Consider the following 143,116-nt stretch of genomic DNA (forward strand, 5'->3'; position numbering starts at 1 on the left):
GAAGCCCTCACACCCTAGGGCCCATGCTTTGCAACAAGAGTAGCTCCCACTAGCCACAACGACAGAAAAGCCCACTCAACAACAGGACTCAGCACAGCCAAAAATAAATAAATAAAATCCATATAATTATTGGGATTTCCCTGGTGGTCCAGTGGTTAAGACTCCATGCTTCTGCTGCAGGCAGTATGAGTTCAATCCCTGGTTAGAGAACTAAGATCCCACTTGTCATGCAGCACAGCACCCCTCTCCAAAAAATGAATTTATCATAGAGAAACAAACATAGAATGTGTATTTAGCTTCATTCCCTCCCAAAACTCTGCCAAAACAATAGCATATATAACTTGACATGGAAAAAAGAGAACTGGAAAGGGAAGAGAAGAGCTGGGTCAGTTTTTGAACATGGAAAGTGGTGATGGTGGGGGCTATGATTTAGCGGAGAAGAGGAAGCTGAAACCTAAGTGTTGACTCTGGCAGTACACTACATTTTGAAAGCATATTAAAATGACCTGTAAGATAAAGAAACAAGTGTGGAGGCCTGGGTCCCATTAGGTATAAATAGTTCAAAAATATCTCTGGGTATATGGCAGTTCCTCAAAAAATTATCATATGACCCAGCAATTCCACCCCTGAGTATACACTCCAAAGAAACTAATGTAGGCACTCAAACAAATGTTTGTATATTCTGTTCATACTGTTCATAGTAGTAGTATACACAGTAGCCAATAGATGAAAGCAATGCAATGCAAGTGTCCACTGATGGATGGATAAACAAGATATATATACATATATATATAATATAAATACACACATATATATGAATTGTGTATATTGTAGGCAGACTATTTACCATCTGAGCTACCAGGGAAGCCCCTGAACCATATCATATATGTGTGTGTGTGTGTGGTCTGTCTTGACCAACTCTTCGCAACCCCATGGACTGTAGCCCACTAGGCCCCTCTGTCCATAGGATTTCCAGGCAAGAATACTATTGTGGGTTGCCATTTCCTCCTCCAGGGGATCTTCCTGACCCAAGGATAGAACTCATGTCTCCTGCATCTCCTGCATTGACAGGCGGGTTCTTTACCACTGAGCCACCTGGAAAGCCGTATATATATATATATGCATATATGTGTGTATATATATAAATGTTACACAATACATAATTATATAATATATTATCGTTATTATATTATTATAAGTATATAAAATATATTATATAATATAATTATATATTTACAGTTATAATTAATATAATTATTATATAATACCATATTATATATTTATTAATATATTATATATCATATGAATATGATTGATTATATAATTAATATTATATATCAATTATTATATAACATTATATAATATATACTATATAAAATATAATTGTATAATATAGAATAATATAAATATACATACATTAAATATATTATTATATATAATGTATATTATATATTATTATACACAATATTGTATTAATATGTATATAATATTATATAAAATATATATTATATAGCATATATTATTATATATAGTATATATAATATCTAATATCTAATATATAACTAAATATATATTATAATATATTATATATAATTAAAGTATATATAAGTGACATATAATATATTATGCATAAAATATATTAATATTAATGATTAAAATGTTAATATATTAACATAAATATATTATATATTATACAATTAATATATACATAATATATAATATATTATTATATATTTATTAATATTAATATATATCACAATATTGTATATTATATTCTATAATATATATAATGTAATATATATTACAATGTAATATATGTATGTATAATGTATAGATATATATAATATAATATTTATATTTATAATATTATAATATATTATATTATTAACTCTAACCCTAACTAACTGTGCCATAAAAAATTACAGTTAGGGTTAGGGTTATATATAATATATATTATATATATAAAGTAATATATATATTACAATGTTATATAATGTAATATATGTATATATAATATATAATATAATAATATATTATATCCTATTATTATATCTAATATAATATATAATATAATCATATATTATACAATATTATTATATTAAATACAACATTATATCTAATTTATAATATAAATTATATTATAATAATTATTATATTATTATAATATAATAAATTATGTTATATTATAATATATAATTATATAATATATATAATTATATATTATAATATAAATATATTAGGGTTAGGGTTAGTTAACTGTGGCTCTCAGTGTCAGGTTTATGGTGAGGGGATAAGTTTCCAGGTTGTCTCTGGCCAATCATTCTGACTCAGGGTCCTTCCATCCTGGTGGCACACACACTGCTCAGCCAAGACAGATTCCAACAAGGAGGATTCTGGGAGGTTGGTAGGACATGTAGCATCTCCTTTTGACCTTTCCCAAAAATTTTAAGTTGGTGGTGGCTTGTTAATTTCGTGTTCCTTACCAAAATCTCCTGTTGTAGAATAACTCATGCAAATGGTTACCATGGTGCCCGGCCAGGGTGGATGGTTTCAGTCAGTGTTTCTCCTAACATTATGACACCTGCTACAACATGGAGGAATCTTGAATCGTCACTTTACGCTAAGTGAAATAAGTCAGACATAAAAGACAGAAATTGTTTGATTCCACTTGTATGAGGCACTAGAGCAGTCAAATCCATACAGACAGTGGAATGCGAGTTCCAAGAGGGAGAACTGTGGAGAGGAACAGAGAAGAGAGCGAACTGATAGTTGAGGAACCCTGGGAAAACTAGGAACTTGGCACCACCAGGTGGGCTGCAAATAGGGAATTTTGGTGAAAGTCTGTATAAGGAGCAGTTAAGATTTTTTTTTTGTTAATTGTTTATTTATTGAAAGACTATTTCTTGCCCCAGTCAGTCATAGTTTCATAGTTCAGGAACACAAGAAAGTGACAAACTTCCATGGAACTCAACCCAAAGAAATTCTTTATATTCCAAATCACTTAGCACTCTGAAAGATACCAGCCTTCCTCATCTCCTCAAAATCTTTCATGGAATCATAATTTCTGTAGAAATCTGCATATGCCTTATTTCTTTGTTCAGCCACAGCAAACTTATAGAAAGTTGCAAACCCCAGGGAGACCATGAATGCTCCAACAAGATGAAATCGCAGACGTTTGGCCAGGAGGCCACGCATCTGAGGTTTTTCCAAAGCAGTGGACATGGTAGTTTTTCTTCTTGACGGCTCAACCGGGACGTCCTGCAGTTAAGATTTTTAATCTCTGTATTTCCAGTCCCACAGGTGAAAGATTTGTTGAAGAGACTGAACCTGAGAGACTCCTCTACTTTCAGTTGGATGGCCAAGGGCTTTCAGAATCTGCAGTGGGGATTAACTGAAAGTCTGCTTATTAAAAAACAGGATCACTAATTCCCTTCCTCCTCCCTGTCCTACTCCCAAAATGATAGCATCAATGTGTTTATTCTAGGCAGGAGATCTCAGGATTTTTCTATGGCGAAACTAAATGACCTGAGGAATGTAGGGGATAGTGATCCACAGATACAGACATTTGGAAGTTCGCAAATGAAAAAGCTGCTCAGCATTGGGTTTCTCACAAGCAAGTTCACCAGTCAGCAAGCCCTACCCAAGAACACAGAGCTTCCAATGGCCTTTATCCTACGGAGTTAATTGGTGAATGCTCTCAACACAAGAATCCCAAACCAGAAGAAACAGCAGTAGAAAGAACTTTGATGGAAAAATAGACACTTCTTGGAGAAGAAGAATACTTCAGTTCAGTTCAGTTCCGAAACTCAGTCATATCGACTCTTTGCAAACCCATGAACCGCAGCAATCCAGGCCTCCCTGTCCATCACCAACTCCCACAGTCCACCCAAACCCACGTCTACTGAGTCAGTGATGCCATCCAACCATCTCATCCTCTATTGTCCCCTTCTCCTCCTGCCCTCAATCTTTCCCAGCATCAGGGTCTTTTCAAATGAGTCAGCTCTTCGAATTGGTGGCCAAAGTATTGGAGTTTCAGCTTCATCATCGGTCCTTCCAATGAACATCCAGGACTGATCTCCTTTAGGATGGACTGGTTGGATCTCCTTGCAGTCCAAGGGACTCTCAAGAGTCTTCTCCAACACCACAGTTCAAAAGCATCAATTCTTCGGCGCTCAGCTTTCTTAACAGTCCAACTCTCACATCCATACATGACCACTGGAAAAACCATAGCCTTGATTTTAAAGAAACAAGAGACTAACCAGTATCCGTAAAACTAGAACAGGATGTAATAACAAAGGACCAATTGGAACCATGAGAAAACTAAAATCAAAGAGCTAACACTGTAAGATAATATGAGTAAATCTCCTAGAAAGTATGACAAAAAGACAAATGAGTCGGGGCGGGGCGGGGCGGGGCGGCGCGCGGGGTGGGGGGGTGGCGAGACAAAGGAACAGTAAGAGAAAAAAGATAATTTCCCCAATGAGCAAATGAAAGAGAACAAAGTATCAAAGAAATAATAAAATTTGGTACTTCCCTGGTGGTCCAGCAGTTAAGACTCCAGGCTCACAATGCAGGAGGCCCAGGTCAGGGAACTGGATCCCACATGATGCAACTACTGTATCCTGCAATGAAGATTGAAGATCAGACCTGGCACAGCCAAATAAATAAACAAATAAAAAGAAATATTAAAAAATAATGATAAAATTTAAGATTAAATCTCTAGATTGAAATGAATCACCAAATACATCATTGAAAAACTTCAGAACATCAGGAGCAAAGATTCTAAGATTTTATAGAGAAAGAGTTCACATATAGAAATAAGAATGCCATCAAATCTACCAAGAGACGCTAGAAGACAGTGATTAGCAAACTTCTGAAAAAAAATTCTCAACAATAATTTTATTCTCAAACTCTCTCTCAAGTGTTTAGGTAAAATAAAAATATTTTCAGACACAACAGGACTTTTTGCCTCCCATATATTCTTTCTCAGGAAGCTCCTGGGGGTTATTTTTGACTGTACAAAGAAGGAAACTAAGAAAAGGAAAACATTACCCAGGAGACAAAGAATCCAACCTAGAGAAGAAGGATTAGGAATTTCCAAGGCACCCCAAGCTGGATGGCAGGTCTAAACAGCTTGAAACAGAAGGATGCAGACTGTCAGAACTTCCTTGAAAAATTCTTTTGGTAGGTTTGACCAAGCATGTAATTGCACCCTGAGGCTATTGAAGTTCAAATTGTCAACAGGCACAAAGAAAAATACACAAGTGAAAAAATGAGGTAATTTTCTTCAGAAAAGTTTTCAAGAAAGAAAATGTTATCACAGTATATATAACTAACTAATAGTCAATAGTATTTACACAATCATGATAAAATGTGAACATGATTTAATACAAAATTTTTATTTAATTAATTTTAGCAAAGAGGAAATAAAGGGGTATCAGAAAGCAAACACTTAGCTGCCAGGACTGAAATTTATAACTTATCGTGCTCTCTTACAGTGGTTTCTTCATAGAGAAAAAAAAAGTATGGTCATGATACATTCAGTTTTATACCCAAACACCCCTCCAATTCTGGGGTAATACCTCATGTTGTCAGAGTTAGTGAGATAAGACCATCTTCTCCCCTTCATTGGAGAAGGAAATGGCAACCCACTCCAGTGTTCTTACCTGGGAGAAACCCATGGACAGAGGAGCCTGGCGGGCTACAGTCCATGGGGTCGAAAGGAGTTGGACACGACTGAGCGATTAACACAGGCTTCTCCCATTCATGGAGGAAAACGACAAACGTGTCAGACCACGGCTCAGCCAATCAAATGCTTCCACTTGGCATTTTCAAACTTGAGGAACTGTCCTGGAGATGTAGGTGCAGCTGGAACAATATCCACAGCACAGTGACTAATGTCTAGGGTTGGTGGCACCAGCAGCAGACACTTCTAAGTACAGGACTGAGCTGGATTTCTAAATTGTACCTAGAAAAAGTGGGTAGGTCTTTTTATTTTTTATTGGAGTATAGTTGATTTACAATGTTGTGTTAATTTCTTCTGTATAGCAAAGTGAATCAGTTATGCATTCTTTTCCCATATAGATTATTACAGAGTACTGAGTAAGTTCCCTGTGTGGTGGGTCTTTTTAAAAGCTATCTCTTTCTTGAGCAATGAAGTGCTCTTGCTCTAAATGGCTATGTGCAAATGTGTGAACTTCCATTAGACTGAAAGTGAATCCATTTACCATAGACTGGGACTCAAACCCAGTCAAAACCCTGCTTGGGACTTGAACCCAGACAAAATCCACGATATCTGGTTTCGGGGCCTAATAAAGCTCAGATTCTTGATGTCTCATCACAGAAAGAATTCAGTGAGAGACAAAGTGATAGGTAAGAAATGGATTTATTCAGATTCAGAGAGAAACACACTCTAAGACAGAGCATGGGCCATTGTAGAAGGCAAGTGTGGCCATGAAATGTGGTGTGGTTGGTCTTTATAGGATAGGTAATTTCATATGCTAATGAGTGGGAGGATTATTCCAACTATGTGGGGGAAGGTTCCAGGATTTGGGCCACTGCCCATTCCTTGGTCTTTTAACAGTATCTTGGAACTGTCATGGCACCTCTGGGTGTGTCATTTCACTTCTGAGGATCAAGGACTAGACTAGTCTGCCATCTTGGTCCCATTTGATTCTAATCAGTTTATGTTGTGTCCTTAGGCTATGTCATTCTCTCAAAAGTTGTGTCCTCCTTCCTGTTAGAAAAGTTTAGGAAAGTTGTTTGTGAAAGTTGTTACAGAAGTCCTGTTTCCCTCCTGTTACAGAAGTTCCCTGAGGATAGCTGCCCTCTTTCATCCTTTAATTCACCACAGCCTTGTGTGCAGTAAGCCCTCAACTATATATGTTATACCAACATCTTTATCTTTATTCTGTCACACATCATATCCATAAATTGTAATCACAGTTCTCCGATCTAAGAATTTCCTCAGGGACTTTGTCTTAATTGAAGACCAGTGGAATCCTCCAGGGATTTATCCTTAGTTCCTGGGGCTGGGAGTCAAGCATTTAATGAACATAAAATGGTAAACAATGAAGGGGGCACCCGGATTTGAACCAGGGACCTCTTGATCTGCAATCAAATGCTCTACCCCTGAGCTATACCCCCACAGCCTGTTGGAGGTTATCTTCCTTGTCCACTTATGGTGACTCAATACAAACAGTTTACACCCACTGTAGAATTCCTGCAAGCTTTGTATTCTAAAGTTCCACCCCTTTTGTATCTGTAATCTGCTTTGGCTTTTTTTTCTTGGCCACCAATAAAAGGGGTGGGGGCACTTGAAAACTGACACACTGGAAACTAGCTGAAAAGGAAACTGATATAGCATTAGTAGAGAAAGCTTTCACAAACACCATATTACTGTGTCATGATCCTCAGCTCCAGATATCACCCTGTTCATCCCCTGCCTCTTGATGAGTTGAAGGTGGGGAGGAGGAGGAAGACATCAGTTCTTTTGGATGGGGTGATCCAGAAAAACGAGGAACTTCTCAGGACAACCATCCCTGTAGCCACGCTGCCTGCTCTGTTCTTGATGGAAACAGTAGGTAGCTTCTGACCTGGGCCCTCCTGATGCCTGGGGAAGAGTTTCTGAGGGCTTAAGTAGTGTGCTTCCTCCTTATACAGGGGGGACCAGAGACTTCTCCTTTCAAGTCTGGCACTCTATTTACATGGAATTTAAGGGCACAACCTGAGACACCCTTTCCTCTCCCACCTCCTCCACAGGGTAGAGAAGCTGAGGGTGGAGAAACTAGCTTTCCCCCTCCCCCAGCCTCAGGGATGAAACAGCACACTGAGGCACTTACACAAAAGTTTTAATATAAAATAACACTGGGAGTTCATATAGACATCTGTCTTAGAAATTCAGGTGGAGGAGCATGAAGAGAAGAGCTGCTGTTAAAAGAGGGGGAACCGGGTGATCTCTCCAAAGACAGATGGGCAGTAGCGAAGGGCTGGGGTGTTCCGGCGATAGCCAAACCGACCATTGAACCCCTGGGTTGCCTTCAGGTTGGTATTATAGTGGTCATGCCCGGTCACTTGCTGGAGAGAATGCCCTTGGGGGACAGAGAGAGAGGCCTGAGCCAGTATTCAGCCCCTTCTTGTTTTCCCTACTCCCACTGGGCTGGTATAGGAGGCTCACTCAATTATAGTCACTGTGCTCCCATGTCCCTGCTGAACCCTGAGTCCTGAAGAGCCAAGGGTGGATGAGGTGGAGGAGACAGATGGCATCCTGGAAACCCATCCTCATACCAGGGGTAGCATGCAGAGGGAGCGTGAATGATATGTGCTGGGAGAAGAAGGGCCAGAAACTTCTGGGCTTGGTTGAACTTGCCTTGTATCCTGGAGAACTGAGACGATTTCACCCTTGTATCTGACCCATCTGGAGAAAACAGATGAGCTCAATTTGGCCAATGGTGTGAGGGATCATGTGACTAGGTGGGGTAGGAGGAGGGCTCACCCTGCCAGAAAAACAGCTCCCTTTTCCTACTGCTGCTAAATTGGGCCTGGAGAGTGAGCAGGACACAGTATGCTCTGGGAGCAATGAGAACACAGGCTTTCCTTGGAAACAGTGTAATTGCAATCTCAGCTCAGCCCTTCTTGGTGATGGTGGTTTAGTTGCTAAGTCATGGCTGACTCTTGTGATCCCATAGACTATAGCCTGCCAGGCTCCTCTGTCCATGGGATTTCCCAGGCAAAAATACTGGAGTGGGTTGCCATTTCCTCCTCCAGGGGATCTTCCCAATGCAGGGATTGAACCCATGTGTCCTGTATTGGCAGGCAGATTCTTTACCACTGAGCCACCAGGGAATTCCAACCCTTCTTAACAAATCATTTTACCTCTCTAAAACTCAATTTCCCTGGCTGTAACTTGATATTCTGAGGATAAAAAGCACCTGACACAAAGTGGGTGTTCAATAACTAACTATTAGGGAGCACTGTGACACCATCTGCTCATGCATGAGAAGAAAACTGGAGGATGCAGTCAGTCGCTAGGTCTCTTTCCCTTCCAGGTCTCTTTAGGACCCAGTTTCTCTCACTGGGGAAGGCACACCACTCTTCCCAGGTGAGATCATGATGAGATTGGAAAGGGAGGAGGCACTTGCCTGCCCCTGCCCAGTTTCTCCTGTTGAGGTATCTCTGTCCTTGCCCGAAGATGTGGAAATAATCCACTATCCAGCCATCCCTTCCTGTGCCGCCGTGATCCTGAGAGTGAGAGAGAAAATGCAGAAGAGTGTCAGCCGTGATGCCGAAAAAAGCCCAGTCCAAGCCTTGCCTCCTGGCTTGTTGGGGGAGGGAGAGGTCACAGCCCAGGGGTAAGAGGGCCAGACAGATTAAACATAGTGACCTACTGCCTTTCAGCAAGATGCATTGTAGTTTGGTAGTTACAAGCTCAATGTCTAAATGCCAGAGAAAGTGAAAGTGTTAGTGGCTCAGTCCTATCCAACTCTTCAGGACCCCATAGCCTGTAGCCTGCCAGGCTCCCCTATCCATGAAATTCTCCAGGCAAGAATACTGGAGGGCCGTAGCCATTCCCTTCTCCAGGGGTCTTCCGAACCCAGGGATTGAACCCAGCTCTCCCACATCACAGGCAGATTCTTAACCGTCTAAACTATCAGGGAAGACTGGTTCCATTTCCAGTTCTGCCCGTAACAAGACCTGAGGTCAGACACAGCTTTTTTGGAGCTCAGTTTCCTCAACAGTACTTTGAGGTTGAAGTGAGACATAAACGGGCCTCAAATAAAGGGTCTGGCAAATTTCAGTAAACACGATCTTCATTTAAATGAAAATAGTACCTACCGCAAACGGTGGTTGTGACTATTAAAGAAAACTTACAAAATGGAACATAGAAAGTTTCAAAAGTGTGTACATCATATTATTTTTCGAACTTTTAAGTTCTGGAGTTTTCCCCCAGATTCTGCTTCCTTCTGTTATAAATATTACATGAGTAGTCAGCGAACGCACCCAAATATGGCACCGATGTGGGTCCGTATGCCTGTGCTGAAAACACATGCGCACACACAATCACCTGGGACCACTGAAACCCCAAGATGTGTTTACAGAATAACCCGCATTCAGTTCTCTTCTCCCCGTATCACTGATATGTATTAATAGTGACAAATACTGGAAGCAAAAGTGTTGAAAAAAATTGGAGCCGTCAGCCTGTAATAGACTCAGAATCTTTGATCCCCCGTAAGGGGGATGTGCAACTGAGTAGAATCGAGGGCTGGGTAAGTTGGGAGGTTTCCTTCCAGTCTGTTCAAAGAAGGTCGCATTACATCACCGGACCGAGGGCACCTCGCCTAGTGGGCCTCGGCAATTCTTTGTCTTGTTCTCTGAGGGTCGGGCTTTGAGAATTTGCGGCGGGAGATCACCCCAAAGGGTGAATCCGTGACGCCAAAAAGGACAAAGAACCCAATTTCTCTGGCAGAGGCTTGCAGAGATCTGAAATGAGATCATTCTGAAATTCAGGCATGGAAGGTGAGCTCAGTAAGTTCGCGCTCAACACCTGTCTCCTGCCTCCAGCAATTCTGGAGTTTCATCCAGAAAGCTGAGAGGGTGCAAATCGGGCAGCCTCCGTGGTGGTGAGGGCGCTAGCATCAGACGCCCGGATCTGGGAAGCCAGCCGGCTACCTGGGCCAAGCTCTGCGGGCGCAGATAGCCGGGTCCTACGCGGGGCTCGGGTACCTGGTCAGTCTTCCGCAGGATGGGCGGAACCACGCGGCTCCGGAAGTACCGGCGGGAGTGTTGGTCCTGCTGCGCGTTGTAGGGCGGAATCGCCGACCAGAGCTTGGGCCTCAGGTGCTCGTAGGAGCGGGCCACGGTGCTCACGGCCACCCCATCCAGAATGAAGCCCTTCTCTCGCCGCAGAGGACACGCGCAAAGGTGCGCCATCCAGACAACCGCAGCCTCCGAGGACTTTTCTGGCAGAAGCGGAGTGTCCTAGGTGGAGGCTCCCCGGCACATTGTGACGCGGAATTAAACATCACGTAGGCGTCACAGTAGGGGACACAAACCCTAGTGTCCCCTTCCTACGGGGTAGCCTCGCAGGGATGTGGGGGTAGTTGCTTGCATGGTCCCGAGGTAAGGGATGTCTAGGAGGTAACTATGCAAGAGGAGTCAGAGATTGAAGAGAACGGGGATGACTGAATGTGGTTGTGAGCGCAGTCGTCCCAACTCTCCGTGCTCCTTTTAAGAGCAAGGTTCTCTCCTCCCACGTTGTTATATACTATTTCCCAAACCCAGTTCCTTTGAAAACCCTGAAACCTGAATGATCAGTTCAGACAGCATCTACTTCCAACTCGCATTTTACAGAACTCTAAGTTGAAGCTAGGAAATGTTGGAGTATTTCCTAATTCATTTAGTGACAGACCCAGAACCAGAAATTACCTCCTGGCTTCTAGTATATCCATTTAAATCACTTCTTCCCTCCCTACCCAATTCATCAGCTAATATGCCTCCTCCTGATAAATTTAAAAACCCAACAAAACAGTAAGTTGACACATATTACCATACTTTTCCCCTCTGGTTAATTTTGTGTATGTAATAGGATACAGCAAAACATGAACAATCATTTTCTCTAATTGTTGTTTTTTCTTTCTAGTTTACTTCTCCAATTTCCCTTTATGTAGATGCTTTACAAAGGGCCTTATACAAATTTCAATGCTCCTCATACAAACTGAGGTGCTATTATTTCACAAATGAAGTAACAAATCCAGGAATTCTTTCATGTTACTAGTTTACTGTGGTGGTTGTTTCGTTGCTAAGTCATGTCTGACTGTTGTAACCCCATGGACTGTATCTTGCCAGGTTCCTCTGTCCATGGGATTCTCCAGGCAAGAATACTGGAGTGGGTTGTCATTTCCTTCTCCAGGGGATCTTCCCAACCCAGGGTGGAACGTGGGTCTCCTGCATTGCAGGCAGATTTTTACCCAGGCTACGAGGGAAGCCTGTTTATTGTACAAAAGCCCAAGTATTAATTAGAAAAAGGTTGCATCATATCTGCTTCCCTGGTAGCTGAGTTGGTAAAGAATCAGCCTGCAGTGAAAGAAACCAGGGTTCAATCCCTGAGTCAGGAAGATCCCTTGGAGAGGGAAATGGCAACCCACTCCAGTATTCTTGCCTGGAGAATCCCATGGACAGATCCTGGCAGGATACGGTTCATGGGGTCACAAGACTTCCCAACTAAACCACCACATACTTGTACATATTCACTGGTCCTGATGTATCTACTTGGCATGTTTAATCTTTTTACATGGTGATAGGCAAGTCTTTATGTTAATAAATTAAATTTGAAATTATACGAAGTCTATAGTTTGCGACACTGTCATGTCTTGACTCTGCAACCCCATGGACTGTAGCTCGCCAGGCTCCTCTGTCCGTGGAATTTTCCAGGCAAGAATATTGGAGTGGGTTGCCATTTCCTCCTCCAAGGGAATCTTCCCCACCCAGGTATCAAACAGATCTCCTGTACTGGCAGGCAGTTTCCTGGAGTACCTGGGGGCTTCATGTCACATTAAAGACCTGAAATTCACCAGTCTGGAGGATGGGGTAGGGGAGAGTCAGATCTATCATACAACTTCACTAGACACATGAACACAAATCCTCTTCCAACATCTTTAGGCCAGACTTTTGATCCAAACCAGCTGAGTGGTCATTTCCCAAGCCCTGAATGTCACCTAAATCAACTCTCATGGCTTGGGCGAGGTAAAAGGCTATTAGCCTGCTGTGTTAACATTCTATCATCTTTTATTCTCAAACTAGGGTTTGGAAGATGTATGCCATCGAAATAGTTTTGATAGCAAAAAAATGACTTGTAGATATTAACAACTTAGTCATCTTTCATGAGAACAATTACCATGTGTTAGGTTTTACAAATATAAATGCATTCATGCACCAACTAACCCAAAGAAAACCTGTAACTGCAAAGTGCACATTATATACCTGTGTACCTTGCCCCTCTTCACATCATTCCTTGAAGTCCATGAGTGTCCAGGATCTGACCATACATTCTACCTTATCTCAAATACCTAATTGCAGGGCAGTTACCTGGGGTAACCTGTAACCAAACAGTATAGATCATCTGTAATTTAAGAACTAAAAAACTCAGGTAAGGATTAAGTGGTATCAAGAGTAACATGTAGAAACAAACAGCAGGGCAAGCATTGGGAGCAAATAATTTTTATTTTTTACAAATACACCAAAGAATCATGCAATGCTGCCAGCATTGGATGCAATCCTGGGCCACAAGTCTGCACATTCCTTTGCAACTGGTCCTGTGATGGCAGAACCTGCATAAAAGAATGAAGCCACACATAAGCTCAAAGGGTCCTTTCCTTGCGCACTTTTTGAGTTGAATCATCAAGTCTCAAAAGTTGAACAAAGATGTGGATTCTTTCTTACCTTTCATCTCGCCTTTATTGTTTACTATGACCCCTGCATTATCTTCAAAATAAAGAAACACACCATCTTTTCTCCGGTATGACTTTCGTTGTCGAATTACCACCGCTGGATGTACTGAGAGGGGGGGGGAAGAAAACAGCTGTCATTAAACCTGTCAAGTACCAATGTCACCATGAGAAAGCGGTTTACACCTTGTCTAGCTTCCCAACATTCCCCATTTGGACAGAATGCATCCTCATTAGCTTTTTCATTTCCTAAAATCAAGTGCGAGAGATTAATAAATATCCATCACCCCTTAAGAAAAGACCTTACTTCTAAGTTCAAACTGCAAGCATTTCCTTCCAAGCATGAATCTGTACTCTGGGAGTACAGATCAGCAACATACCAACAGGAAACTTGTTAAGCACTTTCTATACATTTCCCTACTTCACCAAAGAGGTAGGTACTGTTAAGATCCCAATGTCATAGAATTGGGAAACGGACTTTCCTCATACTGGAGAGGCTCATTACACAGTAAATATTCCATCCTCATTTCTATCAAGACCTCCAAGTACAAACTTTGATATAAAATTAGCACTTTATGCCATTCTAACTGCCAGGTACATGTTTTACTAGGCAAACTTGGAATTAACCTAAATTCCTCATGGCACATGCATAGAACACAATCACTTTAAATGATTATACATTTCTGTAACTTTTTATATCCAAGACAATCATCTGTGAAGCAAGAATGAATTATGGGAAGGAAATGGTCTTGCACTGGAAAATAGCACATACTACAAAATACTAAAAATGATCATCTCTTGGCGGCCTAAGAGTCAGGTAACAAATTCAACTTGTATTTCTTATTTAATTAACTCTAGGTTTAACGTTGTGAGAAAGTGCTTTCCAGGGTCATAAGTAACTTTTTAAAACCTACCTGCTCTGCAGTGAATACTTTTCCCGATATTCAAAGCATCGACTGCACTTGATAGAACTAGAGTCAGACAGACCTGAATTCAAATCTTGACTGACAGTAGTTTGGAGACCTTGAACAGATTATGCAATCTTATGACGTTTAAGCTTTCCTCTTGCAAACTAGGGATAATAGTTAAAATTTCTATATTTAAGATGTGGTGGTTTAGTCGCTAAGTTGTGTCTGACTTGTGCGACCCCGACTGTAGTCGAACAGATTCCTCTGTCCATAGGACTTTCCAGGAAGAATACAGGAGTGGGTTGCCATTTCCTTCTCCAGGGAATCTTCCTGACCCAGATATCAAACCGGGGTCTCCTGCCCTGCAGGCAGATTCTTTACTGACTGAGTTACCAAGGAAGCCCCATATTTTAAGATGAGACTGGAAATACAGCATTTTTTTAGGACAGGGATCCTGGCTATCCTTGAAGCAAGTACTGTGTTCATAGACAGTCTTTTGAGTTTTTAACACACTGAGTGACAGGTAATGCTGACCGAGACTCTCCTCCATTGGATCCTCATGTATTTAACAATTCTCACAAATGAATCTAACAAATAAGTAAGGTCATATGAATTCAGGATTCTGGATTTCCAGTCCTGTCCTTTCCCACATTTCTGCATGTTATAATGTATAGTCTAAAACCCATCTGTAACTTTTAGTTGACCCTCTGTATCTGCTGATTCAATCAACCTCAGGTTGTCTGGTACAGTAATATATATTTAGTGGGAAAAAAATCTGTGTTTAAGTGCACCCGTGCAGTTCAAACCCATGCTGTTCAAGGGCTAACAATATCATTTAGAAGAAAGAAGGCCCAAAGAATAAAGTAATAGAGTCGGAAAGTCAGACCTAGTTTTAAAACAAGAAGTATTCTCTGGTCTGTCCCACAACTGACTGAGACAGACAGCACGCCCTGCTGCCCATCTCACCCACAGTGATGGACAGCTGCTCTGCCCGTCCCTGACAGCTTCCCAGGCCACAGACCAGACCCAGCAACCGTTCTAGGAGGACAGCCTGTACAGGTGCATGCTGACCCTGATCAACACACTGCTCTATCAGTGCTTAAGTGCAATGGTTATTCCTTGCTTACCAAGTCCCCAAGAGCATACTGGAGGTCAACAGAGCTGGAAAGTCAAGTGCATTGAATATCAGAAGCTGTAAAGCCAGACAATTCAGCACCGTCTCAGCCCCAACCCCTAGTTCATACATGTAGTGGGAAACTTTTGGGGGTAGTCCACAATTAGGCAATGAGCAGCCTCTGGTTTCAATTTCTATCAGAAGAGATTTAGAAGTAACCATACTCAACTTTTGTTCAGTCACAACCCTGAGTTAATCTCATCTATATGTCACTACTCCCTTTCAAATTGGTTCCTGAAAAGAAATTTGCCTGGGGTAATTCAGGTCTTAGGGCTGCCCTCTCACCTGGTACCACCTGGCCTGTAGCCAAGGAATCAGCAAGCAACTAAAGACAATTATCTGCTCTCACAAGACACAACCCTAAATGTCACATACAAAAATCACCACCTGGATTCAAGGTTATTTGGAAAAGGGGAGAGTAGGGGGTAATGAGCAGAAGACTACTAGAATTAGAATATTCCAGACAGGGGACACAGCAAGAATCTGAGGCACAAAGGAAAGAATATAAGTTGGAACAAAAAACCAAGAACTAAAAGGAGACAGCTTGGGAAGGAATCATGTGGATGGACTGTAAATCCCAGTAGGACAGGGCTCTTGCCTCTACTTAAGGTGTAGGTATGTGAGACAGTCTGTTAACTACTGTTAACCAGATCAAGCTTTTAAGAGGCCCTGAGAATGGCAAAATTACTGTTCCATTTTTCCAATAATGAGAGAAATCTCTCAACTGTCCACAGACCAAAAGGAGAATTCCATCTCGCTACTCACCCTTCTTTCTGAGCTCTGGTTTGCCTTTCTTGACTGTGGCCATCACCATGTCACCCACACCAGCAGCAGGAAGTCTATTCAATCGTCCCTTGATCCCCTTTACAGAGATGATATACAGATTTTTGGCTCCTATAAAACAATGTAAACAAAAATGGAGACTAGTTTTGAGTGCCAATCAGGCAGTGCTGCGATTTTCCAACATCACCTCCTCCAGTCACACTCCCAAGCAGTTAGTCCCCACTAGGTGGAACACCTTGTCACACCACCGATTGAAGCAAAACAACACAACATGCTGCTGCTTCACCCAAAAGCGGTGTTTTCACTCTGCCCTTTCTTGACGGCTCAGCGGGTCATCAGCAAAAGGCCCACTGAGTGCTTTTAAAAGGGTGAGTATGGCAGGGGGCAGCCGAAGGTCTCACCTGTGTTGTCAGCACAGTTGATCACGGCTCCAACCGGAAGACCTAAGGAAATCCGGAATTTCGCACCAGAGGACCCACCACGTCCTGTAAGTAGGAAAGGAAACAGCAGAGGTCACTGCCCAGACATGGTTCGGAGTCCCTTTCACATGCTTAAAGTAGAAGTTCACTCGCGTATGCTTTAGCAGGGAAACGGCACAATGAATCCACACACTCCCTGTCCCATGTGCCACCCAGTTCTCAAGGCCAATACCAACTACCACCACATTAGACTGAGATTAACTGGCCTGGAAGACTCAATTCTCGATCCAACTTTTGCACCACGCAATTCTTCCTGCAGGGTGGGAGACTGCACAAGCCGCCCACACTGGGGCTTAAGTCAGTCCAACTCCAATCCCTTCACCGCAGCGGTGACGCGGAGTGAACCCGCAGAGTTCGATCTAGAGTCACGACTGGATCCTGCCAACTCAACCCTCCGGCCGGCCCCGTCACTTTCAGGGGCTCTCCCGGTGCTCTCCCGATGAACCCTCCAAGCCCTCTCGGGCCTCGAGCAAAGCAAATCGTCCCAGCTGCCCATGGCCGCCGCTACCGGCAAGGCCAGCAGCCACAGCGGAACAGATGGCGAAGGATCTTCCAAAGTCAAAACCTCACCTCGCTTCGACATCTTGAAGGCCGGAAAGGGACAAAAAGGAAGTAGAAATAAAGGACACTGGGATATGAGCTCCGACGCCCCGCCCAATCTGGGCACGTGATCGGAGTTTGCCCAATCCGCCTCTTTCCCTAGGGCGCTGTCTTATTACGTCATAAACGCGGGACGTCGCCTAGAGCTCGCGTTACAAAGTGAGCGGTGTAGGGGTTGAGGGTTGCAGAATGAATGATCCCAGGAGTACACTCAATAGGAGCTCGGAAGTAGTTGTTTGGGACACAGAAACATTGGTTTAATTGATCGGACAACCTCTTCTGAACACTATGTGCCAGGGACTTAGATGGACACTAGACATTCAGAAATGATTAAATGGCCCCCATAGAACGCACGGGCGTTGAGGGCAAGGGTTAAAGAGCTGGAAATGGTTTCATTAGGATGTGATACAACTGAGAGATGCCATTGTAGGGCTACAGATAATTCCATATTGTGTGTGCTTGGTCGCAGACCCACTTGTATTTTCTATATCTTGCTATATTCATCTTTCTTTTCACTGCCTCAGGCTTTCCCATTCTTCAGGCTTCTCTCTGTCGATGCATTCATTCAAATATTAAAAGACTACTGATTCCAGATTCTGTCCTGGGCATAGCCTAGACTATATCAGAACAAAACAGATCATTCTTGCCCTTATGAAAGTTACATCCAGTCAGGGTGGTGATGAAGGTGGATATTAGATACTGAACCACAGATGTAATAATGGCAGCATATAGTATGTTAGATGGGGATAAGTACTTTGAAAACAAAAGTAGAAAAAAGTAAGAGGGATCTGAAAGTGGGAAGAGGGGCAAATTGCAGTTCAAAATAGAATGGTCAGTGTGGGCTTTATGGAAGAAGTTGACATTAGGGCAAAGATTTTGAGATGAGAGAGTTAACAATTTGATTGTCTAAGAAGAGCAGTCCAGACAGTCATCAACCAATGAAAGACTCTAAGGTGGAATTGTGCCTGAACAATGTGAGGACCAGCAAGGAAGCCAGGAATGACTGGACAGAGTAAGTGGAGGGAAAAGCAATAGAATGAAGGTCATAAGTAATGGAACTGGATCATGGAGGGCTCTGTACATCACTATGGACTTTGACATTTACAGACTGATTTGGAAATCATTAAGTCATAAGCAGAGGAGGGACATGATCTGACTAATATGTCAGAAGGATCACTCTAACTGAGACTAGACTGTGGGAGGGAACACAAAGATACAAGTAAGAAGACCTATTTGGGAAGCTCTTGCAGTAACTCAGAAGAGAAATGGTGGTGGTTTGGACCAGACTGGTAGCAGTAGAAGTACTGTGATGTGATCAGATTCTGGATATGTTTGGAGATAGAGCGAACAAAATGTGGGATAAAGAGTAAGAGAAGAAAATGTTTCCAAAGCTTTAGGTCTGAGCAAGTTGCCATCAATGGAGATGGGGAAAGCTGTGAGAGGAACAGCTTTGGGGGTAAGAATAGCAGTTCAGTTTTGGAGATGTTGAGTTAGATGTAAAAAAGAGATTTCAGTAGCAGGTTGGACGTATTAGCCTGGAGTTCCAGAAAGAGGGAGATAGAAATTTGGCAGTTGTCAGCATATAAGTAAAGCCACGATAGTGGATGAGTTCAAAAAGAAGAAAGGGTCAATAAAAGAGACCATGGGCTAACCTCTGGAGCACTTCAACTTTAAGAGGTCTCTAAATCTATACATTTATAAATCATCCTTCTCACTGTTAAATACTTCACTTGCTCCTGCCAGTTTCTCTAGCTACCAGTTTCTCTCTCTCCACTTAGCCGAATTCCATTTGTTTCTGAATATATGATTTCATTATCATTTTTGCCTCTCTTGATAAATGGAACCAGCATCCATGTAGGTGTGCCTCTGAGATTCCTGCCCAGGTTCTTTTCAGTCTGCCTTCTCAGTGTCTCTCAAGTCTGTCCACTTCTCTCTATCTCCTCTACTAACACTCTGGTCCAAGCCACCTCCAACTCTTGCCTAAACTACTTCTGAAGCTCTGTAATAGGTCTCTTGGCCTCTATTCTCCCTCGTCCATCCACTCAGTCTTCATAAAATGGCCAGAAATAATTTTTCAGAAATGTAAATATTACTATGTTACTCTCCTGAAAATCCTCCCAATGGTTTCTGCACTCTTAGAATCAAAGTTAAAATCCATATTATGGCCTACTGGGCCCTGATCTAGCATTGTCCTACTTCTTAACCTTGTCTTGCATCATGGTCTCTCTTGCTCTGCAGAGTTGGCCTTTTTGTCCCAGATACCATATATGCTCCTGAATAGCCATTGGCCTCACACATGCTTGGCATACTCTATCCTGTCCACCCTCATCGTGTATTTTTACATGATGTAAAGTGTTACATTTTTACATCTATTGATTTTTACAGATCTCAGCTTAAATATCTTTTTCTTGGAGAAATTTTACTCTGACTTCTCTTAAGAGATATTTTTCCATCATACTATTTATTTCAGTTCTTAAATATGTATTTCATGACTTTGCTGAATGACTTCCCATCCCCGACAGTCAGTCTATATGATCAGTAAAAGTTGAGTTCATTTTTGTTGTTGTTGTTGTTCAACATTATATCCTTAGCATTCAGCATAGGGCCTGACTCTATAAATATGTGGCAAATGATTGCTGAACAAATGAAGTCTACCTCAATGGTGTCCATATGTCAGCATCCTGGCATGAAGGAAATTTTCATTCTTCTATGGCAAAATTAGAAATATTTGGAAAATACTGTGTTTCTCATAAAGCTACATTTGCTCAATTTAAAGGATTATCTTCCTTCATCTTTTTTGTTGTTAAAAATGTTCCCTTAAATCCTACGTCAACTTTTCACCACCTCAACACTGCCATCTCGGGTAGTTTCATTGGTCCATGAAAATCAGAGCTGTGAAATGATCTGTCTCTACTTCTTACTTCCTGGGTGCACACATTTCTTGGACCCCTGTAATCTAGTTTATTTCCTCACTATATGACTGAAATTATACTAGAAATTATGTATACTGATAAATTATACTAGAAAGTTCACCGTGACCTACTCTTTCCACAATCCAAGGACACTCCTCAGTCTTTATCTTACTTGACCTCACATTGTTGCACACTGGCACCAGTCCCATCTTCTTAACACTCTTCACCTAAGGTTTCCAAGATGCTAGTAATAATAGAAGTTACTATTTATGGAGTGTTCTTAAATACTAATCATTGAGTTAAGCATTTTATAGGAATGTGACTTCTTGAATCCTCCCCGCAACCCTGTGACTTAGGTATTATTAATCTCATTTTACAAATAAGGAAACTAGGAAATAGAAAGGTTAAGTGCCTTTGTCCAAGATCAAACAAATCATGAAAAGTAAAGATAGAATGGTATCCTGAATTTGACTGATTCCGAAGTACAGGCTCTAAGCCACTATGTTATATTGCTCTCTCCTTACTCATTGTCCCTTCTCAGTATATTTCTCTGAGTGATCACACCACCCAGTACCTTCCATTACTATCAATAAGCTAATAACTCCCAATTCTGTATCTCAGCCTAAGACATTTCTGCTTATATATGGAAACAGTGATAGGGACACCTCCACAGGCGCTTCAGACTGACACATCCACAACCAAAATAAATTTTTCCAGAAATTTTGCTTTTCTGCCTGTATTAGTTGTCTTGGTTGGTTACTTAGAGCATTGGTTCTCAAATATTTTCATCTGAATATCCTTTACATTATTAAATTATTGAGGACTCCAAAACAGTTTTGTTTGTATAGTTATATCTATTTACTGACAGTCAACAGATTAGAAATTTAAATTGTGAAATATTTAAGATGATCCGTTACCTGTTAAAATCTGTTAAGTTCATTCGTTCAGTCATGTCCGATTCTTTGTGACCCCATGGACTGCAGCATGCCAGGAACACATTCAGTCTGTTGTGACATCATGTAGCCTCTGGAAAGCTGTATGCATGAGTGGACAAGAATGAAACAGGTAAGGAAGTGAGAAGTAAATTCTTTTTCCCTATGTGGAAACGGTCTCACAGGCAGACCGTTGGAAGGATTCAACTCCCAAACACAGATTGGAACCCATAGGGTGGACCAGAAATTTCTTTGTTTGGGTGTTGACCTTTTTAGAATGTGAAATCCACAGATGCCTGTAGTTGGCCAATTTCTGTATTCCCAGAAAACACTGACAAATGACTAATTTGCTACCTATCAGGTTGAGGTGGATAAGGGTTAAAAGTGAGGACACGAGGGGGCACCCGGATTTGAACCGGGGACCTCTTGATCTGCAGTCAAATGCTCTACCCCTGAGCTATACCCCCTCTGCTGGTGAAAAGAAGATTACAGTTTATTTGTAGTGTTTATGGGAGCAGCCGTTGCCTTGGTGATTAATAATAGTTTGATACATATGACCAATTCTTTCAGGTTTCCCAGGTTGATGCTTAAGGACCAAGAGAAAAGGCAATCCAGACCCAAACGGACCCAGACAGTAGGAGGGAAGGACGAAAGGACGAAGTCCAGTCCAACCAGGCACACTGGGGGGTGTGCGATGGGATTTCCCTCCTCCAACAATTACAAGCTCTTATACCTCTGACATCTGAGAATTCTTTAAGTCTAATTTCCATCCTCCCTGCCTGCATCCCGAGTTGTACTAAATCCCCAGCCTATGCTTTGCACACGAAAGGAAATGCTTCCCTTGTCTTTCCCAAGGTATCTCCAGCATCTTGCGTCTCTTCCATTCGCTTTGCTCCTTCAGACATCAATAGGTTTCCCCTAGGTTGGAAAATCCTCCCTTTAGCTATGATCACCTGTCCAGTTTTTCTTTTTCACTATCAAATATTAAGAAAGTCTTTGACTTCATTTCTCTCATTATCAACAAGCTTTCCTCACAGTTCTATTACTCTCTACATTTACTTTCTCGACTGTCAGGAATTTTTCCCCCTTGGTGTCTGTATCTTGTTTCCCCAATAGACTAAGTTCCTGGAAGGTAGGATCACGTTGCTCTCCGTTTTGTATTCCTCACAGTAGTTGGCAGAGTGCCTCATTCACTATAAACCTTGGTGGTACCTATCAGCCAAACCTCATTAAACTCAGACTCATTCAACTCAACTATGGCATTACACCAAGCTTGCACCCAAGCAGTAGAATGAATGTTGTTAGAGGAGCGCTCAGAAGTCTGAGCCACTCCACCAAACTGAAACAGGCTCCATGTCTATTACTCCTCCACCACTGACTGCCTAGATTCACTTTCTCACTTTCTAAAATGATTATTTCACACACATTCTCCATTCTCAAACCTTCTACATCTTATCTTTCCTCCTCAGAGAATGCTGGCCTCTTCCTTTTTGGAGAACATCAGAACCAGTCAGAAGCAGGGTTGTGCTGATAAAAGGCTAATAACTGGCTCCCCAGGACCTGATTTGTAGGATTTGCCAATTCTCATAGTGTAAATACGTCCATCTGCTAATTTCAAGTGAAATCAACTGGCTTTAAAAATTCTGGAAAATTTAACAATTGGTCTCACAAGCCAGTGTGAGTCGAATCTAGCACACTTGTGGGATTGATTTTTCACCAGCTACCAGCTACATACTGACAACTCTTCAAATCACATTTCCAATCCAGACATGTTTCTGAACTTCAGAAATAACTGGATCTCCAGCTGCATACTTAAAATCTCCTCTTAAATGTCTGTCAGGCACATCAGACAGCATATTGGCCTTATACTAGAATGTGAAGTCTATGAGGTAGGGGGCTGTACTTTATTACCTTTGTTTCAGAGTGTTAAAAAGAAACTCTTGAAGATTTTTTTTTTTGTAAATTTACTCCTTTCTCAGTGTTCTTTATCTCAGGAAATCACATGCACCCAGATAGTGAAGTCAAAAAAGAAGAGTCATTCTTTAAAAAAAAAAATTTTATTAAAAAAAATTTTTTTATTAAATTCCATGGACAGAGAAGCCTGGTCACTTACAGTCCGTGGGATCATAGAGACACCACTAAGTGACTAACATGCACAAAACGCATAGTTAATTTACAATGTTGTGTTAGTTTCAGGTATACGGCAAAGTGATTCAGATATATATATATTTTTTAATAGTTTTCCATTATGGTTTATTACAGGATACTGAATGTAGTTCCCTGTGCTATACAGTAGGGCTTTATTCTTTATTCATTCTATATATAATAGTCTGCATCTGCTAATCCCACGCTCACAAGCCATCCCTCCCCAGCCCCTTGGCAACCACAAGTCTCTTCTCTATGTCTGTAAGTCTGTTTCTGTTTCCTGGATACATTCATTTGTGTCATATTTTAGACTCCATAAATAAATAATATTATATGGTATTTGTCTTTCTCTTTCTGACCTTTCTTAGTATGATAATCTCTAGGTTCAGCCACAGTGTTGCAAATGGCATTGTTTCATTCATTTTTATGACTGCTTAGTATTCTATTGTATATATGTACCACATCTTCTTGATCCAGCCAGTGGACATTTAGGTTGTTCCCATGTCTTGGCTATTACGAATAGTGCTGCTATGAACATAGGGGTGCATGTATTGTTTAGAATTACAGTTTCATCCCTAGGACCAATGCAGCAGCCAATTCCTTTAACTGGAATGCCCACTCCCAACAGATGGGCAAATGACTGTCTCTTTCATGTCATCCACGTCTTAACTCCAAAATCACCTGTGAAGAAAACTTTTCCTTGACTATGCATCTTGAAATACCCGCTCGTACCTCCCTAATACAGATCTTGTCTTTTATTTTAGTCATTTTCCTTATTCATTTATTCATTCGTGCACTTGTTTCTATTCTGTCTCCATTTGATTTTAAAGTCAGTGAGAATGAGAACCTTTGTATCTATTGAAAGCATGCTCTGAATTTACAATGGGGCACATAATAGTTGTTTCCTAAAAATAGAGAGGGACCACTAGAGAACATAGCCAGGGAAAGTCTCTCAGTGGACACGTCTGTTCAGCTGGTGCTTGCATTCTTTTTAGAGAGACCAGGAGAAAGGATTCCTTACTGTTTTGCAAGAAGCTCTTCTCTGACTTCTTAGGGTGAAGAGATGGGTGGGATCATGGATAAAGAATTGAACTTAGAAAAGACAAAAGTTCACATATTTTCAAAATTCCATGTTTTTACTAGGTCTTTTAGTGTTGTTCCTTGTTATTACTATTTAATATCTTGTAGCCAGAGGAAACTGATTTTAGAAAAAGAATTTTCAAAAAAAAGAAAAAGGCTGGAATGGATGTAAAAAGAATTTACCAGAACACTACCGGCAGAGGGGGTATAGCTCAGTGGTAGAGCATTTGACTGCAGATCAAGAGGTCCCCGGTTCAAATCCGGGTGCCCCCTTTCCCGGTTTTCCATTTTTCACAGCTGCAGGCTAACACAAAGTCTGTGTTCTGAATCCAAAACTCTCTGGAGATTCTCAGAAAGTACTCTTAATCCTGAGAAGTAGAGAGAGACACACTAGAAGTCACACAGGAATGACTGCACCACTTTTCCGGTGAGCACTCTAACTCAGTGGGCAGAAGCCCACTCACCTGTACCCTCAGTAGGTAGAAAGAAGGCTGAGACCTTTCCAGTTTGAGATCCTTCAAGACTTACTGGTTTGATGTTAATCATAGTTTCTTTGGAGGGGAAGAAATGGAATGCCTGGGCGGGGCAATATTATTTTGCCGAGTTCATAATAGTGGCGAAGTCACAGCACAGATTTAAGATGAAAAGTGGACGGCTTTCGTCTTCTTTATATTAGCTCAAAGGCAGGGTTTTGGCCTGATAAACCTACAGGTGGAGTTTGAGGCCTGGTGTCCAGGAACGGGGTGAAAAATTAGCTCTTTCTCGCCTCTGGGCTTTGAACGGCACAGCAGCTCTGCTTAATCGCCATGTCCAGCTTCACGACTTGTCTTACAGTAATGCATGCTCACTCAGTCGTCTCCCACCGTTTGCCACCCTAAGGATTGCTCCTCAGCCCATGGGATTTCCCTGGCAAGAATGCTGGAGTGGATTGCCACTTCCTTCTCCAGACAGTAATGGGAGTCCTGGGGAAAAAAATATTCGAGCAGTATTCCCCTGGGGCCCTGAGGGATGACACAACCAAATTCCAAGTTTAAAATACCACAAATTCCCCCTGACTCAAGAAGCATGCCTCTCCCACTATCCTTTCTTTTTCCTTTTTTTGGGCAAAACCTAGTGGAGAGGGTCGATCTTGCTCCCTGATCTTTTTCCTTGGACCCAACAGTGATAACCGCCAGTCATACAGTGGACAGTTATCTGTCCCCATCTTTAGGTTATGAAACTTAATGGCCTTGTATTATTTGCTCAGTGGTTCTCAAAGTGTGGTCCAGCAGCATCAGCACCCCCTGGGAATCTGTTAAGAATGCAAATTCTTGGGGTCCCACTCCAGGCCAAGAGTATCAGAAGCTGGTAGTTGGGGGGTGGTGGGGGTAGTGTTTTAAGGAGCTCTCTATTTAATTCTGACACACTCAAGTTTGAGAACCACTACATTAGTTTATATCAGGATGTAACTTTATTTTTGTAAATTAAAATGAGCTTTTGGGTCGGCATTGACCATTTCCACATCTCAAACTGCTTTCACTGTGCTGGTGTTATGAGCAATAAGGAAAGGTGCTTAGGGCACGCGCTTGTCACCGGTAATAAAGAAAGTTGAAGCTGGAGAAAATCTGTGTCTGTGGGTTTTCTTCTCTTGACCCACCCCTACCCAAAATGAAACACCAAATTGGGGGAGTCTTGCCTTCTGAACCAGCGCCTGGAACCGCCTTACACGACTGAGGCTGCCGCCGGTGACCGCAGAATCCCGGTATCTCCGGCGTGGGTCGTGGGGACCTGAAGTTTTTGTACCTGATTTGTGCCTGTACCCACCCCTTCCTGCTGCTGAGTACGAAGTAAAACCGAAAGCCTTCCGTTACGGTTGGAGAATGAGGAAGGAATTCTAAAATAGCTTTTCTCTATTTTCTCTAACCTAGGACCCGAGGTTAAAATATGGATCAAGAAGGAAGGAATTGTACTAGACAAAAATTAAGAAGAAATCTCCAAGGGGGCACCCGGATTTGAACCAGGGACCTCTTGATCTGCAGTCAAATGCTCTACCACTGAGCTATACCCCCACGCCGCGCCTTGGCTTGGAGGCGGCTCTTTTGGGTGTTAAGACACTGCTACACTAAATGGGAACAGTAAAGGTAAGTAAGGAGAAAGAAAAGCAAGAGGAAAAGGGATCAAGCGCAAAGCAGAAGCTCGCTGGATTCGGGGAACTACGGGAAAGTTGCACGGCAGAGGCGCGGGGACGGAAGAACTAACCCGGTCTGCGAGAGACTGAGTCCTGGAGGGAGGGACGGGTTCCGCCCTACATATTGTGGGAGAGGATGTTGCAGGGCCTGGCTAACATCCTAGGGGCGGGGCAGGGGGGTTCCCGTCGATCCGCAGATTTCTCGCCAGGTACCGACGGGTACAAAGGAAGTTCCGAGACCTGGCGACTCTGGTTGGGTGTTCGAGTGGGTTCGAACCCCAGCCAGGACAGTTGCGAGGGGCTCGCCCGCCCTGCAGCCCAGGTGCCCAGACGTGCAACCGGATCGCCCCCGCCCCGCCTCCAGCGGCGGAAGGGCCCTGGGCAAGGTCGCCTCTCCGCGCCTGGCCTCCGGGCGCATTCCAGGGCCCTTTCTGCTCGCGAGCTCACCTAGGCGCGTACCGCTGGGCCCGCTGTCCTCCCTGGAACCCGCCCCCGCGCAGTCCCACGTCGCCGGGAGAGCGCGCCTCGCCGCGCGCGCCCCTGCCCGCGCCCGCGGCGCGTCCCCGCCCCGGCACAGCCCCTCCTCCCCGCTGTGTTTATTAGGGGAAGGAGGGCGGGGGCGGAGGCCAGTTCCCTAGCTCTAGCCGCCGTCGCTGTACCCTGTGCAGTTAAAGCCGCGGCCGTCTCCCGCCAGCTCGCTCCGGGGAAAGAGAACGCGCGCGAGCTCGGGCGTCCTCGCCCCAGCCTTTCCCGGAGCCATGAATCCTAACTGCGCTCGGTGCTGCAAGATCGTGTACCCCACGGAGAAGGTGAACTGTCTGGATAAGGTGAGACTCGGGACTGGAAGACGGGTCTTTGCAATCCCTGAGCTCCAGATCGGAGGAGGAGAGCGGGGCTGGGTCTCTGCCTCCCCGTTACCGCGATCCCGGGAGGAGGGAAGGTGGGTGGTGTCATGGGGTGTGAGGGACGGACCCCAGTCTGGAAACCAGGAGATCCGGGGCGAGGAAGCGAGTCCACGCTTGGCGGGCAGCCTCTACTGGAGAGGAGTGGGCTCGGTGCCCCGGGGTGGGGAAGCCGGGCCCCGGAGTGGGGGTGGGGGGAGTGAGGGAAGGTTAGGGGTGCAGTCCCGCCCCCTAGGGCCGGGAGAGTGAGAGCAGACGGCCGCTCCCTCTCCCCGCCTCGCCGAGCGCCAAGTAGGCGGAAGCGCTGGGCGCTGGGGGAGGGGGCGGCGGGGGGGCGGCGCAGAGGTTGGGGGCCCCTGCTAAGCAGTCCGCTCCGGCGGCTACTGGCCCGGCTTCCTGGCCTGGAGACTGGAGGGTGGGGGCCGTCAGCGGGCAAGTGAACTGGCCTTCGGATAAGGACTCGAGCCCCATCGCGAGAGCCCGTTTTTTGGACGACCTGCAGCCCTCTAGGTGGTTCAGCGGTTAATGGACTAGCCGGCGTTCTCCATAGCTTCCCAGCCCCCACCTCAAATTAGAAGCCCACTCCCAGCGATGGTCCACCCAGCGGGACCCGGGCGGGGTCGCTTGCTGGAGTAGGGTGGGTGGGGGTTGCCTCACTGAGATCTCCTGAAATTGTGTTCAGAGGCTGAGTCCACCCTGAAGAACAAAGAGCTAACTTTTCTGAGCAGGTTTCCCCAATGGAGGGTGGGGTTGGCTGAGTTCAGGGGGAGCCAAGAAAAGGGGGGACGTGTTGGGGGGAAGGGAAGGTGGCCTTCTGGAAATTCACTGTCCTCTGGGGGCCCTTAGGCGTCTTCCTCCCCCCCGCCCCCCCCCCATCATGCTGGACTCGTTCATCTGGTTGCCATTATACTTTTTGAAGGGGGGCGGAGAGTGGAACTGGGTATTTCCTGCAGTTTGGGGTAGGATCCGGACCTCTTGTAATCTCGCTAAGGTCCTAAGGCAATCCACCTCCCCTCTCATCCCCTCCTCGGTCTGGAGGAGAGGCCTCTAGAATTCTGTCCCCTTCTTCATCGTGCCTTTCATTCACCTCCTAAAGCTGGCCCCCTGTCCACATATTCCCTCCTTCCTGCCTGGACTGGCCAGGGGTTGGGGGGCATGGGATGGAAGAGGGTGCAGGGCCCACCTGGAGTCAGGTATTTTTTGTGGGGGAGGAAAGGGTCGCTCCTTGGATTCTTTTGTCTTTCCCCTCCTCCTTAGGGTTGGCGCTTCCTCAGTAACCTTTGGCCTCTGAGTCAGGGTGAGGGGGTGGGGTTCCATGGTTCTGAGATCATTTTGATACTGCTCTTGGAGGAAGGGGTCATGTGGGGCTGCTGCTGTTTCAGTCTTGTCTCCTGGGCCTGGCTGGGCAGGAGAAGAGAAAGGCCATGTTATGGTGCAATGAGTGTGGGTGCTGACCTTCCCAAAGACCATGCGGGAGGGCAGGACTTGAGCCTGGGGGCAGGCGCTGAGAGCTCTCTGGCCTTGCACACTGGTGTTTCTGCTCTTCCCTGGTGGGAGGGATTTTGGCCTCTGCGTCTTGAGTTCCTTGTGCTCCCCTTCTGCACAGTCATGAATTGGGAAGAGGCAACGGCCACTTTCCACCCACATAAGGCAGAAGCAGTGTCTAATGGAAGGACTGCTAGCCTGGGCATTGGAAGACTTGGTCCTAGTTCCAGGTCTGCTCACCACCAGCTCGATGAATGGCTCTGGGCCTCAGTGTTCACAGTCTGTCAGATGGGTATGATGATGTCATTTCCATGGAGGTGGGGAGGTGCACTCAAGTGCCTGTCACAGTGCCCGGAAGGGGATGTGGTATAGGCTGTGCGCCCTCTCCTTTTCTGGGGTACTCTGTCCAGCCCCATACCTGGCTTTCCCTGTAAAGACCTTTGGTGTCCGAGGGGAGGGTGCAGACCCTTTAAGGCGCCCTCCCCAGCTGTTTTCTTTCCCTCTCAGGAAGAGGACATTCAGGTGGAGGGCGCCCTGGGAAGTGAGAGTTGGCGGTTCCTCTCTCTTCTTAGATCTCTGCCTACAGGAGGTTTCCCTGGGGAGATGTCACCCCTGCTCTGAGCAAAAGGCCTGGAATATCCAGGTATCAGACTGGTTCCTCCCAACGCCCTCCAGGCAGTAAGGGCAGGCACTAGGAATGGGGGTCTGATGCCTGAGGAGAGGTCAGTCCCATAGACACAGTTGCTAACCAGCTTCCCAAGGCAACCCATTTACAACAGGAGAGAGTCAAATTAGACTCACCTGTTTCACTGCAAGTTCCCTAGGACCCGCCATGACCCAGAGTACAAGCTACGTCCTTGGTGTCAGCCTTTCCTCTTCTCTGAGCCTTATCTACCAAAGGCTTAGGTGAGCGAAGGCTGCATCACCTCTGATGGCCACCCTACCGTCAACCTGCATTACCCAGCGTGTCCTCCTGCTGAATAAATGTGTATGGCTGGCCACGGTGTTTGAGGTAGAGATTTGTTTCCCCAACTTATGGGATTAGAGCTGGGGAAGAAACAGGGTGATGTCGCTTGCTCTTTCATTCAATGAATATTACGCACCTACTTGGTGCGGGGGCCCTCTTGGGCTGCTGCAGGGCCTCTGCGGAGAGAGAGAGGCTGTGTCTCAGAGTGTCCTCTACCTTTTGACAGACTTGGAGTTTGGTCCTAGATCACATTGGGAGGCATTAACATGGGGACTCGCCGAGTCCTCCTGGCCTGGCTTGCTTTTGCCGAGCTCCTGAATACAGATGGAGGCATTGAGGAGGGTAGAGGATTGGTGGGCTGAGTCCGCTGGACTCCCCCATTGGGAGGGCTCCCTGCCTCTGTAGTACCCTCCTCTCTCCCCATCACCCCCCAGGTGGCAGCAAGGTAGAAGGAAACGGGCCTGGACACAGACGAGGGGAAAGGCCTGTCGCCCTGGTGCCTCGTTACCTAGCGAAGAACACCCCACAGTCATCCCATGACCGTCCCTGCATAGACTCCTTGGAATGTGCCAGGCTTAGTCTTCCCGGGAGCCTCACAGAGCAGATGCGATGGCTCCTGTAAATCATGACCCCCGTAAGCAGAGGCCCAGACAGGTCATGCGGTTCACTCCCCGCAGCCCGAGCTGGAATTCAGCTCTAAAGTTCTTGGTGCTCAGCTCTTCTGCCTGTTGTGTTTGCAAAAAAGTACTTTAATTTACACTATCTCCCTAATGTTTGTGGTGGGCCCTCCCCTTCCTGACCCTGGCCTGTGGAATGCTAGGGGCCTGAGCTCTTGAACCAGGAATAATACTCCCTAGGAATCTGGGGAGGTGCAGCCATGGTCTCTGCCTTTAAGGCAGCCTCCCAGGTGGCCAGCTGAGGTAGTGACCAGGCCAGGGTGGGGCTACTGTTGCCCCTGGAGGAGTGAGAAACTGTAACCCTGGGTGACAGGAAGGGAGGAAGAGGTCTCATACTCTAGCCCTGAGTCATAGGGCGCCCGGGTGGCGAGGGTGGAGTGGGCAAGAGCCCAGGCGGCAGGCACAGCGACCTGAAGTTCACCGCACCCCCCACCCCCAGAGCCGTGAGCAGTTGCTCCCCCCACCTCTACTGTGACTCCAGAGAGAGAAGGCTGACCCCAGCCTTGCCCAAGTGCAGGGGATCTTGCTTCTGCCCCCAGCAGCCTCAGTTTGCCTTTCTGTGGAGTGGGTTGCAGCTTTGGAGCTCCAGGCCAGGAAGAGTGGAGGCTGATGCTGGAGCCTGGGACGTGGGCTGAGAGGCTCCTAACGGGCACCAGAGAACTAGGTTTTGGTGAACAGGGAAGCCGTGGACTTCCAGGGCAGTGGGGAGGATTCGAGTTGCATGTTTAGAGGTAACTGCTCCTTAGTCCCGGGAATGCTTCTCTGAAACTTTACCTGTGGCCTGTAAGAAAGAGGGGACTCCTGCTCTGCGGCAGGGCTCCTGGGGCAGGGAAAAGAGGTGGACAGAGGGTCAGTGTGGGGTGTTACTGACGTGTTTCCCTGACTGTGTCCGTTACCAGACCTGACTGAGACAGGGATGGGTGTCTTTTCATTTGGGATCTCCTTGGGTCTTCCTGGCTGTGTGTTTGCAAAAAAGTACTTTAATTTACACTATCTCCCTAATGTTTGTGGTGGGCTATTGAAATACTTGCCATTTTCTGCCCCCCACCCCCCTCACTCTCCTGTCTCCAAAAGGACACAGTGGTGGAAGCTGCTGGATTTTCTTGAACCTTTCTTGGCGCCTTCCTCCAGAGAGGGGAGGGAAGTGAGGCTAGGTCACCTCCCAGCACCTCCATGGGACTGGGATTTTAGTTCCAGTTTACAGATGAGTTCCTTAGTTACCCGGAAGGCATTCAGTCCCCTCCTTTTCATTATTCTGTTCCTGGACCCCCCCTGTAAGAGAACAGATGACCACTCCCTAGCCTCTAACGTGTCTAGCTGTGAGCAGGAGGTGTCTGGAGGTGAGGTGGGGAAGAACTATAGATAGAAATGGGCACTGTTCCCTTGTGTGGGGCTCCCCTTCCTTCCAGTGGTAGCTGGCGGCAGGGGGTGCCTTGTAGAACCCCTGGATTGGCTGCGGGCCCTGTACCCCAGCCTGGTCGGTATACTCTGCCCCCTTCCCAAGGGGCTTGGCTCCAGGGTGGGTACCTGGCTGTGAGCTAGGGTGCACGTGTCTGCGTCTCTCCCTTTGTCTCCCCCAAGTCAATCAGGGGGGCACCTTTGGAGGTCCCCAGGCCCAGGACAGTGCGGATTCCTGCCTATGTGTGTGTGTGAAAGTGGGTCATGGTCTGGATTCCAGAGAATGTTTTTCCTGGCAGGCCCCTGCGGGGGTGGGGGGAGGCGGGGGCCCAGGCAGGGGCATGTGCGGCTAAGCAGGCAGAGGCCAGCAGACTGGTTGGTGACAGAGCTGGGGCACTGTGCCAACACCTCCCAGGCATTGCGGGAGGCTGGTGGGGGGCAGGGACCACTCTGTTCTAGGTTTCCCGTGGGCTGTGGGATCAGCCCAGGTTGAGTTGGGAGCCCAGCTTCACCAGCCTCCTCTTTGCTTCCAGACTTCCCCTGGCCTTCTTCCCAAAGAGCGGTTCTCCTGCTCCTTTGGTCACTATTCCACTCCTGAAGAGGCCTTTGGGCCTCCTTGATAGAAAAAGTACCCTATTAGAAGGTGACTACCCCTCCCCCCCACCCCCCCACACACAATTACCCTGTGGGCTCTGGTCAACATGGGCCAGGGTGAGGGAGGTGGTATCCCAACCTCTTAACCTTTTTTTCTGTCCCTTTCTCCCAAGTGGCCCAGAAGCACCTCTTGGCTGGGAAATACATTTGAAAAGCACTGCCTCGGGGGAATTTCTTGATAGGTGGCCAAAAACCAGGTGTTTGCTGGGTACCTCGAAAGTCTCCCTGTGCCCTTCCCTGGCTTCTGGCCTCGTTCTCTGAGGAATCAGGAGTGTGTCCCTTGGCTCCTGGGAAAGGGGGCAGGGAAAGGCCAGCTGGGTCACCCCAGCAGCCCAGATTCTGGGGCCCTGGAAGCTGGGCTCCTGGTAGGTGCTAATCCCCGGGCCTCGTCCTGGGCTGCCAGGTGCCAGGGGCGAGTCTCTCATCTGCCTGGATTTTCTTGAGCTTCAGCATTTCTTGGGATGGGGTCACCTCTGTTACGTTACTTCCCCTGCCCTCGTGTTCTTGGACGCTGTTCCCCTCCCTTGGCGGCCCTGGATTGATCCTCGCTCTGTTCTGGGTCCCTGGCCTTTGCTGGGGTGTTCCTGGTTACGGAGTCTCACTCACAAGTCTTCTAGCTGTGGTTGGGCACCGTAGAGCCCCGCCTGCACCCCAGCACTCAGACACCTCCTGCCCAGCCCCCCTCAGCTGAGGGTCACCCCTGCCACACCCAGCACCTGGCATTTGAGTACTTAGAGCTGCCGGGTGCTGTGCTGAGGGTTGTATAGGTGATTTTTCATTTAAACCTCAACAGTCCCCAAAAAGATGGGTATTAAGGTTTCCATTCTGCAGACACAGAAGTGGCTCAGAGGTGTGGGTCCTGACCGAGGTCACCCAGCTAGCCAGGGTGGGGCTGTGATGGCCACTATGCAGGTGGGGGATCCACCTCCAAGCAAAGCTCTATTGCCTCCGAGGGAGACCAGCTGAGGAGTGAGACCAGCTGAGGGGTGGGAGATGGGTGAGGAGGGAGGGAAGTGGTGTGGGTGTGCTGGCTAGAGCCTGGGGCGCTCACCCACACTCTGGGCAGGGGTCCCTCAGGAAGAGGAGGCACTGGGGCTGGCGCCTTGCTCAGGCCCAGGTGTGTCTGGTGTGGGATCTGGGAGGGCCTGGGTGCATGGGGGCTGGGCCCTCCTGTCCCCCTAGACCTTGTCTAGGCTGAGGCGCTGCACCTCAATGTTCAGCAGCAGCGGCTTCTTAGCAACGCCTGGTGCAGCTTTGCATAAGCAATGAGGCTTCTCCTCCTCAGGCAGGCAGGCTGCAGGAGTGGTCTGGGGGAGGTGGAGCCAGTCTAAGGGGGCGCAGGGGGTAGTTTTTCCCCACTCACTCTGGGGTCTACCCTTCTTCCCCTGCAGACAGGATCAGTGGGACAGAGGAAGGTGTCATCAGCTGTTGGAGCCTGTGACCTGAGATGTTCTTGGCTCACTTCTGTGTGTGTGTGGGGGGGTGTCTGTTCCAGTCCCAGAGAGGAATGCTCCTTTCTGGGGCCTGAGCCCCCTTCCTAAATCCTGCTTATCTGATGGTGTCCTCCCTCTGCCCCCAGTTCTGGCATAAAGCATGCTTCCACTGCGAGACCTGCAAGATGACCCTCAACATGAAGAACTACAAGGGCTACGAGAAGAAGCCCTACTGCAACGCGTGAGTCCGCCTCGGGCAGGGGCTGTTGGGCGGGCACTTAGGTCTTCCGTGGTGGCTCAGATGGTAAAGCGCCTGTCTGCAATGCAAGAGACCTGGGTTCTATCCCTGGGTCAGGAAGATCCCCTGGATAAGGAAATAGCAGCCCACTCCAGTAGTCTTGCCTGGAAAATGCCACGGACGGAGGAGCCTGGCAAGCTATAGTCCATGGGATTGCAGAGAGTCGGACATGACTGAGCGAGTTCACTTTCACTTTCATAGCTTCCTTCTGTTCTGATACCCACAGTGTGGCGAGGCCCAGAATTTCCACACTCTGCTCCACACGTTTTAACCATGTTGAGTCCTTTTTACCACGGCTAGACAATAGTCAGGACTGTTAATATGCCCAGTTTACAGAGCAGGAAACTGAGGTTTGAGGAAGGGAAGGGACTTTCCCAAGATGAATGACTAGCGAGAGGCTGGTTCAGTCCCCATATAGCTAGCTTATTCTCTCCACCGCACCCTGCTGCAAGGGAGGGATCCACGTGGTCTTTCAAGAAAAGGTCCTGTTTCTGGCCTGTTGTGTTCTCTGCGTTACCTTCCACATTCTCACTGTGATGGCAGCTGACTTGTTACCTCTCCCCTGCCCTGTCTCTACCAGAGAATCTAGGCCCTGGGCCTGGGGGCCCCCTGACTGTCATTTCTTGAGACTGGGGAGCAGCATGAAGGGTGTGGCCTGACCCTAGGCAGAGCTCTTCTCTGCCTGCTGAGGGAGGCAGAGAACTTTGTGTCTTTTCCAGTATGAGTTTGCTCTGGCCTGCTGTGGGGAGGTGGGTCGAGGTGGGTCCTCCCATCCCAGGGAGACACCCTATCCCCTCCCACGCAGTTTCAGAGAATGCAGCGCCTTCGGGTTGATCATGTGCAGGTCTGGGCTCATGTAGGACTTCACAGCCTTGCTGCTCTGTGGGGGGCTTTGGAAGGTCAAGTCACTTAAGTAGGCAGCAAGGTCAGCATTCAAAAAAATTTAGGATCTGACTTGAGTTCCTTTATAAAAGAACGATCCTATATTTATTTATTTGGCTATCCTGGGTCTTAGTTGTGGCATGCAGAATCTTTAGTTGTGGCACGTGAACTCTTTGGTTGTGGCATGTGGGATCTAGTTCCCTGACCAGGGCTTGAACCCCAAGACCTGCATTGGGAGCACAGAGTCTTAGCCACTGGACCACCAGGGAAGTCTGAGTCCTTTTTTTGTTTTTTCCCTTTTAAAAATTCTCAGCCTGGAGGCTTTCTACAGCTGAAGTTCACATAGGAGGGGAACTTTGGGATTTGTCTAAAAGGAGTTGGGGTCTTAAACCCCTTTGAATGGCTGTCTCCCCCTTCCGGGAGATAGTGAAGGACAAGGAAGCGGACATGACTTAGCAACTGAACAACAACTCCCCCTTCCTGTCTTCCCCTCCCTGCTCACACTACAGCCTCATCTCCTTGGCTGGAGCCTGCATCAGGCACTTACTGCCTGCCGGCTGCTAGATGCCAACCTGTGCCAGGTGCTGGGAAAACCGATAAAATCTCAAGCCCAAGAAGCACCATGAACCTCCTCCCTTCTGGGAGGGACTGGGACGCTGGGGAGACTGCCTGGGCTAGACGGTCACAGCTAGGTCCTGACTCCTCCTTCAGCTGCCCCTTCTCTATTAGCTCTACTGGTCCTCTTCCCCTGCCGACCCCTCCCATCCTCCCCCCAAGGGAAATAGGACATTCTTCAAATTCTTAAAGGCTCACACAAGCCCTGATTCTCTGCCACTTCCTCCCTCTGTTGGGGAGTGGGGTGGGGTGCGGCAAAGCCAGAGGCTGGGGCAGTTAACCCCTTGATTGCTGGCCCACTTCGGGCTAGTTTCTGGGCACGAGACTCCTTTGGGGGCAGCTTCTGAGCCTCTGCTCCTCAAGGCAGGAGTCTGGCGGAGCCCAGAGCTCAGTGGGCAGCAGGGACTGAGGCGTCTTCCTGTCTCTTCCTGAGACTCTGGTAGCCTAGAATTCGGTGAGCTCTGGGAGTTGGAGAAAGAAATCAGGCTTGTCCTTGTTTTCTCGTGTGTTCTCAGCCTAGTACCAAAAAGTCCCAGCTTACTTTTTTCACCCTCTTCTAGGAGGCTGCAGCCAGTAGGGGTGGGGAGCTCCTGTAGGGCTTGGGGGGCTCCAGGGAAGGCGGAAGATGACACACCCCTCCCAGATACTGCTTCCCACCTGCCCAGGGTGAGATTCCCCTGCCTCTCCTGGCCTCCAGCCAGAACAGCAGGTTGATCCCTCTCTGTTCCCCCAGCCTTTACAGCTCTTATTCTTCCCCGCCCAGCTGACCTTTGACCTAGCTGGGATGTTACCTGGGAAGGACCCCGGAGGAGGGGCCAAAGAATTTGTGACCCAGCTGTGTTTCCTGGGAGCTCTGGCAGCACCTTGCCTGAGGCAGCCACACTCCCTTAAGCCAGAGTCTGCTGAGTGGCTGGTCTGTGCCAGTGAGCCAGACATGGGATTCGGGATATCTCAGATGCAGGCCCAGCTTGTTTTGGGCACACTCTGGACTTGTCTGGTCCTCGGTTATCCCGTGGTTCAAAATTCCCACCTAGGGATGCTGGAGCCTAGACCAGTTTTATTGAACAACTGTGCTGTGCCAGGCACTGTGCTGAGTGTTCACTCTCATCCCTTCCTGTTTTCTTCCTGCCTCTGACCCCATCCACCAGTGACATTAAGGTTCCCCAGTCTCGGGGTTTCTAGGCTATAGCTGTGCCCCAGTTCCCAGCCTGGCCTTGCTGTGTGACGCTCAGGCCTGGCTTTTCAGTATTTCCTGCTCAAGACCCAGAGGGACAAGTGATCATTCCTGGCCCCAGGCCCTTTGCCAGGGAGTGAGCCCACCTAGGGAGGGTGTATGTGAGTTGGTGTGCAGGGGGGGCCTCTGCGTTCTCTGGTTAGTCCCTGAGCCAGGATCTTGCAGGAGGGTGGGCAAGAGAAAGAATGCTGTCTGTTTCTCCCTGGTGGGCTCTGAAGACTGAGATTCAAGTTCTGGAAAGTGACTGAAAGCAGCAGAAAGGCCTCTTGTATTTTCTCTTTGCACCAGACTTGTCTGGGGTGAGGCTGGGGAGAGAACACAGGCCAGAGCCCACAGCCGGCCTTCTGGGTGGTAGTGGACCCCCAAGGCAGTGCATTCACACACGTGCCTCTGGATATCCAGACACACGCTGCCGGCTGTGGGGCCAGGGGTAAGCGCCAGGGAATCGGACTGAATAGGCCGCGTTTGTGTTCATACTTCCCAGGCCATTGGCACCCAGCACTGCTATGGCAAGGTAGAGGGAAGCATGCCTGTGTTTGTATAATTCTTTCTCGAAGCATCTAGGTAGGCGGGGTGAGCCTGTTCCACTGGTTAGAGGAATATATATGCCCTCAATTTATGCCCTCGACGATTTGTTTTGTAAACTACATTTTCTGATAGTGGGGCAGATCTGGTCACAATTACAAACCTGGTCCTTTATCTTGTCTCCAGGCAAATAATTGAAGAGCCTGGAGGTCGGGGTGGGGCTGGGTGGAGTGGGGCTGGGTGGGGGTGGGGAGGAATGTTCCTGTTCTTCCTCCTTGGAGCCCATGAATCAATGGAGGCTGCCAACTTGAGGCAGTTGCAGGCCCCGGGGACTAGCTTCTGGGGTGTTAAGTGGACAGGGGCTGGGGAAGAAAGGGGAATGCTCAGTTGTATCTTTCTGGGACTGTCCTTCAGTTGCCTTGAGCTGTGGGCTGAGGGGCTGAGGAGGGTGGAGGTTTCCCTGGTTCTAGGGAACAAGAGACTGTGGTCCTCCTTTCCCCAGGCCTCAGGGGGTGAGGTGGGACCTGTGCTGGTGGGGCTTGAAGTATCTCTGGGGTCTAGTTAACTGGGGATGGGGCAGTGACAGGCACATCCAGGACTGGGGTCTGGGGCTTTCCCGCCTCCCCAGAGTTCTCTGCCTCTAACTGGGAAAAATGAGATCAGGAGAAGGGAGTAGGAAGGGGTGTGTATGCTATGTTTAGGGGGGCGGGGAGTCCAAAGGGGCACACATAGTAACCTCTAGGCAGCCCCTACCTCACTCTCACCTTCCAGCTCCTTACACTCAGACATCAGGGCCTCAGGAAACCTCAGGGATCACTTTGCTTCCTAACAGCCCATTTTATGGATGAGGAAACTGAAACCCAGTGTTTCCATGCCTTTCCTGACTTGACATGATCATTTCTCTTTGTTTATTGCCTTCGATTTTGATTTTTCGTTTTATCTACAACCCCTGAGGGCTGGTCAGTTCTTCTTCTTGTCTAGCCTTGATCTTTTCAGCTGCTCATTTTTTTCCTCTGGTCAGACAATGCCTCTTTGTTGTTTCCTGTCCCCACCGTTTGGCCCCTTAGGCCTGGGGGACTGGTGAAAAACAGGGTTAGAGGGGAGTCCTCCCTGACTGCCCATGGGCAGTGTTCCCAGCAGGGGGATCAGTAGCTCCTTCCACAGGCAGGATGTCAGGGCTGTGGGTTGTTTTTCTTTTTTTTTCCCCTTTTGGCGAAACCAAAGGCTCCTTGTTGCTTTTTTGCTGTATTTTTGTTCCTCCTTGAACAAAAAGCTGTGGCTTTTGAAGGGATCCAAGGCTGAAAGGGGCAAGGCTGCCTGTCGAAAGCGGGTACTGGGCTTCCAGGATACTGGTCTATTCTTGTTCTGTGTCTGGAACTCGGCTGATAGTGGGACTAGGGACAGGGCTTTGACCTCCAAGCGATCCCTGTCATCAGTAAGCCCATTGCAGGAGCCCTGCAGTCCCTTCAAGCAGGAAGGTGACTCAGAGGTCCTCTGGGAGGAGCCCCCACTTCTGCACTGCCCCCTGCCCCGAGGTCACTGTCTGAACCTGCTTTAGAAATGTCAGAAGGAGTAGGTGGCTTCAGGCTGGGGGTAGCTGAGAGACCCCAGACGGTTGTCTTAGAATAGCCATGGTTGGAAACTGGTTGGCTTTAAAAGAGGAAGTTCTCCACCCACCCAACCAAGCATTTCTTTCCCCAGAACTAGGAGTAGGCTGGCGTTCACCTGGGGGAGGGAAGTCAGTCTGCCCTTAGCTGTACGGACATGTGTGGAATGGGGGAGAGTGCATTGGGCCAGATCTCTGTCCTTGACACTGAGTCTCATTTTCTTTATCTGTCAAATGGGCACAGGGATATTGCCTGCCTTTTCTAGCCCAAAGCCTTGTGGCAGGTTTCAGGAGAGAATGTGCATAGGATACAATGTATCCTGAAGTAACTTTACCATGACTCTGACTTCTCCCAGAGGCCTGGGCTGCTGCCAGGTGCCTGCTTATCTTGCTCAACTCTGTTCTTGCCCTCATGAATGCTAGATCCGTTCCCCTGCACCCTCCACCCCCAGGCTTCCTGTCCTAGTGGGCTATCTCCGTCCCTCTCTTTCCCAGAGCAGCTGATACTGCCATTGAGGGTGGGGAGGGGCATCAGCAGAGGGCCTGCCACTGGGAATGATTAACAAGGGGCCGGGTGCAGGCTGGCCCACAGAAGGGACAAAGAACAGCTGTGCTCTGGACCCAGCTCCAGGCCAGGGTTGGGAGGCCTGGTTCTCCCCACCCTGGCCCCTCGTTCTCTCACTGTGCGGGCCCAGGCTGTTGTTGGGGCTGCGGTACCAGGGGGGTCACTAGCTGGGGTGGAGGACCTCTCTTCTGCCCTAGCGCCTACATTGGGATACACATATATCCATTCATCTCGACTGGGATCTGAGGGTAGTAATGAGGGAGGGTGGTGGAGCTTCAATCTGAAGATGGAGAGGGAGGGAAAAGGTAGCATCCCCAGCAATTAATTGTTTCTGGGAGGAGGTCACATCAGTTGTAGCCCTCTTGAAGACAGTCGTGCTGGTGGGGGAGGGGCACAGACCTGGCCTTCTTGTGTCCTGCCCTGAAAACAAACCTGGGGCTGGCGTCTTCCTCATCTGAACTGTCTACAAGTATCCTGCAGACATAGCCTCCTGGTTTTGCCCTCACGGGTTCCTCTGCAGTTGAGGATACCCTGGCTGTCTGTGTCTCTTCCCCCACCCCCACAGACTCGCTCTGTCTGCCTGCTCTCAGCCGCTCTGCTGCCTGGAGCTGAGGATGAGGTTGCCATGGGAACCTGAAGCGCAGTGAGCAGGGGACAGGAAAGGCAGAGTTGTCTCGCCAGGGTTGGGGGCTGAGGGAGGGGACAGGGTTGACCCAGCAAGAGGAATATAGCCCATGCTTATGTCTGCCTGCCTTTTTCTGACCTGGGGTTGGGGTTTAGGAGGCAGGGGTAAGAGATCGGTGGCTCCAGAGCCCCCCTTTAATCTATCTTAATCTGATGCTTAAAATCCCCCTCCTCCTTCCAGACTGAGCTGAGTTGACGACATCCAGGCTGGTCCCCCCTTCCCTTCGGATGGGATTAGTGTTCTGGCCCCAGGTGGGGGCGCTGAGATCTTGGGGTCATGGTGGCTCCCAAGAGAGAATGAAATATCTGCCAGCCCCATCCATGCAGACTCCCGCTGCACGGTGGGGGGTCTCCTGAGAGCCTTCTCAGGAGACTGTAGATGTGTGAACGTGGACCTGCTGGCCTTGGCATCTAGGACATGAGCATTGCAGAGGCCTGTCTATATATTCACCACGTGTGAGGAATAACAGAGCATTCAGGAGCCGCAGAATTGCAGAGTGGGGGCACAGCAGGTGTATGAGTCTGGCTGACCTTGGACCACTGGACCCGGCACTCCCATTTTAACCCTGTACCTTCAGGCAAATGGGAAACTGCAGGTTGGCAGACTGGCTCCTGTGCATATGTGTTTTCTGAGCCTGCCAGACAAATGCTTTCCCATCAAATGATAATTACACCATCTTCTCTGAACTGACTCTTCAAGTTCTGGGCCAGAGCCACCCTGAAAGTCTTCTCCAGCCCCCTGCTTCTGGACCTGACCTCCCTCCTATGCTCATGAGCCTCCACTTATAGACACTCTCCTCATGACACCACCAGCCCTTGATGCTATCATAATGGCTCTGATTTGGTGGGCGAGTCCTCTCCAAAGCCTCCCTCAGTTGACCTCAAATCTCTTGCCAGTCCTGCTAGAGATCTTACTTAGATCCCTCCTGCTGTTCTCCTTCTATGCTCCGGGAACAGATTCCCAGTTGATCCTCCCTTCCCCTGGAACTCAGGAATTTTGAATGGAGCTTCTCCACTGTGGGTGGCCCTGGCTTCGTGGAGCTGGGCCAAACCTGGGACTGGGTCTACAGCCTTAGCCCCACCTTCATCCATGGAAGACTTCTGCTTCTGGCTGCAGGCACCTGTATTTGCCTTTTTTAGTCTCTTCTCTGGAGAAGGCAATGGCACCCCACTCCAGTATTCTTGCCTGGAAAATCCCATGGACAGGGGAGCCTGGTAGGCTGCAGTCCACGGGGTCGCTACGAGTCAGACACGACTGAGTGACTTCACTTTCCCTTTTCACTTTCATATATTGGAGAAGGAAATGGCAACCCACTCCAGTGTTCTTGCCTGGAGAATCCCAGGGACAGGGGAGCCTGGTGGGCTGTCATCTATGAGGTCACACAGAATCAGACACGACTGAAGTGATATAGAAGCAGCAGCAGCAGCAGTCTCTTCTTTCACTCTTCCCACTGCTCAGGGAGCCATGGGCTGGGCTGATCTGGGAGGACGAACTCAAGTGGGCAGTGGAGGCTAAGAGTTGGGGCATTTTACCTGGATCTGCCTGGTAGAATGGGGCACAGGTGAAATCACCTTGCTGTGATTCTAGGTCCAAGATGGTGAAACAGCTCACAGGGAAAAAAAGATTCGCCAGAGTCACCCCCGCAAGGCAGTGGCAGGGCTGGGCTCCTTCTAGCCACTGCTCCTCTCCCATTTAGTTGGGTTCTCTAGCACCTGAGTCCTGCCCTTGACACGGGGAAGTTGTGTGATTACTGATAGCTTTGGCTCAGGATGGGGGCAGGCGGCTGGAGAACATGCCAGTCTTGATGAAACCCACAGAGGTAGGAGGGCTGCTGGTGACCAGTTCTACAGCACATCAGCCTACCTGGGTGGCTGGAAGTGGGCGATCCATCTCTTACCTGGGGATAGCCTGAGAGTCGGGCACCAGGCCGTGGTCACAGTTGAGGCGAGGTGTGGTCAGCCAGGGCTGAGAGTGGCCCGCCCTTGGCTCCTGCTTGGAGAAGCCACCCGCCAGTCCCTGAAATCATTGGGGCCCCTGTGGACCCCCAGCCCTTTCGCATACCAGCACCTGCACACAGACCACAGTGACTCAGGGCTGCCTCTCTAGCTAGTTTTCTAGGGACCCGAGGGGTGGGGATGGAAGAGAGAGACCTGAGTTCTAATCCTGGCTCAACTTCAACAGCCTGTGTAGGACATTGGTTTATTCAACAAATATTTACTGAACACCAGATTTCTGTTTGGGGATAAGTCAGTGAAGAAAAAACACTGAGAACCCTCTTACCTCAGAGAACTAGTGGAGAAAAGACAGTCAACTGATGTGATAAATAATCATGAAGCCTGCTAAGTGCCCGGCACCAGCACACAGCCTTCTTCTCGAGGAAATGAGGGGTTTGGACTGGATGGCCCTGGAGGTCCTGGCAGGCTTGGCTCTGAGGGCTGCCCTGGCTCCTGCCACCTCCAAGCCAGGCCTCCTTCTGGGGGATAGGACCCTGGTCTGGCCTGTGTCTGGAGGTTGGAAGGTTGGGTTCAGGGTGCTGGGTCCTGAGACATGGTTTGGGAACAAATCCGGATGCCTCCGCTAGCCCTGTGCCTTGGCCACACTGTTTAACCTTTCCAAGCTGCTCTCTCCCATCTGTCAAAGGGAGACAATAGGGTGATTTTAGGAATTTGGTGAACTAGGGCATGGACACCCTTAGCACAGGGAACATCAGCCGTGGTTACAGTGTTGTTATCTATCACATGGGGACTTCTCTGGCCTCAAGCGGATCTCTCATCTGTTCTCTGGTTAAGTTGGACCCTGTTTGCCCTTTGAAACACTGGTGCCTTTTTTCTCTCCCACTGCCTTTTCTAGAAAGCCCCCCTGCGTCTGCATGTCCCTTTCCCCTTCTGTCTCTGTCTCCCTCCCACCTTTCGTCTGCTTCATTGGTCTCCATTTCTGGTCTCAGCTGAAAGCCTTGTCCTGAGCCCATGAGCATCTTCTCCCCTCCTGAGTGCCTGGCCCCCTTGACCTCCCTGTGCAGTAGACATGGATTATTTGGGTGATCTGAAACTCTTAGAGAATCTCCATGGCCTCCTGTGGAGTTCTTGGTGGCCACCATTCAGACCTGATGTATCAGTTCAGCCCAGGCCGAGTGAGAAACACTTGCCTCCCTGCAGCCATGGGTGGTGGGCACCGTGGTTCTGATGCTGGGGTAGGGACCACCCAAGGATAAGGGGGTGAAAAGCCCAGAAGTTCCCAGCCTCTCACCTACAATGAACCCCTACTGTGTGTTTTCTGTCCTGCAGACACTACCCCAAGCAGTCCTTCACCATGGTGGCTGACACCCCGGAAAACCTCCGCCTCAAGCAACAGAGTGAGCTGCAGAGTCAGGTGAGGGAGTGGGGCTAGAGCTGGGGCCTGGCCTGGGCGGGGTGGGGCGGGGCCACCCCTGGATTTGGCAAGAGCTCCTTCCTTCTGTAGTTACTCAGCAAGGTGCTGAAATCCAAGCACTTGCCTAGTCTCCCTGCCCCCACCCCCAGTTACTTTACATTTCCTGACTTGATCAGGAAATGTAAAGTGGGCGAGAGTGTGCCCGTCCTCCCCCTACCTAAAGTGGGTTGGAGGGGTGTGTGTTTCAGATCGAGAGTGTGCTCGTCCACCCCCTACCTAAAGTGGGTTGGAGGGGTGTGTGTTTCAGATTCTTTCTACATCAGGAATTTTGTGGGAGGCCCCTAAAGCCCACCTCCTCCAGGAAGCTGGTCCCCTCTCCCTCCTGTCTTTTCACACCCATCCTCAAAGGAAGGTCCTTGGGATGGCGGTCCAGTGGTTAAGACTCAGCCCTTCCACTGCAGGGGACACGTGTTTGATCCCTGGTCAGGGAATGACCAGGGAGAGTGAAGTTACACAGTCTATCCTCTAGGCATGTTCCCAGCCCTCCTCTACCTGTTCTAGGGGCAGGCTGCTAAGGGAGCCTTGCCCCAGGGGCCTGTCCTGCCCACGTCTCCTTGGCCTGATTTTCCTGCGCCCCTCCTCAGGGGGAGCCCTGCTTGCCACTGCAGTAGGGGAGGAGATGGGGCTCCTGCACCAGGGACAGAGAGCTGGGGCTTTAGGGGTCACTGAGGAATAAGCAAAAGGTCCAGAACCTTTCGATCAGAACGACTTACCCTGACTGGGGGTCTGAAAGGGCTTCCAGGACAAACCTGGCCCGGACTGTAAGGTGGGACAGGGCAGGGCTTTAGCAAAGACCTCTTGGGGGATGTAACCAAGTGGGCAGGGTGCCCAGGGCCAGGAAAATGTCTTGAAGGATCCACCTGGGCCTCAGGGGGATCCCTCCTGATCACTCCAGGTGGGGCTCCTGCTGCCTGATCTTGATATGAATTCTCTGGCTCCCGGTCTCCCAGTTGGTCACATGAAGGAGAACTAGCCCTGGAATGGCAAAGGCTTAACATGCATTCTCTCCTTTAATCCTCCCAGCAACCTGCAAGGAAGGTGCTGTTTTCCCATTGTACAGATGGGAAAACTGAGGCTCAGAGACAGTAAGGGGCTTGCTGAAATCATACGGGTAGCAGTAGCGGTAATAACTGTATTAGAAGCTAATGTGTGGAGTGCTTGGTGTTCTGGGTGTGTTAGCGTTCACGCCTCACAATAGTTCTGTGCAGTTGGCAGGATCCCTCTCACTTTACGGAAGAGGAAATAGGTGCTAATGCCGGTTTGTCTGTGACTTGTATTCTTTCCAGTTTTCCACCCAACTCCCTAAGGAGAACTATCTCTACTTTGATAATAAACATGATAGTTCCTCCTGTTGGTGAGAACTTTTATAGGTTAGCAAACATTTCAGTTACTTCACCTCATTTATCCTTGACTTGACTCCAGGCGTCAGAGACAGGGAACCAAGGCTCTGAGAGGCACCGGACTTTGCCTGTTGACACACACTCTCAGTGAGCTTCCAGGATCCAGGCTTGGTTTTTTTCACTCCCAAGTACAGTGACCTTGACCTTGTGCAGCCCTGTGAGGCCAGGGGTTCAGGCCTCCCGTGTATCCCACCGTGATGGGGGAGAAGGTGCATGCGTGCTAAGTCGTGTCTGACTCTGCAACCCCATGGACTGTAGCCGGCCAGGCTCCTCTGTCCGTGGGTTTTCCTAGGCAAGAATGCTGGAGTGGGTTGCCACTTTTTTCTCCAAGGGATTTTCCTGACCCCTGGGATGGAATCCACGTCTCCTGCATCTCCTACATTGGCAGATTATCTACCACTGAGCCACCTGGGGGCAGGTAGGGGAAGCTAATTTGGCTGTTAGCACAGCTCACATCTACCAGCTCAGGCTCTGCCACTGCTGTGGTATGAAAGCCGCAGTCACTGTGGGGGCTATTGTGGGCACCAGAGCCCAGCTGACTGAGGAGGGCTGGGTGGCTCAGCTGGCAGGAAGAAGACTTGAGATGGCACTTGGGCCTGGGCCTGATCTGCATAGGGCATGCCCTGGTCAGGCCCTGACAACCGCCTTGGGGACTCCCCATCCTGGGGAGAAGGGGCTTCATGGGGAGAGCAGGTCAGAGCATTGTGGGGTGACAGCGTGAAAGGAGTGTGGGAGTGTGTGTACACACTCAGGCAGAAGCAAGGGACACACACACACCCCACACACACACCTACTCTCAAGAGGAGAAATTCAAACCCTGCTAATTCCCTTAGCCTTTGTCTGTCCCACAAAAGCTGGACTGCAGCTCTTTTTGCCTGTGGAACTCAATCCCTGAGGGGCGGGGTCTGTAGGAGGAAGCACCCCCTGCCCACCTCCAGACCCACCCTGTCTCCCAGGGGCCTGGCCCACTGCCTGTCCCCGGGGTTCCTGATTCTTGGGAGGGTGGGGAGGTCATGAGAAGGCCGGTCACTCTTCATGGGTCATCACAGGGGGCCGGACCTGACCTCATTCAGTCGTCAAAACCACCTTGATGATGGAAAGACTCTTGTCCCCTTGCTACAGATGGGGACACAGGTTAGAGGCCATGCAGAGCCAGCTCCCTGACAGAAGTCAGGCCCTTTGCTCTCGGCCACCAGGGGGATGGTTCAGGGGATGAGGGTGGCATTTAGAATGCAGAGTCCTCGGCCCCACCCAAGGGGATTTTGGTTGCCACTTCTGGGCCAGGCCCAGGGAGTTGCATTTGGACAGCCCTGGTGATTCTGCTGAGGGCTTTTGGTCCTGCAGACCTGCTCTGAGCGGCTTAGAGCCAGGCTGTGGGGTAGAGAGGGAGGTGAGGAGCTGCTGTGAGGGGTGTGAGCTGAGGCTTTGCATTGAGACCACTGCTCTAATCTCCTGCAGTTGGGCTCTTGAGGGCTGGGGCTCGGGGCTGGGATAGGCAGAGGGTGAAGAGGGGTCCTGTCCTCTTTGCAAGTCTGGTTCTGTCTCCTGCTTCCCCGGGCTATGTGGTCTCAGTCTCACCCCTTTGCCTCAGTGTTCTTTTCTTTCCTGGTAAATTGGGGACAGAAAGCCCAGTTGCCTAGATGTTGAGGGCTGGGCCCGAGGTTCTGAGGCTTGGAAGGGCTGAGTGGGCCTGGCTGGGGGCGGTGGGCCGTGACAGTTCTGGTTCCTGTGGTCCTGTGGGGGCAGGGTGGGTTGTGGGGGCTGGGCCGGCCGGTGTGGCGGGAAGGGAAGCGGGAGCCTCCCTACCTAGCCCGCCCCACCCGCCGGGGGTCAGCCCCTGTCTCCTTCCAGGCCCCTTTCTGGGCCTGCGTTGGTGTCTGTGTTTCTTCTGTCTCTGGGAAGTTGCCTGTTCTATTTCAACTTTGTTTTCCTATTTCTAGATAGGTTCCCAAAGTGGTACTTTCGGTGTCTGGGACACCTGGAGCCTCCCTTGTGGGGGCGGATAACCACAGGGCTGACCAGAAATGACCCTCTGGGTGGGCCTGTCCAGGCCTGGCTGAGGCAGAGCCCTGGTGATGAGGGCCTAGCAGCCCTCCACCCCCCTACCCGCAAAGGGCAGCTCTCCCACCCCCAGCCCCAGGACTAGTAGAGGCAGCAGCTTTGGGGTGGGGCTGAGCTGGGGCTGTCTGTGTGGCCCTCTGAACTCAGACAAAAGTGAAAGGAGAAGGTCTTTTTAATTTTACCCTCATCATCCTTGGTGCTGTGCTTGGGAAAGGCCTTGGGGCACATACCACAGGGGACGGGAGATTGTAGCAAAGTCCTGTGCCTTTCCCTGCTGTGTGCAAAGTTCCCACTCTCTTACCTTGACTCTTATAACCTGCAGGGTAGGCAGCATACCTGTGTCACTCATACCTGAGCCAGTTGAAGGCCAAATCCTGGATCTGTCCTCAGTAGTTCAGTGACCTTGGACCAGTTATTTAACCTCTCTGAACCTTAGTGCCTTTATCTGCAAAGTACGAATTGCCTCTCTCCAAAGGTTATTGTGATATATTAGGTTAGTATACAGTAGGTATTTAGAACAGTTCTTGGCATACAGTCAGCACTCAGTAAATGTATTACCTTTCTCCTGGTAAGGAGAGAAGCTGGAACTTGGATATGATCAAGCTGAGGAGTATTAGACCTTTTGATGACTGCTTCCAGAACTGACCTTTTTCATTAGCTCTCCTCCCCATCTGTGTGTGTTTACTCTTAAAACAATTTCTTTTTTGTTAGAAGTGGGTGGGTTACATAGTATGTGGGTCAGCACATGGTAGGTACCTAATAAGTAGAAATTGTTGGTATCATTTTTTTCAATATATATATTTTTAAGTTGTGATCTTTCCTCTTATGTTGGGTCAGCAAGGCAGTTGTTTTTCAACTTATGCTGCCTGTTTGGAGATTTTATTTCTGCATTCGATTCATTCATCATTTACCCAACAAACCTTTGTTGGTACCTACTGTTTGCTATGGTAAGTGATGAACAAGCTAGAATCTGGGAGAATAATTAATAAATCTATATATGAAAAGTAGAATTTCTTAGGCCCTGGTTGTTCAGGCCTGAGGGGCCTTAGGCATCACTGCCCTCTCTACTTTGGGAGTGTCCAGGGTGGGAGGCAGGCAGCATTCAGACAGGACTCCTGAGTTGCATCCTAATGTACCAACAAGGCAGGTTGAGTGACCTTGAGCAGGTCACTTCCCCACTCAGAGCCCCATGTCACATCCTGGTGAGCCATCCCAGAGCAGGGCAAGCCCTCCAGCTTGGGTGATGGGCGAGGTTCTACATGGGGCCCTCCGCAGACTTCTAGGTCCTTGACTTTTACCTCTGCCACCTACTCCAGCTCCAGATGGCCAGAGAATCTTCCCCACCTTGATTCTCCATAGTCAGGGGCAGGTGCTTAAATATGGTCAGAAACTCCAGAACCAGGAGGACTTTTATTGATCAGCTGGCTGGCCACTCTCAGGAGATCCAGAGAGGGGGACGAACTTGCCCAGGAACACGCAGCAAAGTAGTGCTGAGCACAGGCCTCCATCCTTTCTTGCCCCCTGCTCTTTCCAGCCCCGCCCTCTCTGGGCTGCCTGTGCCAGGAGTGAAATGAATTATCCTTCCCCAGCAGGGAGGGAGAGGCAGTTCCTGAGCCTGGGAACCAGCTGATGTCATTGTAGTGTTGCCATGACAATTATTCCCCTGGATTAGGGGCCAGACCCTCCAGAGGGCCAGGAAGTGGAGGAAGGAGTCAGGGACTGGCGTTTGTTCAGCATTTGACAAAGCACCTCTACACTTAACACTTATCCTTGCACATTGAACCCTGCCGTGTGCTTCATAAATGTATTTGTTGCTCTAAAGCCACCTGTATCTTTGATTAGAATGGGTTGTGTCATGATCCCCATTTTACAGATGTGGACACTGAGGCCTAAGAGGTTAAATCAGTTGCCCAAGATCACTCAGCAAGTGGGAGACAGCCTGTGTTCATACCAACTCCCTCGGGCTCTTTGCTCTTGCTTGGTGGTAGGAAGCCCCCTCTCCATTATGGACAGTCCTCTTACAGGTGAGGAAATCAAGGCCAGAGGTCTTGGATCTGGGGCCTCTGCATCTGGAGCTATGCATTTTTGACTCTCAGTGCTTTACCTTTCTTGATGCCCGCTTCCAGAAGGGTCTCCCCACCAACCCACCCCTACCGCTAAGAGTTGCTGCGCTGACCCAGGCCTTCTTGGAAAGGTGCTGTGGGGCAGTTCTAGGCCCTTGGGGTGGGTTGGTACCTGGACCCACTGTGTTAACTTCCAGTCTGAGGGGACCTAGCACATTCAGGCCTTTATTTCAGTCTGGGTCAGAACAAAGGAGGTTCTGGAACTTTTTAGGGACAAGAAACCCTTGTTGGATGGGTGAGCTGGGGCTCTGGAGACAGACAGGGACTCCAGCCCCTGGGGGGTGCAGAGCAACCGACAGGTGCGTGTTGTCAATCGGGTCACGGTGCATCTCAGCCCTGAGGCCAGATGACTCCATGCCTGGGAGCGGCCTGGAAATTCCCAAGGTCCTAGGCTTTGTGTCCTGGGCTGACCTGCCTCCAGGACAGTGCAGCCTGCATGGAAGAAGTCCAGGCAGCTGGCGGGCTTTGGAACAGCTGCTGCCGAGGTAGACAGTAAAGACTCTGAAAGCCGGAGGAATAGGTCCCTGTCCCAGGGCCATTTCCAGCCTCCATTCTGTTCTTCAAAACCCCCAGGGGAGGACAGTTTTCATATTTCAGTTCCTTTAGTGCTTGGGAAGTCCTTTCTGAATGTCTGACTTAAGTCCCTCTAGTACTCAAGTTTCCATGGAATACTCAGAAGAGGGGGGCATTGGAGGGGGTGGTAGGGGTCTTTCTTGGTGCTTGGAAGCCTGAAGTGCTGTCTCTCTCCCACCCATTTCATCCCCTCCCGTGGTGCTGACCTCAAAAGCCAGCCTGGCAGGCTCAGGGCAGCCACCGGGGCCTGTCAAAGGCTCATTGATTGAGTCTTCCAAGTGTCTGTCTTACCGCCCTCCTTTCTGGGCACCAACTTTGTCCCTTGGCACAGCCCTCACTCAGAAACTCCCCCAGGCTCTCAGCGGGTAGGACCACATCCTGGCCAGGATGAGGGCTTGGGGCAGTCCTTGGAGCTCTGGAAAGAACCTTCTTCCTCTCGCTGTCAGGAAGGATGAGCCATGGTGAAGGTTCAGGAGTCAGGCAGATGAAAGTTTCATCCTGTTGGCTCTGAATTTGTGCTGCTAAGCTGTGTGAGCTTGGGCAGGTGACTTTCCCTCTCTTTGGCTCAAGTTTCCTTGTCTGTAAAATGGAACTAACAATAGTCTATAGCAAGACTTAAATGACAGTTCATGTAAAGCTCTTGGCACTCAGGATACACCAAATATGAATACATATTAATAGTTTCTTTTTTTTATATATATTAATAGTTTCTTATCACTGTTCTGATACTTTTTGGCCAAGGTTTCTGCCTGGAGGTGGGAGGTGGGAGTGGATGTCACTGCAGGGGGGTTTCTGGTCAGGGTCTCTCCTGGCTGGTTGCTGCAGGCTGGAGCCCTGTCTGCTACCCCTGCCTCGACTCTAATCCCTCTCCACCACCTTGGTCCTCCAGGTACGCTACAAGGAGGAGTTTGAGAAGAACAAGGGCAAAGGCTTCAGCGTGGTGGCAGACACACCCGAGCTCCAGAGAATCAAGAAGACCCAGGACCAGATCAGTAACGTAAGGTTCCCTTGCTCCCCGGGCACTACCCTGACCCTGGCGCTCCCTTCTCGTCTCCTCCCCACCTGCCTGGCAGTCGTGCATGAGGCCAGTTCTGTGCCGCCCCTGCTTTCCTCAGCAGGCCTGGCTGGTGCCTGCTTGAGCCGAGGGAAGGGAAGGGTTTGGGGTTCCCAAGATGCCTTTCCTCTGTGCACCCCCAGATTGCCCCTTTGATACCCTCTGCCCACATAATATTTCCACCTTGAAAGAACTGGACTTTTTTGGGGGGTATACAGGGAGGGCCTTTGTGCTCAATCACCCCCCTCATCCCCCACTCTCTCTGAAATTCCCCCCCCTGCCACCCCCCGCCGCTGGCTTTGGTGAGGGCCAGGGTCCGGACTAGCTGTTTTGTCTGAGCACAAAGGTCAGAACTGGGTGGCAGGGGTGGGGAGGGGCCGGCCTCCCCATCAGACTGCCTCTGGGTGCTGACATTGCAGTCGTTTCCGCCCTCCTTCAGCCTCCTCCCCCACCTCAGCTTGCTCTTCCTTCCTGTGTAAAAACCCCAGCTGGGTTTTGCTCGCTGGCTCTGCACCCCTTGGCCTGGCCCTCCCAGGCCCAGGGTGGTCACCAGTGTCTAGCCCTGGCAAGGCTGGGTGTGCAGAGTGGGCAGTGGATCAACGCCCCTTATGGCACCTGTGGCTGGGGACAGGCCTCAGTTTCCTGCTTGGCGGAGCCACAGAGTAGCAGCCTGTGGGGCCCTGGGCTTGTGGGGAGGCTGCTCAGGGGGCTTTGGGCAATGCGGGGGCACCGCTGTGAGTCACAAGCACGGACAGGGGCTGCAGGCCTGTGTGCACAGAGTCCCGTATGGGCAAGCAGGTGTCTTCAGGTCTGGTTCAGGGGGGCTTGGCAGGTTGCCTGGTATCACTCTGGGCTGAGGGACTGGGGATCGAGGCTGCAGGGGGCCTGAGTTTTAGGTGGTCTATCAGGCATCCAGCCCTCAGACCTCCTTGATCAGGCACTCTTGGAAGTGAGTTGGACCACTGTTAGGGTCGACTCACTGTGGCTCAGGTGGATGTCAGAAGCCAGGACCCAAGCCTTCAGAAGTGGCCATGCCTGAGACCTTGGCTCTTAAACTTTGATCAGCAGCCTGCAGTATGAAATACATTTCACATCGTGGCCCACTGAACAGGCTTGCTGATTTATTTAAGATAAACAGAACCAAAACTTTCAGGAAAGAGTGCTCTACCACTTAAAGGGCATTTGGATATTTTCTGTTCTATTTTAGTTTGTTAAAGATGCTGGGTTTCGCAATTAGATTGTTGACCCGCAGCTTGAAATTCGTGGCTTGAGGAAATGGAGTGCTTCCCTTGGGCTAAAATGCCTCTGACAGCTGTAATCCCCCCTTCCCCTCAAACAAGCCTGTCTCAAGTGCTTCTTTATAAGCCAGGGCCTGGCCTCAACCCGAGAGCTTCCCTGCCCAGAAGAAGGTGGAAAGAAGGTGTGGGTCTCAGCTGTCCTCATGGAAAACAGGAGGGAGGGGAAGCCTCGAGTAACAGGGAAGGAAGATACTGAAAACTGGACTCTTGAGTCTTTAGCCTCTGGCCTTTCATTGTGAAGACTGTTATCTTGGACACCTGCTCCCTTCCTACAACCCCAACCCCTCAGCGCATTCACTCATTGTTTCCAGCCTGTGGCTTTTAGAAGGGGGAGGCAAGCCCAGTCATCCTTGTCTGCTTTTCTGGAAGGCTTCCAGAATACTCCACACCCAGCCTTTTGCACCTGTACTTCCCAGCCTCTCCCCCGCAACTAGTTATTGGAGGTGTTAATGTCTGAGGAGCCCTGGTAACAACTCATTCTGGCCAAGACACTCACACCTGGGCAGATACCATCTTATCAGTAGCCATAGGGTTGCAGTGAGCTGATTGTCCTCTATCTGAGGTGGGGAGGTGACTGATGCCTGACCTGGTTCTGCTTTTGCAGCTTTAGCTGGGACCTGTGACACATGACCACAAAGCTGGAAGAGTCTTAGTTTTAGCAAATACAGTTAGTCTGTCAGCTGTGGGCTTCCAAACAGCTGTACTTCAATCACTTGAAAAGGTTGATTGAAGATACAGGCTAAAAAAAAGAAAATGCAGCCTCAGAGGCCTCCTCCTGGGACTGCCTGGGAGCAGAGCCCAGAAACTAGCATTAATTTTATCTCATTTTTAGGAACTAGCTTTTTTTTTTTTTTTTTTAATGTTTATTTATTTATTTATTTGGCTATGCTTGGTCTTAGTTGTGGCATGTGGGATCTAGTTTCCCGACCAGGAATGGAGCCTGAGTCCCCTGTGTTGGGAATATGGTGTCTTCGCCACTGGAGCACCAAGGAAGTCTCAGGAACTAGCATTTTATTTTTTAAGTTATTCTTGTTTTTTATCTTTTCTTCCATTTTTATTGATCTGTAATTGACATACTGCACTGTATATGTTTAAGGTGTCCAGCATAATGATTTGATTTACCTCCATCATGAAATGATTATCACAAATAAGTTGAGTGAATAGCCATCATCTCATATAGATACAAAATTAAAAGTGATAGAAAATAAAATTTCTTTTTCAAGAACCAGCATTTTTAACACATTCCCTGAGTTCCCTGAAGTTTGAGAATCATCACCAAGAGAGTTTGAAAAGAGCTTCACCAAAGGTGCCAGTCCTGGCTACATCCCAGAACCCCCAGGGAACTTTAAACCACCTTATTAAATTGTCCTTCCTCCAGAGGAGTTTTGGGAAAGATGATGTCTAGAGCCACACCTTTTGTTTTGTATCCAAAATAGTGTTCCTGTATGAGCTTGTCACTCACTTCCCAGGTTATCATCAGATGCCTCCTCCTTTGTGAAGAAAATATCAAGCACTTAGTCAGAGATAAATACTGTCCATTGCTATTAATTTAAAGGTAGACTTTGCTTTCTACATGGTGGTGAAAGAAGGGACATGGACTAAAGTTGGGCTGAAAAGTTGGGCCTTTGTCTAGTACTAAAAATGCATGGAAACTTGGGAGACAAGGTGCTAGTAAGTTAGACCTTTGTGGTGTGTAATTGACTTTTTTTTAGTTGAAGTATAGTTGGTTTACTATGTTGTGTTCATTACTGCTGTATAGCAAAGTGATTCAGTTACACTGGGTTGACCAAAAAGTTCATTCAGGGTTTTCCATAGAATGTTAGGGACAGAAGCAAACGAACTTTTTGGCCCACCCAATATTGATCTGGCCTTTGGTCACCAGCTCTGCTGGCTGTAATGGATGGGAGTCTCTCTGTTTGGCTGTGCTGGGCCTTAGCTGCTGCTCGTGGGCTTTCTCGAGCTGCAGTGCCCTGTTCTCCAGTTGGTGTGCACGGGCTTCTCATTGTGGAGCAGGGGCTCTAGCACGGGCTTAGTTGCCCCACAGCACGTGGGGTCTTCCCAGACCAGAGATCAAACCTATGTCCCCTGCACTGGCAGGTGGATTCTTAACCACTGGACCACCAGGGAAGTCCTGGATGGAAGTTTTTAATTGCTGAGTCCCTTTTACCAGGAGCCCCTGCCTTCAAGTAGGCAAGTTTTCATTTACCTACATGTTTCCTCATATGTAGATTTCCTGTATACAGTTTTGGGTCTTTTTAACTTTTCCTTTTTCTGTAAAGTATAACACATAAACACCTGTGTGTGTGTTCACCATGCAAGGCAGGAAGCAGAGCATGACAGCCCCCTGTCAAAATAGAGCTTTCAAAGTGTTCAAAAAAAGACATAACTCTCATGTAGTGAGTACCTATCATATAATTAACTTAATTATGAGGAACCAGCTGGGAGCATCTGACAGGCAGAGGTGAGGCCTAGTCTGTGAAAGAAAGCACTGGATATAATTAGATATAGAACTGGTTAGTGTTCTGCCATTAGCTGCAGAACTAGTTAATGTCCTACAGGACTGTAAAACCATAAGCTTTGGAGATAGCCTTGCTACAGGCAGAAATCTTTTGCATTTCTTACAGTCAGAAATAATTAGCAGTTCATATTTCTTAAATTAACTTCAGGCCTTATGCATGCATGCATGCATATGTGCTAAGTCGCTTTAGTTGTGTCTGACTCTTTGTGACCCTATGGACTGTAGCCCACCAGGCTCTTCTGTCCATGGAATTCTGTAGGTAAGAATACTGGAGTGGGTTGCCATGCCCTCCTCCAGGGGATCTTCCTGACCTAGGGATCGAATCCATGTCTCTTATGACTCCTGCATTGGTAGGTGGGTTCTTTGCCACCAGCACCACCTTGGAAACCTTTTAGTCCTTATAGTTTGGGCCCAATCAGTAGTCAGTAGTAAAGTCAAAGAAAATTCTAGCCCCAAAGTCAAATGGCTGGAGATGGGCTTGTTGGACACCCTGTATGCTTTTTTTTTTAAGTAAGTAATATTTTTTCTTTTTTTAAAGCTGAAGTACAGTTGGTTTACAATGTTGTATTAGTTTCAGATGTACATAAAAGTGATTCAGTTAACTTTTTCCAGATTCTTTTCCCTTATAGTTTATTATAAGATATTGAGTATAGTTCCCTGTGCTGTAACAGTAGGTCCTTGTGGTTATCTATTTTATATTTGTGGTTATCTATTTTATATTTAGTAGTGTGTATATGTATTGCAAACTCCTCTAATTTATCCCCCCTCCATAACTATGCATTTCTGAATACTATAGTTTTGTTTTCCCCAATTTTGAACATACAGTATTTTTGTGTGTGTCATATCCTTGGGGCAACACTGGGTTTAAAGCATCATGAAGCTGTAGTTTATTCTTTTCTGTTGTTGTGTTATATTCCGCTTAAGCTGCTTATCCCACATTTTGTTGATTCTGGGGTTGGTGGCATTTGGATTGCTTCCGTGGCTGTGGACAGCTTCATACGTATTTCCTGGTGTTAACGTGGAGGGCAATTGTTGGATCTTGGAGGCTATGTTCCCTCAGCCTTACCGGATAACGCTGAAATACTATTCAAGCAGTGGTATTGATTTACCCTCTCGCCAGCACTGATGAGTTTCCATTGCTCTGCATCCTTATATTTGTTCAATTTAGCCATTCTGATTGTGCGTAGTAGTATCTCATGGTTTTAACTTGCATTTCTGTGATTAGTAATGAAGTCGAGCACAGATTTAACATTTGTTTTAAAAACAAAATAGTGTTAGTCTCTCATAGGGAGCACAGCATTACTTGTGGTGGTTAAGGTGGTTAAGAACTAAGGAGCTGATGGTAGGACTCATTTATGCACCTGTTACCTACCTCCTGAGCCTTGGTTTCCCTGTCTGAAAAATGGGGATGATCGTAGTACATTGTTCTTGGGCTGGCTGAGAAAAGGAAATGAGTAATGCATACAAGTGCACCACAGAGGTCTGCAACAAATGGAAACATTGTTAGAAAAACCAGACCTTGGCTGGTGAGTTGATTATTCCATCCAGAGCCTGATATTCCCTTCTTGGCTGTGATGTGGAATCATGTGGGAGCAAGTGTGGAGTCAGACCTTGGTTTTCCACCACAATCAGGAAGGAGAACACGGGTTCAGAAAACAGACCATCAGCTGGCAGAGAAAATGCTTTTTCCATAGCTTTGGAATGGACCCTCAACGAGTCATGCTGGAGTCCTGGCTGGCAGGGCCCTGGGTGAGTGGGGAGGGTCCTCCGGGGCCTGGACCCCTCCACCTCCGTGCACTTGGATCTCCGGGTGTCCTTCCATGGGGTCCCAGGACAGTTTTCGGCTGGGCCTCTGCTGACGTTTCTGAGCTTATGGTGACCCCTTTTCAGGGCACTTAGATGACTGGAACTTTGCTGAGCTTGGGACTGAGATCAACTAGGGCCTTGGCCTCTGATAAGTGTTTATTTCCCTTTTGGATGTGCTCACACCCTTTAAGGTGCCTCTTTGCTTCTCAAACTATTAGGTCGATCAGCAAAGTAATAATAGTTTCCTGTGCAGGGGAGGGAGAGGAAGTTGAGAGGACTGAAATTTTATCAGGTGGCCCCCGGGGCGGGCAGGGAGCTGCAGCCTCACTTTTCTCAGTCCGCTTCCCTTCAGCGCAGCCGCTCCTGACTTCACTGCCTGGCGCCCCTTCTCTCGCAGTTAGGGTGACCTTGTGATTATCATCCCTTTTGAAAGCGAAAGGGAGTGCTATTCATATTTATTCTAGAAGACATGAACTGGGACCAGGGGCAGACTTGGGCATGTGTCACCCTGTCCCAGGAAAAGGACCCGTCCAGCTGTGGCTTTGTCCTTGTATCACCAGCTTTAGCCCTGACTAATGAAAGTCACTTCACTTCTGTAAAATGGAAATTAAAGTGTACCTATGGGACTTTTTTTTTTTTTAAGGGTGATTATTGTCAAGGCCAAGGGAGATTATATGCAGAGAACTCAGTGTGAAGAGCTGAGTCGGGGTTATCACAGTGAGCAGGTGGTTCCTGTATCGGTGGTGGGAAGGGTTCTCCTGTGTTCAGGCTGCCGCTGCTATGTCCACCTGGATCAGCTGGCCCTGCGCAGAGTGGCTTTTTAAGGAGCAAGATGGATCCCATCAGCCACTTGCGGAAACGAACACACGTCCAGACTTGCTTTCAGCTCTAGGATTTGGCTAGGTTCCTAGAGGTAGTTGGAAGCCTTAGGACTGGACCACATGAGAGCAGATGGTGCCATGGCCTCTTTTTTTAAGATGAGGAAATTCAGGCCCAGAGGGGATAGGACTCTTCCAAGTTCACATGAGCAAGTGAATGGCTCGTGACTCTAGGGGTGAGGTGTGGGAGGGACGTGCAGTCCTCGATGAAGGACTGAGTCTACAACATGACGGGGGATGGGACCCAGACATGCTTCTTCCTCCAAGAGTCACCCCTTCACTAATACAGACAGAGCCGCATCCTGAGAAGTGGACTGTCAACCAGGGTAGTGGGGGCCTGCCCCTCAGCCCACGTCCTGGCTCTTTCAGGGCCCACGGCAGGCCTCTGTCTGCCTCCACGTGGTCACTAGCTCCTGGAGTCAGGCCTCTTTTCATTACCAGAAAGTAAACACGGGAAGCTAATCTTTCCCACCCCCAGGACAGAAGTCAGAAGGGCAGTTGCCTTGAGAGCCTAGAGGCGTCTCCTTGTCCCCACTCCCCCCACTACTCCTTGCCAGAGGAGGGGGGCTCACTGAGTGGGCTCAAGAGAGACTCTCACCTTTTGCCCTCGTCTTAGGGATCTGAGAGCAGGATACTGGCCCTTGACCTTCACCCCTGGGTGTTCTACTTCATGGGAATTTGGGGATCCGATGGGTTTTCAGTCTGACCAGGGCCAGCTGTCTCCCCTTCAGGAACTGGCTTAGTTTATTTTGCTCTTTGGGTGTGGGTCCTTGCTTGGGCCTGAAGGAAAGGGGTGAGAGGAGGAGGGGGGCTCATCCTGACCCAAACCCCTAAGTGAGGCACTCCCTGCCTCCCCACCGGCCCATCCCAAGCTGTGCTGCTGCCCCACCTGTTCTCCCAGCCCGGGCTGCAGTAAGTCACCATCATTCAACAGCGGAAGAGCAGCAGGGAGATGCGGGTGGGCCCAGTCGACCACCCCTGCAGACCTACAGCCCGGCTGCTCCTGGCTGAGTTTTAGCTCTTGCCCTCCTTATAAAGCGGATGCGAGAAAGCAGCAAAGAAAGTGAGAAGGGGTGGACCACGGGAGCACCTGGGCTCGGACAGCTGGGTCAGGCAGGTTCCTGAGCACAGAATTCCAGGTTCCTTCTGCTCCTGGAGGCAGGGCAGGCTTGCCCCCTCCTTACCCTGTCCCCCTCACCCCACCCCCTTTTCCACTGGGAGCAGCGCAGGGCAGGATCCTAGTGAACAGGAAGTGAGAACCAGCCTCCAGGCCGGTGGTGGTCTGAGGTCTGGAGAGAATTCAGGCCTGGGTCTGCTCAGCACCAGACCAGTTTTCTGTGTCCCCCTTTCTGAGTTTCCTCTGGGGGTGGGTGCTCTTCGTCACTGTCTCACTTCCTCCACCAGCCCCAGCCCAGCGCTCCCGGAGTGCTAACCATGGACCTTCCACCTCTCCTCGGTTGCTTGCTTCCTTCCCCCTATCCTCTCTGAAAAGTCAGTAGGTCCTCAAGGTGGGGTGTGGGCATGTTGCCACTGGGAATGCAGGCAGAAAATCCTAGAACTCCTGACTCTGGTTCTTTTTCATCCTTTGTTTTATTCATATTTGTGCATTTTACACCCAAATGTGTATAGACATTCCATGTGTGTAAAGTGGTACTTGTGTGTAATTTATACAGTAGGTGCAACTTGGGAGGATTGTGCTGAAACAGATAGTACCAACAGGAATATTTGGGCAAATAGGGGACAGCAGACTTTCTGTAGAGCTCCAGAGAGTAAATGTTTTAGGCTTTGTGGGCCGAAGGGCCTGTCAAAGCTACTCAGCTCGGTAGTGACGACGTGAGAGTAGCCAGAGATAATATAGAGGTGAATGGGTGTGACTGTTCTAGTAGAACTTTATTTCTGGACACTGAAATTTGAATTTCATAGAAATTTCATGTGTCACCAACCTTACTCCTTTTAACTCTCCCCACAGGCTCCAAACGTTACTAAACGTAGTACCCGTTTTTAGCTCATATGCAGGCCATGAGCAAATGGGCTGCGGGCTCATGGACCAGAGTTTGCCAACCTCTGCTCCAGATCACTGGTTCTCAAACTTGAGCCTTCAAGACTCAGACTTACCTTGGGGAGCTTTTAGAAGTGCATAAGTCTGTGTGTGCTAAGTCGCTTCAGTCATGTCTGACTCTTTGTGCTATGGATCGTATACCTACCCTATGGACTGTAGGCCTGCCAGGCTCCTCTGTGCATGGGATTTCTCCAGGCAAGAATACTGGAGTGGGTTGCCATGCCATTCTCCAGGGGATCTTCCCAACCCAGGGATCGAACCCATGTCTCCTGCGTTAGCAGGTGGGTTCTTTACCGCTAGCGCCACCTGGGGAGCCCCTTAGAAGTGCATATTCCCTCCAAAAGAAAGAATAAAGGTGCACATTCCAAAACCCCAACCCTGATATTGTAGATTCTATGGAAGGTCCTGGAACCTGGGTTTAGCAGATAGTCTGAAGACAATTCTGGGTCCTGGTGGTCCTTGGTGAAGACCTAAGGTGTGTGGCTTCTTCAGGTCTCTTTTTGCCCATTTTTTAACCCGAGGAGAGAAGGAACTCATCTTCCAGATACTGACATACCCTTGGAGAGGGCTGGGCATTTCTTGTCCTGCAAGCTGGGGTCCTCAGCGGAGTTTTATGAGGTCACACCCACAAGGGGCAGAATCGCCTGCTGGTTAAGAGCATAGGCTCTGAAATCTCCGTGAGCATGGGTAACTCATGTTGCTTGTCAGTGCTTTAGTCTCCTTCTTGTCTGTTATATGGGGACTATACTGTACCCCCGTACAGGTGCTGACATGGTGAAATGAGCCTGTGATGCAGAACGCCTGGCATAGTGCCTGGCACCTAGCAGATGCTCTAAACCAGAGTCACTGCTATGGGCCAGGGTGGACGCGGGGCAGCTCCAGCCCTGCCACGGGGACATAAAACTGACTGCTTACATTTGTCTGGTGCTTTCACTTACATTCATTCCCTTCTGAGGGGAATGGCAACCCACTGCAGTATTCTTGCTGGGAAAATCCCATGGACAGAGGAGCCTGGCAGGCTACAGTCCATGGGGTTGCAAAGAGTCACAATTGAGGCACTAATACTTTAGCTTACATGGTCCTTTTACATCCACCATCTCATCGCATCCTCCAGCAACCCCTGAGGGGAGATCCTGATGCTCACCTCTGTAAGGTGGAAACTAGACTTGGTGAGGTTAAGTGCTTGCTTGAGGGCAGGTCCGCGGCACACCCCTGATGAGAACCTGGCTCTCTTGGCCTGGAGTCCTGCAGGAGTCTTTCCCATCCCAGGATCTTGAGTGGCAATGGAAAAGGGGAGCTTTGGTTGGCTTGCTGTGGGTCCTTCAGCCAGTGCTTTCTGTCCTTGCAGATAAAATACCACGAGGAGTTTGAGAAGAGTCGCATGGGACCCAGTGGGGGTGAGGGTCTGGAGGCTGAGCGCCGAGATCCCCAGGAGAGCAGCTACCGGCGGCCCCAGGAGCAGCAGCAGCCTCACCACATCCCCGCCAGCGCCCCAGGTGAGTGGGAGGGCTGTGGGGACCGAGGACCTAAGGCAAGGTGGGGAGGAGGTGAGAGGGAAGCCTCGAGTACACACACACACACACACACACACACACACACACGGCAAGGTGGGGAGGAGGTGAGAGGGAAGCCTCGAGTACACACACACACACACACACACACACACACACACACACACACACGGCAAGGTGGGGAGGAGGTGAGAGGGAAGCCTCGAGTACACACACACACACACACACACACACACACACACACCCAGACACCAGGTCCCATCACACACACACACACACACACACACACACACGCCCCCAGACACCAGGTCCCATCCCTACCCAGGTTGAACACACACAAACACACACACACCCCAGGTCCCATCCCTACCCAGGGCATGAACACACAGACACAAACACACAGACACACACACCAGGTCCCATCCCTACCCAGGGCATGAACACACAGACACACACACACAGACACACACCCCAGGTCCCATCCCTACCCAGGGCATGAACACACAGACACACACACACAGACACACACCCCAGGTCCCATCCCTACCCAGGGCATGAACACACAGACACACACACACACACAGACACACACACACAGACACACACACACACACACAGACACACACACACCAGGTCCCATCCCTCCCCAGGGCATGAACACACAGACACAAACACACACACACAGACACACACACACACACCCCAGGTCCCATCCCTACCCAGGGCGTGAACACACAGACACACAGACACACACACCCAGGTCCCATCCCTACCCAGGGCATGAACACACACACACACACACACACCCCAGGTCCCATCCCTACCCAGGGCATGGACACACATACACACACACACACACACACACACACACACACACACACACACCCCCCAGGTCCCGTCCCTACCCAGGGCGTGAACACACACACACACACCAGGTCCCATCCCTACCCAGGGCATGGACACACATACACACATACACACACACACACACCCCAGGTCCCGTCCCTACCCAGGGCGTGAACACACACACACACACACACACACACACACACCGGGTCCCGTCCCTACCCAGGGCGTGAACACCAGGGTCAGGGCTGTGCTGGCCCCGCTGTGATGGGGAGGATGCAGCTGGGACGTGTCAGCAGCATGTGTGCAGACAGACAAGCCCTTGAGAAGTGGGGGTTGAGAAGCTTGTGGGGTTGGAAGCACATGACATGGTCTCATGGAGGAAGGGAGGGGGCTCGGGGCGGGTCTGGGTTTGGCAGGACAGGTCCTGAGCCGGTCTCCCGCGGGCTTCCAGTGTACCAGCAGCCCCAGCAGCAGCCGGCAGCCCAGTCCTACGGCGGCTACAAGGAGCCTGCAGCCCCGGTGTCCATACAGCGCAGCGCCCCAGGCGGGGGCGGGGTGAGTGGCCCTGGCGGAGGGAGGTGTGGGAGGTGGGGTGAGCCTAGGGAAGGCTTCCTGGACGTCCCTTTAGAAAAGACCCTTCTTGGACACCCTTTTTTTGTTTTGTTTTGTTGTGTTGGACAGCCTTTAGAAAAGAAAACTCAGGCGGGACAATTCTCAGAGAAATAAAGTAGCCTGAGATAAGAGACCTGCTGGGGCCTCAGGCTCCAGATGCACAAGTGAGGGAAGGAACTGTCAGTGCTGTCTGGAGTGTCTGGGTGTCAGTGCTGGGTGGGTCTGAGAGGTCATCTGGAGGCTAAGGTTCCAGATAGACCAGCCAGTGCTTCAAATACTTACTGAGCATGTTCTGGACAGAAGGGATTTGTTCTGAGTAAAAGTTCACCTTCCTGCCCTCTCGGGAACTTACATTCCAGTTAGGGAGACAAACATGAATAGATAAGTAGTATGTGGCAAAAGGTCATAGATAAGCCGTGAAGAAAAAGACAGCAGGGTGAGAAGGGGAGGGGGCAGCAAAGGGCTCAATAAAGGAATCAGTGGTGAACAGCAAGTGCCAAGGCCCTGAGGCAGGAGAGTTCTAGGAGAGTTCAGAGATCTGCAGGAATGCCAAGGTGACTGGAGAGGGACAGGTCTGATCACACAAGGACTTGTAGGCTTCTGGCTTCCTTGGTGGCTCAGACGGTAAAGAATCTGCCCACGATGCAGGAGACCCAGGTTCAATCCCTGAGTTGGAAAGATCCCCTGGAAGGGAATGGCTACCCATTCCAGTATTTTTGCCTGGAGAATTCCCTGAACAGAGGAGCCTGGCATGCTACAGTCCATGAGGTCGCAAAGAGTCGGACATGACTGAGCAACTAACACTTTGCCTTTCAGGCTGCTGGGAGGCCATCGTGACTGGCAAGCTGTGCAGAGTAAGGGCTTTGACTTGTGTTTTAAAAGCTGGCTTCAGCAACTGTGTTGAGAAGCAGCAATAAAAAGTTGAGGGTGGAAGCAGGGAGATGAGTTGGTGGCTGTTACAGGATGCAGGCGTAGATGGGGGTGACTTGGCCCAAGAGATTAAAGGCACAGTTGGTGATAAGGACTGAGGTCACTTCAGTCATTCTATCAGGGTTGTGACCTTTTTTTTTTTTTTTTTTTGGTGGTTTCTAATATTTATTTTTCTGGTTATAAAAGTAGTGCATGAAGAGCACTGGATTGGGAGAGGTTATGAATCAATCCTGCAGGAATTAGATAGGTTGCTTTCTCAGAACCTGTGTTTCCTCATCTGGAAAGCAGGATAAGAAGCCTGGAGGGTTGTGATCTCTTTTCCATAGTCTTTAGGGCTGATGAAGCTGGTTTCTGCTGCACGGTGGGGGGTGGGGGGAATTTGAAGTTTTGTGCTATATAGGATAGGGGGCCTCTGAAGGGTTTAAAGCCAGGAAGTAACTTCATCAGCTTTGCATTTTGGAAAGTTCCTCCTGAGATCACAATAGATGAACAGTGGGAGGAGGCAGACCAGGGGAATGGAAACAGAATGTCTGAACAGGGTCTTGGAGGTGGGGTCGGGTGGTAGAGCAGATTCTGATTTCTGATGGATTCATCCAGCCTTGGACCCAAACGGATCCCAGAACCTGGCCTGGGGGACCCTAAAGGCTAAGCTGACTCCCAGAGACAAGTCAGTGTCAAGGGCAGTGATGGTCAGAGGACGTTAGAATCTTGCCTGCTTCCAAGATCACAGTTGGATTTCATGTGTTTTTTTGTGTTTTGTTTTTTTTTTTATTAGTTGGAGGCTAATTACTTCACAACATTTCAGTGGGTTTTGTCATACATTGATATGAATCAGCCATAGATATACACGTATTCCCCATCCCGATCCCCCCTCCCACCTCCCTCTCCACCCGATTCCTCTGGGTCTTCCCAGTGCACCAGGCCCGAGCACTTGTCTCATGCATCCCACCTGGGCTGGTGATCTGTTTCACCATAGATAATATACATGCTGTTCTTTCGAAACATCCCACCCTCACCTTCTCCCACAGAGTTCAAAAGTCTGTTCTGTACTTCTGTGTTTCTTTTTCTGTTTTGCATATAGGGTTATCATTACCATCTTTCTAAATTCCATATATATGTGTTAGTGTGCTGTAATGTTCTTTATCTTTCTGGCTTACTTCACTCTGTATAATGGGCTCCAGTTTCATCCATCTCATTAGAACTGATTCAAATGAATTCTTTTTAACGACTGAGTAATATTCCATGGTGTATATGTACCACAGCTTCCTTATCCATTCATCTGCTGATGGGCATCTAGGTTGCTTGGATTTCATGTGTTTTTACTGGACATTTCCTAGAGCTGGGGTTTAAACATGAGACTTTGGCTGAGGTTGGAAGGTGGGACCTGACAGGTACTTCTTGTATCACCTGGAGTTTTTTCTCCCAGGAGTTGGTCTTTATCCTGAACTTAAGAACCAGATTCATCAACAGCTTCAAAAAAAAAACAAGGAAGACTGGTGTTTATAATAATACAGATAATAGCACGCAGGGCAAGTCATAATTTTAAGCTCAACCCAGCATGGTGTCCACTGGACAGTACTGTATTCCTGTTCCGAGAGACAGGGTGGAGGTATTGTAACCGCCGTCCCTGTTTGTGTCTGGCCCTTAGGAGGTGCCAGATACAGTGTTAATAAGGTGATCGCTCTCAGAAAGTGTAACACAGAGGTGAGAAAACTTGAGGCAGAGCCTAGCCCGTCCTTGTCTCCCAGCTCCTGGTGCCCTCTGCTCTGGGGTCCCAGAGAGGTAGGCACCCTGACTGACCGCGCCCCCACCCCTGCAGAAGCGGTACCGTGCTGTGTACGACTACAGTGCTGCCGACGAGGACGAGGTCTCCTTCCAGGATGGGGACACCATCGTCAATGTGCAGCAGATCGACGACGGCTGGATGTACGGGACCGTGGAGCGCACCGGTGACACGGGGATGCTGCCAGCCAACTACGTGGAGGCCATCTGAGCCCGCCGGGCACCGCCCGCCCCATCCGTCTTCAGTGCATTCCACAGCATCGCGTCTGTCCTGGGCGTGACCTGTCCACCCTTCGGTGTCTCTGTTTTTTTAAATTCTGCAACAGCTTGTTTATCCTCCCCCTCTTCCAGCTTCTTTTGCCAACCGAAGCCTTGTTCTGCCACTTTCGCGGCTCCCCTTCTGGCAGGTTTTTCCCTTGACCAACTTCTTGGTTTTCTCTCTGGATGGAACACGTGTGAACCGCTCTGTGGGAGGCCAAGGCCTGTGGGGATGGTCTGGGTGGGAGACCCGTTGGCTCCCAGGCCTCTGCCTTCTCTCTTTTCTGCCCCCTCAGCCCCTCCTACCCACCTCCTCATACATCCAAACATTCCAGGACTGGGGTGAGCCCCAGATCCCCAGGACTCCCAGAGGAGGGGCTCCACACATTCCCAGGAGTGGGACCCTGCTGCCCGTGCCCTGGGATGGGGGTGGGGGTGGGGAGGGTGCTGCTGTTGTGCCAGTGAGATGGGCTCTGCCTCTGCGTCCCAGAGATGGGGCTGCCGGCCCTCCAAGAGGTCCCCTCACCACCCTCTTCCCGCTCAAGGTTGACAGAGGCGGGTAAAGTTCCTGCTTTGGTATTCATTCATCCTTCCCCACATGGTTCCTTTTCACACTGTGATATCGCTCTCCTGCTCACCCGGGCCTGGTGTGGGCGAGGAGCTGGAAGCTCGGCTTGGGTCTGCGTCTCACCTTTCTGCTTTAGGGACAGCTGCAGGAAAGAGGGGAATGGGGTGTTCTCTTCACAGCCCTTTTCTCTCCTTCCCACTGAGTCTCCAGGGTCCCTGGCTTGCCTCCTCCTGAAAGATGGGGCAAGGAAGCCTCAGGCCTCTCAGCCGTGCAACCCAGCCCCTGAGACCTGGTTAGACGGGCCGCTCCTCCTGGGAACGCAGCTTGGGGCCTTCCATGGCCTCCCCCCATCCCACACCACCTGATCTGACCCCACAGGGACTGGACCATGCGAAGCCACAGCCCGCTCTGTATCTCCACGACTTCCTGGAGGGGGAAGGAGTGGGTATCTGCAGGTGTCTGTGACAGGCGAGTGTGTGTGTGAGCGTGAGAGAAGCAGGCAGGGTGCAGGCTTTCAGGAGGGTGCACAGAGGGAGGTCCTTGAGGGAGAGAAGTTCCTTATGTTTTCTTTGGAATGAGAATCCCTCCTTTCCTTCTATCCCTGGATGGAGGAAGCCCACCACCCCCGTTTCCAAAGTGCAGAAGTGAGGAGGGGGTGTGTACCTGACGGAGGCTGATGTTGGGGCCTGTAGCGTGCTGGAGGAGTGGGGAGAAGAAAGACTTCATGACTCCAAGCAGATACTTTCCCCCCATCTCTGTGTCCTGGGCTGTAGATAGGGAGCCAGGGGACCCTGTGTCACCTACACTGAGTTCTCCCCTCTTGCTGCCCACCCCCTTCCACCCTGCCCTGCCCCCAGCTGGCCCATTTACCTAAAGTCTCCTTGAAATAAAGGGAGAGAGGGTCCCAGGGCTACAAAACTGGAAGCGCAGACCCGAGTCAAGAAGGGAAAGATGGTGCTATCTCCAAGTCCCTTCTCTCACTCGTGGGTGGCTGTAACCACCCTTGCCTGATTTTATTCATCTCTGGGCTTTCCTGCCACCCTTCTGGGTCTCCCCTTCCCATCTTTACCCCAAGGTCACTGACTCAGGCCCTGTGGTTGCCATCTTTGCATCCTTGTGCCCTGCAGGAGATGGAGGGGCCTGCAGGCGTGTTTAACATCTAGTCCTCACTGCTTGTGAGCTGGCTTGGGAATATTTACCCCCGATCAGAGGTTTGAGCCCCTGCCTGACTGACCAATCTCTTTCCCTCCTTGGCCACAGCCACCGTGAGGGTGGGTGGAGAGTCTCATACTGGGCAGTGTGGGGGATGAGGGAGGCAGAGAAGGAACGATTTTGGGAGCCGTGGGCAGACGCTAGTCCATTCTGTTTCCTCTTAATCTCAAAGCACAATGTGGATTCTGGGACCAAAGGTCAGAGAGATATCCTGTTGGAGAACCTGTGGTTGGCAGGGAAGTGAGAGGCTGGGAAGGGGGGGCTGGAGAGTAAGAAGTAGCCTGTTTTTGCTCAGCTTAATTTTTCTTCCAAAACAAGGCAAGCCAGCCACTGGAATCTTGCTGCCAGCCCTTGGTTCCTCCCATCCTAAAAATAGGGGACCTTTTCTTACACACCCCCAGAGAGAGGAGGAACTATCACACTGGTGCTGAGGGACCTAGGGGCTGCTGAGAGTACTTTTTCCTTTCCAGAATCATCCATCCCTAGCAGAGCACAGAACCTGAGGGCTGGACCGAGTCCCTGGTCTTTTCTTACAGTTCACAGAGGGGTTTTTTTTTTTTAGCCAATCTAATCCCAGGAAAGAAGATGCAACAAAGCTAGAATGTGAATATAACTTTAGTGGACCAATAATAAAATGCAAGAAGCCCAATGGTGAGAAAAGTGAATTCTCTCAATATTGCTTCCTGTTTTCTTCCTCATGTCCCTCCAGGGAAAACTACTTTATTGCTTAATTTCTGCCTTTTCCCCCTCACATATGCACTTTTGGGCCTTTTTTTTTTTTTTTTTAATAGCTGGAAAAAAAAATACCACCCCACAAACCTGTATTTAAAAAGAAATAGAAATGATCACGTGGAATTTGCTTCTGTCCAGACATTTCACCTGTGTGTATGTGCGTGCGTGTGTGTGTGTGAAGCCGTCCATCCATCTTTTTATATGGGGTGGTTGTCTTTTCTTGGTCTGTTTTGGTCCCCTCCCTCGTGGGCTTGTGCTTGGGATCAAATCTTTCTGGCCTGTTATGATTCTGAACATTTGACTTGGACCACAAGTGAATCTTTCTCCTGGTGACTCAAATAAAAGTATAATTTTTACCTGCGGACTTGGCTTGCTCTCTCTGGTCTTGAGGTGGTGTGTGTGTGTGTGTCCTGTCTCCTTGGGGGCATTTTAGACACACTTTTTTTCCCCTTTTACTTTATGAACAGCCCTATGAAAGAAGTAACTGCTTGATATCCATCTTACAGATGGGGTTCCCTGAAGCCCAGGAAGGCAGTGGTTTTGGTGGGAGTCACACCAGCTAGTGGCAGGGCCGGAGGTCTCAGGACTCCAATGTGATGCTCCTGGCCTCCTTCCGTGACCTTGACAGGAACCCTGCACCCACACGCTTTGCCCTCACCTCCCAGGCTTTGCCAGTATCTCCCAGGCTCAGTTCTTTGCTCCAGGTGCGTTGGGTCTGAACTTTGACCAGGTCGGGCAGCCTGCCTCCCCTCTTCTGCCGGGTTGGGAAAAGGAGGTGGCAGAGAAGGAATCCAGATCCTTTGTCCGCAGCTCGGGGGCCACTAGTCAGCCTTGTGCTGCGGCCTTGTGGAGAGCGGCGTTCTTCACTCTGGGCACAGAATTCAGGCTTCCCCTGGCTTCAGGATTGCAGCAGGGTGGAGAAGAAAAGGGCTTTCCCCAAAGTGAGAGCCTCTGTGATCAGGAGATGACACGGCTGCTCCGAGCAGCTGAGGCAGCGCTGGGTGGGATAATTGCAGATGGTACTGACACCACGGGCGGCCTAATGTGTCCTCAGTAGCAGGCAATGAGTTGGCAAATCTTGCCTCCATTGGCCTGCCCCTGTTTGCTCCAGAGCTGTAGCCCCCTCTCCCCAGGAGGCTTCATTCATTCCCCTTTTCGGGACAGTCTGCTTGGGAGGGAACCAGTGCCAAGTCTCCACTCCCAACTCACAGGAAGCTCTTACCCTGCCTCCCTGTGCGAACCCACGCAAGCAGTTTCTAGACTCCCTTCTAAAGCAGCCTAAGTTCCTGAGGCTTAGCATGACGAAGGGGCTGCTGTTGCCCCCATCCTGTGCCCCTCAAAGGAGCTAGTTAGGGTGGAGCCAAGGACACTAGGCCTCAGGTGTCACAGGGAATTTGCTTTTTTTTTTTTGCTTTTGTTTTTTAATAGGAAATAAGGCAAAAGGCATAATAAAAACAAGAAGGCATAACTACCCACCACCCAGCTTAAACTATGAAACATCAATTCTTTCCCCTCAGAAAAAGCCACTTGAAAAATGTGAAAAAGATATATATGTACAACTGAATCACTTTGCTGTACAGCAAAAATTAATACAAAATTGTGAATCAACTCTACTTCTACTTAAAAAAAGTCACCTGAGTTGCATTTCTAAACACTTAACTGCACAGGGATGGGCCTGACTGAGAGTTCTTTAGTGCCCTCTCTGGGTATAACACTGCAATGAGCTCTGAAGAGGATATAAGAGAAGATAAATGTGGGAAATGACCACAAAGAGATAAGGAATGGTTGGAGGAGAGGCCTCTGATGCTCACACTGTCATAGGAAGGATCTGTGCAAAATGCAAGTTGAGAAGCGCAGGTGGACCTGAGAGGGTATTTCAGATTAACAGGGTGGGCCGGTCTGGGGCGACAGAAGAATGTGGATTCCGGAGTGGACAAGCCTAGTTTTGAATTGGTCTCTGGCCTTTCCAGTGAAACATAAGGCAGGTTACTGATCATCTCTGAGCCTCATCTATAAAAGACTTGCAGGGAGGTTGCAATTACACCACGAGTGCAATATCTGACACAATATAGGAATCCCGTTGAGTCTCAGCTCCATCCCCTTGAGATGCCATCTGAAACACACGTGAGACCTTTGTCCTTGTCCCTCCATAACCTGACTCTACAACGTGCCAATGGCCCACCCAGCCCCCAACCATCATTTTGAGTTCCTTTGCCAAGGATTCATGAGAGGAAAAAGAGAAGAAAAGCACTCAGGAGGTATCATTCTTTGGGCACCTGGATACAGGTCAAATCTCTTCCCTATTTCCATAATATACAGACTCCATTTAGATACAAAGGGTAGGATTGGGTTCCTAGGGAGAAATTGAGCCTCTTCATTTCTGCCTGGTCTAAATCGAGCAGTTCCTTGGTTACCCGCTCCCGAGCTTTCTGATTGGTTGGCGAAGGAGGGGAGCGCGGGGGCGGGTAGTAAGCTGCCGCCGGAGCCGCAGTATCCCTTAGTCTCAGGCACTGGAGGGGGGAGGGGGAAAGGAGGGCTAAGCTGTAGAGGGAAAGGGGAGCCATTTCTCTCCACTGGCTGCAGTCTCCGTGCTCCCATTTCCTCGGAATCCAGAGGCGTCCTCGGCCAAGGACTCCACAATGCTGGATATTTTCATCCTGATGTTCTTTGCCATCATAGGCCTGGTCATTCTGTCCTACATTATCTATCTGCTTTAGGGACCCGAAGCGGAGGCGTGGAGCCCACAGCTCAGGGTGGAAGGATGAAGCTGACTGGCGGAGCATCCTGCTTGCTGACGCACCGGTAGATTTTTGCTTCTGGTCATTATTCCGGGTATTGATTCAAAAACAAAATTACAAGGGATCTTGTTTTCCATTTTTTTTTCCTCAGATGCACTGATGTTGCATTTCCCAGACCACTCTGAAAAGAATAAGAAATGCCAACTTCTTTCTTTGAGACCTAATCTAAAATAATGATTTTTAAAATGAAAATAAAGCCCACAATCAAAGGATTTTTAGGTAGAATGGGTTGGGAGTGGTGTGCATGGTGGGAGGGGCTATTATTTCCTAGTTTTTTCTTCAAGTTAGGTGCTCGAACTCCACTTTGTCCATTTTCTCCTGGTAATTAAAGGTTAAAAACATCTTTATGTCAGTAGAGTGGCTTACAATTATGCTTGCATAATTGCATTAATTAATTAACTAGTAACTCATTCTAACTTGAGGATGAGATAGCAAATGAAATTTACTTGGGAGTGGGATTTGGGGAAGATGTCAATTCTTCCCCGACTGTGGGGTTTGGCGGAGAGAGAAACTCCCAATGTCGGGAGCTGATACCTTTGTATTCCCATCTGAGCCTTGCTTTTTCTGGGTTTCCCACAGCTCCTGGATTCCAGTCCAACAAGAGGCCTCTTATCAACAGAAATCCTGCTGCCCAGCAGACCTCTTCTAAAGCTCTCCGGATATGGTTAACCCCTGTCCAGCAAGGGGATTTTTAGAGTTCAGAGGCAGAAGCACTCGGCTCGGACATCAGGAATTCATGGGCATGGCTGGCAACTGCTGCGTGCATTTAAGCTGTAGATGGAGGATGTTGAGAAAGAGCTAAAATGTAGACTCATTAAAGTTACCATGGAGAACTGCTCAAAAATTCATTTGATAGCCTTCCCTTAGGTCTTAATTGCAACTTCAATTAAGCTAAATTATGTTCTTTTCTTGCTCACATGAAGGGTGTTCCCTTGTAAGTCCAAGAGCATGTTGTCTATTTTCATCTATGAAGTAGTCACTTTATCACTCACTGACTTTAAAGATTGCACAATCTGGGTTTGTGTGGTTTCCGTGTCTCACTCTGTATAAGGAACTTGTCATTTGAGTTTTTAAGATTTATCTTCCCCACTCCATGCCCCTTGGGCTCCAGCTTCTCATTTAACGAGAGCAACAGTCCTCATTCTTTCTGCATACCTGAATTATAAATTATTGAAACAAAATGGCTACACTTGTTATTTGGGAAAAACTTCTCTCTTACCCTCAAATAAGTGTGTTTTTTGTTTGTTTGTTTGTTTCTTTTTTTTTTTGTATTGCCAAATGTTCTCTTTCTAAAAAAACAAAAGCAAAAAACTTTCAATATTTCTCTGTCCAAGTAGGGCTGAAGAAACCATATATTTGAGGGTCCAGAGTAGAATTGGGCTCTAAATCTGCAGTATCTATTTCTTTGAAAAGTCTGTCATGATTGTTCTACATTTGATTTTTCTTTCTGGCTTATAAATAAACAAGGAGAGAGATCAGCCTAATAGTTTTATTTATAACATTATGTTTAATTTCCATGTTTTAAAAAGAAAATTGAGAAAAAAAAAAAAGAATTGAGGAAGTATAATATACGTCACAACATCTGGCCAAGAAAAAACACTGCTCTAGGAACTTGTCTAGGCAACAAATTATGTGATCTTCAGTAAGTCACTTAACCTTTGAAAGTAAGTCGCTCAGTGCCTGAACTTTGCAAACCCATGGAGTATACAACCCAGGCCAGAATACTGGAATGGGTAGCCATTCCCTTCTGCAGGGGATCTTCCCAACCCGGGAACTGAACCCAGGTCTCCCCGATTGCAGGCAGATTCTTTACCAGCTGAGCCATCAGGGAAGCCCACTTAACCTTTGGGCTTCAGACTATTCTGATAAAAGAAATGGTTGGACTGGAAAATTGTTTATGAGCTTTTCCATTTCAAAATTCTATAATTCTAGGATGGAAATTCCATCTTTGAGAATAGAAGTCCCACAAAACAAACTCTTTTATAGTTTACCAGGAGTCCGCTTTTCTGCTCTCCCCAAATGACATTTTATAATGAAAACTCACCTGCAAAACTCTTTTTGGGTACCAACAGCCACATTATGAGGAGAAAATGAAAATATTTATTTACCCCCAAACATATATCAGCGATAATTTGCCTAAGCTGTTTAAGGAATATTAACAAGTACACTATGAGGTGGTATGTAGCAAAATGAGGTAAGCTGAGAGATATACTAATGGGGAAAGCATGGCTCCAAACATTAATATATTCAGGGATGATCTTCAGTTATCTGGAGTCCTTGATATAACATTTCCCACTAAAACGTTCCTCCAACTCTGGCATAACCTGTGTTTCACACTAAACTTTGTACTTCAAGTCAAGAGAGCAGCTCTAGGTCCTTTCCTAGGTAAGTAGGGCAAGTGTCAATATTTTGGAGTGGTCCAAGTTACACAGTTAATTATGGTAATGTAGATCTTCATGGTATATATAGAGTCTCTAACCAGGCTCCCTCTTAAGTCTTTTATGAGGTCAAGGCTCTTCAATCTGTATCCATATCGGTTCAGTTGTGTCAGAATCCTTGCAGCCCTATGGGTGTAACCTGCCAGACTCCTCTGTCTGTGGGGATCCTCCAAGCAAGAATACTGGAGTGGGTTGCCATGCCCTTCTCCAGGGGTCTTCCCAACTCAGGGATCAAACCCGTGTCTCTTATGTCTCCTGCATTGGCAGGCAGGTTCTTTACCACTAGGGCCACCTGGGAAGGCCATACAAAGTTGATATGACTAATCAATTCAGTGAAAACAGTCAGCCAATTTCAGTTATACACCAGTGATATTGGGCACAATATAAAAACAGATAATATTTTCAATCACCTGTAAAATATTATGGTTTTAATAAATAAATAATTACATTTTGGAAGAAATTTTATGACTTTGTGTCCATATCCATGCTATGTCAGTTTATAACTTGAGTTTTCCTGTGCTCATTTCGGTAAAAGTTTTCTAAATTTCACATTTAAATTATTTGTGTATTGTCATCCTAAAATGATAAAACACTGCAAAAATTACTTTTGTAATACAAAGTTTTCTTTAGATCTTATAAATCTGTGCCATAGGGCAATCATGTCCTATAAAAATGGGGTTGAAATTTTACTACATATCAATGTACTAAAAACATCTCTAAATAATGCAGATTACTTAAAAAATTGGTATAAAATTGGCATAAAATTAATTGGCTAAAAATCATTATATTAATACTTGCTTTCTTGATTAAAAAAATAAGGGGTTTAGGTGTAAAATAATGTATTTTATGTTAGGAGAAAGAGAACATATTTTAGGAAACAGTTAAACAATGGGAAGATATTAATAAATGTTACTAAATTGGAACCACCTAAAACTCATTGGGTATTTTTTATAAGAAATCCAATCCAAGCAATAAATGCTGGAGAGGCTGTGGAGAAAAGGGAACCCTCTTACACTGTTGGTGGGAATGCAAACTAGTACAGCCACTATGGAAAACAGTGTGGAGATTCCTTAAAAAACTGGAAATAGAACTGCCATATGACCCAGCAATACCACTTCTGGGCATACACACTGAGGAAACCAGATCTGAAAGAGACACATGCACCCCAATGTTCATCGCAGCACTGTTTATAATAGCCAGGACATGGAAGCAACCTAGATGCCCATCAGCAGATGAATGGATAAGGAAGCTGTGGTACATATACACCATGGAATTTTACTCAGCCGTCAAAAAGAATTCATTTGAACCAGTCCTAATGAGATGGATGAAACTGGAACCCATTATACAGAGTGAAGTAAGCCAGAAAGATAAAGAACATTACAGCATACTAACACATATATATGGAATTTAGAAAGATGGTAACGATAACCCTATATGCAAAACAGAAAAAGAGACACAGAAATACAGAACAGACTTTTGAACTCTGTGGGAGAAGGTGAGGGTGGGATGTTTCAAAAGAACAGCATGTATACTATCTATGGTGAAACAGATCACCAGCCCAGGTGGGATGCATGAGACAAGTGCTCCGGCCTGGTGCACTGGGAAGACCCAGAGGAATCGGGTGGAGAGGGAGATGGGAGGGGGGATCGGGATGGGGAATAAGTGTAAATCTATGGCTGATTCATATCAATGTATGACAAAACCCACTGAAATGTTGTGAAGCAATTAGCCTCCAACTAATAAAAAAATTAAAAAAAAAAAAAAAAAGAAATCCAATCCAAACTTTCTGAGTTTGAAACTTGGCATGACATGAATTATTAAATCTCAGAAAATTTGTTTTCTTTTAAAAGGCTTAAAATTAGCATTGTTCAAACTTTAAAATCCCTTAAAAGTATCACTTTAGGGCTTCCCTAGGGGCTCAGAGGTAAAGAATCTGCCTGCCAGTGCAAGAGACACGGGTTTGATCCCTGGTCCGAGAAGATCCCACATGCCAAGGAGCAACTAGGCTTATGCGCCACAACTATTGAGCCTGTGCTCTGGAGCCCGGGAACAACTACTGAGCGCACGCACCGCAACCACTGAAGCCCTTACACCATAGAGCCGGTGCTCCAACAAAGTGTGGCCCCTCGCTTGCTGCAACTAGAGAAAAAGCCCACTTAGGAACCAAGACCCAACACAGACAAAAATAAATAAATGAAATTGAATTTTTAAAAAGCATCATTTTAACTTTACATTATCTTTTAGAAATGAGAATTTCCCTTAATAAAGTACTTAAGCATAAAGTGGGAAAATTGTCTTTGTAAACCATATGTTATGGCTTTATCACAGACCAAATGTTTAAGCCTAGAATGGCCTTTTCTAAGTTAGCTTTGCTTCCATATATTTTAAGTAAAAATAAAATCAAAGTCATATATAAGGGGAGAGACAGAAAAAAATCATTGACACAATTTCCATTATAAACTAAAAAACAACTGCTAAGGCAGACACATTTTTTAGAAATATTTAAGAACTTCTATGTTTTAAAAAACACTAAGAGCTTATCATAGGAAATTGCAAGTAATGCACAATAATCACATATTTTGTTGCTTGAAACTAGTATTGAACTATGACAACTACAATTGTAGTATTTTAGCAGTAATTGGAATATCAATTGCTTGGGAGTGAATTAAACAGCAAATAGTATAGAATACTGTTCTGCTTATAGATTTATTATTCAATTTAAGAGTTGTTGCTAGTAAATGAATTTATACACTAAAATATTGAGCATAAAACACATAAATAAGTATATAGTACATAGCTAATTGAAGCATTATTTTGTATTAAGATGTTTAGTTTTTTGATCATGGTAGAGCTATAATTAACAGCTTAAATAAAAACAAGTTCTTCCACATGAAATAATTTAAAGAAACTACAAAACAAATATTTTATAATAACTATAAGTGGAGTATAATCTTTAAAATTTGTGAATCATTATATTGTACACCTGTAATTTATATGTTATACATCAACTTAATTTAATTTTTAAAATAGAAAAAAAATTTTAAAGGCATTACATGCTCAGTGGTTTGCATAAAGACAAACTCTGAACAAGTTAGAAATGTTTCTAATTGTATTTTATTAACATTAATAAATAACAAATTAAATAAAATTTAGCAAATATGTATCAAAGACAGTTCACCATAAATACAATACTTTAAAGATGAATATTTTTCAGTTTTGTGCACCGTTAAGAAAGCAGTGATCTTAGAAAATCTACAATTATTAATCTTTTTAAATTTAAAAAATTTTCAAGGGATAAACTAAGTTTTTTTTTTAAAGTTTAGTTACTTGAGGAATTTTCTGGAATTGTATTTACTTTCTTGATGAAAAAAATGTGTTCTTAGTCCTTTGGCATTTTTTTTTTAACCTAGAAAAGACTGTCCAATACAGCTGTCTTTCGGGTCATCTTTCCTATGTTAGTGATGTCTCAATAAGCTAAGGAGCATATGTCTATCACCTGATTTCTTACAGGTTTCAGAGCTACCTGCTAGTAGAATTGGTAAAGGAGTCATATTGCTAGTATGGTATCCAATAATGAAAGAAGTTTTTGTGGGAGCATTGTGTTTTTATCCTTTACAATATTGACATGCAAATCTGTAATCATATAATTGAGTATTATTCACTTAAGCTATTAACTCTTGAGTAATCATCACACAAAGGGGCTCATGTTTGCTTTTTATTGACATAATGTGGTTTTTCCAGTTACACCTTTTACTGGGCACCTCATGCTTGCTCTAATCTCCAAAGCTGAATAACTATCCTGGCAATAAAATATTTTGTTATAAATAGAAGAACTGGAAGCACCAACTAAGCCATGAAGGGATGGATAAAGTGTGAAATCAGGTGCCAATTGTTCATGTTATGGAGAGCTACCTGATAAAACAATTGCTTGAGCTTCCTGAATGGCTTCCCAAGTACAGTATGTACTATTGTGAAGATGATAAAGTTGAGGGGTCAGCACAGCATGAGAAGGAATTATCTAAAAAAGCATTAATGATAGAAGTTCTATAGTTTCATAAGGTGCAGAGTATTTCTCACAAGATATAAACTTTAGTTTCTAAGAAAATGAGTGTCATTAGATTGTTATTAGTGCTATTGTGGTGTGATGTGTGTGTTTAGAAACAACAGTAAAGATAAATATGATGATGTGTTGTTGAGTTTGTCTTCTAGTGGAAATAAAAACCATCCTATAAATCAAGCTCAAAAGAGACTGGGGAAATCATTATCAAAAGAGGAAAAAAGCTAGAAATCCAGGTTAATCTCCTAGTTTAGAAAGAGGTACAGGATAAATTATCTGACCTGTTGACAATTTACATCATTATTTTATCATGACTATTCTAGAGTGGGTTAGAAGTGGACAGTCGCCAACTGTTTTTAGACTATTCATTTGCGAATGCTCCCTTTTTGTGGTGATATGACTGCCTCTACCATCACTTAAACATCAATACTATCAATAATAATATACACTTTTAAAAGTGAATTTCCCACTTTAAAATTTGATATCACATTTCATTCCTGATGACAAATATATTCAGCAAAAGAAAATTGCCAAGTTGAGGAAACTGTAATTTTGGTCTCAAAGATTATCTTTATCTATTAATAATCAAATGAAGAATCTATCAGTTTACTTTTTATTGGTAACAAGATGATATCATTTATTTACTGTACCCAAAGAATGAATCAGATTTTCTTATGTTCCAAATTTCTGGGGAAGATGAGATAATAATCTCACAATTATTAAGAATAACAAAATAATGTGAGCTAAAAAAAATTTGCTACAGCAATCATGTCAGATGAAGTGTATAACGCAATTCACAGTCCAGATTAAAAAAATGTTTTAAATTAAACCACTATTCTTTTGTAAACATGCTGAAAATAACTGGTGTAGAGACTTAGATAATTCAAGAAATCAAAGCAATTTCACAATGTTAAATTTCTTTTTCTAAGGCAATGAACTTAACATCCATCTAGGAAAATATTTAAAATATTCACTATTTATATGAAAATTTTTAAAATATATTTTTTAATATGAAAATTTCTACTTAAAATATTTTTTCTTTTCCCCCCCCATATAATCTAATATTCTCAATTTGGAATCACCAGTGTTTTGATTAAGAAATGGATTAGGCTTTCCAAAGCACGTATGGAAAAAAGAGTGAGGGAACGGGGAAAAAAAGCTAATTAAAGTGTTACTTTTGTATTCTGGTATCTGACAATTTTTAATCCTTATAATTTAGTTGTGGGTGAATCCTTAAATTGAAGAGAAGAAAATGAAATCAGGATAAAAGAAAAAACTTTGTGCATAAATATACAAATACTAGACTCTGGAGAAAAAAATTCTTGCTACTGATGGAATTAGCTGGACAATCCATCAAAGAAAGGCAGTTAATTTCTGACCCCTCAAAATAAAGGTAAGTCTTTTTGCTATTAAAGTGTAGTAAAATCTTGTTACAATTCGTATTTTCTCCACAATTTTCACTCATTCTCAACCCTATTAAATCTCTTAACCCTCTTGTCGAACTGGAGAATTTCCCACAATTTCTATCCCAATTCTGTGGGTAATTTCCATATCTTCTAGTTTTGCTCTCCTTCATCAGCTCCAGAGATGATTTAAAACATCAAGGGCTCAGGAAAAGAAAGTCAGTCTCTGAGAAGTCCAGTGGGAAAGGGTGTATCTTCAGCAGGAGTAAAGTGATCAAACCCAAGGAGAAGAAAATGGGAGATCCAGGAGGGCTCCAGCATTATTTCAGCTCAATGGGCACTATTTTTTCTATTTTAATAGTAAGAGTGATGGTTGCAGATACTAGTCAAACTGAAATAGTCCTGGAGCTTCTTGGAATCCATTTACTTGAGTGAAGATAAACCTCACTCTCTCATGGATTGCTGGAACCATTCATGCTTCCAGTTTCAAGTCCTATTATTTAAAATAAGGAGAAAAGCTTTAGGAGCAGAATAGCTACTTTCTCTCATTTTATATTTTTCCTTACTTGCAACATTTCACTCAAATCCCCAGGAAAGAATAAAAGATGATTTGATTGTGTTAAGATAATATATACCTTCCTCTATTTATACGCTTTTTTAGATTATTTGTCTTAAAGAAGGACATATATGTGTGTTTGTGCATGTGTGTGTGTGTATGTGGCATATGTGTATATACACACACACACACACACACACATGTATATATACACATATATGTATGGATCTGTATATACACAAAAACATACTTCCTTTGGTTTTTGATCCATAAAAACATGAACCAATGGAGAAGGAAATGGCAACCCACTCCAGTATTCTTGCCTGGAAAAGTCCATGGACAGAGGAGCCTGGCGGGCTGAAGTCCATGGGGTTACATGACTGAGCATGTGTGCACGAGGGTGGAGGGAGATGGGTTGGTAGCAACAAAGTGGGAGAACTAAAAAAAAAAAGAAAAAACAACAACAAAAAAAACATGAACCAAACACAATGTTCTCTGTAATCATATGCAAAAAGGTGGTAAAAAAAAATATGATTTATATCTGCACAACCCAAAACATCATACTGTAAATCTTCACAAAACATTCTATGCTATGTCTATACAATCTAAGCAAAGTGAACACAGACACACTATTTGGGTCTGCTCTAATTATGTAACAGAATTTTCTCTTGCTTTGAGGATCCACACATATGGGTTAGCTGGCCCTGGATTTTTTAACACTAATGTTCCATTTAGTTTGAGAGGCACAGCTTGTTTTCTACAGAAATCTCAATACATTCTTGGGTTTGCCTGTAATTTTTATATTAGTAATGATTTAAGCAGTTGCTTCTAGAGTTTTATGCAGCTTTTAAATTCTTAGGTTACTTAGGTGATAAAAAGTCCCATGGATGCTATTCTTTGAGTGTGGAAAAGTAACACTCTTCTGATCATTAGTTCAGTGAGGTATTTTCTAAATGCAAAGATTTCTGAGTATTTAGGAAGAGAGAACATTCATGGTCAAATACAGGACCTCTTTATGGAAGCTAGCCTGAGCCTGCACAAGATGGAACAAATTCATAAAGCTTCTGTCGTCGTCATCACCATCTTCTATGCCATACACAGGAACAGACATAGAGAAAAGAAAATGACAGTTAAGTTTCTAAATATATGATTTATTCAAAACATACACATTATCCCTAACACTGTTGTAACAGAAGATTAGTTAGTGATTTTCATTAAGTTAGATGTTAACAACTGAAATCATGGAATTATATTAAGAGCACTGAATTAGAAATCAGAAAAAAAATATGCTGGTCCATACTTTATTGCTTCTAACTTCATGACCTTGGGCAAGTCAGGTAATTTCTCTAAGCCTGAGTTTTCTCCTTGGCAAATTAGGGTTAATTATCATATTTGCCACCTAATAAAACTGTGAAATAATATAATGTGCAAACTATACAAATAAAAGATATTATTATGATGGTTATAATAGTTGGTCAAGTAAGCAGGTTAAGATTTTTTGCTGTGCAGAATTATATTGGTTCCTTTCAGAGCAGACTCTTCAATTTTATGTTTTCCATTAAAACCAATACCAGATTTTAAAAGTGACAATACTACTAAAAAAAATAAAAATAAAAAAATAAAAGTGACAATACTAGAAACTAAATATATCTCATGAAAAAACTAACAATGACTGATTTTTCCATTCTTTGCTTAGGAATAAAAGTCTACACAGAATTATATTTGTCTTGAGGGAAGACTAGCATGCATTTTACTCACACTTGTGCACCATTCATGTGTATACTCACCAGACATAACTGACTGTAGCATTTCCATTATAGCACATGCAAATGCATTTGCCACACTCTGCAGGAAGTTATTTCTTTCCACTGGAGTGCTAAAGACTTTACAGACTCTTTGCATCATTTTAACTGCCCAATCCATGCAATATAGTTCTTTCTCACACACCTGGTTTAGACATACAAAGCATTGTGGTAAATTTTCATGTGAAGAAAGTTATAGAATTTGAAAATTGTATTAACAATTACTGTTTATAAGTTTAACATAATTTAATAACATAATATGTTGAGTCTATAAATGGCAAATGCTCTTATATCTAATACTCCTTTGCTTTCAAATGGTATAAATTTTGTGGGGAAAAAAGCATGAAGTAAATAAAAGCCTGGCTCAAGATTATTATAGGATACTATTAATGTAAAAAAATAATATTGCAAACAATTACTGGGAATTCCCTGGTGGTCCAGTGGTTAAGACTCTGTGCTTCCACTATGGGGGGTATGAGTTCTATCCCTGGCTGGGAACTAAGATCCCACATGCCACACGGCCAAACAAACACCAATTACTAAACATATGAAAACAAAGGCTCCTGCTCATTTATTCATTCATTCAGTAAATATTTATTGAGCACATGCTAACAGCTGGGGCTACTATGGCAAGCCATAAACACAAGGCCTCTATATTCAAGGGATCCAATGAGGGTGACAGACAAACAGGCAATTTCAATAGGCAAGAGAACTCTATGATAATATTAACTTTCTATCTTGAGAGCTATAAGGAATATTTCTCTCTTATTTAAAAAATAAATAAAATGAGGATTACATGTTTTTAGCTAAAACTGACTGAAAGGAAAAAGGTTGATTTACCAACATTCTAAATGGCAAATTGTCCAAGTAGCCAAATAACATACAGCATGAAAATAAACTATACAGTAATATAACCAAATAATGTTAATCTGACAGGAAAGATTTATTGACCACTTATTATGTATAAATCACTATACAAGACATTGTGAAAGAAGTAAGTGACATAGTTCTGGATTTCAAAGAGTTTCCCTATTTAGGGAGACAATTACCCCACAAAGATAGTAGCTTAAGATCACCAGTGGTAAATGAAGATAGTTCAGTTCAGTTCAGTCGCTCAGTCGTGTCCGACTCTTTGCGACCCCATGAATCGCAGCACACCAGACCTCCCTGTCCATCACCAACTCCTGGAGTTTACTCAAACTCATGTCCATTGAGTCAGTGATGCCATCCAGCCATCTCATCCTCTGTCACCCCCTTCTCCTCCTGCCCCCAATCCCTCCCAGCATCAGGGTCTTTTCCAATGAGTCAACTATTCACATGAGGTGGCCAAAGTATAGAAGACAAATCTGAGGTGATTTAGAGAAAATTAATGATCAGAGTTGAGATGTTAACCAGAGAACGCTTCTCCACCCCTAATGGCTTCCCCTCCATTCCTTTTGCTAGAGTGAGGCCAAAGTCACCTTCCAAAAAGTAAAATGGATAGTATCTCCCTGTTTCCTAAAATTTGTCAGCAAAGTGGCTACCGTGGTTCAAGCTCCACAGACTGGTCTACAAGGTCCCTCCTTACCTGGCCTCTCCCTTCTTATCTAAACTCACCACCTCCTCCTCTTCTGCACATTTTTCCCTTCAGAAATAATACTGAACTGCTTATAGTTCCCTGAGATAGCCATGCAATTCCAATTCTCTTTTTTTTTAGGACATCTGCTTATTAAAATAAATATTTACATTGGGAATACAGTTAATTTGGTAGCTTTCTTCACATTTTCACATCTTTTAAAAAATACTTATTTACTTATTTAGTTGTGCCAGAGCTTTGTTGCGGCATGTGGGATCTTTAGTTGCGGCATGCAAACTCTTAGTTGTGGCATGTGGGATCTAGTTCCCTGACCAGGGACTGAACCCAGGCCGCGGCAGTGACAGTGCTGCGTGCTACCTACTGGACTGCCAGGAATTCCCACACTGAATTCGTTTATGCATACTTTGGTATCTCTTAAAAGACTGTAAGCAGCTTTGGTCAGGGATCTGTTCTACTAATTTCCATAGTCCTAAAATCTTACACAGTGTATGGCCCATAGTAAACACTCAATTTGTGTTAAATGAATGGACATTAAATATATTTTTAAATGTTTTATTTTAAAAAACATTTTAACTATATAAAAGTAAAGAGAATAGTATTATAAACCCTTAGTATCCATTCTCCAGCTTCAGCAATTACAAATCTTGTTTCACTTCTACCACCACTCACTTCCACATTCCCTCCCTGATGCCCAGGAAATATCCTGGAGCAAATTATATAGGGTGCTTTATTTTTTTTTTAATGGAATCTAAGGGGAGAAAAGAATATAACTGGGCAGAGCTGTATAATGACAATTCAGATACAATGCGGGGAGAGGTTAATATAAGGAATGTCTCCAAAATATAATAGTTTGTTATATAAATTTAAAATTTTTAAGTATATATAAAAATATACTTAAATACGTATTCTTTCAAAATGTTTTGTACATATTTCAGTTCCTTCATGGCAGCTTCTTGGTAGGTCAGCTATAATGTTAAACAACTTGTTAGAAAAAACTTATTTTTTACTTACCAAAGCCAAAAAGACGATCAGCCTCGCCAGCTCAATGGTGCGTCCATTCACAGCTTTACTAGCCATGAAAGTGAAACAGATGTTGTTCCCACTTAGGATTAGGAGACGTGCATTATTCTCTAGAAGCCACTCACGAGGAACCACTTTTATTAAAGGAAAAACAGTATTTAATGAGATACTACATAATAGCTATAGTAAAGATCATTAAATACATGTAATATTATATCACTTTATTGGAAACACAATTAGTGTCAAAGGAGAATCTTGGAGAAAATGCTTTAGTTTTCCAGTTACAGCCTTTACCGGGCAAAAGAGCTTATTGCCAAGTCACAGTGACTCTCACAAATGTACTAGTAATATAGTCAAAGCATTTCTCCCACAAAGGTCAACAGACAAAGTGGTCTAATCCTGGGAAAGGAAAGAAATCTTGAGAATTTCAGAGCCTAAAGGATTATGCAGGAATGGGAAACATTGTTTCATATCTCCTGAACCAACTGGAAAGGGCTTTCCTCTTGTTCAGCATTAGGAGGTGTTTCTGAGAATTTACAAAATGGGAATAACTAAGCTAATAAAATAATGAAACTTTCAAATAATAATAACAATGAATAATATCTATAAAATTGACAAGGAAAACCGAAGGAAAGTAAATTGATTATATGCATTCTCTTTAAAAATCAAAAAGTGATTTCTGATGATAAGCCATTTGTTTCCTCTAGAGCTGTATGTATAACTTAAAAAAAAATTTTTTTAATTGCTTTATGTCCTTACAATTTTATAACTGTATTCTAATAATACATTTCTATTACTCTATGTGGTAAATATTTTTTTTTACCTGATAGTTCATCTACAAGACTGATAACATCATCTGCTGTCCATTCTTTGGTGCCTGTGTCATACAGTAATTTAATGGCATCAGCCAAACCTTTCAGACAGGATTCATCTGTAGGTTCTTCTATCATTTTCTGCCAAATCACCTGTCCTGAATGATAATTGAAACAAAAACTAGGCTATGACAGAATAGTTGCTTCTCTGATAAAGATTACATGGATTATTTAAAAAGGAAATTGGATTGCATAATGAAATCCATTACTTATACATGCTACTTTCATAATGAAAGGTCAATTCTGATAACAGTATAAATTTTAATGTTTCTGACTGATGCAATGAAGCACAGCAACAATAGCTAAATGAAGTAAAGAAAAGGTAGTTTCACCAAGCAAAACACTGTTTATGGTTCAAAGATAATGTTATCCCATAACAGAAATTAAAATAAACAATTGATAAAATCTTACTAAAATGAAATAAAACCTAGTGATAACCTTCCAAAAAGAGAGCATGCTATATTTCAGAATCTTCCAGACACTCATATCAAAACTGAGTAATCCAGTCAATTTTTTATTGTTTACCTATGACCAATACTTTTTCTGAATTATACACACAAACAAAATTTGCAAATTGGCTTCCTGCTGCTACGCAACACACTTTAAACTGGTTAAGTCCTGACATAATGCCGTGTGAACAAAAGAAATATATTCATCCAAGCAAATGTCGTGTAATGTAGTATACAGTTGTATCCACTTTAGTTATTAAGAATGATGAGAGGTCTCTCCTTGTGGCTGCAGCGTGAGAGCAGAGTATGAACTGTGGCAGCTGGAGTCATGTATTAGTTGAAAGAAGTGCAGCTGAAACTGTAACCAAAGGAGGCATTATGCTTCCAGAAAAACCACAAGGAAAAGTATTGCAAGCAATGGTGTTAGCTGTTGGATTCGGCTCTAAAGGAAATGGTGGACAGATTCAACCAGTTAGCAAGAAAGTTGGAGATAAAAAGTTCTCCCACTGGAGAAGGAAGTGGCAACCCACTCCAGTATTCTTGCCTAGAAAAGTCCACGGACAGAGGAGCCTGGTGGGCTGCAGTTCGTTGGGGTTACATGACGGTTAAATGAGCATGTGTGCACGAGGGTGGAGGGAGATGGGTTGGCAGCAATAAACTGGTAGAACTAAAAAAAAAAGTTCTCCCAGAATATGGAGGCACCAAAGTAGTTCCAGACAACAAGAACTATTTCTTAGAGTGGTGACATTCTTGGGAAATATGTTGACTGAAATTGAAATGGCATCATGTGAAGCTGCCCATTTCACTGAAGTTCTGAAATCTTTCACCATGTAAATAATTTCCATGGTTCTCTTTTATAATAACTAATGATATAAAAAAAAAATGATGAAACTAAGCAGGTACAAAATGATGTTTCCTAAAGTAAAAGTAATTAACCAGCTTTGTAACATACATCCCTAAGAAATAGATGCTCACCATCTTGAGGAGATATAGGCCCAAAGATGATATACAGTAATCTTGCCTGATTCACCATTGGCCACGGTTTCAATATACATGTCAACCAAAATGCAGAATCACTTCGATGGATCCAGTGATCAAGCAGTACGTTCCTACAGAATAGTCTGATCCTTAACTCCAGTTTTCGGGCACTTCCTATGAAGACAAAAGAATTGTAAAGCATTCTTCTTAGATTGATGTGCATAATTGGATAGATCAAAGACATACATCATTAATATGCTTTGTATTGAGAGTGTTACTTCATTTACTCTGTAAAAATTTTAGATTATCAAGGAACTACTTTTTAAAACAACTTTACTGGGATACAATTTACATACCATAAAACGTACCAATTTAAAGGACATATAATTCAACTTTTTTTCAGTATATTCATAGATATATGCAGCTATCACCAAGTTAATTTTAGAACATTGTCATTACCTCAAAAAGAAGCCCTGCTCTTTTAACTATACCTCTCCCATCCCTCTGTCCTTTATCACCCACAGCACTAACCATTACTTTCTGTCTCTATGGATTTCCTATGCTGAACTTTGATATGAAGTTATATAGTAGATGGTCTTTTGTGACTGGCTTCTTTCCAAAGCATGTTTTCAAGGTTCATCCATGTTATAGCATGAATCAATACTTCATGCTTTCTTACAGCCAAATAACATTGCATTGTATAGATATGCCACATTTTATTTATTCACCCATTGATGGTTGTCTCTACCTTTTGGCTATTATGAATAATGTTGCTATTAACATTCATTTACAAGCTTCTGTATGAATATGTTTCTCTGGAGGATATACCTAGGAATAAGATTGCTTGGTCATATGGTAACTCTATATTTAATCATTTGAAGAACTGCCAGGTTGTTTTCCAAAATGGTTGTATCATTTTGCATTCTGGCCAGCAGTGTATGAGGGCTCCAATTGCCCCACATACTCACCAACAATTGCTATCTGATGTTTTGGTTCTAGCCATCCAAGTGGGTATAAAATGGTATCTCATGTATTTCTAAAAACAACTTTATTGGAATATACATAATTTACATACCATATAACTTTAATGTACATAATTTAATTTAATGTATATAATTCAACAGTTTTTGATATATTACCTTATTTTCTTAAATTGTGGTAAAATACATATTATCTAAAATTTGCTATTTTAACCATTTTTAAAGTAAGAAATTCAGTGGCATCAATTAGAATCATGTTGTTCAACTGTTATCACTCTTACCCTATCTAGAACTTTTTTTCACCTCAAACAGAAACTTTGTGACCATTAAGCAATCACTCTCCAGCCCCCTCTCCCCCCAGTTCCTGGTAACCTCTAATCTACTTTCTGTTTTTATGAATTTGCCTGTTCTAGGTGCCTCACAGAAGTGGAACCATACAATATTTGTCCTTTTGTGTCTGACTTACTTCACTTAGCATATGTTTTCAAAAGTCATCCATGTTGTGGCCTATATCAAAACTTCACTCCTGTGAATTCCCTGGTGGTCCAATGGCTAGGATTCTGTGCACTGCTGGGGCCCAGGTTCGATCTCTAGTAAAGAAACTAAGATCCTGCAAGCCACATGGTGCGGTCAGAAACTTCACTCCTTTTTATGACTGAATAATATTCCACTATATATATATGCCACATTTTGTCTATCCATTCATCTATTGATGAACACTTGGATTGTTTCCTGGTTTTGGCCATTGAAAATAATGTTTCAGTGAATTCTGGTGTACAAATATTTGTTCAAGTTCCTGCTCTCAATTTCCTTAGTTAGGTGCCTAGGAGTGTAATTACTGGGTCATATGTAACTCTACATCTAGTTTTTTGAGGAATGACCAAACTGTTTTTCATGGTGGTGACACCATTTTACATTTTATATTCCTATACTACTTATGATCTACTTACTTGTACATAAGTGTAAATGGAAACTCTACCAACACACCAAAAACAAAAGAGCGAAAGTGAAATCACTCAGTTGTGTCCAACTCTTTGGGACCCCGTGGACTGTAGCCTACCAGGCTCCTCCCTCCATGGGATTCTCCAAGCAAGAATACTGGAGTGGGTTGCCATTTCCTTCTCCAGGGGATCTTCCCGACCCAGGGATCGAACCCAGGTCTACCGCATTGCTGGCAGACGCTTTAACCCCTGAGCCGCCAGGGAAGCCCTCACACCAAGGCCATGTGTAAATAAGTATTTCTTGATGTGTTAAGTCAAGTAGCACAGAAGTTCAGAGGAAAGAGATTATTGCAGGTCTAGGTAGATCAGGAAAGATCAAGTAAACTGGGTCTTAAAGGAGGAAAAGGAGACATGGCATTTCAGGAAACAGAGAGAATGAAAGGCATGAGGTAGAAATGTGTAAGAGAAGTCTGTGACACAGAGCAATATCCTGTGTCAAACTGATGTGGAGAGCAGTAGGCAGGAAGTCTGGAGAGGCAGGCTGGGGTTCATATGTGAAGGGCAGTGTGGCTTGCACTTTATTTTGAAGGTATCACTTGCTTAGTGTGCTGAGTCCCTCAGTCGTGTCCGACTCTCTGCAACCCCTTGGACTGCAGCCCACCAGGCTCCTCTGTCCATGGGAACTCTCCAGGTAAGAATACTGGAGTGGGTTGCCATGCCCTCCTCCAAGGGATCTTCCCAACCCAGGGATTAAACCCAGGTCTCCCGCATTGCAGGAGGATTCTTTACCAACTGAGCCACCAGGGAAACCCAAGAATACTGGAGTGGATAGTATTCCTACTACTGGAGAAGTAGCTATCCCTTCTCCAGGGGATCTTCCTGACCCAGGAATCAAACCGAAGTCTCCTGCACTGCAAGCAGATTCTTTACCTGCTGAACTACCAGGGAAGATATCAGGGAACTAATAAAACTTTCTGATCAAGAGAAGGACATGATAAAAAAAAAAAAGAAAAAAAAAAAAGAGAAGGACATGATAAATTAATTTTGCTATTGTTTCACTGGGCTTCTATATCTGCCTTAAAAAATTCTGCCATGATTTGTCTCATAATGAAATATTTCAAGCTGACAGAAAAACAGAGATACTATAACAAACATTGTATACTGATTATCTAGTTTTGTCAAATCTTAGTTATATTTGTTTCAGAATTAAAAAAAAATAAAACATTATTCATACAGTTAAAACTTTTTGTTTATCAGTCCCTATTCCCTTCTTCCCTAGAGATAATCACCATCTTGAATTGGGTTTTGTTCCTGTTGTATTAATCAGTGCTTTCTAGAGAAACAAAAGTAGCTGGATGTGTATATATACATAGGATTTGTCTTGCTTATGCAGATCACTGAAGCTTGGCAAGCCCATAATCTACAGGGTAGGTTGGCAGGCTCCAATAAGGCTGGGGGACTTCTAATTCAAGTCCAAAGACAGTCTGCTGGCAGAATTCTTTCTTGTTTGGGGAGAAGGGTAATTTTCTGTTAAAGCCTTCAAGTGATTGGATGAGGCCCGCCCACATTATGGAGGGCAATCTGCTTTACTCAAAGTCTGCAAGTTAAATGTCAATCTTATCTAAAGAACAAATTCAAACATCTAGAATACTGTTTGATTAAATATCTGGGTACCATGGACTACCAAAGCTGACACACAAAATTAACTATCATACCTCCCAACTATGTTCTTATATTTTTTTACATATGTATATAACCATAAAGAATATATAGAATTATTTTACATGTTTTTAATATGTATATAAATGGTATCATTAAAAGTATTGTTTGGTAGCCTTTTCTCTCAAATTATATTTTGAGATTTATCCATATTAAAAATACACATGGCTCTAGTTAACTCATTTTAACTATTAATGGTTTTTAATTGTATAAATATGCCACAATTCATTTATCCATTCTCTTGACAACAGGCATTAGGTTGTTGGCAGTCTTCCCTGTAATGCTCATTCTTATACACGTCTCCTTGTGCACACTGTGGGAGTTTCTCAGAGTGACATTGCTAAATTATAGATTTCTTTTAATTTTTAAAATATATTTCAGGTATATATAAAGGTTTAAAGAATATTATAATGAACACCTTTGTATCCTCCACCAGTTTAAGGAATAAAATATTATTAATATGGTTGAAGACCCTCTGAGCTGGTCTCTTTCTGTAATTACAGGCCACTTCTGCCTCACTGTCTGATTTAGTGTTTATCATTCCCTTACATCTCTTTGTCCTCTTTCTACAAGTAAACACTGCAGTTTATTTTAAAATACACTTTAGAAATATACTATTTTTTTCTATTTTAATCTTTGTATAATGTTATCTCTGAATTTTAGTTCTTTACCTGGTTTGCTGCAGACAGCTGTCTGCATCTTGCGGGACAGATTAGTCAGCTCACATAAGAAATTATAAACACGATGGCACTCGAGTTCATCCCAACCTGCTGTTAAGGTCTGAGAATGATAAAATAAAGGAAACATTGCAGATATTCAAACCATCAAATCAAAACATAAGTCACTATTGCCTTATGACCATCAACTGTTGCAGCACAAAATCAGGGTGATGTGCAATTTTTATCCAGTATGGGACTGTTAAAATTCATAGGAAATTTTATATTAAACAAAACCTAGAAATGCTCCAAAATCCAATTTCTTTGTGGTTGCATTGAGAGTCTCTTTTCAGAGAACTAAATGGTATTGAATCCTGACCTCTGACAGTTATGAGGAAAATAACAAAGTAAGGCCCAAACCCTAAAACACAACTTTAGATATCTGACTCACAACCATACTGTGGCTTAGTTTCAAACTACAGTAGAATTTAAATCAATCCCTTACGACTATACAGTGGAGGTGATGAATAGATTCAAGGGATTAGATCTGGTAGACAGAGTTCCTGAAGAACTATGGATGGAGGTTTGTAACAGGAAGTGGTGACCAAAACCATCCCAAAGAAAAAGAAATGCAAGAAGGCAAAGTGATTGAGGCGGCTTTACAAATAGCTGAGAAAAGAAGAGAAGCGAAAGGCATGGGGCAAGGGGAAAGATATACCCAAATGAATGCAGAATTCCAGAGAATAGCCAGGAGAGATAAGAAAGTCTTAAGTGAACAGTACAAAGTAATAAAGGACAATAGTAGAACTGGAAGGACTAGAAATCTCTTCAAGAAAATTGGGGATATCAAGGAACATTTCATGTAAGGATGGGAATAAAGGACAGAAATGATAATAAAGGACCTAACAGAAGCAGAAGAGATTAAGAAAAGGTGGCAAGAATACAAAGAACTATACAAAAAAGGTATAAATGACTCAGATAACCAGATGGTGTGGTCACTCACCTAGAGTCAGACATCCTTAAGTGTGAAGTCAAGTGGGCCTTAGGAAGCATTACTACAAAGCTACTGGAGGTGATGGAATTCCAGTTGAGCCATTTCAAATCCTAAAAGATGATGCTGTTAAAGTGCTGCATTCAAAATTCCAGCAACTTTGGAAAACTGAGCAGTGGCCACAGGACTGGAAAAGGTCAGTTTCCATTCCAGTCCCAAAGAAGGGCAATGCCAAAGAATGTTCAAACTACCTAACAATTGTACTCATTTCACATGCTAGCAAGGTTATGCTCAAAATCCTTCAAGCTAGGCTTCAGCAGTACGTGAACCAAGAAATTCCAGGTATACACGCTGGGTTTAGAAAAGGCAGAGGAACCAGAGACCAAATTGCCAACATTTGCTGGATCATAGAGAAAACAAGGGAATTCCAGGAAAACATCTGCTTCTGCTTCATTGACTGCACTAGAGCCTTTGACTGTGTGGATCACAACAAACTGTGGAAAATTCTGAAGGAAATGGGAATACCAGACCACCTTACCTATCTCCTGAGAAAACTGCATGCAGGTCAAGAAGCAACAGTTAGAACCAGACATGAAACAATGGACTGGTTCAACACTGGGAAAGGAGTATGACTGTATATTGTATATACAGCCTGTATATATATATAAAGACTGTATGTTGTTATCTTGCTTATTTAACTTCTATGCAGAGTACATCATGTGAAATACCAGGCTGGATAAATCTCAATCTGGAATCAAGATTGCTGGGAGAAATATCAACATCCTCAAATAAGCAGATGATACCACTCTAACGGCAGAAAGTGAAGAGGAACTAAAGAGCCTTTTGATGAGGGCGAAAGAGGAGAGTGAAAAAGCTGACTTGAAACTCAATATTGTGAAAAAAGAAGATCATGACATCCAGTTCCATTACTTCATGGCAAATAGATGGGGAAAAGTGGGAACAGTGACAGATTTTCTTTTCTTGGGCTCCAAAGTCACTGTGGATGGTGACTGCAACCATGAAATTAAAACATGCTTGCTCCTTGGAAGTAAAACTATGACAAACCTAGACAGCATATGAAAAAGCAGCGACATCACTTTGCCGACAAAGGTCCACATAGTCAAAGCTATGGTTTTTCTAGGAGTCATGTACGGATGTGAGAGTTGGACCATAAAGAAGGCTGAGTGTCAAAGAATTGATGCTTTCAATTGTGGTGCTGGCAAAGACTCTTGAGAGTCCACTGGACTTCAAGGAGATCAAACCAATAGATCCTAAAGGAAATCAACCCTGAATAGTCATCAGAAGGACTGATGCTGAAGCTCCAATACTTTGGCTACTTGATGCAAAGAGCCGATTCATTGGAAAAGATCCTGATGCAGAGAAAGCAAAAGAAGAAGGGGGCGGCAGAGGATGAGGTGGTTATATAGCATCACTGTCTTAAAGGACATGAATTTGAGCAAACTCTGGGAGATACTGAAGGACAACGAAGCCTGAGGTGTTGCACTCCATATCCGACTCTGAAACCCCATGGACTGTAGTCTGCCAAGCGCCTCTATCCATGGTATTCTCCACACAAGAATACTGGAGCAGGTTATCATGCCCTTCTCCAGGGGAACTTCCCAACTCAGGGATCGAACCTGGGTCTTTTTTGTCTCCTGCTTCAGCAGGCAGGTTCTTTATGACATGCACCACTTGGGAAGCCCCATAATAAAATCAGTTGTATCTATCATTTCCCATAGTCACAATTTTTAAAATACAGTTGATTTCTAAAATCACATCTTTAATAACTAGCCCAAGACTTAAAATTCATTACACATCCACACTCTGTATCCCACAATATTTCCAGTCATTACAATTGGCTGGAAACTTCAAGGACATTGGTATAGAGCATATAATTGTTAGCATTTCTTACTAGTGAGAAATCCAAGAAGAAAACCTGAGGTGGCAAACATATTAACACATTCTCAAACCTTTACAATGTTATTTTGTTTTCTTTTTAGATTATTATCACTTTTATTATTTTATAGAAAGACAGATTACATACTATACTTATTAACAGTTCAAAAAGAATTCCTTTTCTTTTTTCAGTAAATAAAAAATGTACCTGTAAAAATATGCCATAACATAGTAATCCTACACATTGCAAAGGAGATGCACATCCATTGAATTTAAAACAGGAAACCTATAAAGAGAACAACTATTAATTCCTCCTTTTCAGTGGAACTGTACAATGATTTGACATTCAAATTAAGTGGAAATATGCAATGACCTTTTTCGATCTTAACTGAAAATAACTAAAACAATATATAACTGATTAGTATCATGTTACATAGGTGGAGGATTATGAAAAAAGGATAAAACAAAGTCTCTGCCTCAAGGAGCTCACAATTTATTTAGGACAATATACACACCTGAAGCTATTTTTACATTTCAGGTTAGAATATGTACAAATGCTACAATGACCAAATAAACATATCAGACATGATGAAATCAGGGAAAGGATCATTCTGAGAATGATTTAAAAAGCTTATGAATGATGTAAAACAAGTAATGTCTTTAATGTCTTTAAGTGGGATTCAAATATAATGAGTAGATAGTATTGGTGAGGGAAACAATAAAGGGAAAATTATACAGAGGTAAAAATAAAAAAGGTTCCTCTGGAAAGAAAGATATGAGCAGCTTAGTCAGGCTCAAGATAGTAGCAATTAAGCTTGCACTGTCAAAGGGAACCTAAATACCACCTATGGACTTTGGACCTTATTGTGATGAAATTGAGTAACCACTGAAAGATTTTTTTTTTTTTTCCACTGAAAGATTTTTAAGCAAGAAAATTAAATTGATGAAAGTGATTCAGCATATAGAATGTCTTGGGGAGTGAAGAAATGTATGGCAGGAAGATCATCTTGGAAGTTGCTGCAATAACATAGAGGCTGAAGTTAATGCCAACACTGACATGAAAAAAGCCAGTGGAAACAGTTTGCATACTATTGAGTGTAAAATTGAATCAGCAATAGTAGATATATATTTGGACTTATATAATAAAACTCAATGTCTAACAGAGATTATGCCCTAACACATTAATACACATTTCCAAGTCATAAATTATCATAAAAGGATTGTCACTTTATATATTAAAAATGCTTTTAATATTTAAACAGCAAAATGTTAACATGTGGAAATTATTTTCATTTTAATAAAATATCTACATCATCACTTTAAAACATCTTCAGAATTCCCACAAGGTAAAAATATTTTTACTACTTTGATAAACCTAATAAACTTGAGTGAAAATACTCCTATACTACATTTTGGTGTTTTATAATCTGAGTACTTGGTAAAGTATTAATTATCATCAATCAATTTTCAGTATTAACTCATGAAATTCCATGAAAATAAATACAGATTTAAAATGAGTATAAGACATTAATAATAAAACATCTTTACTGGAAATCAAGATTGTGAACTAATTTAGAAGTATGATCTTACATCTGCAAGTATCTTGTGAATGTACTTTAGTCTGTCCTTTGTGGGTAGCAGCAATGTACATCTTTTAAATAGTAGACCTGAGAAAGTAAAGAGACACATGAAAAAAATTACAATAATATAATTAACTTAAGAATATCTATAAAAAAAAAAAAAAAGAATATCTATAACTCACAGCATAATGTTTCCTGAAAGTGAGATGTACCGTAGTGGACTGTGAGCTGATATCAGTGTTTTTAAGGGGAAGTTTGGGAGGAAGCGTGCACTATACTTGTAATATGTGGTGTTTACCAAGGATGACTCTGGTATTCAGCCAAGAGGCTATGACATGAAATCTTACAAAAAATTGTGAAATTGGTGCTATAGAATAGATTTAAGAAAGCATTTCAATTTAAAAAGATAACAATGGTGGACTACATGGACTGTAGTCTGCCAGACTCCTCTGTCCATGGGATTCTCCAGGTAACAATACTGGAGTGGGTTGCCATTTCCTTCTCCAAGGGACCTTGCTGACCCAGGCATCAAACCCGGTCCCTTGCATTGCAGGCAGATTCTTTACCCACCGAGCTACAAGGCAAGCCCCCCAAAAGACAACAATAACCAAATACAAAACACAATTGGGAAACTCTACTGTCTTTATTCCATAAAAAACATATTTCAGTATCTCTTTTTTTCCCCTGGTATCTCTTAAAATTAACCTCATGTCCACAAGGGAAAATATTTTAAGAATTGCTAATGGAATGAGTGAGAGAAGATATTTTATATTCCTTTCTCCAAATACTGTACAAAAACTTAGTCATAAGTACTTGAAATTTCAGAGATTAGAAGGCTTTTTTCCCCTCACAGAAAGTATCCAGTTTGGATGAAATATTTATCTCTTTCTTTAAAGATATCCTTTTACGGGGCTTGCATGTTAAGAATGTATAGAATTTTGTGTTTACATATTTTTTTAAAAAGCCTTTAATTTCCCAGTGAGCTATGTAACTTGAACTACAGTGACAGGAAGTGTATGATTTGTTTTCTCTAACTTTAAGTGTTCTGTTCTCCTAAAATGGCAATATATTGTTAACATTCCTATAAGGGCAAATATCCTCAAACTAAAAATAAGATATATGGTTAAGAAAACGCATACCTGAATATCATGACTTTCTTTAGTCTTCATCTTCTCTGCATTTACTTTTTTACATAATATAATAAACTTTATATAATTCTGTAGAATCTAAGGGAATTGAACTTATTTTTAGAAGTTGCTATGTTTGGGCAACACATTATCAGGATTGCATTTTAAAGATAAACCCTTCTTATTTTTGTACATAAAAAGACATTTTCAGTGTTTGGTTTTCAAGCTGAGTTCTTTTCCTTTCATGTTCTGGCATCCAGTCCCAAGGCATATCATAGCCGGGGAATTGTAAACTCTAATTGCATGCTTGTTGCTTTTTAAATGTAGAATGCCTATTTTTAAGGATTGCAATTTCCCATAAAAACCAATGCCGGTTGACTTATTTATTTTTTAACACAGGTGCTCTGTTATACTCTTTAGAGACCAACTTCTTTAATTTCTTCTCACTAAAATAGAACAGATGTACTGTTCTTTTCACATGGGCCATCTGCTCTGTTTTGTATGAAGCAGCAAATTAAAATGTATAAACCCCAGAATGAAGAATTCTGAAAATGTTATTTTAATGTCGGAAAACAAGAACAGAGGAATGGCTATGTGAGGAAATGGTAAGTACATCAAACATTTATCTAAAGAATCAGTCATAAGCTAGCTGTCTGCACCAAATTTAAATGGAAGGTTGAAATCATTACACAAATAAAATCATGTTTAAAAGCTACCTTTAAAGATCAACACATATCTATATATTTTTTTTCATATCTATATTTTTAACTGAATTATCCACAAAATTGTCTTAATGCTTTTGTTTTTTGTTTGTTTATGCAATTGAGCCTGGTCAGGGAGAAAAAACTCTTTCTAATTAAACTAAAGAATAAGCTTTTCCCAAGTACCACTTCCTCCACAACTGATGATGTTTGAAAAAAGATATTTACAATAAGTGGCAAAAAGTAATTGATGTATTCTTTTGCAAGCTTTACCAAGCTTAATCATAAGTACTGAGAGCAATAACATTATAACAAGATCACACACTTTTCATTTAGTCTTATTAAGTATACTTATCAAATACAGTTTGATGTATTTCACGTCTATGCCGTCTTATTTCATTATTTGAAAACTAGGCATCCTTGGGCTACTAAAAGGTAATATTCACTTAACTTACTCTCAACATCAGATATTCAGTTTCATTGCCATGTTTTGATTAACTACGGGTAGCTTCATAATTAAACTGGTGTCATCAAGTCAAAATTAGAATTTTATGTTAGCACTCAGGAAGAATGAAATCAATGAATGGGATGAAAGATATAAAAGATTACAAATCCAGGGAAGAAACTGTCCACAACTTCCTTTGCTAAAGTTAATTTAATAATAGCATAATGATTTATTAGTAAATGCATAGCATCCTTAAGAAAGGAAACCACTGTTTCTGATAACAGAATAATCATTTTCCACAATAATATATTTAAATTTATTTTATATTTTTAAAAACTAGATTACGGTTGAAAAGGAAAAGAAATACAGAGATAAAACTCATCATATCCACACAAAATAAAGGACAGAAATACATCAATTCCCTAAACTGGTAAGCCACCAGATGATAAGCTTCAATGACACTGTATCCACATGAAGTCACAAGGACGGACATTTTAAAATGCATTCTCTGGAGAAGGAAATGGCAACCCACTCCAATATTCTGCCTGGAGAATCCCATGGAGGGAGGAGCCTGGTAGGCTACAATCTACGGAGTTGCAGAGAGTCAGACACGACTGAGCTACTTCACTTTCACTTTCTTTCAAATAAGCAAATAAATTGATGTGTTTGCTGAAATACAAACTATTTTCAAAAAAAAAAAAAATAAAATAAAATAAAATGCATTCTCATCTTTAAAGGTAATGTAAGGGACTGTTGTCTGAGGAGGCCTTACAAATAGCTGAAAAAAGAAGAGCAGTGAAAGGCAAAGGAGAAAAGGAAAGATAAACCCATTTGAATACAGAGTTTCAAAGAATAGCAAGGAGAGATAAGAAAGTCTTCTTAAATGAACAATGTGAGGAAATAGAGGAAAACAATAGAATGGGAAAGACTAGAGATCTCTTCAAGCAAACTAGAGATACCATGGGAACATTTTATGTAAAGAAGGCACAATAAAGGACAGAAAGGGTATGGACCTAAGAGAAGCAGAAGAGATTCAGAAGAGGTGGCAAGCATACACAGAAGAACTGTACAAAAAAGGTCTTAAAGACCCGGATGACCACAATGTTGTGACCACTCACCTAGAGCCAGACATCCTGAAGTGTGAAGTCAAATGGGCCTTAGGAAGCATTATTACAAACAAAGCTAGGGGAGGTGATGGAATTCCAGTTGAGCTATTTCAAATCCTAAAAGATAATGCTGTTAAAGTTCTGCACTCAGTATGCCAGCAAATTTGGAAACTCAGCAGCGGCCACTGGACTGGAAAAGGTCAGTGTTTATTCCAGTCCCAAAGAAGGGCAATGCTACCTAACAATCACACTCATTTCACATGCTAGCATGGTTATGCTCAAAATCCTTCAAGCTAGGCTTCAACAGTATGTGAACAGAGAACATCTAGATGTACAATCTGGGTTTAGAAAAGGCAGAGGCACCAGAGATCAAATTGTCAACATTTGCTAGATGACAGAGAAAACAAGGGAATTCCAGGAAAACATCTGCTTCTGCTTCATTGACTGCACTACAGCCTTTGACTGTGTGGATCACAACAAACTGTGGAAAATTCTGAAAGAGATGGGAATACGAGACCACCTTACCCATCTCCTGAGAAGTCTGTATGCAGGAAAAGAAGCAACAGTTAGAACTGGGCATGAAACAATGGAATGGTTCAAAATTTGAAAAGGAGTACGTCAAGGATGTATACTATCACCTTGCTTATTTAACTTATATGCATCATGTGAAATGCTGGGCTGGATGAACCCCATGCTGGAATCATGACTACTGGGAGAAATATCAATAATCTCAGATATGCAGATGACACCACCCCAATGGCAGAAAGCGAAGAGGAACTGATCAAGTTTCTTGATCAAGATGAAAAAGGAAAAGTGAAAAAGCTGACTTAAAACTCAACATTCAAAAAATGAAGATCACGGCATCCAGTCCCATCACTTCATGACAAATAGATGGGGAAAAAGTGGAAACAGTGACAGACTTTCTTTTCTTGTGCTCCAAAATCACTGGATGATGACTGCAGTCATGAAATTAAAAGACACTTGCTCCTTGGAAGAAAAGTTATGACAAACCTAGACAGTGTATTAAAAAGCAGAGATATCACTTTACTGACAAAGGTCTGTATAGTCAAAACTATGGTTTCTCCAGTAGTCACGGAGGGATGTGAGATCGGACCATAAAGAAGCCTGAGCACCAAAGAAATGATGCTTTGGAATTGTGGTGCTGGAGAAGACTCCCAAGAGTTCCTTGGACAGCAAGGAGATCAAACCAGTCTATCCTAAAGGAAATCAACCCAAATATTCATTGGAAGGACTGATGTTGAAGCTGCAGCTCCAACCCTTTGGCCACCTGGTGCGAAGAGCTGACTCACTGGAAAAGACCCTGAGGCTGGGAAAGACTTAGGGCAGCAGGAGAAGAGGGTGACAGAGGATGAGATGGTTGGATGGCATCACCAACAAGACTTTGAGCAAACTTCGGGAGATACTGAAAGACAGGAACCCTGGTGTCCACAGGGTCGCAAAGAGTTGGACACAACTGAGCGACTAAACAATAAACAAAAGGATTGCTGTTAAGGGAAAGTCCTCATACTGGAAGAGTAAAACTGTCATGGAAATAGGAAGTATTCCATTTCCCACAGGCCTTATAGAATTGCATAATAAAACCCCCTTAATTAAGTATGGTTCTTTACCTGTTACAATTCTTATTTTATTACATAAATTACCTAGAGATTTGTAGTGATCCAATATAGTGATGTCTTCTCTGTCAGGCAGCTCAGGGTCATGAAAATCCTGTAGTAAAAGTCTTTTGCTTCCTGATGAGGTTGAGATATAATTAATAATGTGCTGGCTGACTGTTTTGGACACCATGCTTAGCATGCTGATATCCTTCACTATCAAAAGAAATATACATATATACATATATGTGAATGGCTTAAATACAAGAACATCACTATTAGCAGTCTATGAACTTACAGGTTAGCTCATTAACAATGCTACTAAATAACACTACTATTAATAATACTACTAAAAATAAATAATAAAAGTGGGGAAAAGGGTGAAATCTTAAAATTGTTTGAAATCTAGTTCTCAATGCATTAGAAACAGTTGGGGATGTAACAGTCAAATTACCATGTCATTATAATTAGAAGCATGCTTTAAGGAGTCTGAGTATCATATTTTCTCTGAGTACCACTTACCTAACAATGATGAAATTAAAAAAATAAACTAAATGTGAATACAGACAGGGAGGCCTGGTGTGCTGCAGTCCATGGGGTCGCAAAGAGTCGGACTTGACTGAGAGACTGAATTGAACTGAAATGAACACCATTAATATTCTAGCGGGGTCTAAGATGACAAACTACTTCTTGGGGAAAATAAAATATTCCATTATCCATGTTGCCTACTTAGAGTCGCCAAACCTCACCTGACAAATATTTTAGAATTATTTGGAATATTTCCACTGGCAAGGCTTTAAAATTTCCAAGCGTTGATAAGGGCTGAGAATCTGAGTCAAAGGTGTTAGAAAAATAGCTGGATCGACGATTACTACGTCTATATTTCTGGTTAGGAATCAAAGTGAAACTGGTATTTACTCTAGACGCCATCCTCTTCCTTATCTCATGAATTTATCCTGATTAGAAAAAAAAAGCACAAGAGACAAAGAAAAAGGAAATTATATTGATGAAGTGATGTTGTTTCTTTAAATGGAAAGATTCATATTTTGATGGGTAATAGTTATCTCTCTATATTTACAGAACTTTTAATGTGATGTCCAGTATATGGCATTCCAACCAGTAGAGTCTATTTATTCATTCCAGATGATATGAAATACTTAAAAATCTTTCCCCTCTTAGCCAGATATTTTAGACAGAGTTTTAGTAGAAAATGAGGTATGTATTTAGATGAAATGTATTCTAAGAAAAGAAATGTGACATTTTCAAAAAGCAAAAGAATTAACACAAAAAATTATAATTTCAATCCATTCAATATTTGTCAATTAGTATGTTGTTTTTACTTTAATTCTTAAAAAATTCAAAGTATTAATGTAGAATTAAAACTTTTCTATTTTTTAAAAACTTAATACTGACATGTTCTTTTGTTGGAACCATAAAAAAAATAGACTTTAGTTTGCAGCTTTTTAAAACTGACTAGCTCTAACAGATTAAGATGGTTTCATTATGATTCACTATGTGTGGTGAAATCAAAGTTTTGTAAAATAATAAGACTAGAATAAATTAATGAATAATTTTCCCTCAGTATCACTTTTGTTTAATAACAGCTAATAATGAAACTTCAATACTTTGGCCACCTGATGCGAAGAACTGACTCATTAGAAAAGACCCTGATGCTGGGCAAGACTGAAGGTGGGAGGAGAAGGGGACGACAGAAGATGAGATGGTTGGATAGCATCACTGACTCGATGGACATGAGTTTGAGTAAGCTCTGGGAGTTGGTGATGGACAAGGAAGCTTGGTGTGCTGCAGTCCATGGCATTGCAAAGATTGGACACGACTAAGCGATTGAACTGACTGAACTGACAAGTCTTAGGAAGGACCTACATAACTTATTTCCTAGAAAGAATTTTATTGAAGTTACTAGTAATTCACTTACACTAAACAATAATTCTTTTTTAAAAATGGTATTTTTCACACACACAGTGACTTTGTGTCATTCCTTTTCCTATTCAGAAAACACTGTCTTTTGTAAATATACATGCATAACTATAACTCCAATCTAGGGCTCCTTATTTCTGAAGAAACAACTAAGACATTTCATTAAAGAGTTACAAATATATCTGACCAAAATGCATTTTCTCCTTTTGGCACAAAATTGCTAAAAAATCACATTGCTACTTATTCATCTAAAAGGTTACATGTCAATTTACATCAAGTTAAAACCAGCTATACAATTGAAAATGTGGCCAAGAAATTTAGTGCTTAGTGAAAAGCATATTGTGAATTTCCTTTAAAACTATACCCTACATAGTGCTTTGCTAGTAGATATTTTAAAATAATCATTAAAATTACACAAGTAAAAAAAAAAATAAAAATAAAATTACACAAGTAATACGCACTGTCAAAAATTTTTACAAAATACAGCAAAACAAAAAGAAGAAAATTAAATTCATTTGGTTTTTAGCACAAAATCAAGCCCTTTGACTTACATCATTCTAGAGTTTTCCATGTTTTTTACAAAAACAGAGGAAATCACTGTTCACACTATTTTGTAATCCTTTTCAGTTGTAATTAAAATTGTAATTTCTTTCCATACCAATAGATATATTTCTACAAGTATATATTTTTAAAAGGACTGCATGGGATTTCACCAAATGAAAGAATATAAATTTATTCAATCCATAAGATTGTTTTTAACTTCTCACAGTAGCATTTTTCATTATAGTAAAATATACACCTGGCCTAGGTTTTTTTCTGTTTCTCTGAGCACTGTGTAACCTGGGACTTGGGTGGGAGCCTGTGGGCTCTTCAGAAACACACTGACACCTAAAACCTGGGGGGATTTAGTGTGTCAACCACACGCTGTATATATTTTTAAACCTCTGAGAGGAGTAAAACAAAGTGATCTAAATTCTGCTAAAACTAAAGTCTCCTCTTAGAATTCCTTCTTTTTCTCACTCAGACCTGAACGTTCCAGGGGAGATAACAAGACTTTCTGAAAATCCTAAAGGTGTAATCCCAAATTATTTCTGGTTTCCTCTCAGCCCTCTAGAGAATGAGAATCACGAACCCAAATAATCGTAATACGATGACGTTTCAGTGCCCTGTTCCATCTCACTACTTTTGCCCACGTTTGAAAGGCTTTAAGCACCTCTTGGATGAACTTTTCTCCCTCTTCTCAGAGAAAACTTTCCAACAGCAATTCACTAGGATTTCTATTTTGTTTTAACATAAGATAACCCTTTGAAGAGACCCATCCCCCCCTGCTCCGGAATAAGCTCAAAATACCTTCAAAGAGGTAAACTAGGGAGCCCATAAAAGAAAAACTGCCCAATTTAAGAGCCAAACCACACTGGGATGCATTTTTTTACTGTCTCCAGTCCATGGAAAGATGAAACTATCTCCAGAAATTACTGGGGGAAAAAAATTTTTTTTACCACAGATTTTGACAGTTTTCCGGCTAAAGGATCACAGGAAAATGGGACTTAGTCGTTCTGCCCCATCTCCTCAAATTTCTTAATATTTAGAAAAGAAAGTATTTCCTCAAGGTTTTGCCGCCAGGAAGAGCGAAAGTCCGGCTCCCGTCAGCTCCGAAGCTGCGTTCCAGTCTCGCAGGCGCCCCCTGGGCCTCGAGAATATTTTAGAATCCTCCCAGGAGCCCCAGCGGGAAGAAGGCCCCGCCCCCGGATTCCAAAGTGCCGTCCTCCCTGAGGAATATTTCAGAACCCTCCCTTGAGCGCCCTCAGGAAGGAGACTCCGCCCCTTATAAATATTAAGATTACCTCACAGACCCACCCACTTCATGAATAATCAACGAGGACAAAGTTGGTCTTTGGCTCCAGAACCTAAGCCAAAGACACTCGTTGCTTCTGGCTGTTAACAGGAAGGGGTGGAGCCGTTAGAAACGGGAGTGCGTGCGTGCTAAGTCACGTCAGACTCTAAGACCCCATGGGCTGTGGCTCGCCAGGCTCCTCTGTTCGTGGAATTCTCTGGAGTGGGTTGCCATTCACCTTTCCGGGGGATCTTCCCGATCCAGGGATTGAACCGGCGTCTCTCAAGTCTCCTGCATTGGCATTCGGGTTCTCTGGAATGGGTTGCCGTTCACCTTTCCAAGGGATCTTCCCGATCCAGGGATTGAACCGGCGTCTCTCAAGTCTCCTGCATTGGCATTCAGGTTCTTTACCATTAGCGCCATCTGGGAAGCCCAGAAACGGGAGGAGAGGATGCAAAATGAAGAGCCCCAATGTGGTGAACCGCACATCTGTTCCAAACAATTTCCTTTCCTTTTAATCTAGTTAAACTGGGTTTTAAATCCAGGCCCCCCCCACCCCCTGGTGGCTCAGACGGTAAAGAATCCGGCTGCAATGCAGGAGACCTGGGTTTGGTCCCTGGGTTGGGGAGATCCCCTGGAGAAGGGAACGGTTACGCACTCCTGTATTCTGGCCTGGAGAATTCCATGGACAGAGGGACCTGGCAGGCTAGTCCACGGGATCACAAAGAGTCGGACTCGACTGAGCCACTTTCGCTCCCCCTCACTCCCCCCCCCCCCCGCCCCCCAGCCAAGACGGTAAGTTACTAAGTTACGAGAGCTTTCATGAAAACTTCTTTTGGGGAAAACCCCCAATGTTCCTTTTTAAACCTACCTGGGTGCCTAGAACAAAGAAGGATGAGTGCCTCCATCATCTCAAGATGGAGTCCAAGACAAATCTTCCTTGCTTGGTCCTCCTCCTCCCTTGAAGAATAAGTTCTCATTTGTTTATTCATTCATTGGCAATTTATTGACACCTGCTTTGGGCCAGTCACAGGATCAGGTCTTAAGGGTACAACAGAGAACAAGTCATATGTGTTCTGCCTTACTGGAGCTCATTAGTCTAATGGGAAATACAGAATGAACAGACAAAATAAACTACAGATGGAGAGCAGTGTTACGGAGGAAATAAGGCAAACAGAAAATATGAAAGTTGGAGGCAGGGAACATGTACCTATGTTAGATGGACTGGCTTGAGAGGTCCCTTTGAAGAGGTTACATTTAATTTCAGAACTAATGGAGAAGGAGCCAGTCAGGAGATGGGCTGGGGGAAAAGGGAACAGCAGTATAGATTTTGGTATGTTTTAGGTATTTGCAAGCCTTGCTGGCAAGAGTTTAGCAAGCAACTAGGAGTGACTCTATGGAGACCCTGAAGAGGCAGCACATATGTGGATGTGCAGGACCTCGTATAAAGGCCCTAAATGAGAGTCAACTTAGAATCACAGTAGGCTCTTCCTGGTAGTTCAGCTGGTAAAGAATCTGCCTGCAATGCAGGAGACCCTGGTTTGATTCCTGGGTCAGAAGATCCCCTGGAGAAGGGATAGGCTACCCACTCCAGTATTCTTTTCTGAAGCATCCGCATGAACAGAGGAGTCTGGGGACTAAGAGTCAGACACAGCACAAATTCCTGTCTTTGCGGACCCACCACATTATATGCAAGAAATTAAGATGTACCCACATTCCTCAGTAAAATAAAATATATAAGTAACTTCATAATGGTTGAGATGAAATTTAGGATTAATTGACATATATCATGTAGTCACAGACATTCATTAATTTTGACTTACAAAGTCTTTTGTGGACAAGGAAATGTCAACCCATTCCAGTATCCTTGCCTAGGAAATCTCATGAACAGAGGAGCCTGGCGCCCTACAGTCCATGGGGTCGAAAAGAGTTGGACACGACTGAGCGACTGAGCATGCAGTGTTTCCTCAGATTTGAGCTCTTTGGAGTGCCCCCTGGTTCTTGGTTCTGCAGTCTGCTCTGGAGCCCTTCATGGAGCTGACCGGGGCCAAGTCACCTCATGCAGCTGCATTTCTTTCGAGAGCACCTAGCCCTTTAGATTGCTGGCTCTGAGAAACAAGTACTGCGTGAACTGTGCTTGCAGAGGTCTGTTAGAAGGGCCACACAGGAGAAGGTGGCCGTGGGCTCACACAGTGTCCACTGTAAGCCAGGTAGAAAAACATGTGTTTGTTCTGCAACATGATGAACACACTGCCAAATCTCCAGACAGTCCAGAGGGTCAGTTGTCAAGCAAATGAGCACTTTTTTTAATTTAATGAGCACTTTTGAAAAGTAGTTTTGCAAGATCCATCAAGAACCACAAAAATATTCATACCTATTTACCTAATAATCCCACTTCTAGAAATGCTTTATAAGAAAAATCAGAGATGTTATAAAAGGTTTATACATGAGAATGGTAACCCTAAGACTCAACAAAAACTCTGCAAACATTCATCATATGAGAATGACTAAATAAATTATGCCTCTTCACACTACAATTTTGTCCATTATTAAAAATGTCCTTTCAAAGATTTTTTAATGACATAGGCTATAAAGTTAAGTTTTAAGAAAGTTATGATATGATTCCAAATTTATTCTGTTTGTATATATATATACACATACATTTTAAATGTGTAAGTGAATTAAAAGACTAGACAGAAAAAACAAATTTTTTTGGAGCTACTTTTTTTTTTCCTCTTGTCCCAAACGTTTTTTATTAGGTCCACGACAAGATCTCAACCTCTAGGCAGTGGGCCATGAGTGCCTAATGGATACAAAGATACAGAGTGATAAAAAAAGCTTAGATTTTATTAAATGTCATGGAAAGTCATGGAGGTCTTTTAAGCAGAGAGTGATACAATCTGACTTACATTATTTAAAATTGCTCTGGCTTTTATGTGGAGAATGAATGAGGCTGGTGAGAGTAGAAGAGGTAAGATCTGTTAGAATTGTTGTGCAGGGTTGGAGTGATCACCTTGGAGAGACAGATTTGAGATATTTTTGGAGGATAAAAGTAACTGAACTTGTTGATGGATTGGATATGGGAGGGAGGTAAAAGGAGATAGGAAGCCTTCTGACTTCCCTAAGTGGATAGATGTTAATTTCATTTACTGAGATACTAAGGCTGGAGTTCTTCTAGCAGAAAATAAAAAGTTTAATTTTGCAGATGGTAAGTTTGGTGTGTCTATGAGATATCAAGGGAGATGTCAAGAAGGCAGTTGAATTACATCTGGGGGCTTGAGGAAAAAAATCTGGGCTGGATATATAAATTTAAGAGTTTTCTGCAATAGAAGAACAGAATCTCTTCAGAGATTGGGAAAAGGGAGACAGTGAAGCTCCAGACCACCTACTGAATCAGAATCTGCTTTTTTCTTTTTCTTTTTGTCACATCTGGAGGCATGGGGGATTTTAGTTCCCGATTAGGACTCAAACCCTTGCCCTCTGCTTTGGAAGGGCAAAATCTTAACCACTGAACCACCAGGGAAGTCCCCAGAATCTACATTTTAACAAAATCCACAGTCAAGTTTGAGATATGCTGATCCAGGCCATTTCACAGACCATCTCCTCCTTTTCAACACTTTACAATTCCTAAATGAGAAATATTTTTCCTCTTTTGAAACTTCTTAATTCTTTGCTTGTACTGAAACCGTGCAACTCAAGATTGGGACTTGAACCTACAGTCTTTTAATTGAGATCACACCTGGTCCTAGAACCTAATGAAGCTCAGGTTCTCGATGTCTCCTGGCAGAATGAATTCAGTGAGAGACAAACTGATAGGTAAGAAGTGGATTTATTTAGGATGGCCTCCACAGAGTGTGTGGAGAGTCTTCCCTGGTAGCTCAGACAGTAAACAATCTGCCTGTAATGCGGGAGACCTGGGTTTGATCCCTGGGTTGGGAGGATCCCCTGGAGAAGGGAATGGCAATCCACTCCAGTATTCTTGCCTGGGAAATCCCATGGACAGAGGAGCCTGGTGGGCTACAGTCCACGGGGTCACAAAGAGTCGGGCATGACTGAGCTACTTTCACTCCCTCACTCCAGAGTGTGGGCCATCTCAGATCGTGAGAGGCCCTGAAATAAGGGCTGGACTATTTCATAGGCTAATGAGTGGGAGGATTATTTCAACTGTTTGTGGGGAGGAGGGGCATGGGAGAGGGTGGGCATTTCCAGGAATTGAGCCATGCCCACTTTTTGGACTTTTATTATTAAGCTCTGAACTGTCATGACACAGGTGGGTATGTCATTTAGCTAACATATTACAGTGAACATATAATGAGGCTTAAGGTCTACGGGAGCTAGTTAGCTCTAATCAGTTTTTGTCATGTCCTATAACTAAAGAACCTCTTGATGAGGGTGAAAGAGGAAAGTGAAAAACCTGGCTTAAAACTCAACATTCAAAAAACAAAGATCATGGTATCTGGTCTCATCACTTCATGGGAAATAAATGGGGTAAAAGTGGAAACAGTGACAGATTTTATTTTCTTGGGCTCCAAAATCACTACAGATGGTGATTGCAGCCACAGAATTAAAATATGCTTGCTCATTGCAAGAAAAGCTATGACAAACCTAGACAGTATATTAAAAAGCAGGGACATTACTTTGCCGACAAATGTCCATATAGTCAAAGGTATGGTTTTCCAGTAGTTGTGTACAGATGTGAAAGTTGAACCATAGAGAAGTCTGAGTGCCAAAGAATTTATGCTTTTGAATTATGGTGCTGAAGAAGACTCTTGAGAGTTCCTTGGACAGTAAGATCAAATCAGTCAATCCTAAAGGAAATCAACCCTGAATATTCATTTTGAAGGACTGAAGCTGAAGCTCCAATCCTTTGGTCAAAGGATGCAAAGACCTGACTCATTGGGAAAGACCCTGGTGCTGGGAAAGACTGGTGCTGGCAGGAGGAGAAGGGGATGACAGAGGATGAGATGGTTGGGATGGACATAAGTCTGAGCAAACTCTGGGAGTTGGTGAAGGACGGGGAAGCCTGGTGTGCTGCAGTCCATGGGGTTGCAAAGAGTTGGACACAACTTAGTGACTGAACAACAATAACAATACCTATGTGATTTTTTAAAAGGTTGTGCCCTGCCCCCTTCCCTCCTGTTTCAGTACTTCTCAATGGTCACTTCATTTGGCCTTGAATCATAATTAATTACGTACAGGTCTTAGTTATCCTGTTAGATTGTGAGCTCTTTGAAGGATGTAACAGTGAAATCTCAATTTAAAGTTAGTAGACTTGGTATTTTGCTTGATACTCTGCTACTTCCCCATATACACATGTAAACCGATCCAAACCTAAGTGGTGCTAGTGTTGTTGTAATTGATACTCAGAATTTGCCAGGATCCATATGTAAATTGACTCTTATATGGGCCATGTGTGGGAGGTACTATATGTTGCAATTATTAGTATTTTTTAAAGTTGGAAGATAATTGCTTTACAATGTTGTATTAGTTTCTGCCATCAGTTCAGTTCAGTCACTCAGTAGTGTCCAACCCTTTGCGACCCCATGGACTGCAGCACGCCAGCCTTCCTGTCCATCACCAACTCCCAGAACTTGCTCGAACTTATGTCCATAGAGTCCGTCATGCCATCCAACCATCTCATCCCCTTCTCCTCCTGCCTTTAATCTTTCCCAGCATCAGGGTCTTTCCCAATGAGTCACTTCTTCACATCAGGTGGCCCAAGTATTGGAGTTTTAGCTTCAGCATCAGTCCTTCCAATGAATATTCAGGACTGATTTCCTTTAGGATGGACTGGTTGGATCTCCTTGCAGTCCAAGCGACTCTCTAGAGTCTTCTCCAACATTGATGCTTCTTCAAAAGCATCAATTCTTCGACGCTCAGCTTTCTTTATAGTCCCAACTCTCACATCCATACATGACTACTGGAAAAACCATAGCTTTGACTAGACAGACCTTTGTTGGTAGAGTAATGTCTCTGCTTTTTAATATGCTGTCTAGGTTGGTCACAGGTTTTCTTCCAAGGAGCAAGCGTCTCTTAATTTCATGGTTACAGTTACCATCTGCAGTGATTTTGGAGCCCCGCAAAATAAAGTCTCTCACTGTCTCCGCTGTTTCCGCATCTATTTGCCATGAAGTGATGGGACTGGTTGCTATGATCTTAGTTTTCTGAAAGTTGAGTTTTAATCCAACTTTTTCTACTCTTCTTTCACTTTCATCAAGAGGCTCTTTAGTTCTCCGCGTTCTGCCTTAAGGGTGGTGTCATCTGCGTATCTGAGGTTGTTGATATTTCTCCTGGCAATCTTGATTTCAGCTTGTGCTTCATCCAGCCTGGCATTTCGTATGATGTGCTCTGCTGCTGCTGCTGTTAAGTTGCTTCAGCGACCCCATAGACAGCAGCCCATCAGGTTCCCCCATCCCTGGGATTCTCCAGGCAAGAACACTGGAGTGGGTTGCTATTTCCTTCTCCAATGCATGAAAGTGAAAAGTGAAAGTGAAGTTGCTCAGTCATGTCTGACTCTTAGCGACCCCATGGACTGCAGCCCACCAGGCTCCTCCATCCATGGGATTTTCCAGGCAAGAGTACTGGAGTGGGTTGCCATTGCCTTCTCCGATGATGTACTTTGCATATAAGTTTAATAAGCAGGGTGACAATATACAGCCTTGACATACTCCTTTCTCAATTTGGAACTAGTCTGTTGTTCCATGTCCAGTTCTAACTGTTGCTTCTTGACCTGCACATACAGATTTCTCAGGAGGCAGGTCAGGTGATCTGGTATTCCCATCTCTTTCAGAATTTTCCAGAGTTTGTTGTGATCCACACAGTCAAAGGCTTTGGCGTAGTCAATAAAGCAAACATAGATGTTTTTCTGGAACTCTCTTGCTTTTTTGATGATCCAACGGATGTTGGCGATTTGATCTCTGGTTCCTTTGCCTTTTCTAAATCTAGCTTGAACATCTGGAAGTTCTCAGTTCACATACTGTTGAAGCCTGGCTTGGAGAATTTTGAGTATTACTTTGCTAGCATGTGAAATGAGTGCCATTGTGCGGTAGTTTGAACCTTCTTTGGCATTGCCTGTCTTTGGGATTGGAATGAAAACTGACCTTTTCCAGTCCTGTGGTCACTGCTGAGTTTTCCAGATTTGCTGGCATATTGAATGCAGCAATTTCACAGCATCATCTTTTAAGATTTGAAATAGTTCAACTGGAATTCCATCACCTCCACTAGCTTTGTTTGTAGTGATGCTTCCTAAGGCCCACTTGACTTCACATTCCAGGATGTCTGTCTCTAAGTGAGTGATCACACGATCATGGTTATCTGGGTCATAAAGATCTTTTTTTGTACAGTTCTTCTGTGTATTCTTGCCATGTCTTCTTAATATCTTCTGCTTCTGTTAGGTCCATACTATTTCTCTCCTTTATTGTGCCCATCTTTGCTTGAAATGTTCCCTTGGTATCTCTAATTTCTTGAAGAGATCTCTAGTCTTTCCCATTCTGTTGTTTTCCTCTATTTCTTTGCATTGATCACTTAGGAAGACTTTCTTATCTCTCCTTGCTATTCTTTGGAATTCTGCATTCAAATGGATATGTCTTTCCTTTTCTCCCTTGCCTTTATCTTCTCTTCTTTTCTCAGCTATTTGTAAGGCCTTGTCAGACAACCATTTTGCCTTTTTGCATTTCTTTTTTTTGGTGATGGTCTTGATTGCTGCCTCCTGTAAAATGTCATGAATCTCTGTTCATAGTTCTTCAGGCACTCTGTCTATCAGACCTAATCCCTTGAGTCTACTTGTCACTTCCACTGTATAATTGTAAGGGATTTGATTTAAGTCATATCTGAATGGTCTAGTGGTTTTCCCTGCTTTCTTCAATTTTCAGGGCATAGACTTGGATTACTGTGATATTGAGTGGTTTGCCGTGAAAACAAACAGAGATCATTCTGTCGTTTTTGAGATTGCATCCCAATACTGCATTTTGGACTCTTTTGTTGACTATGATGGCTACTCCATTTCTTCTAAGGGATTCTTGCCCACAGTAGTAGATATAACGGTCATCTGAGTTAAGTTCACCCATTCCAGTCCATTTTAGTTCATTGATTCCTAAAATATCGATGTTCACTCTTGCCATTCCCTGTTTGACCACTTTCAATTTGCCTTGATGCATGGACCTAACATTCCAGGTTCCTATGCAATATGGCTCTTTATAGCATCAGACTTTATTTCCATCACCCATCACATCCACAACTGGGTGTTGTTTTTGCTTTGGCTCCATCTCTTCATTCTTTCTGGAGTTATTTCTCCATCTTCTCCAGTAGCATATTGGGCACCTACCAACCTGGGGAGTTCATCTTTCAGTGTCATACCTTTTTGCCTTTTCATACTGTTCATGGAGTTCTCAAGGCAAGAATACTGAAGTGGTTTGCCATTCCCTTCTCCAGTGGACCACATTTTGTCAGAACTCTCTACCTTGACCCATCTGTCTTAGGTGGCCCAAGGCTCACAGTTGGTTGGCAAGGCTCACAGTTTCATTGAGCTAGACAAGGCTGTGATCCATGTGATCAGTTTGGTTAGTTTTCTGTGATTATGGTTTTCATTCTGTCTGCCCTTTGATGGATAGGGTTAAGAGGCTTATGGAAGCTTCCTGATGGGAGAGACTGACTGAGGGGGAAACTGGGTCTTGTTCTGACGGGTGGGGCCATGTTCAGTAAATCTTTAATCCAATTTTCTGTTGATGGATGGGGCTGTGTTCCCTCCCTGTTGCTTGACCTGAAGCCAAACTATGGTAGAGGTAATGAAGATAATGGCGACCTCCTTCAAAAAGTCCCATGCACACACTGCTACACTCAGTGCCCCGACCCTGAAGCAGGCCACCGCTGACCCACGGCTCTGCTGGAGACTCCTGGACACTCACGGGCGTGTCTGGGTCAGTTTCTTGCGCACTGTCACAGGTGGGCCGTGCGTCTTAATCACCTCCCTGGTCCCGGCCACTTGATTTCCGGGTGTGCCCTGAGAGCACCGTCTCACGTGTGCCGAATGTCTCCTCTGGAGAGCTGATCTCAGGCTACGACCCTCCTGGCAGATGTCAACCATCCAAGATCTCAGGAAGATGTGGTTAGAGTGTAGCAGCCCCTTGCCTTCCGAGCCTGGCTTTCTGCCTCCTGGTGGGGGGCGGGCCGATAGGCAACCGGCTGGCTCTCTTTTTGTATTTGCTCAATCCTTTGTTCTGAGAGCAGGCCAGGCTGCGTCTTAAGCTGTTAGGTGAGAGCCTTTCGCAGAAAGCTCTCTTTTGTGCAGTTGTGGTTAGGTGTGTATTCTGTGGGTTGTTTTTTTTTTTTTCTCCTGGTTATGCTGCCTTCTGAGATTCCAAAACTCCCCACAGACCCGCCTGTGAGAGAGTTTCCTACTGTGTAGAAACGTATCCTCCCCATGACAGATCTCCATCCCTAACTCTTGTCTCTCTTTTTGTCTTTTATATTTTGTCCTACCCCCTTTTGAAAAGAATGGGCCGCCTTTCTGGGTTCCTGGTGTCCCCCGCCAGTATTCAGAAGTTTCTGCCATACAGCAATGCAAATCAGCCACAAGTATACATATATCCCCTGTTGCCATTATTTTTTACTTAATAAAATGAGCATTTAACTATTTATGTTATGAAAGCCTAGAATATCATTCCTTTTACCTTCAGCTGCAGCTAAGTGATCAAATTATGTCTTCATTCGTGAATTCCAGAATAAGTGGAGAGCTGATGTAAAGTATTCAAAAACAGCTGGTTACTTGTAACATCACACAAAAATTTTAGGAAAGGAAATTTCACAAATTTCTTTGATTAAACCAATACCTAAGTTTTTTCTTTAAAAATATAATTTAAAATTCCTATTAGAAATCATTGTTTAGTGCAGAAAAAAGAAAAATATACACAAGTCTTTCCCTCCATCCCTTAAAAATCAACTTAATCTTTCTACTTGAGGGTAACCAATAATAATACTTTGGTACACTGCCTTCCTGATGGAATCTTCCCTGGTCTGTAAATATAGATCTGTATCATCTTTTTCACTAGTTACATGGTATTTCACTATAAAGATACGTCAGACATTCGTTTAGCTAGTTCAGCATCACTAATTTTTTTCCAATTTTTTTATATTAAACAATCCTGCAAAGAACATTTTGTATGTTCATCTTAGGATAAACTTTTTAAAATTTTGGTTGTAAGAGGCTATCAGTTAAAATTAGGAAAAGCTTCAAGTGATGGAAAATGCCGAGATATAGTAGCTTAAACAAGATAGAAGTTTATTTTTCTCATAAGATAAGGAATTAGGACTGATGTGGCAGCTCTGCAAACATTTGGAACCCAGGCCCCTTCTGTCTAGTTGCTCCACATCCTCAACCTGTGGCTTCCACCTCATGGCCCAAGAAGGCTTCTTGAGCTCAGGCTATCACGTTCACATTCCAGCCAGCAGGAAGAAGGAAAGGAAAGAAGGGACTTCTCCCTGACAGTTCAAAGACCCTTCCCTTGACGTGGATTTGGACAGAATTCTAAGGCCTAGATTTTTTGGGCTTTCCTGGTGTCTCAGAGGTTAAAGCATCTGTCCTCAATGTGGGAGACCCAGGTTTGATCCTGGGTCAGGAAGATCCCCTGGACAGTATTCTTGCCTGGAGAATCCCATGGAGGGAGGAGCCTGGTAGGCTACAGTCCATGGGGTTGCAAAGAGTTGGACACGACTGAGCTACTTCATTTTCACTTAGTAACATGGTCAGTCCTAACTGGGAAATATCTTGGAAGACCCTGTGTCCAGCTTAAAAATAGGGGATGCTATTACTATATAAGAAGGGAAGAACAGCTATCAGAGTACAACAGCAGTCCCTGTACAAATAGTAAGCACATTTTCCACTTTTGGTACATTTTATCTTCTGGTTTCCCAACCGTTAGCAAACAGTTTTTTAATGTCCAAATTAATCTAATAGCTTAAATCAATTTCCTGTTGGTTCTTGATCGAGAAGACCACATAGTTGGCTTATATCTTTTATATCATTGAAAATGATTAAAGCTACTTCTAAATTCCCTTCTTTAGACAAAGTGATTTCCTTTCTAGTTTGATTTCCTTGGCATATCCAAATCCTATTCCATCCTTCTGGGATATTTCTCATCTTCTCTTAATGTTGCTTTATTTGGACCCTAAGTCTGTTACCTTTTCTTTTGACTAAAGCCTAACTGGTTGAATTGAATTGAAACAAAGTGATTTCTGTCCTTTACTTTTGAGCATTTATTTCTTTAAATACTAAAAATAAAGCCCACTGACTAATTTTTTTTAAAAAAATTGTCTTTGCCCCATGGGGATTTCCCCAACCAGGGATCAAAACTGTGTCCTCTGCATTGGAAGCACAAATCCTAACCACTAGACTGCCAGAGAAGTCCCCCAACTGATGGGTTTTTTAATCATTTCTTTGGCCCTCTTTTTTTTTTTGCAGAAAAGATGGGTATTTTCTTTATGTTTATTTTATTTTTTTAATTTTCTTTTTATATTTAAAGACTAGTCAACTAAATCAGAAAGATTGCCAGCAAAAATAATAAGGCAAATTCATGTGCCTTGGGCACTTGAATCAGGCAGTCAAAAAAAATATAATAAGAATAAAACCGTGTGAGGGTATATGGAAGCAGAGACTATTACATAAAGTCCTTAGAATGTAACATGGTGACAAGATTTCATCCAAAAATAGGCGTTGACAACAGAATGGCAAGAAATTCCTCACTTTTCAGGCAAGGACACCAAGGTCCAAAAAATGTGTCTTGCCTAAGATTTTCAACTCCAGCATCCTTCTTGTTACAAAGCCAGTTTGAGTAATTACATTTGGGTCATGTCAAATTTTGCCTGGAAAATTGAGGGCAGGAGAATAAGGAGGTGACAGGGGATGAGATGGTTGGATGGTATCACTGACTCAATGGACATGAGTTGAGAAAACTCTGGGAGATAGTGAAGGGCAGGGAAGCCTGGTGTGCTGCAGTCCACCAGGACGCAAAGAGTTGGACATGCCTAACAACAACAACAAAAAGTCTACTATATAAAAAGAAGGGGAGGGAAAAGAGGCAAAAAAAGTCTACTATAATGTGCATAGTGTTATACTATTTTAAAATTAAAAAAATGTATACATGAGTATATAAAATGCTGGGAGTGTAAGCTGGTAGGGTAGGGGCTCCCTGGAGAAAGAGAACCAGATCTAGCTTTTTGACATAAGAGAAGCCATTTTTGGCCTAAGCCATTTTGTAATCTAAGCCTGTTCTCAGTGCTGGCCTTTGAACAGGTCTCAGTAATAATGAGAAGGCTTCCCTGGTGGCTCAGATGGTAAAGCATCTGCCTGCAATGCGGGAGACCCGGGTTCGATTGCTGGGTTGGAAAGATCCCCTGGAGAAGGAAATGGCAACCCACTCTAGTACTTTTGCCTGGAAAGTTCCATGGACAGAGGAGCCTGGTAGGTTACGGTCCATGGGGTCACAAAAAGTCAGACACGACTGAGTGACTTCACTTTCAGTAATAATGAACTTAAGGAAACAAAAGAACAATCTGTTAGCAGGCAAGAGAAGTAGCAGCAGCAAAGATAACAAATCAGTTGTAAATATTTCAGGTTCTGTTTCAAAGGTAGAGATCAGCCTGAAGCACTTTCTTGAGCTGTTTTGTAGAATTCAAACCTCCTCAGCACCAAAGCAACTGGAATCTAAGTGATGATTGTATTGACCCCTTTTGACCTCCATGGCTTTAATCAACTAAAACTTGGATTCTGTTGACCTTTACCCCAATTCTATGCTGACTTCTCTTTTCAAGTCCCTTCAAGAATATGTATGTATGCTTATATATGGCTTAAAACCTTACCCAATTTTGCTGTTTGGGGAGATACTGCTTCGGGAAAGATCCTCTGTGGTGTTCTTACTTTCTGCAAGTGATAAGTCCCTCCTTCCTCCAAAGTTTGGCTTGGGTGTCTCTTTTGGCTCAGTACCCACTAAGAGGTGAACCCAGTTTTCAGGTAACAGAAGAAATGCCACTATGTCATGTGTCATGCATGCATGCTCAGTCATGTCCGACTCTTTGAGACCTGATAGACTATAGCCCTCCAGGTTCCTCTGTTCATGGGATTCTTCAGGCAAGAATACTGGAGTGGGTTGCCATTTCCTTCTCCAGGGGATCTTCCCAAACCAGTGATCGAACCCATGTCTCCTGAGTGTCGTGCATTGGCAGGCAGATCCTTTACTACTGTGCCACCTGGGAAGCCCTACTGAGTAATATAGTAGTTATTTTTGCATGGCAATATTCAGGGAGATTTAAGTAAGTGCAGCCATGAAATTAAAAGACGCTTACTCCTTGGAAGGAAAGTTATGACCAACCTAGATAGCATATTAAAAAGCAGAGACATTACTTTGCCAACAAAGGTCTGTCTGGTCAAGGCTATGGTTTTTCCAGTGGTCATGTATGAATGTGAGAGTTGGACTGTGAAGAAAGCTGAGCACCGAAAAATTGATGTTTTTGAACTGTGGTGTTGGAGAAGACTCTTGAGAGTCCCTTGGACTGCAAGGAGATCCAATCAGTCCATCCTAAAGGAGATCAGTCCTGGGTGTTCATTGGAAGGACTGATGCTGAAGCTGAAACTCCAATACTTTGGCCACCTCATGCGAAGAGTTGACTCATTGGAAAAGACCCTGATGCTGGGAGGGATTGGGGGCCGGAGGAGAAGGGGACAACAGAGGATGAGATGGCTGGATGGCATCACCGACTCGATGGGCATGAGTTTGAGTAAACTCCGGGAGTTGGTGATGGACAGGGAGGGCTGGCGTGCTATGGTTCATGGGGTCGCAAAGAGTCGGACATGACTGAGCGACTGAACTGAACTGAAGTAAGTTCTTTTTTCTTTTGTGCATTTCTAGGTTTTCCAAGCTCTTTGTATTGAGTATGTATTATTTGTGTTATTAAAAACATTATTTAAAATATACACTGTTGCATATTACTGTAGGACAAATGGAAGAGATGGAAGAGGGTTGAAAAGTCATTTTGGATATTTTTTAATGAGGATCATCATCAACTGAAAGATATCAATAAATAAATATACTCAAATATTTAAGCCAGTTGATAGCTCTGTCTGGGAAATCATGAGGCAGAGGAACAAATAGCACAGAAGTTAGTGAGCACTACCCCCCTTTCCCAAAATCTTTTTCCAGTCTCCTTTCAAAAGGAGCCCTCCTCCAAGATTAGTTTTTAAAAAGGTGTTGGATTCTGATTTTTTTTTTTTTTTTTTGACTTTGCGACTTGTGGGATTTTAGTCTTGGCAGGGAGAACAAAGTCTTAACCACTTGGATTGCCAAGATTCTGATTTTATTACCTCTTAGATTGCATCAAGGTCCAGGCAGATATACCAAGAAAGCCCTAGGTACTGTGGATTCAGATATGAAGGAACTGGCTGTTGGCTCCTACCCTTGGAAGCCAACTCAGTCCCAACTGGCAATAAATTTTTAAAAACTGAAGTATAGTTGATTTACAATATTGTGTTAGTTTCAGGTATACAGCTAAGTGAATTAGTTATTTTTTTCAGATTATTTTCCATTATAGGTTATTACAAGATATTGAATATAACTCACTGTGCAATACAGTAAATAAATCCTTGTTGTTTATCTATTTTATATATATTGTGGTATATCTGTTAACCCCATAATCCCAATTTATCCCCTCCTCCCTTCCCTTTTGGTAACCTTAAGTTTGTTTTCTGTGTCTGTGAGTCTGTTTCTGTTTTGTAAACAACTTCATCTGTATTTTTTTTTATTTCACATGTAAGTGAATATCATGTAATATTTGTCTTTCTCTGACTTATTTCCACTTAGTATGATAATCTCTAGGCTCATCCATTTTGCTGCAAATGACATTATTTCATTCTCTTTTTTTGGGTGAGTAATATTCTATTGTATATATGTACCACATCTTCTTATCCATTTATTTATCAATGGATACTTAGGTTGCTTTCATGTTTTGACTGTTGTAAATAGCACTACTATGAATATTGGGTGCATGTATCTTTTTGAATTTTTTTTTTTTCGGGGGGGTGGGGCAAACCACATGGCTTGCAGGATTTTAGTTCCCCAACTAGGGATGAAAACCATGCCCCCTGCAGTGGAAGCATGGAGTCCTAACCACTGGACTGCCAGGGAATTCCTTGATTTAGAGTTTTCATCTTTTCTGAATACATACCTGGGAGAGGGATCACTGGATCATATGGTAGCTATATTTTTAGTTATTTTGAGGAGCATCTATACTATTCTCCATATTGGCTGTGTGAATTTACATTTCCACCAACAGTATAGGAGGGTTCCCTTTTTTCCACACCCTCTTCAGCATTTATTACTTGTAGTCTTTTTGATGATAGCCATTCTGACCTCTCTGAAGTGATATCTCAATGTGGTTTGTTTTGCATTTCTCTAATAATTATCATTGTTGGAGCACTTTTTCATGTCCAACTAACAATATATTTAGTCCTATATTTTATATTTCATGATTGAATTATTTAGGCTGCACTTTTAGCTTTGTGTTGAGAATTCTGGAAAGTGGTTTTAATTACTTTAATAATTAAGGCCAGTGAGCCATAAATTGGGAGCAAATACTTGCAAAAGACATGTCCGATGAAGGAAATTTACCTAAAATATACTATAATCTCTTAAAATGGTAAGAAAATGAACAATCCAGTTAAACGATGAGCAAAATACCAGAACAGATAGATATACCTCACCAAAGAAGATATACAGGGACTTCTTGGTGGTCCAGTGATTAAGATTCTGTGCTACCACTGCAAGGAACACAGGTTCAAGCTGATCATTGGTCCCACATGCTATGCAGTGTGGCCAAAAAATAAAAGTATTAAAAGAGGAAGACATTCAAATGGAAAACAAGTATATGAAAGATGCCATGCATCATATGTCTTCAGGGAATTGCAAATTTTAAACAACAGTGAGATCCCATTACACACCTATTGGAAGGGCCAAATTCCAAAATACTGACAACACCAAATGCTGGTGAGGATGTGGAACAAAAGGAACTGTCATTTATTGTTGGCAGAAAAGCAAAATGGTACAGCCACTTTGGGAGACAGTTTGGCAATTTGTTACAAAACTGAACATGTTCTTACCATATGATCCAGCAGTCATACTCCTTGGTATTTACCCAAAGGAATTGAAAACTTATGTCCACACAAAAACCTGCACATGGATGTTTATAGCAGTTTTGTTCATAACTGACAAAACTTGGAACCAACCATGTTCATCAGTAGGTGATAGATAAATAAACTGTGGTATATCCAGACAACGGAATATGCAGTGCTAAAAAGAAATGAGCTATCAAGCTACTGAAAGACATGGAGGAAACTAAAACACATATTATTAAGTGAAAGAAGCCAATCTGGAAAGGCTACATACTGTTTAATTCCAACTATATGACATGTGGAAAAGGTAAAACTTATGGGCAGAGTAAAAAGATCAGTGGTTGCCAGGGGCTAGGGAGGAGGAGGGAATGAACAGGCAGAGCACAGAGGATTTTTAGGGCAGGGAAACTATTTATGATACCATAATGTGGACAGAGGTTCATAGCATTGTGCAGGAGGCAGTGACCAAAACTGTACCAAAGGAGAAGAAATGCAAGAAGACAAAGTGGTTATCTGACGAAGCTTTACAAATAGTTGAGGAAAGAAGAGACACAAAGGCAAAGATGAAAGAGAAAGATATGCCCAACTGAATGCAGAGTTCCAGAGAAGAGCAAGGAGAGATAAGAAAACCTTAAGTGAACAATGAAAAGAAAAAGAGGAAAACAATAGAATGGGAAAGACTAGAAATCTCTTCAAGAAAATTAGAGGTATCAAGGGAACATTTCATACAAGGATGGGCATGATAAAGGACAGAAATGGTAAGGACCTAAAAGAAGCAGAAGAGATTAAAAAGACGTGGCAAGCTTATACAGAAGAACTATACAAAAAGGACTTAACGACCTGGATAACCATGATGGTGTCATCACTCACCTAGACCCAGACATCCTGGGATGTGAAGTCAAGTGAGCTTTAGGAAGCATTACTACAAACAAAGCTAGTGGAGGTGATGGAATTCCAGTGGACCTATTTCAAATCCTAAAAGATGATGCTGTTAAAGTGCTGCACTCAATATGCCAGCAAGTTTGGAAAATTCAGCAGTGGCTACAGGACTGGAAAAGGTTGTTTTCAGTCCAATCCTGAAGAAAGGCAATGCCAAAGAATGTTCAAACCACTGAACAATTGCACTCATTTCATATGCTAGCAAGGTTACGCTAAAAAATCTTTTGGGCTAGGCTTCAGCAGTATGTGAACCAAGAACTTCTAAATGTACAAGGTGGGTTCAGAAAAGGCTGAGGAACCAGAGATCAAATTGCCAGACTTTGCTGGATCATAGAGAAAGCAAGGGAATTCAGAAAAACATCTACTTCTGCTTCGTTGACTATGCTAAAACCTTTGGCTGTGTGGATCACCACAAACTGTGGAAAATTCTGAAAGAGATGGGAATACCAGACCACCTTACCTGCCTCCTGAGAAACCTGCATGTGGGTCAAGAAGTAACATTTCAAACCAGACATGGAACAGACTGGTTCAAAATTGGGAAAGGAGTACAGCAAGAATGTATATTATCACCCTGCTTATTTAACTTCTATGCAGAGTACATCATACAAAATGCCAGCCTGGATGAATCCTAAGCTGGAATCAAGATTTCCAGGAGAAATATCAACAATCTCAGATATGCAGATGATACCACTCTATTAGCAGAAAGTGAAGAGGAACTAAAGAGTCTCTTGATGAGGGTGAAAGAGGAGAGTGAAAAAGCTGGCTTAAAATTCAATATTTTAAAAAAAAAAGAAGAAGAAGAAGATCATGGCATCCAGTCCCATCACTTCATGGCAAATAGTAGGGGAAAAGTGGAAACAGTGATAGATTTTCTTTTGGGCTCCAAAATCACTGCGAACAATGACTGCAGCCTTAAAATTCAAGGATGCTTGCTCTCTGAAAGGAAAGCTATGACAAACAGCATATTAAAAAAAAAGCAGAGGCATCACTTTGCTGACAAAAGCCTGTATAGTCAAAGCTATGATTTTTCCAGTAGTCATGTATGGATGTGACAGTTGGACCGTAAAGAAGTCTGAGCGCTAAAGAATTGATACTTTCAAATTGTGGTGCTGAAAAAGACTCTTGAGAGTCCCTTGAACTGCAAAGTGATCAAACATGTTGATCCTAAAGGAAATCAGCCCTGAATATTCTTTGGAAGGACTGAAGCTGAAGCTCCAATCCTTTGGCCACCTGATGCAAAGATCTGAGTCATTGGAAAAGATCCTGGTGCTGGGAGAGAAAGGAGAGGGAGCAGCAGAGGATGAGATGGTTAGACAGCATCACCGACTCAATGGACGTGAATATGAGCAAACTCCAGAAGGTAGTAGAGGACATGGGAGCCTGGCATGCTGTAGTCCATGGGGTCGCAAAGAGTCAGACACAATTTAGCAACTGAACAACAACAATACTGGATACATGTCATTATATGTTGTCAAAACTCTTAGAATGTTCAGCACCAAAAGTGAAACCTGAGGTACTTTGGACTTTGAGTGACAATGATGTGTCTATCAAGTTTAACAAATGTTACGTTCTGGTGGGAAATGTTGATGCAGAGGGACGTTTTGTGAGCAGGGGGTCTCAGGCGAGGGGCAGGAGGTATATTGAAAATCTCTGTACCTTCCATTCAATTTTATTGTGAACCTAAAACTGCTCTAAAAAAAAAGAAACTTTATATGTAAAAAAGTTAAGGCCAACAATTAGTCTTTAATTCAGGAACATTTTTCCAGTCATAATAATAATTAAAAAAAAACACTAGACTGAAGATATAAAGCAGATTTTAAAAATAGGTACATGTATTCCAGATTATGTGTGAGTGTGTGAAAGTAGTTGAGTGTTTGTAGAAGACAAAAATTAAATATTCCAAAAATCTGTATAAGATACTTTAAGAAAAACATTTTTTCTGTTCTATTGAGTACTTCTTATCAGATCTCATAAACGCAGCAGTAACAGTAATTAATGAAGCTAATTTTATTTGAGTAGATTTGGGAGGACAGTTATTGCAAAACACTGGGTGTTATGGAAAAAACTGCTAAAAACTAATTTTTTTAATGTATTTATTTTTAACTGGAGGATAATTGCTTTACAATATTGTGTTGGTTTCTGCCATGCATCAGCATGAATCAGCCATAGGTACACATATGTCCCCTCCCTCTTGAACCTCCCTCCCACCTCCCACACCATCCCACCCATCTAAGTTATTACAGAGCCCAGGTCTGAGTTCCCTGTGTCATACGGCAGATTTCCATTGGCTATCTATCTTACATATGGTAGTGTATATGTTTGGAGAAGGAAAGTGTATATGTTTCCACATTACTCTCTCCATTAGTCCGACTGTCTCCTCCCCCCTCCACTCCCATGTCGATAAGTCTGTTCTCTATGTCTGTGTCTCCATTGCTACTCTGCAAATAGGTTTATCAGTACTATCTTTCTAGATTCTATATATATATGCATTAATATGTGATATTTGTTTTTATCTAGGTCAACTTCACTCTACACAATAGGCTGTAGGTTCACCCACCTCATTAGAATTGACTTAAATGCATTCCTTTTTATGGCTGAGTGATATTCCATTGCATATATGTACCACAGCTTCTTTATCCATTCATCTGTTGATGGACATCTAGGTTGCTTCCATGTCTTAGGTATTGCAAATTGATTTTTAGATGGTCAACTCAGATGGCTTGATTCATTTGAAATGTTTTAAAAATGGAAAACAGGGTGGCTGTTACCTGGTGGCTCAGATGGTAAAGAATCTGCCTGCAATGAGATCCCTGGATTGGGAAGATCCCTTGGAGAAGGGAATGGCTACCCACTCCAGTATTCTTGCTTGGAAAATTCCATGGGCAGAGGAGCCTGGCGGGCTGCAGTCCCATGAGGTCGCAGAGAGTCAGAGACGACTGAGTGACTTTCACTTTCACTTTTTTCCCCCCAAGAAATGCAAAATGCTAGAACTGGGAAAACTTGGAACTCTATAATTCTCATTAATTGACTGAAATTACTAAGTAAACAAGCCATAGGATCTAGAGAATTCAATGGCTACTGAAAAAGAGTGCATTTCAAGAAGAAACAGGTTCTGTAATTTTTCCAGCAGGTGACAGCAGAGAGCTGTGTAAAATTTAATATGTTTTCTCAAATGAGTGGAATCCTGAAGATGGGGAACTGGAAAGAGCTTTAGCAGAGAACACCCTCAGTTTATAGATGAAGAAATTGAACTGCAAGAGATTATCTGAACTTCTTAAGGCAAAACTCTTCACTAGGCTATGCAAATTTCACTTATAATTACTTTATACTCAAAGCAAACAAATTAATTTAATATGAAAAATATATTTCATATGAAATGTTAAGTTATGATAGGAAAGCCTTTGGAGTATTTCCAGAACATTTTCCTTTTTTGGTTAAAACTTAAAAGAAAAAAGGAAGGTCATCTGAAAGCTTTCTAAAATGGGAGGTGCCCTGAGGGAAAAAGTAGAGATTTGGGAAGCAAGCCTGAATCTGATGCTTCATCCATCTCATTTCTGTTGTCTCGTCTTGAATAACTTATTCAAGCTTTGTGTTCACTTAAAATTTTTTTCTTTTTATCTTTCAAAATTATTTTATATATTTAAACAAATTTTTTAAGTGAAATGTAATTAATTTACAATGCTGTGTTAGTTTTAGGTACAGTAAAGTGATTTAGTTATATAGATACACACATATATCTTTTTTTCAAATTCTTTTCCCTTCTAGGTTATATATAGCTCCCTGTGCTATACTGTTCGCTTTTAAATGGAATGGTAATATGTATCCCATGGGGTTGTTGTAAAGTTTAAATGAGATCACACTTGTAATGTACTGGGCTCATACATAGCAAACGCTCAACAAACATTTCTTTCTTTTTCTACCCTTTTTCACTCTGGGGCACACAGAGGTGGAGAAGCTGGGTATGTACATTAATGGGGGCTGCCAGATAAAACATAGGACACCCAGTAGAATTTTATGACTTCAGATAAGTAGTTTTTTAGTATGAGTCCATCTCATGAAAAATTTGGGACATGGTTACACTGAAAAGGTGTTCATTTCTGCATGGGACATACTCATACTAAAAATTACTTGGTTATCTGAAATTAAATTTAACTGGGTTTCCTGTATTTTTCTTTGCTAAACCTGTAATCATAAATTTTAAAGGCTCCTGATTTATCACAAAATGAAGAAACACCAAAGTGGTGTTATACAATTAATTATAAATTTAAACAAATTTACATTTAATAAATTAGAATGCTGAATCAAGAAATTTATTGTATTTTTTATAAATTCTCGTCAGAAGATAACAGTGGGACTTGGCCTGCTATTGGGACAGACACTTCAAGTTACATAACAAATGTCTTTTAAAACCCTTGTTTGTGTGCTTTTGTGACTGTATTGTAATCTTATTTGTAGATGAGGTCAAAGATCTAAATTTGGGGTTCCTTGAGACTGTAAGGGCTCTGTCAAACAGCCCTCTGGTCCCCCATAATAAGCCCACTTACTTTCTAATATAATAGTAGAGATATTTGGTACTTTATCATGGAAAAAGGTTTCTTTTGTGAAATATGACAGGAGCTTTTATATGGTTATATTTTATGTGTTATTCCTTTGTTGATGTTGGGGAAAAGGCAGAGAAAGCTAATGGAATGAATGCAGCCAAGGGACATAGTGGCCCAGTTTCTACCCTGTAAGGAACTGGAGGAGCCACAGCAAAACTTTAATACCCCAGAGGAGGGCACATTCTCCTTTTAACCACTTGCATAAAGGAGAGCTATGGTTTATTATGTACTAAAGCTGTCTGTTCATCACATCACAAGTACTTCTTCAGACGGCTATGGTCGTCTCATGGCCCAAAGGTAGTAGGATAGACGTAGCCTAGACCAGTCTAATGAAGCAATTGGCCTCAGTGTTTGACGCTGTGCCAGATTTACAAATAAAGCCAAACCTCTAAAATATATACTATTAGAGATCTTTTTAAAAATAAAATTACATTTATTAAATGCAGAATAAATTAAAAAGAATATTTGAAAAATATGTGTAAGAAAAAAGAATCATGATATAATAGGCTCCTGTGTATATCTCACCATTCCAATTTTAGGGAAAAAAAACAAAAAACAAAAACTATCATGACCAGTGAAGTCCCCTAGAGTCCCCACTTCCAGATCCTTTTCCTTCCCTCTCCTCCCTTCCCCTCTTCCCTCTCACCATTATTTTGAATTTGTGTTTCTAAATTCCCCTGTTTTTCATGATAGTTTTGCCACATACATTTATATTCCTAATATTTATATGTATACATGTGCTTAAAATTTTAAGAGAAATATGGCATGCATACAATATCAGGCATGAAAATACAGTCTTTTAGTTTAAAAAACAGCAATGAATACCTATGAATCTATTACCAGGCCAAGACGGAACATTGTCAAGACCCTACTTCTCTTCAATTGTGTCTCCTTTCTTCATCCTAGAGATGAATATTAACCTGGAGCTTTGAATTAATATTAACCACTTTTTGTTGCCAAGGCTATGGTTTCTCTGGTAGTCATGTACAATTGTGAGAGCTGGACAATAAAGAAGGCAGAGCGCCAAAGAATTGAACTTTTCGAACTGTGGTGCTGGATAAGATTCTTAAGAATCTCTTGGAAAGCAAGGAGATGAAACCAGTCAATCTTAAAGGCAATCAGTCCTGAATTCTTTTTGGAAGGACTGGTGCTGAAGCTCCAATACTTTGGTCACCTGATGAGAACAGCTGAATCATTGGAAAAGACACTGATGTTGCTAAAGATTGAAGGCAGGAGGAGAAGAGGGTGACAGAGGATGAGATAGTTGGATCCCATTACTGATTTAATGCACATGAACTTGGGCAAACTCCGGGAGCTGGTGAGGGATAGGGAAGCCTGGCATGCTGCAGTCCATGGGGTCTCAAATAGTAGGACATGGTGTGGTGATTGAACTTTTATTGTGGTAAAATATACATGATATTTACCATTTTAACTATGTTTAATATACAAGTGCAGTGACCTTGAGTATTGTTGTGCATGTTGTGCCATCATTACCACCATCCATCTCCAGGATTTGTTTTATTTTCCCAACTGAAACTCTGTACTCATTAATACTAACCCTTCATTCCCTCCTCCCCACAGATCCTGGCAGCCCTGAATTTATGAATTGCACTACTTTAGTTCCTTATTATACACATGGAATCATATCAATACATTATTAATCCTTTATTTAACCCAGTCTTTGAGCATCATCCATGTTGTAACATGTGTCAGAATATCCTTCCTTTTAAAAAGAGGCTTAAATTTAAGATAGGCCTAGAACCTGGGACCATTTACTGCAATACTGCAGTGCTTGCACCTGGACACACCTCTTCTCAAGCAATAAAATACAAAGAAACTCCATGGGACTAAAAATGACTGTGTAAAAAAAAAATAAATAAAAATGACTGTGTGCGTGCGCAGTAGGGACAAATTCTGGACAAAAGATACAAGCGATTAAAAGACCCAACTGCCACTTTTGAGGAGCCTGGAGCAAAATCAGGGGGTCTGGAGCAAAAATGGGGTACTGAGTCCTCTGCACACAATACCATCTAAGGGGTGGAAAAAACACCCAAGTCACTCCTTCAGCCTGACTCCTGGATATACCCTTACCCTCACCCTATATAAGGACCAAGCTTGCTTATTCCTTATATAACAAGCTCCACCCCCACCCCACTCCAACCCCCCAGCCCCCACCCCCGCCATACACCAGGGAGCAAGCAAACGAAACTTGTTTGTTCTCGCAGAGGCCCCAGTAAGGCCTTGCCTGAATTTCTTGTTGGGTCTCTAGTCAATTTCTATTTTTCTATTGATTGGGGAAGGCCAAGAAGTCTGGTCAGTAATAAATTCATCTGTGGAATGGGACTGCCATGAATCTAAGTTTTATTTGAGGACACCTGATGTTTTTATTAAAGCAAATCTTGCAGTCTATGAAGATAATAAAGCCCTCTGTTAATTTTAGTATTCTTTAATATCTCTTAACAAAGATTTATAATTTTTCCCCATAGAGATTTGGCACATCTTTTGTTAGATTTATTCCTAGGTACTTCATTATTTTTAATCTTATTATAAATGGTATCTCTTTAAAAGTACAATTTCTTTTAGAGGCTGGTGTATAGAAGTGCTCTTGATATTCATTTATTGGTTTTGTTTCTAATATAATTTCTTGCTAAATCCTCTTATTAAGTCTACAAATATACATGTATATCCTTTAAGATTTTCATTGTAAATACTCTTATCATTTGCAAATAATGACAGGTTTGTTTCTTTCAGTCCGATTTTTGTATGTGCTGCTCCTCTGATGGTCTTTCAATACAGTATTGAAAATCAGCCATTCTTGTTTCCAATCTTAAAAAGGAAATGTTTATATATCACAATTATGTTTGCTAATAGTTTTTCTTTTTTAAAATCATTAATGTATGTTCAATTTTGTCAAAAACTTTTTTTCCTTATTCAGTTAATGTGGTACATTTCATTACTTGGTTTTCCTTTTTCATTACTTTGCATTATGAAAAATTTCCAATATACATAAAAGTTGGAAGGATGGTACAGTGAACATACATATACCTATGACTTAGGCATAAAAATTGTGAAAATTGTACTATTTTTGCTTTATATCTGTATCATCTGGGCTTCCCTGGTGGCTCAGATGGTAAAGAATCTGCTTACAATGCAGGAAACCTTGGTTCGATTCCTGGTTGGAGAAGATCCCCTGGAGAAGGAAATGGCAACCCACCCCAGTGTTCTTGCTTGGAGAATCCCATGGACAGAGAAGCCTGGTGGGCTACAGTCCATGGGATTACACAGAGTCAGACATGACTGAGCAACTATCATATGTATCATAGAAGTAATATATATGTTTATATACTTTTTTTTGGAATAGGCTGTATGTATTTTTTAACTTTTATAACTTTGAGTACACACATTTTATTATCTATTTGTTTATTTTTGGTTTCACCTCTCAGTTTGTGGGATCTTAGTTCCCCAATCAGAGGTCAAACCCAGGTCCTGGGAGTGAGAGTACGGAGTCCTAAACACTGGACTGCCAGGGAATTCCTGTATCCTTTTTTCTTAACTATTTAAAGATAATCTGCAAATATCATGACACACCACCCATAAAATACTTCAGCATACAGCTCCTAAATATAAAGGACATTTTCCTATTAAAACACAATAAATGATCACACCTAGGAAAATGAATAATTAATTGACTTCTTAATATTCAGTCTACAAGATATTCCTGGGGTAAATCCAATTTGAGAAAAGTGTATTATTCTTTTAAACTCTGATGAATTCAATTTGCTAATAGTTTACTTATGGTATTTGCATCTATGTTCACGAGTGAACTTGGCATATAATTTTTCTTTCTGTGCTATTCTTGTAATGTTTTACAATGTCGCTTTGACATTGTTTTTAATTTAATTTAGTCAATTAAATTTAAATTAATTTAATGTGCCCATTAAATTGAGCTTGGTAATTGTTCTATTCATATATCATAAATCCTTACTGAGTTTGTTTTGTTTGGTTACCTGCTTGGTTTCTTGATTACTTGAGGATATTACTGTCTCTTGTTATGATGGCTTTTCAGTCCCATCTTTTAGTCTGCCAGTTTTTGTAGTATATTTTTCATCATTATGTAGTGAACTTTTCATATCTAATAATATTTTTGGCTTTCAAGTACATTTTGTCTGTTACTTATGTAGTTTTGTCAGCTTTCTTTTACTTAGTATTTGCTTAGTGTGTCTTTTCCATTCTTTTGATTTCAGCCTTTCTGTATCCTTATATTCTAGATGGGTCTTTTAAAAAGTATATAAAGCTGGATTTTTTACTGCTCTGATAAGCTTTTAACTGAAGTATCTATTACATTATACTTACTGCAATTACTGATATAATTTTTTTTAGTTGTCTATTTGGTTCCTCTTTTTATGATTATTTTCTCTTCTCTCTTAAGTTTGTTTTGATTGCTAACTTGTTATCACTATGTTTCTATTAGTTTAGAAGCTAAATATTTTATTCCTAGACTTTAAGTGGTTTGATCTAAAACTTTATTATGAGTACTTAACTCATCAAAGTCCAAAGTAAATCATTACTCTTTTGCCTTTTCCAAACACCGTGAGAACCTTAAAACACTTTAATTCCAATCCCCCACCTTCTGACTTATATGTTACTGGACTGTGTATTTTGGCTCTACCTTAGTTGAGCTTTTTTCTCCTGTAAAGTTTTTATTATGCATGGAGCAGGGAGGGGACTCAGTCTCTTGGCAACTGCTTCCCTCATGGTGGCCAGGACATTGCTCAGTTCTCTTGCTTTCCTCTTGGCGCAGATATGTGTCCCTAACATTTTCTGGATGAACTTGAGGGCCTGCTTGTCCTTGGAGACCTTGAACAGTTCTGTGGCATGTTGTTCATTTAGCGCAAAGCTGCACACTTCTTGGATCACGTCCTGAGAGAACTTGGTAATGTGCTTGATGAGGTGCCCAAGGCCACAGCTGTGTCTTGGTTGGGTCATGACCTTGGTCCCCTTCTGGCCGTTGTTAAGCCCATGGTGACACAGGGTAGCACGGAGCCGTGGCTGGACCTATACTGGGGCCCTGGGGCCAGATGACCACAGATATCCTCTTTTTGGCTTTTTTATGCCTTAGAAACTTACTATAGTTTTACATAGTCAATTGCTTAGATAAAATAGATGGTCAATATTTGATTAATTATTTTACCATTTACCACTCTACACTCCTTTTTATTTGTTTAATAGTCCTTCTTTTCTAGCCTTTGTTCTTTATAGATTTTCAGTGGGTATGGAATTCTAGGTTGATTGTAATTTTCTCTTAACACATTGAAGATATTTTTCCATTATCTTCTTACCTTTATTGTTGTGGGTAAGAAGCTGGCTATCAGTCTAATGTTGCAGCTTTGAAGTTATCTGACTTTTCTCTCTGCTTTTATGATCTGATCTGTCTTTGGTGTTCTGCAATTTATATGATGTGGATTGCAAATCTCCTTTCTTTCTTTGGCTACCCTGGTCTTAGTTGAGGCATGCGGGATCTATTTTCCTGACCAGGATTTGAACCCAGAACCCCTGCATTGGGAGCATGGAGTCTTAACCACTGGACCACCAGGGAAGTCCCTGCAAACCTCCTTTTATTTCTATTAGAAATTCACTGGAGGGATGTCTCTGGTTGTCCAGTGGCTAAGACTCTAGGCTCCCAATGCAGGGAGCCTGGGTTTCATCACTTGGGGAACTAGATCCCACATGCCATAAATAAGAGTTCGCATGCTGTATCTAAGAGAAAATGCAACCAAATAAATAAATAAATAAAAATATTTTTAAAAAGATATTCATTGGGCTTCTTGAATCTGAGTATTCTTTCATATTTCATTTCTTTGTCTCACTGAATTTCTTCAGGTGTTTTCTAGTTCAATAATTCTCTCTCCAGTGTGTCTAATCTGCTATTCTGTCCACTGTTTTAAATTTTAATTATTACGTTTTTTCATTTCCAGAATTTAATTGTTTAAAACTGCTTAATGATTTTTGTAGCTCTTCTAATTTACTTGTATTATTTCTTTTTATTTCTTAAAAGCTCTTAAGTAGATTTTTAATATTATGTTTCTGATCATTCCTATATCTAAAGTTTTTATAAATATGATTCTGCTGCCTGTATTATTGCATCTCATCTCTGGTGATAATTTCCTTGGGTTTTGTGATTTTTTAAATTATTTTTTAAAAATTTTATTGAAGTATAGTTGATTTACAATGTTGTGTTAATTTCCGCTATACAGTCAAGTGACTTAGTTTTATATATATATATATATATTCTTTTTCATATTCTTTTTCATTATGGTTTATCACAGGGTGTTGAATATAATTTCCTGTGCTATACAATAGGACCTTATTGTTTGTAGGTTTTATGATTTTTGACTGTGATTTAATATTTCTTAAAATTTTATCTATGGGCATTTTTAGGGCCAAGGATAAAGGTGGGTTCGCCTAAGAGGCTTTGTATTTGCTCTTTCAGCACTTAGGATCACTTTACCTTACATTTTCTGCTAGAGGCTTTTCAGAAATATGAAAAAGCCATCCAACTAATATGAATCTGTGCTGCAGATTTGTGTTAGGGCTAGCTTTTAGTTATACATTTTCCAGAGTTTGTTTCATTTTCCTGTAGTATCAAGAGTCAAGGCAGCTCATTTTGGTTGCAGACCTTCCAGATGGAAAGATTAGATTTATTTCTGGATTAGCCTAACAATGAAAGTGTAGGCTTTAAGTGCCTCACCTACATGAGGGGGTATCAATTAGAATCTCCACCTTAGGCAGACCCAGAGCTCTCTCTTATTCCTTGATCTCCTTGAGGTCTCAAAAACTGAGAGCTACATGGTGTGATAATTTCTCCGCTCATCTCAAAGGTTTCCTACCACCACTTGGTTTTGGCTGAATATTCCTTATTTTTTATTAATGAGTTTAGAAGTTATTTTGAGTATTTTATTCCAAATTTTTAGTTTTCAGCAGGGGAATTAGGATATCTGGGTTTATGACATCAGCTTAAAATCAGATTAGGATTTGAACGAAGCCAAAACCCTGATTGGGACTTGGACTATGTTCTTTTAATTAGAATCACTCATCTGGTGTCTGGACTTACTGAGACTCAAATTCTTTGTGTCTCCATGCAGAAGGAAGTCAGCAAGAGGCACAATAATAGGCAAGAAGTAGATTTATTACAGTAAGATGCTTGTGAGAGATGCAAGTGAGCAGGGAAGGGGGCACTGCCCTGAGGATTAAGTGGGCTACAATTTTATAATCAAAGGAAAGTGGGGGAGGCAGAAAAGAGCACCTTCTTCACGTAGATGTTAGGCTTACACCACTAGCTCCTCCTTCATGTTGGGCAGGAGAGTTCCTGACCATATGAGGTCAAACTAGGATTATCATATTGCTTATTCAAATCAATAGAAGGGTGGTAACATTTTTCTTTCACCTAATGACCTGGGGCACATCTCGTTCTTTTATTTATGGCTTTATAGTTAAGTCTGCTTTGTTCCACAGTGTTCCAATAGCTTTTTTGAATGATCATTAACTTATAGTCATCTCCCAGCATTCCCTAGGTTTCCTTCTCTATCCACAGTCTCCTACTGGGACCTCTGCAACTACCTGTTTAACTATCCCATTCTATCCCCATCAATCTGAAATGGAAGTCTGCATCATTTATTTTTCAATCATATTCATAAAGTTTCTTTAGAAAATACTTAGGCTTTTAAGTGCATTGCCTTTATGTGCCAAACCTTTTTTCCATCCCTTTATGTTATTCTTTCCTTTCAATACCCTGTCCTTTAAGCATGACACATACTCATTGAATTTAGCATGTGAAACTGATATCTTTGGCTGATGAAGAATTATGTAACGTTAGGCAGAGAAAGATTTCAAGGGCAGCTGAGGTCTGCAATGTTCATGCAGTTTTGGATCATTTTTGCCTCTTGTTTTCTCTTATGGTTTAAACTTCAATTTTTAAATACTTCTAAATACCCCTGTTTATTTTCCTCCTTAACATTTCTGGTAAACAGAACCAGCTTAATGTTTATCAAAGGAATATTTTTAAGGACAGCATGAGCAATTGGATGGTCTCCATTTTCAGCATGTTTGGTTTTGAAGCACATAATATAAGCATTTTGAGCATCTGATTCTCCACTTTTTATCAAATAACAAGCTTTATTTTCTGAGTGCTCTGATTATTGTAGCAAGAGCAAGAAAACACAGCAAAGAGGAGAGGAAATGAACTCTACTCTCTTTTATTTCTCAACTCAAAGGGGCCTTTCTTTTTCTCACTTTCCTTTTATTTGCTAAAACCTCTGACCAGCTTGGAGGAAGCCATCCCCCATCCTTCAGAAAGGGAACAAAAATGGTACTTCCCTCACTTTCAGGAGCATCCTCCTAGGTGACCTGCTTAGATCCCAGTGCTTTCTGGGACGTGATTTTCTTCTTTTTTTGCTCTCCTGTTTCTCTGGCTTCTCCATCTCACCTATTTCTCAGTTCTTTTCTTTTACCTATTCTTTATATGCCAGTGCTCATCAAGGCTGTGAGAGAGACCATTTTCTCTTTACCCAAACACTCACCCCCACCCCTGGCTTCATCCACTACCCTGTGTTGATGATTCACAAAGATCTGTCTCCAGGTCAGCCTCCCCATGAGCTCCAGATCCCCATACCCAACTATCTACTGGACACACCCTCCTGGATGGCCCGAGGTCTTCTCAACCCAGTATGTCCCGAACTTATTTTTATTTTCTAAAACAATTTCATTTATTTATATTTTTGGCTGTGCTGGGTCTTCATAGCTTTACATGGGCTTTCTCTAGTTGCTGCAAGTAGGAGCTATTCTTCATTGAGGTTCGCCAGCTTCTCATTGTGGTGGTTTCTCTTGTTGAGGAGCACAGGCCCTAGAGTTCATAGGCTTCAATAGTTGTAGCTCACAGGCCTAATTGCTCCAAGGCATGTGGAATCTTCCGGAACCAGGAACTAACCCATGTCCCCTGCATTGGCAGGCAGATTCTTATCCACTGCACCACCAGGGAAGTTCCCAAACTCATTTTTCTGCTCAGCTGTCCATCTCCACTAGTATCCATTTCTCTTCCTGTTTCTGTTTCAGCCAGAATCTGGCAATAATTCTACATCATTCTGTATCCTTTTTTCCTTATCTCCTTCTTCCTCTAAGGCTGAACAATTCTTTCTTCATATACGTAATTGTAGTAGTAGTAGTTTAGTCGCTAAGTCGTGTCCGACTCTTGCAACCCCATGGACAGTAGCCTGCCAGGCTCCTCTGTCCTCGGGATTCTTCAGGCAAGAATACTGGAGTGGTTTGCCGTTTCCTTCTCCAATAACATAATTAATACTATATAATAAGATATGATATTATTCATTCTCTATTCTGTTACCAATGCTACTGCCCCATTCAGCCTGGCCCTTATCCTTTCTTGCTCAGGCATTCACCCTCCACTCTGCCTCCAGGGGTCCTCCAGAGTGAAGGTTCTAGAATGCAAATCTGAGGGTATCGTTCTCTTGCTTAAAATCTTTCACTGGGGCACTTGCCTTCAGGACACATTAGAATCCCTCAGGGTAGCATACAAGCTCCCCTACTTCTATTTTGGCACTTGCCTCTCCTGGCCGCACCTGCCCTTGTGTGCAGGCTGACTGAATAACTCACAGTTCCCAAAGGCCCCAGGCCAGTGTGCTTTGCTGGGGATGCTTTCCTCCTTTTGACACTTCTCAGCCAGCTCATTCCTATTTATCCTTCCAGACTCAGCTCAGCATCACCTCCCCTTGAAAACCTCCCTTGACACAGAACTCTTCTCCCTTCCTCTGCCTGAATTAGCACCTCTGCTGAGCACATTTATGTCTTGGAGCCTCTTTGTCTATTAGCATGGAGCTCACTCTACTGGGTTGTGAGCTTCTTATGGCTAGCAGCTATTTCCTACTCTGGGATCTTTGGCATCTACAAGGGGCTGGGCATTTTAATCAGCGAGTGTCTCTTGATTGACTTCTTGTTTCCAAGTTCTTCTGTGTATTATCTGTGTGACTTTGAATGAGTCTTTTAACCTCCTTATATTTTAGTAGAAATAATAATAATATGCCTATCACAAGGATTAAATGAGAAGCCATTGCAATGAGAAACCCATGCACCACAACAAAGAGAGCCCCTGCTCTCTTCAACTAGAAAAAGCTTATTTTTGTGTATAGTGTGACTGAGAGTTTTAACTTCAATAATTCACATATGACTGTCTAGCTTTCACAACACCACTTGATGAAGAGACTGTCTTTTCTCCATTATAGTATATATTCTTGCCTCCTTTGTTGAAGATTAATTGACCGTCTATGCGTGGCTTTATTTCTGGGCTCTCCATTCTGTTCCATTGATTCATATGTCTGTTTTTGTGCCGATCCATGCTTGTTTGATTACTGTAGGTTTGTAGTGTCATGTGAAGTCTGGGAGGGTGATGCCTCTAGGTTTGTTTTTTTTTTTCCTCAGGATTGCATTGGCAATTCTAGGTCTTTTATGGTTCCATATACATTTTAGGATTATTTTTTCTAGTTCTGTGAAAAATGTCATGGGTAATTTGATAGGAATCACATTAAATCTGTAGATTGCTTTGAGTAGTATGGCCATTTTAATGATATTGATTTTTCCAATCCAAGAGCATGGTATATATTTCCATTTCTTTAAATCATCTTCAGTTTCCTTTGTCAATGTTTACAGTTCTCAGCATATGTCTTTCACCTCCTCAGTCAGGCTTATTTCTAAGTTTTCTTTTTTTTTTATGTGATTAAAAAAGGAATATTTTCTTTACTTTCCCTTTCTGATATTTCATTTTTAGTGTAAATAAATGCAACAGATTTCTGTATGTTAATCTTATATACTGCTACCTTGCTGAATTTGTTTATCAGTTCTACTAGTTTTTATGTGGAGGCTCACATTGTATTCTATGGGACAATGCTGGTTTCGAATAATGGTCAGTTGTGCTGGTTTCAAATAATGATCAGTCATCATGTTTTAGATGCCTAACTAAATGCTAAGCACTTTATGTGCATTCCCTTATTTGATCTTTCCATCATCTCCACAATTTTATTGTTATTCTGTTTTACAAATGAGGAAGCCATAGCTTAAAGGAGCTATATATAACTATGATAAAAGGGTAAGTTAAAAATAAATGTATCACAATGGAAAGTGTCCACAATAAATTGGTTTTTTGACCATACTGGATCTTAGCTCACGAACCAAGGATTGAACTTGTGCCTCTTGCATTGGAAGTGCAAAGTCTTAACCACTGGGCTGCCAAGGAAGTCTCTAAATTTTTTTTTTTTTTAAAAAGCAATGATCATCCATTGTCAGAAAAATAAAATATACCTATATAACTTATTTTAAATTAAGGCATTAAGTGACTTGCTTGTGGCCGTTCCACTAACCACAAGGCCAACACTTGAAATCCTGGGCCTGAGATGACTCCAACTTCATGCTCTTTTTTTTTTTTTAAGAGTTAATAAATATTAATTTTTATTTATAATATAATAAAACAATTGTTTACCGTTATTATATCTCTCTACAGGTTTTTAAAATATATATATATTTATTTATTTGGCTGTGCCAGGTCTTAATTGTGGAATGTGGGATCTTTAGTCATGGTATGTGGGATCTAGTTTGCTGACCAGGGATCAAACCCAGGCGCCCTGCATTAGGAGCTCAGAGTCTTAGCCACTGGACCACCAGGGAAGTCCCTCTCCATAGGTTTTATCATTCCTCTTTTACAATGAAGAAGCTGAGACTTAACAAAACTACTTAACCAGTGTGAATCAACTAGTGACTGAGCTGAGATTCAAATCCAGAGCCTCCAAAAGAAAGTGAAAGTGAAAGTCACTCAGTCATGTCCTACTCTTTGAGACCCAGGCCAGACTTCTCCAGGCCAGAATACTGGAATGGATAGCCATTCCTTTCTCCAGGGGAATCTTCCTAACCCAGGGATTGAACCCAGGTCTCCCACATTGAAGGTGGATTCTTTACCAGTTGAGCCGCCAGGGAAGCCCAGAGCCTCCAAGTATATGCCCTTTGCATGTGCATGTCTGAGCCAGTGTGTGTGGAAACCTTACCAGAAAGAAGAGGAGAGGGAAAATTCAGAAAAAACTGGAAATAGAACTGCCATATGACCCAGCAATCCCACTCCTGGGCAACTTCATACTCTTATCCCCATGAGGAGCCATAGAGATAAAAAGGCTTTGGAGGGCATAGGAGCTAAACTACCACACACAACAGGTCTTCTTTCTATAATATTCTTGGAAAGTGGCCAGCTAGCCCCTGCTTGAATACCTATAGTAATGGAGAGTTCATTACCTTCCTAGGCAGCATGCCCCATTGTTGACTACTTAGGAATCTGTTCATCCTAAATTCTGTCCTTAAGTTTGGAATGCTCTTAGTGGAGGAGGCCCCCTTGAGCTAGACTGAAAGGATAGGCTGGTTTGCACTGGTCTCTTAAGGAGAGTCCAGCACGTTCCCCACTGCTTCATGGGGATGGGAGCCCTAATCTGCCCCCACCCCTCCTCCCACCTCCCAGACCCAGCACTTCCTGTGGACTGACCCAGGTAAACCTTACCAACTCAGCGTAGGCTGCCTCGTCATGTGGCTGCGGGGCCACAGCTGCTGCAAATGCCTGAATTTCCATTCACAGTAAAGCCTCCCTCTGCTGAAAGGATAATCAACTCCCTGCTCCCCTGACAGGTTCTCACTGGGTGAGGGCTGAATGCTGGGTCTTTAGGAAAGACACCAGAAAAGGCAAGAGAAGTAACAATAGCAAAGATTATATATCATATCTCTGTATTTAATTATCTTAAGTGGACAAAAGAATGCAGGAACTCTACCTGTTATCAGGCAAGAGAAGTAACAATAGCAAAGATGATATATCAGTTGTAAAGACTCCCAGTCCTTTTTCCAATGGTAAAGATTAGCCTGAAGTGCTCAACCATTGGAACTGGATCAACTGGAAACTAGGGGAGGATGTGACCTTTTCTGACCTTTGTAACTTCAATCAACTAAAGCTTAGACACTACCTATAGCCCAAGGTCCTTCATGAATAGGCATATATCCTTCAGTCAGTTCAGTTCAGTCACTCAGTCGTGTCTAACTCTTTGGGACCCCATGGACTGCAGCATGCCAGGCTTCCCTGTCCATCACCAACTCCCGGAGCTTGCTCAAACTCATGTCCATCAAGTCGGTGATGCCACCCAACCATCTCATCGTCTGTCACCCCATTCTCCTGCCACCTTCAGTCTTTCCCAGCATCAAGGTCTTTTCCAATGAGTTAGCTCCTCTCATCAGGTGGCCAAAGTATTGAAGTTTCAGCTTCAGCATCAGTCCTTCCAATGAATATTCAGGACTAGTTTCCTTTAGGATTGACTGATTTGATCTCCTTGCAGTCCAAGGGACTCTCGAGAGTCTTCTCCAACACCACAGTTCAAAAGCATCAATTCTTTAGCGCTCAACTTTCTTCATGGTCCAACTCTCACATTCATACATGACTATTGGAAAAACCAAAGCTTCGACTATATGGACCTTTGTCGGTAAAGTAATATCTCTGCTTTTTAATATGCTGTCAAGGTTGGTCATAGCTTTTCTTCCAAGGAGCAAGTGTCTTTTAATTTCATGGCTGCAGTCACCATCTGCAGTGATTTTGGAGCCCAAGAAAGTGAAGTCTGTCACTGTTTCCATTGTTTCCCCACCTATTCGCCATGAAGTAATGGGACCAGGTGCCATGATCTTAGTTTTTTGAATGTTGAGTTTTAAGTCAACTGTTTCACTCTCCTCTTTCACTTTCGTCAAGAGGCTCTTTAGTTCTTCTTCACTTTCTGCCATAAGGGTGGTGTAATCTGCACATCTGAGGTTACTGATATTTCTCCTGGCAATCTTGATTCCAGCTTGGGATTCATCCAGCCCAGCATTTCACATGATGTACTCTGCATATAAGTTAAATAAGCAAGGTGACAGTATACAGCCTTGACGTACTCCTTTCCCAATTTGGAGCCAGTCTGTTGTTCCATGTCTGGTTCTAACTGTTGCTTCTTGATCTGCATACAGATTTCTTAGGAGGCAGGTAAGGTGGTCTGCTATTCTCATCTCTTTAAGAATTTTCCACAGTTTGCTGTGATCCACACAGTCAAAGGCTTTAGCATAGTCAATGAAGCAGATGTAGATGTTTTTTCTGGAATTCTCTTTTTTTTTCTATAATCCAACAGTTGTTGGTCATTTGATCTCTGGTTCCTCTGTCTTTCCTAAACCAAGCTTGAACATCTGGAAGTTCTCGGTTCATGTACTATTGAAGTCTAGCTTGGAGAATTTTGAGCATTGCTTTGCTAGCTTATGAGATGAGTGCCATTGTGTGGTAGTTTGAACATTCTTTGGCATTGCCTTTCTTGGGATTGGAATGAAAACTGACCTTTTCCAGTCCTGTGGTCACTGCTGAGTTTTCCAGATTTGCTGGTCATATTGAGTGCAGCACTTTTACAGTGTCATCTTTTAGGATTTGAAATAGCTCATTTGGAATTCCATCACCTCCACTAGCTTTGTTTGTAGTGATGCTTCCTAAGGCCCACTTGACTTCGCACTCTAGGATGTCTGGCTTTAGGTGAGTGACCACACCATCGTGGTTATCTGGGTCATTAAGATGTTTTTGTATAGTTCTTCTGTGTATCCTTGCCACCTCTTCTTAATCTCTTCTGCTTCTTTTAGGTCCATACCATTTCTCTCCTTTATTGTGCCCATCTTTGCCTGAAATATTCTCTTGGTATCTCTAATTTTCTTGAAGAGATCTCTAGTCTTTCCCATTCTATTGTTTTCCTCTGTTTCTTTACATTGATCACTTAGGAAGGCTTTCTTATCTCTCCTTGTTATTCTTTGGAATTCTGCATTCAAATGGCTATATCTTTCCTTTTCTCCTTTGCTTTTCACTTCTCTTCTTTTCTCAGCTATTTGTATCCTTAGCTCACAACTTCCCTAATTTTGCTGTTCAGAGAGACACTGCTTTGGGAAAGATCCTTGGTGTTCTTACTTTCTGCAAGTAATAAATCCCTCCTCCTGTTCTTTGGCTTACTTGTGTCTTTCATTCACCAGAGGCGAATCCAGATTTCAGATAACAACCCTGTCTTTTCCCACTGACTGAAGGAGTCTTTTGGGCCTAGAAAAGAGAACAACAGTCTCAAGGGCCCCTTGCTGAATCATCTAACTTCAGAGAAAACAAAGCATAACTTTAGTTCCAACCTGATGCTCCAGGCCAGCTGCATCTATCTGGGACTTATCACCCCCTGTCCGGAAACCTACCACCCCCTACACCCGCCCAGAAGACTTATCACCCCCTGCCCAACTACAAGTGTCATCTCAACAAAAGAATACTCAAAATATCCCGCCTGATTGACGTTTCCCTTATCGCTTCCACAAACCCCCTATAAGTATGAAGCCTCCCTGATCCCTTTCGGCGCTCAGCCTGGTCATTAGGCCGACTGTCGCCCCTCCTTGCCTGAATAAAGGTAACCTACTTCTGTTGAGGTCGTCTTTCCTTTTCTGCCTCGCCGGAACCATGCCTTACATTTTTGGTGCCGAAACCCGGGAGGGGGCGAGGCACTCGTCTCACTCTCTCTCACTCTCCCTCCCTCTCACTGTTTTCCCCTTTTCCCCCGGAGTCTGGGAGCGCAAACATCCTCCGAGCTCACTTCTCTGCCAGGGCTCTTAAGTTCCCCTCGGGAAGCCTAGTGCCTTCGTGAGCGGTGCAAGTCTTGTGCTAAGGCTTTATTGATGATTTGCGTACCCCCAGGCCTCGGCTTTACCCCCTTTTCTCTCTCTCTCTGACGACCTCCAGAATAGGGACCTCTTGCCATTCGACCGCTCTACATGCAACACTCCACTCCAGCCGGCCCCTAGATTAAGGTAAGATCCGATCCGGACTGAGTTCTAGAGGCGCCCTAGAATTCAGTCCTCTCCGGGTCCCAGGGACCCCCGGCCCAGGGCCACTCTGTAGGCGATGGTGGGGGACGCTCCACCTCGACACAGAGCTCTCTTCTCATAACTCCTATTGCGACTGCGGGTGACGACTCGAGTTCCCAATAGGAGCCTCTGCTTGCCTTTCAATTATGGGGTCTGGCCACTCTGTCCCAAAAGATTCCCCTCTGGCCTGTGTTCTCAAAAATCTCAAACCACTCTCACTCACTGAACTCAAAGCTAACCTCTTAAAGCAACTCTGTACACAGATTTGGCCTCAATATCAATTAGACAATCAAGACCGCTAGCCTGAGGTCGGCACATTTGACTTTAACATTCTCCAAAATCTCACTGACTTCCTTAAACGGAATGGCAAGTGGTCGGAGATCCCCTATGCCCAAGCCTTTTGGGCCCTTTGGAGCAGGCCCTCCCTATGCCAGGCCTGCTCCACCCACGAAGTCCTTCTATGCACCTTGCCTCTCAAGCTAAAGGGCTCTTCTTCCTCAACTAACCACAGACCGCAACCTTCTGCACCCCCAGAGTTCGACCCCGCGGACGAGCCCCCTCCCTACCCGCCACCCCACCGCCCCTCTCCTTCCCCTTCATCCAACTCACCTACTGGCACTGAAACCTCTCCTGACTCCCCCTCAGCCCCACTACCCCATCTCCCCGACTCCCCCTCCCCCCTTCCTTCCCCCCATGCCACACGGTCACGTACCCAACACATGTTTCCCCTGAGAGAGGTCACAGGACCAGAGGGCCCCACCCGAGTCCATGTGCCATTTTCATTGTCAGATATGAGCCAGATAGAAGAAAAGTTAGGATCATTTTCTGAAAATCCTACCAGATACAGAAAAGAATTCCTGAGACTCTCCCAGGCCTATAACCTCACATGGAGTGACGTATATTATATCCTAAATGCCACTCTCACCCCAGATGAAAAAGACCATATCTGGCAAGCGGCAAAAGCCCATGCTGATCATTTACATAACCAAGACCGGGACAGCCCAGTTGCTGATGAGGCGGTGCCTCAGTTAGATCCCCACTGGACTTACTAGCCCGGTGACCCAGGTATCAGGAGACTCAATCATATGGTCACCTGCATTCTAGAAGGAATGCAAAAAAATACTCATATCCATGTCAATTATGATAGAGTCAGGGAAGTCACCCAAGGGGCAGACGAAAATCCAGCCTTATTCTTGGCACGCATCACAGAGAAAGTCCAAAAGTATACCAACCTAGATATCACTACCCCTGCTGGGTTACTGTATCTTCATGTTCAGTTCATCAGCCAATCTGCCCCTGACATCAGACGCAAGCTTCGCCAACTAGAAAAGGGCCCTGAGACCCCCCAGAGAGACCTTCTAGAAGTAGCCTTCAAGGTGTTCAATAATAGAGAAGAGGAGGCTAAGAGAGAAAAAGAACGTGAGAGAAAAGCTAAATATGCTCTTTTGGCAGCAGCAATTAAAGAAAGAGATCAGCCTGGCCCAAGTCATCCCAGAACGGGTCTTAAGACTCCCCCCGGACCCTGCTTCCGATGCAACCAGTCAGGACACTGGGCAAAGGCATGCCCAAACCCGCGGCCCCCCACAAAAGCATGCCCAACCTGTGGTCAATGGGGACACTGGAAGATGGACTGTCCCCGGGGATGCCCTGGCACCCCTGGGGAGGTCCCCACCTCCCAGACCTGGAGAGTGGAATGTCCACAGGGACGCCCTGGCGCATCTGAGGAGATCCCCACTTCTCCCCGGAACCCCAGCCCAACTCTACAAGAATT

At 43.7% G+C, this 143,116-nt stretch overlaps 4 protein-coding genes and 5 non-coding genes across 12 annotated transcripts; 2 read left to right on the forward strand and 7 right to left on the reverse strand.

Annotated features, from left to right (window-relative positions):
• Nucleotides 1-7,074: 7,074 nt before the first annotated feature.
• TRNAC-GCA lies at nucleotides 7,075-7,146 on the reverse strand. Its single transcript has one exon. It is a non-coding gene; the product is annotated as a tRNA-Cys (tRNA).
• Nucleotides 7,147-7,833: 687 nt separating this feature from the next.
• Nucleotides 7,834-21,692, reverse strand: C5H17orf98 (chromosome 5 C17orf98 homolog). 2 transcript variants are annotated; one of them, XM_043904376.1, is made up of 4 exons: nucleotides 21,681-21,692; nucleotides 10,723-11,984; nucleotides 9,141-9,240; nucleotides 7,834-8,090 (listed from the first exon to the last, which is right to left on the reverse strand). In XM_043904376.1, exons 2-4 carry the CDS (start codon nucleotides 10,927-10,929, stop codon nucleotides 7,933-7,935), a joined length of 465 nt encoding a protein of 154 aa, XP_043760311.1. In that variant the 5' UTR covers nucleotides 10,930-11,984; nucleotides 21,681-21,692; the 3' UTR covers nucleotides 7,834-7,932. The 2 variants fall into 2 exon arrangements, with proteins under 2 accessions (XP_043760311.1, XP_043760310.1); XM_043904375.1 differs by lacking the exon at nucleotides 21,681-21,692 and having other exon boundaries at nucleotides 10,723-12,120.
• On the reverse strand, nucleotides 13,200-17,432 carry RPL23 (ribosomal protein L23). Its single transcript, XM_043904377.1, has 5 exons — nucleotides 17,357-17,432; nucleotides 16,709-16,792; nucleotides 16,290-16,418; nucleotides 13,438-13,551; nucleotides 13,200-13,325 (listed from the first exon to the last, which is right to left on the reverse strand). Exons 1-5 carry the CDS (start codon nucleotides 17,367-17,369, stop codon nucleotides 13,243-13,245), a joined length of 423 nt encoding a protein of 140 aa, XP_043760312.1. The 5' UTR covers nucleotides 17,370-17,432; the 3' UTR covers nucleotides 13,200-13,242.
• LOC122695895 lies at nucleotides 16,542-16,677 on the reverse strand. The gene has a single exon (XR_006341632.1). It is a non-coding gene; the product is annotated as a small nucleolar RNA SNORA21 (small nucleolar RNA).
• Nucleotides 21,626-21,697, reverse strand: TRNAC-GCA. Its single transcript has one exon. It is a non-coding gene; the product is annotated as a tRNA-Cys (tRNA).
• A 2,959-nt stretch (nucleotides 21,698-24,656) lies between these two features.
• TRNAC-GCA lies at nucleotides 24,657-24,728 on the forward strand. Its single transcript has one exon. It is a non-coding gene; the product is annotated as a tRNA-Cys (tRNA).
• Nucleotides 24,729-26,431: 1,703 nt separating this feature from the next.
• TRNAC-GCA lies at nucleotides 26,432-26,503 on the reverse strand. Its single transcript has one exon. It is a non-coding gene; the product is annotated as a tRNA-Cys (tRNA).
• A 703-nt stretch (nucleotides 26,504-27,206) lies between these two features.
• Nucleotides 27,207-68,565, forward strand: LASP1 (LIM and SH3 protein 1). Of its 2 annotated transcripts, XM_043904373.1 has the most exons (7): nucleotides 27,207-27,449; nucleotides 34,285-34,379; nucleotides 43,833-43,917; nucleotides 51,024-51,131; nucleotides 61,096-61,243; nucleotides 62,559-62,662; nucleotides 65,469-68,565. In XM_043904373.1, the coding sequence occupies exons 1-7, from the start codon at nucleotides 27,381-27,383 to the stop codon at nucleotides 65,640-65,642; spliced, it is 783 nt and encodes a 260-aa protein (XP_043760308.1). In that variant the 5' UTR covers nucleotides 27,207-27,380; the 3' UTR covers nucleotides 65,643-68,565. The 2 variants fall into 2 exon arrangements, with proteins under 2 accessions (XP_043760308.1, XP_043760309.1); XM_043904374.1 differs by lacking the exons at nucleotides 27,207-27,449; nucleotides 43,833-43,917 and having other exon boundaries at nucleotides 34,299-34,379.
• Nucleotides 68,566-79,855: 11,290 nt separating this feature from the next.
• Nucleotides 79,856-103,523, reverse strand: FBXO47 (F-box protein 47). Of its 2 annotated transcripts, XM_043904378.1 has the most exons (11): nucleotides 103,343-103,523; nucleotides 100,655-100,861; nucleotides 99,954-100,121; nucleotides 94,924-95,000; nucleotides 93,542-93,619; nucleotides 90,462-90,570; nucleotides 86,148-86,324; nucleotides 84,675-84,821; nucleotides 83,843-83,985; nucleotides 81,241-81,400; nucleotides 79,856-80,539 (listed from the first exon to the last, which is right to left on the reverse strand). In XM_043904378.1, exons 2-11 carry the CDS (start codon nucleotides 100,833-100,835, stop codon nucleotides 80,427-80,429), a joined length of 1,353 nt encoding a protein of 450 aa, XP_043760313.1. In that variant the 5' UTR covers nucleotides 100,836-100,861; nucleotides 103,343-103,523; the 3' UTR covers nucleotides 79,856-80,426. The 2 variants fall into 2 exon arrangements, with proteins under 2 accessions (XP_043760313.1, XP_043760314.1); XM_043904379.1 differs by lacking the exon at nucleotides 100,655-100,861.
• Between the last annotated feature and the right edge of the window lie 39,593 nt (nucleotides 103,524-143,116).

Source organism: Cervus elaphus, chromosome 5 (genome assembly GCF_910594005.1).
Source record: "Cervus elaphus chromosome 5, mCerEla1.1, whole genome shotgun sequence".
NCBI lineage: Eukaryota > Metazoa > Chordata > Mammalia > Artiodactyla > Cervidae > Cervus > Cervus elaphus.

What these genes read in the sequence shown, in the direction of transcription:
- C5H17orf98 (XM_043904376.1), bottom strand. Translation starts at nt 10,929, where the DNA reads ATGGCGCACCTTTGCGCGTGTCCTCTGCGGCGAGAGAAGGGCTTCATT. An exon ending in TCCTGCGGAAGACTGACCAG is followed by an intron (nt 9,241 to 10,722) that starts GTACCCGAGCCC and finishes TCTCACTCTCAG; the next exon opens with GATCACGGCGGCACAGGAAG. An exon ending in GAGAAACTGGGCAGGGGCAG is followed by an intron (nt 8,091 to 9,140) that starts GCAAGTGCCTCC and finishes CTGTCCCCCAAG; the next exon opens with GGCATTCTCTCCAGCAAGTG.
- RPL23 (XM_043904377.1), bottom strand. An exon ending in ACCAGAGCTCAGAAAGAAGG is followed by an intron (nt 13,552 to 16,289) that starts GTGAGTAGCGAG and finishes CCCCCCTCTCAG; the next exon opens with TACATCCAGCGGTGGTAATT. An exon ending in CAATAAAGGCGAGATGAAAG is followed by an intron (nt 13,326 to 13,437) that starts GTAAGAAAGAAT and finishes TCTTTTATGCAG; the next exon opens with GTTCTGCCATCACAGGACCA.
- LASP1 (XM_043904373.1), top strand. Translation starts at nt 27,381, where the DNA reads ATGAATCCTAACTGCGCTCGGTGCTGCAAGATCGTGTACCCCACGGAG. An exon ending in AGAGTGAGCTGCAGAGTCAG is followed by an intron (nt 43,918 to 51,023) that starts GTGAGGGAGTGG and finishes TTGGTCCTCCAG; the next exon opens with GTACGCTACAAGGAGGAGTT. An exon ending in CCCAGGACCAGATCAGTAAC is followed by an intron (nt 51,132 to 61,095) that starts GTAAGGTTCCCT and finishes CTGTCCTTGCAG; the next exon opens with ATAAAATACCACGAGGAGTT.
- FBXO47 (XM_043904378.1), bottom strand. Translation starts at nt 100,835, where the DNA reads ATGGCGTCTAGAGTAAATACCAGTTTCACTTTGATTCCTAACCAGAAA. An exon ending in TTCACAAGATACTTGCAGAT is followed by an intron (nt 93,620 to 94,923) that starts GTAAGATCATAC and finishes TTCTCTTTATAG; the next exon opens with GTTTCCTGTTTTAAATTCAA. An exon ending in AGCTGTCTGCAGCAAACCAG is followed by an intron (nt 86,325 to 90,461) that starts GTAAAGAACTAA and finishes TTGTCTTCATAG; the next exon opens with GAAGTGCCCGAAAACTGGAG.